Below are 135,669 nucleotides of genomic sequence, written 5' to 3' on the forward strand. Positions count from 1 at the left end.
ATTGTATTTGGTTTTGCAGTGGACCCGAGTGAAAATATGTTAATTGCAGTTGAATTAATACAGAAGCTCAAAGTACAAACTTGATATGGGGGAGTACAGTGGGCCATTGTTGAAGTTTAAATTGAAATTGAAATAAATGTTCCAAAAGCGTTAATTGCTTCATTAACAAGCAAATTAGTTGGCAACTACTAGGAGAGAAACTTAATATTAAAAGTGCTATTCTCACAAAGATAAAAATGCTTCTATAAGAAATTCCCAAAAAAGCACAAAATTGAAATTAATTTTAGGACACAAACATTTGATTGCTTAATTTACATGAAAATTAACTAGATGGGAACATGGAACTTGGATGAGAAGGCGAAATCACAGAGACCTTAGAGCAAGAATGCCAGAAACGCGAAAACCCCGACATGGAATCAAAAGTAATGGTGTCAGCAGGCTGGAAAGCATCGACCCGACAGGACAACACAGTCGCGGAGTTCATAAAGACGCAGACCATTAAGATGTTTTAATTCCTGATTTTGCACCCTCGTCCTGGCTGGATCTACTTTTTTTTTTCTACTGTCGGTTAGGTCCAGTGAGTCGGGGGATTCCCGTCGTCCGTCTTGGCTCATGACCCACGGAGGGCTGTCAATTTTTGGCTGCTGCTTTATGCCCGTCGTCTGTTGTCGTTTTATTTTTAATTTCGTCTGAGCGCGTAGTCGTATTTTTTATGCCGTCGAGGCTCATTAGATTTGCAAAATGTTTTCCCGAGATGGTGGTCGTTAATGTTATTAGGTTCTTGGTCTCTGACCCGCCCCGAAAGTGCCAGAATGCAATTGGATTAATAAATGCCATTAGGCATTGCAAGTGTTTTATTTTTATTCCATTTTTTTGGGATGGATAATTTGTATTTATGCTGTCATTTTATGCCACATTTAAGTCGAGTTATGGTGAGCCAAGAAATAAGTGAATTATTAGGGGCAAAAATAATACCGACAAAGGAAAGAATTCCATTCAAGAGAATATACTTTTTAGAGCAGGAGGATGTTGATAGAAATTTCTGTTTTAATTTATGAAGGCTATGATTTGGCTGCAGGAGACATTAGGCCATCAAAAAAGAGAAATTAATTATTAGTAGAGAAAAATGGAAAAGGGAAATAGAAATAAGACAAATGTCAACATCCGGTGAGGCTATTTCACGGGGTGACTTGGTGGGTGTGACCCCGACACTTGGCAAACACATTTTCCACCAGCAATTAGACCAAAGCGTTTCGGTTTTTTTCTTTGAATATAAATGAAGTGAAATTAAAAGGCAACTGTTGACAAAGGCCAGAGCCACACATGCGGTCAGGGTCAAAAAGCTACAATCGAATCTGGCCGGGCGCCATCAAAGCAATCGCACGTGTCTGGGCGGCCGAATGAGTCCTGCAGCAAATGCGTCTGACACCTTTCACCGGAGATGTGTGAAAAAACGAAAACCGCTTTCGCATAAAAGGTCACAAAGCCAAACACAATTGGAGAGGTCATCGTGGTTGGGGGCCACTGAACTGACCAGGACGCTCACTCATCCCGAAACCAATTTGATGTGACAGCATCAACGCCCTCAGATCTAATAATTATCAAAAATATATTCATATAAGCTTCTCTAAGTTAATGAGAAAATTTCAAAAAGAAGATGGATTCATTGAGCTTGAAATTTGAGAAATATAATCAATTAAGTTAAGGTTAACACCTTTGAAAGGTCTTAGGAGCAGAGGAACTCCTAAATGTCTTATTATTGAAGGTAACCATAATTTTGTCTTACGACACTTGTTTTCTACCAATCACTCGAAATACCTAATTTCAAATATCCATACTAGAAAATGTAATTATTTTTCAATTCCCCAAGTAACCCCACATGTGTATAGTAGAAACACATATCCGAAATCTAGACATTCCCACTGGAATTACGTCTGACGAAAGACCCAACCCAAGCCCGAAGAACTACCATTCACGCCAAAATAAATTGAATTCTTTTTCGGAAAATGAAACTAAATGAATTAAAAATGCTTAGCTGGCAGACTCCCCATGTAGTAGATATATATGTATGGCATACCCCTCCGCCTCACCGCCCACAAGGAGGCGTAAAAAATAATTAAATGATAAACTAATCTACACCCAAGCCTTTAATAAGCAAAAGCGCCAAAGTGCGGGGAAAAAGAGGTCCAAACTGATAGAGTAACAGCTATTGGTATCTGTGAGTTTTGGGGGGAAAACGCAGGAGGGAAAACAGGAGAAAAGTTGCCTGAAAAATGGGAATAGGGGGGAAGAGCGTACCAGGCTAACAGGCTGGGTGTCCTTGCTGGGTTCGCCGCCTGGGCAAATAATTATTATTTTTCGAAACTATAAATCTGCTTACAAAATATTTTCGTGCATTTTTCTCCATGCCACCCACAGCGCAGAGACGGTGTGCCAAAAAGGGGGGAGTTTACTATGGAAGGGGTAAACCAGACTGCGCCAACATCGGCAATGATATACAGTTTTCAATTAAAAATTATAGACTAATGAAATTTTCCAGCAACGCCGGCAGGAGAGTTTTCTGGGCTTTTACAATATTTTTTTTTTGTATTTTTGTATTTTTTTTGGGTGGAAGCTGGGAAGGTAGACCTTCTGGAGGAGAGAAGAGTTAATTGCCAGTCAGGCAATGAATAAGAAAAAGTTACCAGAAAAATCAACTTAACCTTTTAAAGGTTTGTATTAACTATCCTGCCGTTTTCTCCGGTAGCATTTGAAGTTCCCAAGCTCTGGATGAAAAGAGTTTTGTCATCTCATACGTGTTGGCCCTCTCCTGATTTATGCTATTTACTTTTTATCAAGCTGCCGTCTGCACTGGCTCCAAAAATAATTATAAGCCTTGGCCAAAAACTGCTCCGGCCTCGCCCCGACCTTTTTCGATCAAATTTCTTAGTTTACAAAAACTACATAGATGGACCCCCGTACATGGTACGTGTGTGTGCACACACTGCACACCAACCACAAAATATTTTGGTATGAAAAATGTCCAAATTGCAAACCGAAAAATGTCTCCTGTACCTGGAGAGGAACGAGGAACGAGACTAAAATTGGGGTTACTCCGCAGAGTAGTTTGCTTTTTGTTTGCTTTCTAATAGTTGCCAGGAATGAGTAATATGTGGACGATGAGCACCTGTCCCATAACTGGAACCCTGTCCTTTGCAGGATTCATCCACCCCACTCTTAGGACATCCTCTGATCCGAAAACATTGTTGGTTTTTAGTTTTTCTAGGCTTTTGTTTATAGTTGGGTGTAATTTGCTTTTAAGCGGTTTTTAATATCAAAGTATTGCTGAAATATTTCCTACAAAAAAAAAAGGTAAAAACCCTCCCTCATTAGAAGATCAAAACTTTTCATCCTGAAAATGCGTGGAAAATCTGTTTGAAATTGTTATGTCATTTTTATGCAAAATATTTTTCAAATCTGGTGGTTTGCTTTTTGAGACTTTGTCGTAAAAACCAGGGGCACAAAATAATAACATTTAGAAGCTGTTTCCTACAAACCTAATGGCATCAAAGTGGAGAAAAAGTGAAAAAGTCATCAAAATGTAACTGAAGACATTTTCCGCGACTAATTCCTCTGTCCTGTTTGGGTCCTGGAAAACCAGGCCTTACTTTGCCATTCGTTTCACATTTTTTAATGCCTTTGGTTTCTGTTCCACCCCGACAGTTCATTAGCCAGAATTTACAGTTACTTTTTGGGAAGTGCAACCGAAAAAAATGGTACCCAAATGTAGGCCCAAAAAGGACTCTCGATGGCTTTGAGGGATGCTTGTTGTTACCTTGCCCCAAAAGAACATCTGAGACCCTCTCGTCCACAATTACCATGAATATTAAGCCACAATAAGAGCCAGAAAGCTGCAAGCTGAACTCGCAATTGATGGAGCCACAGATGTTTCGGTGTGGTTTGTGGTTTGGTTTCTGGCCCACTCGGCCTCACCTTTGGCCAGGTAACTGAGGGAGGGTTGCTTTCTAAAATCTTCTCCAAGGGTTGGGTAAAAACTTCAAAGTACCAATTGCATTTTAAATTAAATTTATGTGGCCTTGCATTAGTAATTGAAATGGTAATGGATTTTCCTGGTGGTCTATTTGAGTTTTATTTAAATTAAAATATTTTTTAGTTTTATTTAATAAAATTTCTTTTCCTTCAATATCATTTATTTCCAGAGAAGCATACTTATTTTTTGTCCTAATAATTTCGAGTCCCTGGAGAAATGCGCATTCATTCAAAAATTCCCAAAAAAAGAAAAAAAGTTACCCTTACATCACATACAGAACTAACCATTACATACTCAGTTAACTCGATTTTTTTCTTTCATTATTTTTTTGTTCCTTTATTTTTTATCCTTGCTACTCCTGTCCATTTGCAAAACGTTGGCAGCCAAATTGAATTCAAATTCAATTTGAACTTTTCAATTTGGAAGCCGTTGAGAGAAGTTCTCAAGTGGTAGGATGGATAACAACGAGTGAGGCACATTTCAAATGCGTAAAATGTAATGAAAATTATGAGTTTTGAGAGTTTGGAGTTGAACCTGAAAAAGTGAAAGCCAAATGAAATTTCACAAACCAAATTGTTCATGCACTTTTGAGCAACACTTTCAGCGTGAAAACGGCACAGACACAGACCCAGGCTCAGACAGTTGGCCTCAAATGAAATGAAACATAAATTTAAATTGAAATACGGCAAAAGCTACAGAGACGTGAGCTGTTTTTGTTGCCAGTCCTTGGCCGCGGGCTGCGTTTTTGTTGCTGGGTGTGTCGAGGGAAGTTTTCTTCACTTTCCCTTGGATTCTCAGCCACCCAAGGATACCTTTCTCAAGAAATAAATACACGACAGTTATGACAGTTAGAGCTTTAATAAGTCAGAAAGGTAGATTAGCTTAGATTATTTAAACCTATAATACTAAATTAATCGTTAAAACTTTTAGCGATGATCCCTGTTGCATTAGGCTAAGCACGATGACGATAAATGCTTCAAGGCTAGACCTAATCGAGATGTCCCCATCGCCATATATAGGATTGAAGAACAGCGTTGGTTAAATATAAATTTTTAAGCTCCTAGAAAATATGAAAACCAAAACCAACTTTGAATTCCTTAGATTCCTGAATGAACACATGACATTTTGACATATTTTTTAAAAGCCAGAGACAACATGGTGACAAGACAATCAAGGCAAAAATGTATCTGTTTGGTTACCCATTCCAGTTAGATCTCCGACTGCATATTTTGTTTGACATCATTGTTGCACATGCCACGTGCTGGTGTGTGCTGCTGCTGCAGTTACTGTTGCACCTGCAACATATTCGTTTGGGGGGAAAACGCCCCAAAAAGGCGGCAACATGCAACACGCCGGTGAAGCGGCGAAGGCCTTGCAAAAAATGCAGCCAGCTGCATGTGCGTGCATAAATTTCCAGCTGCTGTTGTGTTGTTCCTTTCGGTTGTTTGCCGATTTTGTTTGCCGATCCAGCAATGAAGACATGACATCAAAAGAGCCAACCTGCGCCCTCCATTCTGAAATTTGCAATATTTTCCAAGGCATTTCCTACACTTTTAAAAACACCCAATTTTTCGACAAAGGGCCTTTATGCTCTAGTTAACTGAACTTTGACTCTGAATTGCGGACATAAATAAAACTAAACACTAAGAACAAATGCTGTTATTATAGCTTCTGTCGTTGTTTTTCTCTTTGTTTGTTGCACAAAGCCGCGGCAACACGAGGAGCAACCTGAAAAGGAGCAACTAATGCAAACAATAGTTGAATGTTTGCCAGCCTGTGTGCGAAAGCATTTCATAGTTCACATATGAAGGACAGACAGTCAGACAGAAGGACACGCTGAGGAGAAATCCGAGGGGGTGGACGGTCGGTCTTGGAGGGTAAACACCCAAGGGAAGCAGCAAAAAGGATATCGCGTGCCAACAAAAAATCACCATGTAAACACTTTCCACACACACACACACATATACAAAAAGGCGCGAGACTGGAGAAAGCTTTTTGAAACCAAAACCACCCACCCACCATAATAGACCCCCTTTAGCAGCCCCACCCAAAACCATCACCATTACATGTGTACAATAGTCGCCTAAGGTTCAGGATCCTGCGTTGTTGTTCGTGGATTGTTTTGTTTTATTGTGATTTTTATGCCAGTCGTTTTGTTTTGGCATTTCTGGCAAATATTAGTTCCATATTCCATAAATGGAATGCTATTGTATTTCGTTTGCTTTCCTCCAGGGCTAATAGCTTTAGTTGCAGAGGGGATGTAGTACTAGCTCTGTATAGGTTACAGGTTTGTTATGCATTACCCATACCTCTTGAAAATAATATACAAAATATTCTTTTAAACTAATTTAATTTTCTGTTTATTTTAATCTCATTATTTATGAATACATAAGAATTTCATATGTTGTAGCGATGCGTAAAATTTTCACTTAGAGCTTAGTCCTCCCTCCTTTAATCCGTTTCTGCAAGTAGAAGATTGTTAATTTAGTTAAGATTTTGGCAAGCTTGTTGAGACAATTATGGAGTTAAGCCGCTTTGGGCCGGCACATGCAACCATCTGTAGAGAGGTAGACACAATAATTACTAGACATTTATATTAAGTTTAATTACATATACAGGTAGTCGCAGTCTAAGTCGGTGGTGTATGGGCAGCAGCATAATGCAACCAATATGTATGCAATATGTAAAGCGTTTCATGATTTATGCAACCACCCCGAGCACCTCCTCGAAAAACCGAGAAACAAAATCAACAAATCATTTTTCTGGCCAACGCTGACAGCTGCAATTTTTCACTGCTACTTTCTGGAAGTCATGCAACATTTAGCCAACTAAAGTCGGACTTTAAAGCTGCCCAACCTAACTAGTAACTCCGAGACGAGAGCCACCCCCAGTAGTAGAGTCTGAATACCCCACCGGTTTTGGTACCAAATCAATTAAATTCAATTAAATTCGAATAACCACAAGCCAAGTGCATGATGCCCCCATCGGTTGGCGCTTAACCTTATCGGTCAGTGGAAGTGCAAGTGCAAGTCCAAGTGCCAAGCCAGTGCCCCATTGTTATTTTCCGAAACCGAAGTTCCACTCCCCCAGCTCGGCTGTCAATCTTATTCTAATTGAAATGCATACACAGGCCCGGCACGACTTGGGTTTCGCTTTGCAAATTGCCTTTTACGCATAAACAATTGAAATTCTGGCCAGATTTCCGGTTCGGACTTAAATTCCTCTCCGAGGAATGGTGTAACCCTTACCCCTTTTTTTGGCTCCAAAATCAACAAGTTAACTGCATTCTGCCTGTCATTCAAATTGGATTCCACAAATTGACCCCCCAGGGGGAAATATGCCATTCAGTGTTTGGTTTCTCACTGTCTAATTGACTTCTGAATGGAAAACGGACTTGCATTTTGTCCACGGATGGGGAAGGCTTTAATTTTCCTTTTGGAATCAGTCTATTTAAAAAGGAGTTGACCCTTTTTCACCTGAAAAATATTCTACATTCTTTTTTGAAAAAGCACTTTGGACAATTTTTGCATAATATTTTTGTACGAGTATGCCTGAAGCGTTCTTCCCCACTATCCACCTTTTTATTATACTTTTAATTAATTAAAAAGTGGTTGCACCTTTTTTGGGTTCTCTTACGTAAAAGTGTCCACTTTTTTGTGTTGTTTTGGGGGAAAAATGTGCACAATTTTTATTTCGCACATGCGAAATTAGCGCTGCTGGGGTCGCATACCTTGTTAAAATATTTGCAAATATTTAAATTGACATTTTTCCGTCATGTTATGACTATGAACAATGTCAATTTTTGATGGGTAACTGGCCTCAAGGCTCGAGGTGTTCTCCTTTTTGTTTTTTTTCTCGTTTGTCGTGTTTTGGATGTTTAAAATTCCGAAAGGTAGAACTCTTTAAAGCTGCATATGGAACACAAAAACCGAGAACCGATGAGGAGAAACTAATCAAAACAAATTCAATTAAACGACACACGACAAGCCACGGATCTCGTATAGGGGTCCAGTGTATAAACAGAGTATCCATTGGATACCACCACCTCCTTTGGCTTATCTGGCAGCACAATCCATTAAAATTGCACATCGTTTACACCAAAAATCAATTCGCCAAAGCATTTAGGCATTACAAATGCCAAGCCAGCCACTGGAGCTAGTCCACTTCACTGCAAAGCTTCCAGTCCAGAGTCCGGAGGAGACCAGGTTTTTTGTTTGTTTTTTCATTTTGGGATCTGGGATCCCGCTTCAAATTCAACGTTGATGCCCATAAATTTCGCATACGGCGAAACTCCTCCGACGGCTGGACGTCCGTTTGTCTTTTTGTCTGGGGGGCTACCAAGCGATAAACGCAGTCCAGTTGGCATTGCTTTGAAATGTATCCGCCAGATACGAGTAGTACAAAAGCAGCATTTGTGGAGAGCCAGTCGCCAGCCGGCAGCCTGGTCAGTTGTTTTGTGGCTCCTCTAGAGCGGAGTGGTTAGGGGTTTGGGTTTTTTTTAGAGGAGCATATGTGATGGTGATTTAAGGGAAATAGGGTCTTTTAAAAATTAGGTCTTTCTTAATGATACTTTTAAACTCCTTTATTATTAATTGATATATAAGCTCTAGTATTCAAAATAATTTCTGAATAGACTGTTATAAGCTCTACTTTAAGATCTCCCATCTCTAGAACGTCAATCGCTTCATGTCCTTTGGCTTCATGCCGGTATGTCAGTGTCACCTCACGCCCGACAAATTATGTCTATCGGAAACACAGAAAGCCGCAAAAAAAAAAAGAGAGTAGAAACCCAATTCCCAAATCGTGTATCCGCGGCAGCACAAATGCATGTGTGGATCGCTGATGTCGAGAGTGGTTCAGTGGTTCAGTTCGGGGTACGGTGGTGTCACATTGTCGTGCGTTTTATTAGTGGCAACTCAAACAGCAAATTGAGATTAGAAGGCCGCCGACGAGGCCATGAGTTATGGCCTGCATTAAAGCGCATCAAAGTGGGCAAATGGAAAAATGCGTAAAATACGACCACCTAATGGGTGGTTCAAAATGGATGTTTTAGGCCATAAAAAGTTGTCCTATTTTTAGCCTCCTCTTGGTGTAAGACTTTATTAATTTAAGCGCCCATTTAGATCGCTTAGCAGTACTTAGGGTTCGGGTTGTGGCACCCCTTAAGGACTCTGTTTCCTTTTCGAGCAATTTACATTCGATTACTGTCCTATCTACTTTGATCGCTGACAACCCACAGAGTTCAACATGTGATATCCTTGACAGTTATGAGTTGTCGGCACTGTGGGTCCCCCACTTTCCCATGTCCTTTATGAGGAAGCATGTTATATCAACAATAACAAATGTCAAATATGATTTGCATAACATTGAAACATTCCTTTTGAGTTTTTTTTTTTTCAGTAACTTCCCTGTTGCTTCTGTCAGTAACTTCTCTGTGTTTTTTTTTCACTTTTATCATAAATGATAGCAATCTAAAATGTTATTTCCCCTCGCAACCCGCATAATTCACTTGATTTTCCTCATCTGACTTTCACTTACAATCCGCACAATCCATTTGAGACCCTCGGAGAAATAAAGGAAGACAACATTAGGCCTTATTACATTTGACATGTTGCTCCCTGGCAAAGTTTTCTTTCATTTTGGTAGTCGCGCCCGCCACCCCTGGCTACAAATCAAAAGATAAATTGTTTTCGTTCATGATTTATATATAAAAATGTTTCGTTGACTTCGCACCACCAATCCACCCAGTAGTACCCAGTTTCTACTCCAACTTTTTTCCTTTCTTATCACCGCCGTTGAAAGCGAGCAACAAATATTAATATTGTTTGTATTTCATACGCTTTCGCCTTTTTATTTCGTTTTCAATTTAGTCAGGGAAAGCGTCCGTGTCCGGGTCTGGGTCCTGGCCCTGGTCGCATGTCAAATTTAATATAAATTATTGGCAGAAAATCGCCGGAAAAATACTCACAGTTCTTGCTCCTTTTCCAGACGTGTTCAGACATAACCTTTAACTGATTTTCGTAGGCCTTCCGGGCCAGGACATCCTTGGCCTTCGGTGTTGGCTTATTGCAGTTTTCTGTTTCCGAAAAATGGTCCAAATACTCATCCCGTTTGCAGTACATGCACACTCCGTAGATGAACTCCTCCTCGCAGATGGTGGCATTTGTGGACCTGGCCCAGACCGCACTCGTTTTGGCCAACTTGAACAGCTTGCCCACATAGATGTGGGCCGTGGGTATCGGAACGAAGGCATTCGGGGCGATAGTGGTTATCGGATTGTGCTCCAAATTCAGCACCTGAAGGTTCTTTAGTTTGTCAAAGAGACCGCTGGTGTAAAGAATAAAAAAAAGTAGTTTTATTAAAAACAACTTCTGGTAAAAAACTGAACTTACTTCTGAATACGATCGAGGTTGTTGTAGGCCAAATGTATTTCCAACATCAAAGGCGTATTGTGGAACAACTGATCCGGCAGTCGGGCAATATTATTTCGTTCCAATCTCAAAGTCAACAGATTCTTCTGGGCCTTGAGGAATTCTCTGCTGATGTAGCTTATATTGCTTCTGATGCCCAAGTAGGCCAACTGTTCAGATTTCCAAAACAGCTCCGTGGGCACATTGTCGCCGCAGTTGAAGATTTCAACGGATTGTAGTTCGGCCATGTGCCAGAGTTCCTTGGGCCCGAAGGCAGACATTTCCACACTACTATTTTTGGCATCGCAATCGATCATCAGGTGCCGTAGCTTCGACTGCTTGGCCAAGATCTGGCCAGAGACTTTGCCCAAATTCTTGATGACAATGTTCAGGTGGGTGAGGTTACCCAGGGGATGCAGAATGGTGGGTGGAAGATCGCTACTACCCTTCAGGGAAAGATGTTTCAGAGCCGGCAGTCGCTCCAGGAAGTTGGCTGGCAGTGTGGACTTGAAGCCTATGATGGAAACCTTCTTCAAGTTCTCATGATCACTGTAGTACTGCTGCAGAACCTCTCCCCGATCGGTTTTCTTCGGGTCGAAGTAGTTGAGGATCTCCAGTTCCGTATAGTTGTAAATGCCCAGTTTACTAATCAGATACTTGACACTCTCGGCATTCGGAATGGCACAATTCTGAATGTTCAATGGACCGATATTGCCGGCTTTGAGGGGCGGGATATAGCCATATCCTCGGGCATCGAAGATACTGCAACTGATTCCGTACAACTGTTCGTTGTTGCTGTGAAGCTGCAGGTTGTCGCACTTGATCTCCTGATCCTGGCACTCGCACAGATTCGAATCCTTGATCAAAGCCTCACAACCGGCCTTCGTCACGTAGCTGTTGGTGCTCACTGTTGTAGCATTTTTCTGCCAGGAGGGAGCAATCACGACCAACAAAAGCAGCACTGGCAACATCCTGAGGCTATATCCACCAAAAGACTGATCGCTGGAAGGCACAAGCAGAAGATTTTTAAATTAGTTTTTATGATCCAGCAGCAGCTGCTCTATCTCTTTCTGAATTTCCTTCAGGTAGCTCACGCATTTCCCTGGAAGTGCCAAGTTTTTCCATCTCCTGCTCTTCTTTCCCATTTTTCAAGCTGCAAATACCGCCCCCCATTTTACACCCAAAGGCCGACTGCCATTTTTACACAAATTTGATTACCCGGGGCCGGCCAGGTAAACTAAACGCCCTGCCCCTTGGCCGTCTCTCGATTTTCGCTTTACCTGCTCGTTTAATGGCCCATAATTTACTACGCAACTTGGCCGATTTGTGCATAATATTAAACCATTTTGGATTCGCCTTGCAACAAAAATCGAAAAAAATCATGCGAAATTGAACGCAAAAAGCTGCAAACAAAATGACTTAAATTGCCATTTGTGGGGCCTTCGGTGGGGTTTTTGCTGCAAGATGATCTGTATGTAAGAGCAGCGGCAAGAGTCTGTCCAAGTGGTTCTGATAACAGTTGAAAAATGCTCGATTTTACATACGAATCCCCCCAGACAGAGATGAAGAAGCGAATGGAGGCAATCTTGAATTTAAATGGATGGAGTTACATTGGTTCGAGGTATAGGGATAAAGGTGTTGGTCTTTTTTAATTAAAAATATTACTAAAAGCTTTATCTGTTTCAGGAAAAAATACATACTTCACCTAAGTAATATTTCATGGACCATATAATATACCTTAATATCTAGAATTCTTCATCATTAAAGTAATATTTATTAATGGAATATGTATATAGAAATACAATCACTTTCTTTCCTCCAAGACTTAAGCTAGTTAATTTACTAAAATATTTTAATTTCAAATAAAAATAGTATCCATTCAACCAAAGTTCACTGCTATCGAAGTCTTTCCACCTCATCTGCAACATTGTACCCCCAACTCCACGTCTGAATCTCCTGAATTGCAGTTTTAAGTCTGACTTTGCTGTTGATCTCGTATCTTTTTTTAAAAACATAAAAAAAAAGGAAACTGTAGACCGGCTGACCGAGGAGGCATGGCTTGATTTCGAACAAATTACAATTCATTCTGGTTTTCAGTTTCATTACAAATGCAAAAATGCAAAATGGCAAGACGGCCATTAACTCGAAGTCTCAGGATGGACTGCGATGGGATGGGGATGGGATGTTGTATGTCTGTCTGTCTGTCTGTTGATCGATGATCGCTGTGGCCGCCGATGATCAAGTTTTGTGTATCGTTTGGGGCGTACATGCGTAAGTGCCTTTGATCCCCCTTTGCTCCTGGTGGAGCAGTTGCATTCACAGATCGGGGCCAATGCATTTGAATTTGTCTGGCCGGCAGCCAAATCGATCGACAACCAATCAGCCCCAGTTCAGTTCGGTCAGCCATCATGCCAGTTTACCAGTCCGCTCATATACACTCTAACAAAAATATGTATATAAATAAATAGCAATATTTGAATTACTAATCATATTAGATATTTATACTTTTGAAACATCAGGCATTGATTCAAATACTCCAGAAGTCTCTTAAAAATATAAGAAAAAAAAAATGAAACGTGGATCAGACAATGATGAGGATGTTGATGATTTCGATGAGGACATGGTCGATAGTGATAGAGGAGATATTAAAGTTGTCTTCGGTCCTCATAGTAAGAGATTTCGAACCACACTCGCAGCAATACCAGAAGAAATCGAGGTTGAAGACAGGGAGTTTAAAGACGCTGCCGAAGAATTCTCAGCCAGTTTAACACCCACAATTCCAAATTGGCTAGATTTACTTAAAAACTATCAGAAAAATGATGAATATTATATTGACACTCTGAAGCGGAATCGGGAAAGGATTCAAAAAGGCCCCAAGAGGAGCCATACCTCAAGCCCGCAGTCAGTAGACCATCAAGCGAAAAGGAGAAAACTAGGCTGATATGGATGAAGTTGGATGAGCTTTTATTTTGTTTAATAAGAATTCTAATAATTTCTATATTTTATGTTACATATATATATGTTTATTTTTTATGTTATAAATATTTATAAAATTTATTTTTGTGTAGAGTTTTGAGCTGCTGCTTCTGCTGCTGGCAGTGGCAAACATTTCATTTTTCACGATCCACGAGCAGTCTCTCGTATTCCCAAGAGCTAAATCAATAAATTACGTGACAGGCATGCAGAAAACCTGATGCCTCCAACTTGGCTGTGGCTTTGGCTCCGAGTCCACTTCTTGATCGCCGTTTGCGTTTTGCTTCGTTTTGATTGAATCAATCAAAAGCTTGTGCATTTATATGAAAAGTATAAAGAAGTTGCAAGGTTGATAAAGTTGGATAGCCAATACCCTTTATCTTAAAGAATTTATAGGTTACAAGCAAGTTTTATTGTGTTTTTGGGACTCCAAACATTAAAAATAAACAAAAATATATTTAAGAGACTTTTGTACTTGTACTTGTACTGGTGAGTCTGAAAAATCGTATAAAGGATCTACTGTATTATATTGTTTCAATAAACCACATTAGTCTCTCTATAAGTAAGAGTATAAGAAAAATGTCGGTGAACATGCATTCTACATATATATCGTTTGCAGATCTTCTGGCGCTGCCATAACATAAATTATTATTATGCCTTGCCCAATGGCCGGGGCCACAGATATTTTCTGTACTCCATTTATCCCCCTACCACCGCGCACCCCTCGAGGTAGATTCGCATTAAATTTGATTGGTTTTCATTTGTTGCGAGCAGGAAATGCTCAATAAAGTTCTTAGCTCGCTTTAATTAACTTTGACAAATTGAAAATTGAAATTTGTGGAAAATGCTTACCGAAAAATACAATATAATCGAATTAAAATTTGTATTCAGAATTCTTCGCTGGGACTCTTTCAATTAGTAATAAATAATTTACTTTCAAGTTGGTTGAAAAGTTTTCTCCAGCAAAGAGCTAAGCGGTGCATAATCCATGAAAGGGCACGCCGGTAAAGTTTAAGAAGCCAGAATAACTGCTGGGCCACCAAAATTCAAAAGCCAAAGAGTAGTCGAAGCCCCAAAAAACATTTTCTACTATTGTACCTCGAAATCTTCATTGATTTGGATTTCTTGTACCGAGGAAAATCGCCTTAGGCTGAAACTTTTTCGACCAACTGCCCCGACCTCCACACAGCCCGGCAGGACGGACAAATAAATGGTCATAATCCTGGCCAGACAAAGGCTGGCACTACCGGCTGTTCCTACTGTTCCCGGTCTTTGGCCCACCTTAACCCATAACTCATGTCTGGGCGATTGGGGGGTGCATCTGTGTTTTGCATTTGATTTATTCCACATGCAAATTGTGGTATTCGTATAAAAATGAAGTTGTTGGAAGCGTTTTATTCCCAGAAACGTTTTTTGCCTCTCGCATTGACTAAATAATAATAATTCGCCTTCAATTCAAATGCGCACGTTTCCCAAAGAATACCATACAGCGTACTACCGAAAAAGCTGTAGCATAGCTTAGGGCGCCCCAATTCATAAGCTACTTTATGGGGGTTGGAGAACTCACCCCTTGCCCGGATGCCGGACCCCGGGGCGCAACCCGCTCTCGCAAATAAATGCATGAAATTGAATACCAGACCCATCAGTCCCACAATTTTTTGACATGATTCTTCAGTGGATGGATGGGCAAGTCTAAGCAACCGGGAAACCGAGAAACTGAAAACGTCTCCATCATCTCTATTTGGAATTGTAGTTATTTGATGGGTCGTTCGGTAGGTCGGTGTCTTGTTTATTTATGTGTTTGCGCCTATTTATTTATTTTAATTAAAAGGGGCACGTGTTGCTGTTTTCTTTTCGCCAAGGCAACATTGCGCCCAAAGAAACTGATAATGTTGTTTGTGAAAAATTGTGGGAGGTGGGACGTCGAGGTGTAGTATAAGTTTTATTTAAACAAGGAGTAGGGGTGGGAAATAGATTGCGGCAAGTGTAATGAAAACCCTGGGTACTGTAGACAAAGTAAAAATTAAAAAAAAAAATGTATTTAATTAAAATGTAAAACACATTATGCAAAAACTATAATATTAAAATTAACGATCGAAAAGTAACACCAGATTTCTATTGTGCATTAAATCGAGCTGGTAATTGCCAAATGAAATCAAATGACAGCCAAAGAACATCAAACGAGTGACAAAACAAACAGAATCATTAACCCAGTATATCGTTCCATCGGTGGGGGACAATTTCACTGTGTTAAGTCGAAAAGAAATGGCCAGCTAATAGCAATAAAGTAGACCCATAGAGCAACAATCGGAGCAACTAATTAAATGCCACAACCCCCACAGAAAACAACAACAGACAGACAAAGTCAAAGTCAAAGTTTCTTGACTCGTTTTCATTACGAGTTAATTTGAATGTAAATGAACAGAGCAGTCCTGTAGCAGTGGGGGGAAGGCTAAAATGTTTTGGCTAATGTTTCAATTAAGAAGACAGTGGAGAATTTAATTTTCTTTCATTTGGCGCTGCGTTCCAAATGGGTATTGCCTGCCACCCAGGCTGGTAGTAGTGCCCGAGTGCTTTCCATTTTTTTTTTGCTGTTTGATGGAAAGCCAGTAGACAATTTTGTCTGGTTTGTTGTTGTCCCGGGTGATGTTCACAAGGAATTTCAATGTTCCACTCATAATTTCATATAATTTCCATTAATTGTATGAAATTAATGCCGCTGGCTTTGAGACTGACTCTTCTGCACAGTATAAAAAAAAAAATATAATTATCTTTAAAGACAATTTAAACTTTGAATTACTTGTTAGAACAAGCTAAATAAAGACTTGACCTTTAATATATTAAAAATCAGAAATATATTTAAAGCTCTACAAAATTGTTTTCTGTGTTCATCTTCGACTTCTTCTGCTTGTTGGCCACTCCAGTAGCCATTTTCATGATTTTCTACGCACTTTGGCAATGGCTGTCTTGGAAACTGTCTATGCTAATTTCCCAGTTTTGATGACTAGCCGGCTACCAGGGAGCTACTGGCAACGGCTACCTTTCATTTGGCTGTAACCAACCGCATAACCACGATCAACGATGTGGCTCTGGATCCCCGGCGATCGATCCGCCTTATGTTTTGCATAGATCACTCAAGGGCAATTCGGCCATACAGATTTTGTTCTGGTCGTGTTCATCTCCATCTCCGTCAGCATCATCATCATCCCATTCTTTGTCTGGGCCATGGCAAATTCCCAGTTGTGAGCCATTGGTGCAGCATGCCCGGTTACGCCCCATTTTGGCTGGGCAATTGTCATGGACGTGCCAGGCGAAATCAGACTGATGTGAATATATTTCGAGGTTGTTGGATGTATTTTTTTTTTCAGGTAATAAATGGGTTAGGGGCCACGGTAAAGGAGCAAATTCAGGGATTTTATACTGTGTGTAAGAGACTGTGAAAAGTGGCTAAAGTATATAATTCTTGATTAATTCAAAAAAATGAAAGTATTGTAGTGATAAGGTGTAGTTTTAGGTTCTTTGTCCATTTTTCATGATGGGATCCCTTGTTTTCATGATGGGAAAATGGGGTTTTCCCCTATACGGTCCACAGTGATGGCTATAACTTCCCCAATTCCAATCCGATTCTCAAGCGGAGTACCTTAAATGATTTCTAGATCGATTCTCCACCATTCTGCATCGAAATCCTGAGACAAAATATTTTTTAGATTTTTTGTCCATTTTTCATGAGGATCCCTTGAAAATGGGGTTTTCCCCTATAGGGTCCACAGTGATGGCTATAACTTCCCCAATTTTAATCCGATTCTCAAGCGGAGTACCTTAAACGATTTCTAGATCGATTCTCCACCATTCTGCATCAAAATCCTGAGACAAAATATTTTTTAGATTTTTTGTCCATTTTTCATGAGGATCCCTTGAAAATGGGGTTTTCCCCTATAGGGTCCACAGTGATGGCTATAACTTCCCCAATTCTAATCCGATTCTCAAGCGGAGTACCTTAAACGATTTCCAGATCGATTCTCCACCATTCTGCATCAAAATCCTGAGACACAATATTTTTTAGATTTTTTGTCCATTTTTCATGAGGATCCCTTGAAAATAGGGTTTTTCCCTATAGGGTCCACAGTGATGGCTATAACTTCCCCAATTCTAATCCGATTCTCAAGCGGAGTACCTTAAACGATTTCTAGACCGATTCTCCACCATTCTGCATCAAAATCCTGAGACAAAATATTTTTTAGATTTTTTATCCATTTTTCATGAGGATCCCTTGAAAATGGGGTTTTCCCCTATAGGGTCCACAGTGATGGCTATAACTTCCCCAATTCTAATCCGATTCTCAAGCGGAGTACCTTAAACGATTTCTAGACCGATTCTCCACCATTCTGCATCAAAATCCTGAGACAAAATATTTTTTAGATTTTTTATCCATTTTTCATGAGGATCCCTTGAAAATGGGGTTTTCCCCTATACGGTCCACAGTGATGGCTATAACTTCCCCAATTCCAATCCGATTCTCAAGCGGAGTACCTTAAATGATTTCTAGATCGATTCTCCACCATTCTGCATCGAAATCCTGAGACAAAATATTTTTTAGATTTTTTGTCCATTTTTCATGAGGATCCCTTGAAAATGGGGTTTTCCCCTATAGGGTCCACAGTGATGGCTATAACTTCCCCAATTCTAATCCGATTCTCAAGCGGAGTACCTTAAACGATTTCCAGATCGATTCTCCACCATTCTGCATCAAAATCCTGAGACAAAATATTTTTTAGATTTTTTGTCCATTTTTCATGAGGATCCCTTGAAAATGGGGTTTTCCCCTATAGGGCCCACAGTGATGGCTATAACTTCCCCAATTCTAATCCGATTCTCAAGCGGAGTACCTTAAACGATTTCTAGACCGATTCTCCACCATTCTGCATCAAAATCCTGAGACAAAATATTTTTTAGATTTTTTATCCATTTTTCATGAGGATCCCTTGAAAATGGGGTTTTCCCCTATAGGGCCCACAGTGATGGCTATAACTTCCCCAATTCTAATCCGATTCTCAAGCGGAGTACCTTAAACGATTTCTAGACCGATTCTCCACCATTCTGCATCAAAATCCTGAGACAAAATATTTTTTAGATTTTTTATCCATTTTTCATGAGGATCCCTTGAAAATGGGGTTTTCCCCTATAGGGTCCACAGTGATGGCTATAACTTCCCCAATTATAATCCGATTCTCAAGCGGAGTACCTTAAACGATTTGTGGATCGATTCTCCACCATTCTGCATCAAAATCCTGATACAACATATTTTTTAGATTTTTGTCCATTTTTCGTGATGGGATCCCTTGAAAATAGGGTTTTCCCCTATAGGGTCCACAGGGATGGCTATAACTTCCGTAATTCTCATCCGATTCTCAAGCGGAGTACCTTAAACGATTTGTGGATCGATTCTCCACCATTCTGCATCAAAATCCTGAGACAACATATTTTTTAGATTTTTTGTCCATTTTTCGTGATCTCCCTTAAAAATGGTACTTTCCCCTATAGGGTCCACAGGGATGGCTATAACTTCCCCAATTATAATCCGATTCTCAAGCGGAGTACCTTAAACGATTTGTGGATCGATTCTCCACCATTCTGCATCAGAATCCTGAGACAAAATATTTTTTAGATTTTTTCGTGATAGGATCCCATGAAAATGGGGTTTTCCCCTATACGACCCACAGTGATGGCTATACCTTCCCCAATTCTCACCCGATTCTCAAGCGGAGTACCTTATAAATCCGAATGCCTTTAGTGTCTCAGTGGCAAGTGCAGAAGTGCAACCTCCTTTCAGACATTTCGTTTCCGCACACTCAGCACAAATTGCAATCAAAGTTGCCCCTTTCCCCATTCCCATTTCCCATTTCCAGCCACCGAGTTTTTAGCACTTCAAATTGGCAAACAAACAAACTCACGTTCAAATGAAATGTGAGCATAAACAGAAAATTTTTCACACACACCCCACACACACAGACACACATATGGTGTGTGAGTTCGTCCTTTGGGCGTCTCCTGCAAATGGTAAACAAACTTGAAAAGCAAACCGTAAAGCAAAAGCGGAAATATTGCGCATACGTCGCGTTGTACGTAGCACGTGAATGCTGTAGATGAGAAAGAAGTAGACGACGAAGACAGCAAAGAAGGAGACGACGAATGAGAGCAATGAGCAGAGAAATGGGTATTACTAGGACCAAGAAGTGAGGGGACATCACTTGACACGCAAATATGCATAAACAAGGCATGAATATTCATGCACACAGCAGACACTTCTAACCATCTCTCTGTCTCTGTTCCACTTTAGTCATGATGTCCTGCATTCATCTCTCTTACTCGTTCTAGAGCAGCATCTTGAAAAGGACTCGCGTCCGCATCCGCGTCCTCGTCCTCGTCCTGGTGGCCGTATCTCGTTTAGAGATGAAATGCAATGCGCATTGAAAAATTTTCCCGCAAAAAATGTTTGCACAAGGCGAGGTGGTTGAACCAAAAAGGATATGTGACGCGTAGTACAGTGAAGACTAAGGGAAAAGGTTTAAAGAACTTGAATAGCAAAAGACACAATATAGGTTATCTAAAAAAGAAAGCTACCAGAATAGGTTCTAATGTTTGACTATTAGGATTAGACTATAACGAGTCTTCCCCCATATCGAATCTCCACTGCCTCTCCACATAATATGCAATTTTCACAGCATTCGAGTGAATGAATGAATGACTGAATGAATGTGTAGGCCTTTTGTTTGTTTAGCCATCAACACGTACAGACAGAATGCAAGCAGGTCATTCACTTGGCTTTGCCCCATTCCCTCTCCCATGATATAAATTCCTTTAAGGATATTTTATAAAATTTCAACTGCTTAGGCAACAATCATAAATCCTTGTCAATCACACGCGGTTGTCATCATCATCAGCCAAGGCACAGCCACAGCCAGTAGCATCATCAGTCCTTTAGATAGGCCCACGATGCCCCATAGTTGCGACTTATCCTGCGAATTTTTGTGACTTTTGACTTGGCTAAGCGGAACTGATTACATCGCCGTCTGCTGCGACGTCATCGATTTGGCTGCGTGACAAAAATTCTACTCGACTTTTTTTCTTCCGCTTTCTATTCGACTGTTTTATGTCATTTATATGATGTTTCGACTTTGACAGCTGCGAGGTGGATCGATTTGGCGAAGGAATGGGGGTGACAAGCGAGTTATGCCGCACTTGAACTGTTAATTTCTTTGGAAGCTTTTCAGTGACAACAATCAATCATTTTTGGTTTATTCTCAATCAACATACATTTTAAGGGGGGAAGTGCTGAAATTCCTTGATAGGCCAACAATTGTGTGAGTGTAAATAAAAGTTATGGGATACTGGATCAAGGGGATTTGATGGAATAATGTTAAAGGAAATATATATATCTATATTTTTTTTATTTATAAAATTACTACTTAGTCTTAAAACAACTTTACGAAAAAAAAACCGAAACAAATTGCCAGACAAACCGACTCGAGCTGTCTGGCCAAAAACTCATCATTAAGTGTATAATTTTTTTTCCCCTATAAAGTAAACCAAAACTCTCATCAAAAATTTGCATATTAAACACAAAAAAAAAAAATAAGCCCAAAAAAAGAGAAGAAATCTTTGGCAAATCGCCAAACTAAAACTAATCCCACAAATCTGCGACGATTGCCGAAGCAAATCAAAGTCCTGAAACCATAAAAACAGCAACGAGCAGATTATGGCCCTGGGGCAACAATTTAAGATTTACGCCACTTAGAAGACATTTAAGCGTGCAACAAATACAAAAACAAAATCAACAAAGCCGGCTAAAAACCAAAAACCAAAAAAAAAAAGAAGTGAAGTCTACATGCAAAGGCCAAAGTCAAAGGCCGCCGAGGCGACTTTTGTTGTTGCTGTGCGTGTGCAGCTTCCTTTGGCAGCTTCTTTCCCAGAGACTCTTCTTCGGGCCTCTCTTTCTTCTCGGTTTCAGCTCCGTTCTCGTTCTCCTGCCAAAAATCAAAAAGGGACTCTTCCTCAACGGCCGACAGTTTACAAGCTTTTCTCGTGTTTCGACAACATTAATTTGTTGTTGTCTCCTGGCCAATAGCAACATGTTGGGAATTCGTTTTCGGCCAGCAACATGTTGCTGGTGGGTTAATACGACCAACTTGGCAGGAAAGTGGATACCCAAAACCGCAAACCTCTTGAGGCCGAGAACAGTAGCTGCGGCAGACAATAACTAAAAAATTATTTAATTTGAGTATTTTGTTCTCGACTTGCCACAACTTATTTGTGTTTTTTTATTTTTTGTATCTTTTGGCTGAAAAGAAGAAACCCGAAAACCGCAAAGTTTTACGAGCTCCTTGTCGGCCTTAACAATGTCTCATTGTCAGGTCTAAATCATTTTTAACGATCAATAAATGAGCACAGTAGAAGCGAACTATCGGAAGGTGAGAAAAATAAAGTACTTTGGGCAAAGTCACGAATATTTATTTTCAGAAACTAAAGCTTAAAAATATTAAATCTTGAAAAAAGCCTAAACTTTAATAATTTAATGTATTCACGCTCTCATCCCTGACCATAATTTACAAAAATACTCATAATTCTGTTTCTTTGGAACTCAATCCCAGTGCTGGCTTTGTGTGAGGCCTCTCCTTGACTTAACTTGGAAGTCGGGAAAGGTGTAAAGCTAATTGAAAGCCCCGCTCTGGGCGGGCCACTTCAAAGAGTCACTCAGTTCAGAGGGACTTTGTTGCGGAAGCGAAATCACACCAGACCAAAAACTATTATAGCCTGAAGAGTTGGTATAACAAACCCAGACACATATCTCGCATTATTTTATTGACAGTCGTTATTGAGTGGGCGGGAGTGGGTGGCTAGGTGGCTATATGGCTAGGTGGCAGATTGGGGACAGACGATAAGCTACGGATTGCACACATGTTTCCATATTTAGCCAAAGGCAAACAGCGACGAGTTGACAAATCTAGCTACAACATTGTAAACATTTCTATCAATTTGTCGCCTTTATCAGTCTCGAACTTTTGTCTCTATTTACCAAATGCTTCAAACGGACAGCTGTACAGAAATACGAATTACAAAAAAAAAAGTCGAAAAGTCCTATGATTAAATTGCAATTTGCCTCAAAACAGATGTCCGGGTTTCTTATTGTCGGCGGATATTTATTTCCCATCATTTCCGCTCATTTTAATTTCGACTCGTCCTCCCGGGAAAAGCAAACTTATTTGCTAATCAAAATTCAAAAGATAAACACACAAATCAAAATCATAAGCCCGAAATGAAACTGAAACTTCGACGGAAGGAAAACAAACCGGAAAAAAATTACACAAATGGGAGTAAAAAAAAAGCTGAAAAACCAAAAAAAAATGCGTAGAAAATTCTTGAGATTTTTAGGGTAATTTGTTCGGGTGGTTGAAGCTGATGAATTATTAAAGCAACACGTGCGGGGAAATACCGCGAAATCTTATTAGAAAAAATTAAACGACTTACAGTTGACTTTGAGCCTTCCAGATTCAAAATACCTCCCCATTCCAGAGCAATGGGGGATTTGCATTCGTACAACTGATTGCACTTACAAATCGTAAAAAACAAAAAAAAAAACGAACATCGGGCTGTGACAGAGAACATCCATTAGGCCCACTGTGCACAGTGGGTAGCAGACAGCCAGGGTTTGGGGGTTGTACAAAAGGAAATTATAATAAGCACAGCTTTTCTTCGAACAAATAACAAAAAAAAAACGAGGAAATTCATAAATAAAAGACGCCGCAAAGTAGGCAATGCAAATCGCTGTCCGTTCCGTGTTTGCCTCCTTCTTGCGTTTTCAGAACAGAATTTTTCCATATTTCGCCGGCTTTTATCGCACTAATAAAAAGGATTTTCCATTTTCCCCGAATGCGAACCAAAGTCTCGTCTCGCATTTCTTTGTATCATTTTACTGCCCACGACAGGGGGCCATCCAAGGCGACGGATAGTCTGAGTTCCGAGTTCTGGGGCCTTGGCTTTATTTTATTTACTAGCCTTGTCATATTGCAACTCTCGTCTGGCTTTCTTTCTTTATTTTTTCATTTTTGTTTGTTTTTCCTTTTTTTTTTTTCTTTAGCTTTTCCAACCATTTCCCCGGGGTCTGGGGGGTCGTTGTTGTGCATTGTGCGACTATGTTACCTTATAAATGGATTATGGCAATTAGAGGGCATACGGAGAGGGGTGGCACTGGTGATTGGGTTGACTTAAATAGGCAATCCATGTTCTTGGCGAGGTTTTCAGAATCCATTAGACTGGCTTAGGATATGATTTGCTTAAAGATGAAATGATGATGATATGTTGAAATGGCTTGTGGTGGTGGGGTTTCTAGAAGATAGATTTAGAAGCCAGACGGTTGCAATGTCAATGAAGCAAAACATGTTAGGCCCGGCCCCAACAATTTGTATCCAACATACAATTCCTATCATTATTTACACTCTTTAGAATACACTCTTTATAATGATTTGCTCCGAAAACTTGTACAACTATTTCTTTTGCCAGTCATTCCCCACCAGCCGATCGAAAACCAATTAAATGCGAAACAATCATCATTAGGCAGTGCCACAAAATGATAATTCAAATGTTTTCAGCTGAGTGGCCAAAGCGAATCGAAGAACGAAGAACCTAAAAAAAAATGCTATAACTAAGTATGTTTACCGTGAAATTGAACAAATAATATGGCCAAGAAAGTAGGCGCCTGAAAAAAATCCAAAAGAGATTGGAAAAAGTTGAAGACCATAAAATAATTAATGATCTGATATATCAATCGGTTAGCGGATCAAAGAGGTCGAACGGACCTCTGGTGGAATGAAATATGAAAACACTTTGTGCCATGTACAAATTTATACAAATTACAATTTGAAGAGGGAAAATATTTCGAATACGAACCAAAACCGAACCGTTCAAATTCTTTGGAGCGCACAAAATGCCAAACCGAAAACTAAAATTTGTTGGTATAGAAAATGGTAAGAGGGAATGGGTATGGGTACGGTTGCCATCAAAGACATTTAAGTATTTTGCGGTTTTTTGTGCATGAGATGCCTTTTGTCCTGTGACAGAACATGTGCAGCAAAGTGTCGCATATGTGGCTCGACTTTTTTTTACATGATATCCACCCGGCCGGGATTTATCCAGCAAAGCACAGCACAGCGCACATCCTTCGTGTCGTTTTGGGTCGCTTATTGCCTGGCATTTATGAAATTCTGTACGGAATTTCGGGACGGGCAACTTGAAAAGCCTGAGAAGTCCACCCCCAACCCATATCCAGCATATCCCGAGCAAAAGATGAGCAGACAACTAATACCAAAACGACAAGATGAGGTTAACAAACTTCGTGTGTGGTGCTGTGCACTTACTTTTTTTCTAGTTTTAATTTATATGTAAATTAGCCAACTCTGACTGGGAAAAGGCCCCAAGAAGCACATCTCCATCTGCCGAATGAAACTATTAGCACAAAGCTGTAAATAATGACAGTCTGAGTGCAATTTGATGACAGTTGCAAGACACTGCCACGAAATGAGCTCCTCAAACCTAAGAAAGATCGATTAAAATCACGCCAACAACTTGATGGCGATGATCAGCCCCCCATTTAGATTTCAGGCATAACAAATCAGGCATAAAAATCAGCAATTTATGGACAAGTTCAACTTTGATCAGCCATCATATATTAAACAAATTTTAATCAAACATAAGTAGCACGACCGACATCCAAAAAAAATAATAATACTTCAAGATTGCTCAAATGATCGAATGGTATTTTTCCCAATTTTCTCACAGTTTATTTTTGATCCACAAATCACTCGAGGCAATATTTGAATTGGTAGAGAAGAAGCCATCTCGCTGGGTTTATTTAAACATTAATTATGTGTTCAACATGGGAATGAAGTAGCACAAATATCAGGCGTGAAAGTCTGAACAAAATTTATGAAAGCTGCCACCATCGCTGAACGGCAGGCAGTTGGTAATCATCGATAGCCTCGTCATATAAACGTAATCGGGAACGCAATTGCAATTACAATCATCCAGTGACAATCGTCATAATTTATGGCTCCTTATGGTCTGCTTTTGGTTAACACAAATAGCCAAAGAACATAACAACTAAATTGATAAAAACCACAAAAAAAGCGGCAGACGACAATCAACAGGAAAGGAGCAGATTGTGAAGGGATTGTTGATAAACAGGATTGGGGATACCCTATAAAAAATAGATAAATATATGAATAGAGAATGGCATAAAAAATATCTGTAATCATAAATAAATCAATTGAAGTTATTTTAAATTTTTAATAAATTTAGTTTAGGTTTAGAATAAATTTGTAAAACCCACAATCCTTTACTTTTTAGGGTATTTCCAATCCAATTGAAACAAACCCAGTGGCAATTGGGGAACCAGAAATGATACCTGGGAGCTGACCGACTGACTGACAGCAATCGAAAGCTATGCAATAATAATAACAACCGATCAGAGACAGCAACTGGGGAACCAGCCAACAGCTGCCAACATTCACACGTCATTTAATTTCGATTAGTCGCCACCGTCGAGGAGTTCGGGGACAAACAAACAAAACGACAAATGCATTTTCGAATGTGGTCTGGAAAGGCAAATGTTTCGTGGTCAATACTTTGACATTGGTAATTGTCGCCTTACCAAAAACCAAAAAAAAAGGAAGGAAGCCTCAAAAACCAAGAAAAATGTACAAAATGCCTAATTGGCACTTGGTTGGGATGTGCCGGCAAAAATAATTGAACAGAGTAGATCGAATGCTCCACCTTAATTATTAAATTTATGAGGCTTCCTTTTTTTTCTTAAAAAAAAGTTGCAGCTGAACAAGTTCATTATGAACTTTGCAGTCACCTTTCGATTGATATATATTTTCTTGATTGATGATTCCATTGTCTTCGGTAGGAGTTCAAAAGCTGAAAGGTGCTGGGAAATCTTCTAATGAATTCCGGTTGGTATCCGCTTCTGGTTTAGCTCTTGGGCAGATCACTGATTAACCCATGAGAAATGGCCTCAGGTGTGTCTATTAGTGACAAGCTTGGGTTGGTTTTATTTCAAAAGGTGTGGGAATCTAAAATGTGATTGGAAATACCTCAGAGAATAAATAAACCAAATCAAAAGGTTTTATTTATAATTTTGTATTTCCCATAAAAATTTATTTAATCCACCCCCCTCCAAAAAAGTTTTCCAAAGCCGTCTAAATTAGGCCAATGCCGAAAATTCATTTCTGGCAAGCCCCTGCCACCATACACCTCATACCCACAGCTCAAACAAAGGCTAAAAAAGGAAAATGTTTTCCCAGAGCGCTTAACACCAGTTGGATTTCGAACCTCTGACTCCCGGCTGCCCAGCCACAGAGTGTGAATGAAATAAGTTGGCCCGACCAGGCACGGCAGCAGCAATTTTTCGCTTTGAAAATGATTATTAGGTCAGTTGCTGCTGACAGGCCCGGGCCAGGGGTGTGGGTGATGGGGCTGCTGGTGGAGGCCGGAAAAGTGGGCGGGGCAGAAGGCAGCAGCTGGACAGAAACGGCGCCGAAGGCAACCGGCCAGGACAAGGACCTCTTCTCGCCAGGCGAGGGCGGCAAAGGGTTAAGCCGGGTAGCTCTCGCACCTCATACGAAAATAGCAGAGATTCCTTTTGAAGTTTACGCACAAGTATGCCTTGGAAATAACCCCATGGAACTTCTGAAAACCAGGATGCAGGATAATAATTAAGGCAATAATCATCGATAAATGGGAAAAGGAGAGAAGAGATATTAAGGGAACTTGAAAGGGTTGTCACATAAGCATAACAAAATAATAAAAAATAAATACTAAAAAATTAAACACTAATTTTATATGAAAGATTTTAAATAAAAGCTTGAATATAGATTTTTTGAAGCATATTTCTTAACTTTTAAGAGAGCTGGCAACTCTGTGATGAAGCTGGAGCTGGCCAATACTTAAAATCATTAACGTGCTTAACCCATTGCTGCTCAGGCATGCGCTAGGCACCCCCTCTTTGCCTGCCCCCCTGGGGCTGCGTGTGTTCATTCTGTAATTTGCGTAGGTGATGCCATGGAATTTGATTTTCACACGTGTTGCTTGCTTGCTACTGCTACACCTGCTTACCTCCCAATTGCCGCCCCACTCTCAACCCCATCCCCCTCTGACCACTTGTCCTTGTTGCTCATGTTAATGTTAATATTAATGGAAATGCTGGGTGTGTGCAATTATCTTCCATTTCATTGATTCCACACACGCGCCATATAAAAATAGAAAGCGCCGCAAGAGAAAAACAGAATCATAGGCCTATCTAAGGGCTTTAACCCATTAGGAGAGGCATTAGAATGGGTTGGAAACGGTTAAGCGATTTCACAGATAAAAATTCATATGCAAGTCCAGTTGAATTACCACCAATTTACCTTCGCAGGTTAACCTCCACCTCGAATTCAATAATTTCTTATGGATTTTAGTTGGCTGGCAAGTTCAAAGCTCACCACGAGGAGGCAAGTACAGTACAAGAAGATGAAATAGTAATAACAATAATCATAAACATGGAGAGACGATGACAACCCTAAAACATTCAAGCGAGTAGCTCATGACAGGAAAAATTGCCCAAGCCCAAGATGGAATCACATGGAATCACAGATAAATTGTACAACTTATAGACTCCAAGGGGGAAAAAAACTGGAAAACTACAAAAACAACAACAAAATATCAGGACAAAAAAAAACTAAAGGGGGAACGTGAGCTTGTGGAGGCTGAAATGTTGCGCGTGCGCAGAAATTGAAATGAAAATTGCTAGTCAGAGGAAGCTTGCAAATCGCGCGTCTTGGTGTTTCTCCTTTATTTTTTTCAATTTTTTTTTGTTGGTGGGAAGAAGAATCCCTATTCCAGATAAGTCATGGGAAGATTTGTCCAGAGATTCCCTCCATTTAATTGCTCAATTGTGTTGACAACTGCAGCCTACACAAAAATGTAAAAATATTTTTATAAAAAAATTAAAACAAAGAAAGGCCCACATAAAAGTGTAACAAAATGCAAGGGAACGATTTTTTTTATGCGAAATGCAAAATTCGCATTAAAAGACACGCAATTGTTTTTTCGTTTTTTTCTTGAAGGTAAGTGCAATGTCTTGGCCTTATTTTAATGGCCAGATAAGCATCGACTATTTGAGCTCTCACTCTTTCTGTGGTTCGGTTTTGGCCATTTTGTCCGAACGATATGTTTGCGTGTGGCGGGCAATTTATCAAAACATTTGATTTAGTTGTAAGAAAGCATTTTCAACTCAATTTCGTTTTTGTTTTGGGACCCCACTCGCAAGGAAAAATGGCAGCTAACATGGTTGCTCCTGGAATTGCAAATGGGCTGTGCAGTAGCAGCACCTTGAGGGTCCTTTTCGACCGTCGGCGATTCCAAAGAGTCCTGCGATTCAGGTGTGGTATGGCCAGTCGACTAACGGTAATTGGTTTTAAAATTTATGGACTTTTCGGGTGCAAGTTAATGTGGTTTTTGTACCCCAGCTCTTGATAACAAAAAAATAAAAAAATATGTAAAAACGGAATATAAAATTGCGAAAATAACGTTTATATTGGCAATTTAGTAAGCACACTATTTTGGGCCACAAATTTATGAGTGAGTGGTTTGAAAATACTGATAAAAATCAAATATCTCTAGAATTTTTCAATATAAATATTCAAATAAATCATAGTTTCTATTAAATAGTTCTCATACTATCAAAGACCGGCAATCAAATGTAATTAAACAACTCGACTGAAACATCAAAACGACGAACGAACCTGTTGTTGTATGTAGCATTTTGTAATTAAAACGTCTGATACAAAACCAGATGCAAATTAACCAACAAAAAACTTGTAGCATTTTGCTATAATTTTTGCGGCTGATAATTTTATGCAAGAGGGGCCAACCTCGCCGGAGTTGTACAGGAAAAATAGAGGGGCTAAGGGGTATCGAGGTGGGGTTAATTATCTTTACAGAAACAATGTAAGCCTCAAGAAACTGGTATTATTCTTTATATTACTTAATGGTATAGGTTATTTTAAGTTCTTATTATGGTGGGAAAAAGATTAATAAGGAAGTTGAAATTATTTAAAAAAATATATATCATTTATTGTATATTAACTACTTTATATTCCATTTATAAAGAAATAAATAAAAAGGACCTTAAATGCCGTCGGAGCTTAAAAAGAGGAATACCTTTAAACTCAAGAAGCTTAAAACTTAAAGAATTGCTCACATATGGACTGTTAACTTGCCCTCCAAGAATGTCTCTAATCAAATTTGTAAGAATTTTTGAAATTTTAAAAAAGATTCCTTGTGTTGGTTTTTTTATTTTTTTTTTTTTTGTATTTTTTTTATGCTTGATTATAATTTGTTTTATTTGTTTTGAAGCACGTTTCGAGGATTTCTACTGCACAAATACAAATGCAGGGACACAATAACAATTCCGCAGGAGACGAGAGAGAGCACTGGAGCAGCGCAGCCGACGTCGACGTAGACGCCGACAGAGCAGCGCAGTTGTATTTGTTGCACGTTTCAGACTATTGGTCTGTCCTGCTCTCTCTTTCTCTCTCTCTGTTTCATTTCAATTGTTTCCAATTCAATTCAATTCGAGATGGCTCCGCCCCCAAAAGCGTCTCCTCCGCAGTGTTCCGTTTCCAGTTCGTTCCGCTATATACTTGCTTTTGAATTGTCTTTGTTTTTGGCTTTTTTTTTGCTTTTGCTTTTGATTGCGACTGTGTTTTTGGCTTTATTATTTACTCAAGTGCCTTTGTTGTTGGTGTGCTTGTGCATTTGTTTATGCGTCTCGTTTTGCAATTTAAAGGCATTTCCTTTGTGGAGGTCCTGTCGCCGAACATTTCGGCACTGCGCACTCGCTCCCTATCATCCCTCTAGCCTTTCTTCATCCCTCAATCAGGGAATATTGTTGTATTGAATAAATATTTTACTTACAAGGTAAAAACAATATTTTGGTTTTAGTCTCTGCTTAATTTTTGGACTGCCCCACCGCTGGGGGCTAGGGTGTTGGGGCGTCGTTTGGCGGTGTAGGGTTACGAGTTCGTCGGATCCTTTGGCCTCTACTAATTTAAAATTTATGTTTTTCAAATTTGGTTGGGCAATTTAATTTTGGCGCTTGTAGTTCTCGACGACGACGTTGTGCCAACTTTACGATGATGATGGAACGATGATGGCAATGGTGGGGTTAAGGTTTGTGCCCAGCAGTGACACTTGGGTGGGTAAAGGAGGTCACTCTGGGTTTATTTATAGAGCAGTCTTGAGGAATTTTTGCGAATTCTAAATTTCTTCATAAATAATTTATATCAAAGAAGTTCTAGGGCCTTGAAAGTGGACATCTTTTGTTGTTATTTGTTATATTATACAAAATAATTTATTTTTACATATTTTACTTTTTATATTTAAGTTTACAATCAACTTAAAATCTGCTTCAGTTTTTCCAAAATTAATTTTCCAGTCAAGCAATTTTCCTCCATTATCTTTTGGTGTTTGAAAATTGAAAGATTAATTGCGAATGAAATGCAAAAATAATTTCCCAGCCCCAGCCAAGCCATTTTCATTGTATATTCCACCATTTTCTTGCCTTTCTTCCTTTAAATCTCTTTATTCGAAGAAGAGGACTTTATATATTTCGATTTATGTGTGAGTGTGGGTATGTACTTGGGTAGAAGTCGTGCCTGGCATTCGGCTTCGTCCTGCCGGGCTTCTCTTTTCTTTTTATATCCGCCATTTTATTGCTTTTTCCATCTCCCCCGCCCCATTCTTCCCTTTGGAGCTCCCGGAAAAGCTCGCAAAACTCTCGACATTTCATTTGCAATTTTCTTTTCTTGCTTGCATTTTATGACTTTTTCTTTAGCACTTCTTGGGTGGGGCGGATGGGTTGACTGCCACACCTACACACAGACAAAAGGAAATTCCAGCTCTCCTTCTTCCTGCACTTTTCCCCGACCTTCTTTCCTCCTCTCTCCCTCAAAAAAATTGGCAACATCTGCGTAATGCAATTTTCCCTTTTGGCTGGCAAGCGAAAATTTCCGCCTGCCTTCTTTCGTTTCTTTTGTAGTTTCTTGCTCCTGCTTTATCATTCCTCTCTTTTTCAGCTTGTCGTTTTAATTCCTTGTGCCATGGCATTGCATTTTCCCCAACCCCAGGCACAGCCCAAGATGTCCTGCAGGATTTATGTGGTCGCCAATATCTTTGCGGTGCGGTGCGATATACCGAAGCCACGCCCCTAATTGGGAGTTGAAAAATCCGCAGAGAAATAAGAAAGGACGAGGATGGTGTTCTTCCCCGAAACTCCCGCCCAGTCGACTCCCCAAAGTATGCTACAAAAATTTTACAAAGTTACCATTTTTAATCGCGCCGAAGGATTTTCGAATATTATGGTTTTTTTCGTGCCGGATATGGCTGCGGATGAGCATAATTTAGATATGAACCGAAAGCTCTCTGAATCCTAAACATATTTTCCTATTTTTTATTACCCCACTTCGATAATACTTTGTCCTCGTACTCGTGTGTGTGTGTGTGTGTGCGAAAATGGAGGGGAGGTCCTTGCTAGCCTGGGAAAAGTTCCTTCAGCCTATGGTTTATGGACTTCCTCCGCCTCGTGCGGCTAACTGGCACTGCTCCTGATGCCGCCACATCATTGTTGCCAGTGACAATAATTCAGGCAGGCCAGGACAAAAGCCAGCAGCACCTGCAAATTTATGACCAGACCGTGCTCCTTAACCCAGTCTCCTACCAGGGCCCAGTACTTGACCCTTAACAATAGAAACACTTCTAGAAAGATTTATCTCTGAGGATAAGTGAAATATTAAGCATCTTAATAAAAACAAGCGTTTAGACAATTTTTGTTTTGGACAATCTTTTAAATACAAATTTCTAAAATATATATACTTATAGCATTAGTAATTAAGAATTTCTTTCTGTGCACAACTAGGCCAACTCCTGCATTTTTGAATACTATTTTATATATTCGTCCTTTGGTTGTGACATTTTATCGCATTTGGTTAGATCGTAAATACCTGAGTGGCTGAGCAAATCCTTGGCCGAAAAAGTTATGCAAAGTTTTCAACTTTCTTTTCCCTATCGGGGGTTCCTTGGCTTTTTATAGTTTCCTGCATTTGGCAATGCCCTGCCCACTGGCCTCACCCTCTTTTCACATCCCAACTAACTTTATTATCATATTTGTTTAATATATTATACATTTTTTTCCATCTTTTTCTTTTTCATATATTTTTCTATCGTTTTTTTTTTGTGGTTTATTTTGCAACCCCTGATTTTTCTTCTCTTGTTAAATTTTTTTATGCTCCGACTTGTGGCAACTTTGCTCAGCAGTTTTTGACATTTTCCATGATGGATTGCATTTTATGCTAATTGAGTTTAAACACAGTTACACTTTTTCCCCACACACACATACATATTTTTCTTTGGCTTCATATTTTTTTCCGAACTTTTGTCTTATTTGTATTATGGGCGAGGCTATGCCCGTGAAGGGTAAGTATTTTTGCCTTTATTTTCTATATTCCTGACTGCGATTGACAGACAGCTTGTGGTTTGACTTTGCCCCGGGGAGAGGAGGTTGCTTTACTTCCTTTAAGTTTAAGTGATTAGCTGATGGGACCTGCCAAGTTGCTAACTAAATTGATAGTGACATAATTAAGAGAAACGATTCCTATACGATTAAAATATTATTTCACCTTCGTGTATAACCAACCCCTTTTTTGTAATTTTTTTTAAATCTTCCATCACTCATCACGTGCCAACCGTTTCAAATTTGTTTTTCCATATGCATTCATTAAACAAATTAGCCAAAAAGGACACCAACCGATTTTAGACTAGCGCCGCAGGACAATCGCAATCGGAAAAACCTCAAATGAATTTCGGAGAAATATTCCCTCTGATGATGATGTATGATGATGGATTGTCAACTTAATTACAATGGCAAACAATGGCGAGTTGCATAAAGTACATTTGCCATTGTCCAAATGAGAGGTGGCAGGAGTATGCAAAAAGGACTCGAAACGTGTCACACATGGCCAGGGATATCAGAGAAAAAAATCAGGGAAAATCTGCAAAGAGGGCGTGCATTCAGAGGGCTAAGCTGCCTAATCTTTGGGTGCAATTGTTTATGGAATATGGGGGGGAGAGAAAAAAAAGGGACCAGAAACCGAAACCAAAAACCGCATCATAATTACACTATCACATTCCAAACTCACACATCACAAACACACACATCACACACACATGGAGTATGTAACTTAACAGCTCACATATCCTGCATCCTTTTTCGCGCAGCTTTGTAAATTAGAATGTTTTTGCTTTTTCACACAACTAAAGTCAACACACGATGTGGGAGTGTGTGCAATTAAAATTCTCACTTGCACAGCATAAAAGTTAGCAGCCATTTAGTGTTATCCTGCATGTCCTGTGAGTTCTGTGAGTTTGTATGTGTGGGAATAGAGTTGTTTCATTAATTAACGTCAGAGGGGATAAAATAGAGAAAGGATTTCACTTATCTGTGACTTTCATGAGCCACTTCACCGAAATTCGCCAAATCATTCCACTAATTGAAGAGTGAAACGAACATTTAAATTTTATTTCTCAGTTCTCAGCTTGGCAAAAATGTATTCTCCTGGCGCTTGGCTTTTATTTCTCTTTTCTATAATTTTATATTTTTTTATTGGGCAAAACCTTTTAATGGCATCAATTAAAATTTTGTGTACGTGACAAGAATTTTTTGTGTGGCTAAGCAAAAATACAAGACCAGAGACAAGAGAGGTCGAAAAATAAAACTTTACTTTTGATGTTTGAACCTCAAGACAAGAGGCCAAAAGAACCTACCAGCCAGGCAGATGGAGAGAGAGAGCGGTTGAGCCTGCCACAAAGTGTGGAAATTATAAAATTTCGAAGCGTAAAATTAAAAAAGCCCAAAAAGGCAAAAGACAGCAATCCTAAACGATATTGAAACACAAGTGTGGAGGAAGTAGTATGTAGGCTGCGATGACCCCGAGACCCTTTCTTAGGAGGCGTGGCCCACGCCAAGTTGCACCAACAACAGAAAAGGGTTAAAGGGTCTGTGCCACAAAACACCAGCAACACAAAAATGAAGAACTCTTTCCGATAGAGACGATCTGTGTCCGTCAAAATTAGTTAGAGTCTAGGGTTCCGAAAATGATTCACTGTTCGGCCACTAATTGAAGATGTGATGGATAAATTAATTGATATGAGATACCTAAACGGATGATCGATTAAAAATAAACATGAAATGGGGGAATCGACCAAGAAAAGTTCACTTAAAGTTGAGCTTGTAAGAGTGAGAGAACCCTTTACAAAAAAAATCAAATTAAATATATCAAGTTGCCAAAGTTCATATACTCCAGTACATTACACAAAACCCATTCAAAATGTACCATATATAACCCTAGAGCCCCTCCCCCAATCGAATCGGCAAGCCGCAACGCATTTATTTGTGCAATGGTGCGTGAAATAAATGTCAACCGCAACTTAAACCGCATATGCTGATAGCGCCTAACCACCCATTCCAACCTCCTACCATGCCGCCACCCCAGCCAGCCCCCTCCCCAGGGGCACGAACCACCCGAGACCGAGACACATGGCCGTGGCTATAACCTCCCTTCAGACGATATGCTTTGGTGGCTTTATCTTTTTATTGGCTGCCATTCCCAAAAAAAAAATAATGAAGCCCAGAATCAATGTCGCATTATGATTTTTTTTGCGTATATGCCATTTTTTATGCTCAGCTCGAAAGGTAAATTCTTCGACTGACATTTATAATGTGAGAAAATATGTTGGGGAAAATCAAAGGAAACTTCCATTAGAAGGACTAAACAGAGAGAAAATATGCTTAGAAAGGAGATTATTTAAAGAATTAACTTAGTGAGAAATGGTTTAAATTTTATTAAAGTGTAATAAATAATAATAATAAATAGTTAATAAAGCTCTAATATCTGAAATATCATAACTTCATAAAATGAAAATCTTTCTAGATATGTTCTAGATGTTCAAGCCCATTTTATTAGCATTAGCAGAGTTTCCAACAAACCCATATACATATATAATTTTATATTTACCTACAATTCTTAAAATCTTCATATATATTTTGTATTCCTTTTATTGAACTTCAATAATTGAAGATATTTTTAATTTATCCTTTACAACTGTAATCAAAATATACCAATTGAAAAATGTATTTTTTTCTGTGACCAAAAGGTAGTTGGCTAATAAATTTCAAATGCAACAAAGTGTCGAATCGATAGACAGACATGGACACAGAAAAAAAATGCCAGAAGAGCGGGGCCTTTTCTAACAGAAGTGCAACGAAGATTGATCTAGCGGAATGAATGGGCGTCCAAGTGGGGGTAGAACGGTGGAAAGGGGTGGCTGTTGGCTGGTGGCAAGTGGAAACAAGCGATTGCGCCTGGCTGACTGCGGACATTATTCATTGTTCTCCCTCGGCACAGAGAACTCCCCTTCATTTCGGTCCGAAACAAAAACTTGACCAGACGACCACGAAGCGCAAATAACTTTACCCCCCCCACGGGTCAGGGTAGGGGGGCTGAGGAGGGTGCACCCAGGGCGTGGGGTGGCAGACAGTCGGTTAAACGTTTCTACAAGCCCCCTGAAATGTCCTTGCCCAAAAAGAACAGAAAAATAGGTGGAGGGTTCGGACCGTGGGGAAAAAATCTCTGGACTTTACTCCGATGTGTGGGGGAGTTGGGGGATTTGGCGGAGTTACGGGTGAAAAAGTTGTGGGGGACTGAGAGCCAGGAAAAAGGGTGTGGGGCCATGGGGGGCTTTGCGCATTTAGTCAGTCAATAAAACTTGTTAACGCCGTAATTGCCGGCAATTTATTTATGTGGACTTTGTGTGGTCCGCCACTCGGAAGAGAAAAATCGAATTAGGATTACTTTTGGCAATGTTAATGAAGTGAAATACATATGGGAATGTTTCTAATGGAATTCCCTATATAAAACCTTATAGTAAAACCTACACTATCTTTTCCACCTTTTTCAATTGGCAATGTCTTTTGATGAAATCTTTGCTGTGTTGCTTCCAGAAAACAATTAAAAGTTCATTAGAAACGCACATGAAAATTAGCGAGGAACACGCAACAATAGAGCCCGCGGAGCCACAGAGGTTATCGGCGGGTCAGAAGGAGTGGCTGTGGGCGTAGGAGGCCCTGGAACTTGATTAATTTAAATTGGGTCTCCCAAGAGGAGTATGCTTTTGGTTTAAACTTCTCGCATGTTTGGCGCGAATTAAGTTGTCGCAAGTGTTAAAGCCAGAGTTTTAAGTTGTAGGCTCTGGCCCGAAGACGCATATTTATTGGCCGGTGCCGCCTTACACAACTCGGAAACGCGTTCCACTTGTAATTGCAATTTTTTTTCCAAGCTTAGAAACGAAGAATCTTTCCAGAGAAAACAATGGTGTAATACAACAGGAAGTAATAAGAGCTATTAGAGAAGTACTTAGATATCTAAGAAGTCAGAGAACTATCCAGTTGAAAGCTTGATTCTTTGTTTAATGATTAAAATTACATTTAAAATTTTCACACCAGCCACTCCCTTTTATCCGACAGGGACCAAGCTCGGGACAACTCTTTGTTGCCCCGAAAGTTCAAATGGCTACACAATGTTTTCACAGTCAAACGGCTGACAATTTGCATAAACGTCGCGCACCCTGAAGACCCCCGCCCACGCCCATTTGTACACCCCCAGCTCTTAACCCTTTTCTCCCCTTTTCGAATGAAACCCCCCACGGTAGGAGGGTTTGGGAAAAATCTGAAAAGCTTTTCAAACGTATGTTACCCCTCTGGGTTGGTTGTTTTCACACCCAGCTACATGTGACAGGAACAAACTTCCCCCCTTTACGTATTATATTTTTATTTTTTTCTGTGTAAGAGGGGTTTGGTAAATTTCAACGCATTTTGTTTCATGACAATTTAAAATGACAGCAATTTTAATCGATTTATGCCTTTGTTTTCCTTCATTCACAGATTCTGTTTCGTAGATTTTCTAGAAAAGGGGGAGTTGGGGGCTTCACCCACTGACTCTTTGCTTTTTTTGGTTAATTAATTTATGCGCTATTGGAAAAGTGGAAATCGTTTGCTGAAAAGTGGTTGCCGCTTCTCGGGGAAGGCAAAAGTTTTTCGATAAAAGGCGTAACAAACCTTAATTGAATTGAAATGTCTGCTTGACATGATATTGTTGAAAAACTACAACAATTACCAAGGCTCCCCTTAACTGAAATATTCTGCATTTCGCAATTAAAAATTATGGAAGGAAATTGCACACGAATATAATTCATAAAATGTCGAGAAAAGAAACTATTTTCCTATGTATATTTCAACGGTAGCCGTGGCTTTTTTTATTTTAAATAAAATACAATGTGCTTGTATATATATATATGTAAGCCATTTCTGTATAACAATCAACGGAACGTGTTGAGTTTTCCTTTGGAGCGATTAAAAAATTAAAACTAAATTGCCAATTTGCATGTTGGCGCGTTGTTAGTGAATCGACTGCCTTTGCCATAACTCTGTCCGTAAATATAAGTTTTATACACAACTATATAAAAAAAAATATATACATATAAATATATTATACGAAATTAGGCGCAACAATGTCCGGACTAGCGGGAGAGGGGATGGGAAACACATTTTAATAAACATTTAAATAAGCTGCGTAGTTTGTGCCGCCCTGGCTCTGGATGGGTGAGAAATTAATTAAGGCCAGGTGAGGAGATTATGACGTGGAGGATGAGTCTCTCACAGTTTTCAGTTTGTTCCGTTCAGCCAAGGTGTTGAGAGTCTTCAATTAGTCGTCTTCGTCTTCTGGCTGGCTCGAAGAATGATCCACCACCTCCCGGGGCCATGGTGTTCTACTAAATTGAAGCAGAACATAAAAATAAACTGTGGAAAAAGTTATAGAGATGTTGGCCAACTTTATTTCTGGCCCGGGGGGCATCCTTAAATTTAGGCATGAGAAAATATGAACGCACCGGGAATTGAATTATATTCTTAAAATTATTACTCCGAATAAATAGATTTTGAAGACTTTCCCAGGCACTAAACTTCATTAACTTTAATAACCCCGAATCTGTTTATCCACCTTGTTTTGACCAAGCCCTAAGATGTTATCGAATCCAATCACATTGTCGTGGCAGCCAGAAAGAAAAAAATTGTATTTGATTTATAGGGCTTTTTCCCTGGATAGCTCTATCTATCTATCTAGCTATTCTGAACCATTGCAAATGAAGTTGCAAATCAAGTTGCAAGGGCTTTGGCTTTTTTGGCAAAAGGCAAAGGCAAAGGCCTGTGGCATGCAACCAATTTCTGCCTGTGACAGCCGCACAAAAGTTCAACTGATGATACATTGTGGCAGCAACTGCAGTCTGCCACACAGACACTCACTCAGATTGCAGTTGCAGCAACGTTCGGTCGTTCGGTCTCTTCATTGTTTCAGTTTTGAGTTCGTTTTGTGGTCGAAAAGTGTTGCAAACTGTGACTGCCACAGGGGGCGAGATGCGAACGGGGCAGCTCTAGGAGTTTATGAAATGAAAGCAAAGATAAGACCTCAAAGGGGGAGTGGGTGGTTGGATGGATGGATGGGTGGTGGAATGATTGGGTGGTGTGGTATGGCGGCAAATTGCATTTTGCAATGGGAAACACCAGCCTTCGATGTCACAGATGCACAGCGAAAAAAATAATATTTAAATAACTTGGAAGTATAATTTTTATAAGTAGACGATCATTTAAAGTCTTGTAGAAAATCTAGTTATAATTGTAGGTTCCCTGAACCTAATAATATATTTTTCTTACTGTATTCACACTCTCAGATAGGATTGAAGGGGCACGCTCTAGCCTTTCGGGGGAGTGGCAAGTTGACAATGTGCGAACAAATAATTCCATCAGCAGGGACAAAAGCGTCGAGTGTTTGTTTGGGTGGCGACGATGGCATCGGCATCGCAATCGACCAACGTTGTCCTGCTCGAAAAGGACCAATGCACACATGTGCATACCCAAGTGTTAGTGTGAGTGTGAGTGCTAGAGTGTGCATGTGCAATATGTTACACTTGCTGACTGGATGTTGGATGCTGGTAGATATAACCAATCCCACCACCACCACCCACACCCGGCATGTAATCCTCCCCAGGACTGCAGTCAGCAATCTTGCAACGCCCTCTTCAAACTCAGTTGCTCGATTATCATTGTTGAAATTTATGAATTGCATTGCAGCAGGAACAGTCAGAAGGATGTGGCATGTAGGATGAGGGGCTCTGTTTTTTGGGGTTTGAGGGCCTGTTTGTCCATTGCACACAGACAACTCAATTTGCGTTTTGTAGATTAGGGTTTTGAGGGGATTTAGAAGCCACGATTTTGGTTTTTGATATTTATATAAAAATATATAAAAAAAAAAGTAAAACGAAATTAATATTAATATATTTAACTAATAAGACTCTTTGCTCCATTGCCTTTTTCCAAGAATTTCCTTAACTTCTTTTTTAATATTTTTGCCCCAACTTCCTTTGGCATAATTACTCTCTAGTATTATTGGAACTTCATTATAAACACATTCATTCATATTAATGTTTAGTCTAACACTGTAGCAGACAACGATTCCAGACAATTCTCCCAAAAATATATCACCCTTCCTAAGCACGCTATGTCGACGCCCACGCGGCGTATGTGTAATATCTGTATATGTTTGTATCTGTGGAGGGTAACACCAATTTCTTTTAGAAGGTCTGTGTATCCAGAGCCATTTAATTGTCCACAGTAATTTATACACGCATTAATTGCACATTTTCTAAGCGCCATAAATCTGCAGCTCATTTGAAACATTTTCCTTTTTATTAATTTGCCAAAGGAGGTTGCACCTCGACAAAAGGTTAAATTTAATGTGAGAAAATAATTCCCTTTCATGCTATGATTTTATAAGAAATTCTTGGTAAAAATGTTATATGAAATAAATTATTCATTATTTCAAAGAGCTACAAAAAGAATTATAAGATCTCGTCTGGAGATTGGGCTTAAATGGTGTTTGGTTTATCTAATAGTTTTTTTTTGCAAAGAGATTAAACATGAATTGGGCTTTTGTTTATTCTTTAAAATTATGATGTAGTCTCTCAATTTAATCAATAAATGTATCCTCTATTTTAAAGACTCAATTAATAACAAAAAACCATTTTCACACTAAGTACACACCACAAATTCTCATTTTGTGGGCTAACCCCTTTGGAATATAAAGAACATACATATATCCTGGTTGAATTCCATTCCGAATTTTTGCGCTTGTGCCCATTTGAGTTCATGCTGATGATGATGATGCCGCCCATTGGTCAGTCGATGCAATTTCGCCGACCAATTCCGTAGCCCCTCCGCCACACTCATTCCATCAATATTTTCCCGGACACCAGTCCAAAAACTGGATACAAAAAAAAACCTCCTCTTACCCTCGCACTGCTCACAACGTTCTTCATTCACCGGCCATTTGTCGAAAGCAATATTTTCTGCATGCAAACCAAAAAATTTGCATATAAATGCGAAAACGCATTCAAACTAACAACGACCGAAAGGAGGAGCGAAATGCAGGACGCGGATATGGATGTGGATGTGGAATGGGAACTGCGACTGCAAATGGAGCTGTAGCTTCTGCTTCAGGGATGGTCAGCGGGATTTTAGGGGGTAGCCAGGAAGGTAGGAGGTGGAATTTAGTAGGTTGGAGGCATCCTGCCCAAGCGGAGGCTTCATTTGCAGTGAAATAAATAAAGACGGGAAAAAAAAGACGGAAATTTTCAGTGCGAAGCTCACCATCGAAAATGTACGAAAAAGTAATTAACTGGTGGGGCTGGGCCCAGTGCAGGGCAGGGGCTTCAAAGAGGGGTTTAGAGGGGGTTTGGGGGCTTATGACGGGTGTGATAGTTCCGCCTGCCGGCCAACGAATGCAAATTTTAGTCAAATGCACATTGTACTTTCGGCTAATGGCGGCCATTGTCGACGTCATCATGGCCGGCCAATGGCGGACGGTGGAATAAAATATTGTAATTAATGCATCAAATGGAACTCCATTGTAATTAAATGTAATTATAATCATTAGATGAGGGTTTTTTTTGGTAAAATAAACAAAGAAATAAAGGAATAGAAAGATTAACATGCCCGAGAATCTTATAAAACTAAGGTTCTGTCTTTTTGGCAATGGAGATATACATAAAAAATTCCTCAACAATTCCATATTTAAATATTTTTAACATAAAACCTTTAAATAAAAAATAAGAACCATTTAAACTTCAAATTACATTTTTCTCTCATAAAGTATTCTCTCAAAAACCTTTTTTTTACCATACATATCCACTATTTTTGATTATTTTGTATTTTTTTTATATATATTTTTTTGTTATTAAACCCACTGTTTTGAGTCGGCCATTGCCTAGACCTAACACTCACACACAGGCACATTTATTAGCACAACCAGCTCAATTGCATGCAAACCCAGCCACGCCTTCCTCTCGGCCCACTTGGGCGGCCTTCCCTCCCTCTTTTTTCCTCCCAAAACTAGCCACCGTAGGGTGGCTGCCTACTACGCCGCCCTACCCACACCCCTCCGCCGTCAGCCCCTTTTCTGCACCACAGACACCGCATGGCCGACAAAATAATATCATTTGACGATCAAAGTAATTATTTTGCTTTGGTCTACAGCATAATTGCGGGTTCTACTCGAAACAAGGGGTTGGCCCGGGGTTTGGATGGGGGGGAGGGGAGTGGCGGATTGGGCGGACGCAGGGGGGCAGTGGCGGTGGCAGAAGAGGAGGAGCAGACTTGGTGGCCTGAGCATTGGACATCGCATGGCCGTCGTTTTGGTTGGCTGACTGCCCGCCCAATTCTCACAGTGGTCACAAGATCACGATCTTGGCAAATGGAAATAAATTAATTAAAATGTTTGTTTAAGGTGGTTCTTTAGGAATAAATAAGAAAGAATTAATTAATGAAAAATATTTAAGATGAATTTTAGAACTATTGGGAGTAAGAATAAAGTCCCAAGATCGCTACTCATAGACTTAAATTTAAGACTTCTTTTTCAAATTTCAAAAGGTCCTTTATTAAAAATCATAATATTTAATATTCCTGATTTAAAAAGAAAAAAAAAATTATTCCCTGTTCCAGTGTTTCTTGCAAAATAGTCGTAGTTCAACCGGTTGGTACTTGCTACTGGTGGCGGCCCTCTTCCACTGATGTTTGCCTTTTTGCACATGGTTGACATTTTCCCCAACGCCATTTTGGCCATGTTGGCACACAGGGCTTTCGATGTTTTATGTGGTGGTCTGGTGTGGTGTGGTGTCAAGGGGGCCAAGGGAGGCGGCGGACTGCACTTTTCCGAATAAAATGTCGCGCACTCGCTCTTTTGCGGGCCAAGCCGATGCAGAAAATATGCAAATGCATGCAACAATTTCCACCGACCAGACGCCATTTTGTGGCATCAACTTCTCTGCACTGAACTACCGAACGAACACGAGAAACCCAAATAAATTTATGTCATTGCTCGAAACACCAACGAACCAAAAAAAAAAAATGGCTGAAAATAGCAACAGCGAGAGCAACCAGAAGCCAAATTGCGAAAATTTTCAAATTGCATGCCAAGCGGAACTCACGAAAATTGAGATACATTTTTCCTTATTATTTTTGGTTATTCATAAAAGATACGTACATACCACCTACACAGAGCAAAAATATGAATTCTATTATAAGACAGTTTATGGTTAGGTGTATCCTTTTGAATGGTAATTTTTTTCTGTGTGTTTAGCATCACCCGTTTCCTAATTACAGTTAAAAGCTCTCCCTCTTCGTGGCCATTAAAAAGTTAGTCGAAAAGTTTCCCTTTTTGGCCAATTGTTGGCAAAGTGCTGAATTTTCGGTTCCTTTTGATGGCCCAGGGAAAATGTTTAACTATAGAGAACATATCTACCACATGAATATCTAAATCCTCCTCTCACTCTCTCTCTTCTGTGATATTACCACAAAAAACTAAATCGAAACTTCCAACTGACGGCCGAGAAAAAAGTAATCAAAATGCAGAGTGGCGGATGCAGGAGCCGGAGCAGGAGCAAGAAATATGGCCCCACGGCCATACCGCCAAACTGCATTCCGAATCAACAACAGAAGCTAACACAACATGCATCAAGCCCATCAACATCCCCATCACCACCAAACAGCAGAAGCAGCAGCAGCCACAACTCAAGACCCGGCCAATAGCCAACATCCAACATTCAACATCCAACATCCAACAAAGTAGCAGCCGAAAATGGACGAAGGTGGCAGGCAGCAAACTAACCTGATCTATGCCCATGAGTTGGCCAAGTCTATAACACTGAAGGAAATATTTTTAAGAATGAAGGATACAACTTTCTATATAACTCCCTATTGTGTGGCATTACTTTCAGTGCATTCTTCAGATAGACAGCCTGAACTATTATGAAGACTAGAGCCGACACTTATTACTCACCCAACCACTCCGGCAGTTCGTAATGAACTTGAGGCCTTTGATTGACTCGAAGACTGGCAGACGCGAAAAAGCCGCACCGGCAACTCTCGATTCGCCATTCGAGATTCGCGATTCTGCAACTTCGCCATATTTGCTATAAAAAATCACAGTCTAAGGAACTGAAGCTGGGGTTCGACTCAAGTCGAGGCAATGAATGAATGATGAATGCCAGGTTATAGTCAGTTAGTTCCTCAACCTTCGTTAAAGCCAAGAAAGCCGGCAGTCGCTAGTTTCAGGCTACAGAGCAACATCTAAATGTGAATTTTATGCATTTTATACAAGATGAAAATGGAGACTAGGTACAGTGGTATTAAAGCATAAAGAGCTTATTTTAAAAATTTTATATTAATAATATCTTATATATTATTAAATATATATTTAGGATTAGATACTAAAACTTTTAACTGATATTGAAACTGATATTGAAATATTAAAATTTTTAACTGAATTTAAAGGTTGAATAAGAGAATATTATATTTAAAGATATGTACATTTCTTATAAAATATTGCTTCATATATTAAAAAAAAATATTTAACTATCTAATTTTACTTTTCCTATTAAGAAAAAAACTACACTATTTATCCACTGTACCCTTATAGAGGTGAGGATGTGGGCAAGTTTGCGCAACATGTAATCCTTGATGCGGCATGGCGGCACATATACAAAAATATATACATTCATATATATGTATATATATAGATGGCCACAAATATATATGCGAATATATATAATATAAAAAGTGCTTTAGGCGCGGCACAGCTTTTTCAGCAGCAGAAGCAGCGGCAGATGGCAGCTGAAAGATGCAAAGATACAAAGATACAAAGATACACGAGGGCAGCACCAAAGGAGGCTATACCATCGCAGAGGGAAGCCGAGGGGATTACACTGAAAGGAGGGGGGTTTCTTTTTTTTTGAGGCCATGCGGGGCATGAAACGAAGTGCAGACATTGCGCATAATTTCGCGTACGTTTTGTGAATTTGTAATTTTGAAATTATTATTGCCAAGGCGGCGGAAAAGTTGTTGGGATGAGGAAGGATGAGGTGAGACAAGGAGCTTCATGTGAGCCATGTTCTTTCCCCAGCTTCAAGATCTTCTTCCTCTGTTACTGTTGTTGTTGTTGTTGGAACAAATTGAGTCTGATTGGAAGTTTCTTCAAAGTTTGTGGCATGGCTTTCAGCTCTTTTCGATTTGATTCGCTGCAGAAAAAGACATTAGCCGAAAAAGAGGGAAAACAGGAATGTCGAAGGCGTTGCCCGATTTACAGAGTTCTTTTTTTGGGAGGTGAGAGCATCAACACCCACACACATATGATGAGTTTATTTTTTATAATCTTTCTAGAGCCCTTTCATTGCATTTTCCCGGGGAAAACTCATTCTACGAAGAAAAACACAATGAGCTATCCATTAAGCAAGCTTTTGACCAATTTTTAAACGCCTTGCTTGAGGTTATTTACACATGCCTGCACTGAGCAAAAATATATCATAAATCTATATTAAAAAGCTTCAAAATTTTAGCTTAAGCAGAGATAAAAATATTTTAAAATAAATCTGTGGCAAGATACATCTTTATCCTTAATTTAATCATCTCTCTATATTTTTGTTTAGTGCATTTCTGTGGATATGTTGGCGAAAAAAATTACATCCGCAGCTCATCCTGGCCGCAACTCAACTGAACTGAACTCTCAACTGTTTACTCATGTAAATAATTAAGCAAAATAATGGTGCAACAACGCCAACAACAATAATAAAGGACCTTCGTTATGCGGCAGTGATTTTTCACACACACCATGTCCATGTGTCCAGCTGGGTGTGAATGTGTGTGTGTGTCAACAAAAAAGACAAAGTGACGTTCAGGTTCATTGTTGTGTGTCCTGGTTTTCATATATATTTTTATATATGTATATATATATATTTTTTGGTCCTCAGCACGCGCTGTCCACAACTCTTTTGGGTTCTTTTATCCGCCCCGGAACCCTCTTTTGCGTGTCTGGCGTGTGAAAAAATGGTCAGCTTTATTTTTCATATTGTTGAGCAGACAGCAGCCACACACACAAAAAGGACCCCGCGTAGACCCATACATTTTTTAACAAATTTATTGGGCGTAAAAAATTATATTTAATTGTGTGTTTGGAATTGTTTTCCGGGCTAAAGGTTACCAAAGACCCGAAGCCATATACGTACGTAGTCGGGGTATAGGATTAAAGGACGTTGAGTCCAGATAAAGCTTTCATCAGATCCAGGTGGGAAAATTGTTGAATAATTTATTGAAAGATTATGGCATAATCTATGGTAATTATAAATAATAATCAAGCTGTATACAATTTTTGAGCAGAAGAATATAAAAAAAAGATTTATTTCTTAAATCAAGGAAGAATATTTAAGCTTAGAAGGGAACTTCTACCACCACCTTCCAGAGGAAATATCCGGACCCCACCCTAACCACTTTGAAAGACCGCAGAAAAGTGCGGCGAAGTTGTCTTGGCTGCTATTTACCTTGGCGCAAATAACATTTGCCAGGCTAAAAAGTAAAACTGTAAATGAATTATTGGATCCATTAGCAAAATCCATTTACACAAATTTAATGCAAAAGCAGCTCTGTGCCACTCATCCCCCACCCCACTCGTTGCTAAGAGGCTGTAAGAAAAACTTTACACACTTCGTTGAACTTTTTGGCAGTCGAACTGAGAAGACAGAGAAGAGATTTAGACTTGTGGACCAAATTTGGACCGAAAAAGGGTTGAGATGCAAATAAAAACTTAACAATTAAAAAATAAGCAAAGCTTAAGAAAACATTTTTGGATTTACGCCATAATGCTCAAAGGGTTGTACGATTTCCGGAGTGTCCGGACTCGGGAGAGTTTGTTCTTCAGGTTACACCCTTAGGTTTTCCGTTTCCACTTTTCCAGTTCGATTTGCATAGGAAAATAGTCTGTGAATTTGGCCTGCAGCGGAAAAAGGCCTGAGACTGGGGATTCCTCTCATAATATTATTTTAACTTTGGCCCTAAGTAAAAGTGGCCTGGAAGTTTTCACATTTTATCAGCCGCACAGAGTTCATTGCTTCATCATATTAGCCATTGGGTTTATGATATTAATGTATTGTTTGATGAAAGTTCATTAAACAAAAAAAATGGAGGATACCTCTACGCATTATATGTAACAATAACAATAACCACAAAATTTATTTATCCGATTTTTTTGCTGTTTACCGACTAGGTTTTCAATTTATTTACAAACCACTTAATTTGTTTTTATTTAATCAGATTCTGTTTTAATTACATTCTATATGCGGCATTAAGTCTGAAATTAAAAATGTATGTACTTCGATTTCAGAGTCTTTTTTTTTTCTGGCCAGCTATGGCCCATCAATATTTATTGGAGTTTTCGCAGGGAACTGCGTTTTTAATGCAATTACGGACAATGCAAACAATTGGTTTTTATAGACTTATAAACCATTTTTATGGCCAACTGTCGTCTGTCTCTGCTTTCACTCTTTCCCCAGATTTATGTTCGGTTTTTTTTTTATATTTTATTAATATTATCATTTTTTGCATCTTCTCTTTTTTTTAATAGTCTTTATTAAGTGGCATTAATTATTATTTATGACATTGTTTTTGTCATTCAATTTTTATGATATTTTTCAATGAATTAATGCCGTAACGACTTTTCTTTGTTTTAAACACCATTTCATATATTATAAAAATTAATTAATGAGTGTAGAGAATGACTAAAATATAAAGCTATACTTTTTACAGTTTTTTCATATTTTCGTTGAATTTTTACCTCGTTTCTTGTTTAAAAACATCATTCAAAATCACTAAAATTTTTTGATTGACCACAAAGCTTTGGTATTGATTTACAAGAACAGTTAGTGGCACTAATAATAAGCCAGGGCCAACTGTCGCCAGTCGCCACTAAGGTTTCCCTCTTGGCTGACACTTGAGCAGAACGAACCTCGGTAAATCACATGAGCCAAAAGCCAGCCAGTCCGGACCGGGCCGGGCCAATAAGCACTCAGAGTTAGCTGCAACTGGTAACTTGAACCCTGAAATGGAAAAATACCAGGAACCCGGAGGGGGGAGGAACTTGGCCAAATCGACGCCAGAACAAATTGAGCAGAAAACCAGAAGGCGCCAGCCAAGAGTATTCGGGGAAGCAATCCTTTTGGGCCATGATGGTATTTTGACACTTGCCACTCGAACAACAGTTATTTGGGCTTATAATGAATATGAGCAACACGCCGAAGGTCATCCTGTTGTCCAAAGTGAAGTCCTTCAAGGTTTCCATTGTTTTTTTCTTGTTGGTATTGGTTTTGGTTCTGGTTTTGGTGACATGTGGCGCCAAGTTGTCATCCGCAAAAACCAAAGCAATTTCCGGACCTGGCAACAAGCTCTCGGACCAAATCCTTGTCGCCTGGATGGGATGACTAGAAAAATCCACTTTGATGCCAGAGTCTAATGAAGACAGCAACAGAGTGTCTTTGCCTAATGAATGACAATTCTCTATAATGGCGAGTGAGGGGTATTTCAGGAGTGACTGGCTCTAAGGAATGCACCTTGGGTCCTGGGCACAGGATAGAAGCTCTTTGACTCATTAAAAAATTAGAATTTGAGACGAGTTTTATTTTTCTTGGGGCGATACTCTATAAAAATGATAAAAATGGGGTTAGAAGACTTTAAGGTTGGTTTTAAACATCATTAATATATAGAAAATTTTGAGCAAGAAAGAAATCTAAGAAGCATTTAATTTTTCTTATCTTCTTCGATGATTCTTTTCATAAAGTAGTGTATATTGATATCGTCGTTGGACCTTTTTCTTTGCCTTTTGTAGCTTAATTTTTTCGGTTCTATTCATTTCCTTTCTGAGCCAAAATCAACAACAATTTTTAATTTCATTTTTCAACCGTCGCTTTGATACCTGCACATCGCATTAACACCCCCATAGCCCCACACCTTCAAAAAAAAATACAAAAATTTGGACAAAAAATTTCAAAACTCGACCCCGAGTTTGTAACTGATGGACTGACTGACTGAATGACTGACTACTGCCCGGCCCTTGGCTGATAATTTGATATGGCTGGGCCTGTTTATTTGGTGGGTTCTTCATCAGCATTGGGATAATGATGGTATGGGGGTGCTTTAATTTTATTTGCACAAAAATGCGCGTCAATATAACCGAAAAAATGCGTTCGGACAAGGCGACGTTGCCCTGTAATTTCTGTTTGTTGTCATTCGTTTTTTTTTTGGGCTCTGTGGCCAAAGCAAATAAAATTCATTATGAATTTCTAATTATATTGCTCTTGCCTAAGGCAACCCCTCAAAAATGAGAATGAACCCGGACGTAAAAAAGCCAAAAGTTTCCTCAAAAAAGTTTACATTTTTTCAAAGCCGACATCCCATAGAAAAAAATAATGTCAAGCCGCACATTTGACAATGATGAATTTGCTTTTGGCGAGCCACCCCCGGAAGGCCGGAGAAAGTGCTTTAGATAAACTGATTAGGCACATCAATTCGGTAAGGAGAAACCTTTGTCTAATGGCAATTGTTTTGTGAAAATTGAATTTTCCTTTTCCCGCCCGGTTACAGGAAAGTTTAACCAAAAAAGCGGCAGTGCCAGTGGCAGTGGCAGCAGGAGCGGCGTCTGTCTAATTAGAAATATGAAATAAGGCAAATGTTTTGTGGTTTTGTGCACCTGCTGCCAGAGATAATGAGGCTGAAGGTGAATGAGGCAGGAACCTGTTTCAAATTGGAAAAGGTATTTTGCCTAAATTATTATTGGACTTAATTGTAGCCAAGTTAAGTCGAGTTTTGATGCAAAGAATGCGAAATAATGGAAACCAATTTTAAGTTTTTCCTACAGAATGGGGTTTACAAAAACCATAATTACTGACTTCTCTAATCTCACAATCTTTATTAAAGTTTATTTGACAGCCTAAATAAAAGCCAAACAAGCAAAGCTCATAAATGTAATACAATCCTCCTAAATGGCCCACATTAATTCACACATTAGGCTATTTGGCTTTGATTTCTATTTGCCAACCACCAATGATTGACTGATTGATGGCATCGAATACTAGCCAAATGAACACTGAACACAAAAATCAAACAAAATGACCAAAGCAAATAGTTTTCCCCACACAGAGAGATGGAAATGTAGTTTAGTGGACACTAAACCGGCATGGGTTTTTGGAGTGTTTGAGGTCGTATTATCTGGGGCACATATACCCTAAACGAGGGGAGGGTGTGAGTAAACAATGAGATGATGATGAGCCGGGCAACTGATATAAATCAAACAACAATGAGAGACACAGATACGGATAAAACACACACACTCACACACACGGCCGTGTAAACATAAAGGGAATCCACTCGATATCAGAGGACATTCGAGGATAATACCGCCTCTCAACACGCCTTTCTGTCCCGCCTGCCTCGAGATTTTTCCTTTATTTTCATTGTCAACGGTCTAAGCAGCGTGTGAGGATTATTTCGCATTCATCTGCAAGGACCCGCCATGTCCTTTGTCTAATTGGTTGTGTCACATATATGCCGAGGATGCCATCGTCGTCCTTTGTTGTGACTGTTGCCATTAGCGGTGCTGTTTCGACTTCTTACGATGCTTTGTTTGGGGTATTTAATGCTTCAATTGATTTCTGATTTAAGTACCTCACCGCGGACCCCAAAAACCAAAAAGAGAAAAGAATCCCCTACAGCTGCCTAAGACTTCAGTAGCCCAGCAGGTTGTCCTTCAAGAGGCTTTTTTGAGGTAATTGAAAGTCTTTCTCCTTCCTCTACCAGCTAGATCTTTCATGAAATTGCGCAAATAAATCAAAAATGTCAGGAAAGAAAGGCAAAAGCCCCAGGTACCTCGTAGCTACCTTTTATACGTAATTTTTAGTCAACCAGAGGTAAACTTTTATTGGTTGATAAAATTGTATCACCATAATAATAGTCACATACGCACAACTATGTCGAAAATCTTTCACAAAATTATGTGTTATATTTTTGTTGAATTTTTTTGGCTTTTAATACTAATCGGAATTTGTTATCATGACCTTCTTAAAACCAACTAAAATTAAATTTTTACGAAATCGTCAAAATAGTGAGATAAGCATTCAAATATAAAGCAAAACCCAAAACGAATTTAGCTTGAAACTATCGCTTTGAAATTTTTACAAAACATTTCCTAATGACTAACCATAAAGACCGGGTGTATTCTTAATAAAAATATGAAGTTCCATTTGTTTTCCTTTTTGTGGCTGCTCAGTGTAGTAGGTTACACAAATGCAGCCCAAAATTTAATCTGCTACTACGACTGGCTCTCGTTTTTTCGCCACGGTGTCGCCCAAATGTGGAAATCTGATCTGAGACCGGCCCTAGATGTCTGTACACATTTGTTCTACGGATACGCTGGCATCAGCGGCAGATCCTACGAGTTGTCCCACCTTAATGTGGACTTGAATGTGTTCCATTTTAGGCAATTCCTGTACCAAAAGTTTCCCCACCTCAAGTTCCTGTTGAGTGTTGGAGGGGATCATAATGCCGACGAGGCCCATCCGAATAAGTATATAGAGCTTCTGGAAGCAAGTAAAGCTGTCCAGCAGAATTTCATTGACAGCAGTGTAAGTCAACTAAAACGCAGTGGGTTCGACGGTCTCGATTTGACCTTCCGGTTTCCGAAAAACGATCCAAGAAAAGTTCATGTAGTGGATCCTCTAGCGGAGCAGCACAAGAGACAGTTCACGGCTCTGGTGGAAAATCTTGGGAACGCCTTCCGGTCAGCCAATCTCACGTTGTCTCTGACTGTCTTGCCCAATGTTAACTCCACATGTAAGTATTATAAGGGGACTTTATTCTAATATATTATATACCTATCGCTATTTAGGGTACTTCGATGTCAGCAAACTACATCCGCAAGTCGACTTCATCAATCTAGCTGCCTTTGACTTCCTCACTCCCCTAAGAAATCCCGAGGAAGCCGACTATACAGCTCCGATTTTCTTCCAAGACGAACAGAATCGCTTGCCTTACTTGAATTCCAGGTAAATTACTGGCTCCAGAATGGCTGTCCTCCCAAAAAACTAAATCTGGGAATTGCCACTTATGGCCGGGGATGGAAAATGACTTCAGAGTCGGGAAAAAGTGGTCTGCCAGTGGTTTCAAGAACCAATGGACCTGCTCCGGGAGGACTAAATAATGCCAGTCTGGAGTGGGCCAAATGGCCGGAGTTGCCCGGTTTGTTCACTTGGCCGGATATTTGTAAAGAATTGGCCAAGAATTCATCGGCCCCACTTAGGCAAGTGACGGATCTCACCCAGAAATACGGAAACTATGCCTTTCGTCCACCGAACGAGGAGGGAGAGCCCGGTATGTGGCTGAGCTTCGATGGTCCGGATTTTGCTAGAGTCAAGGCGGCATATGCCAAGGGTATGGGCCTGGGCGGAATGGCGATATTCGATCTGACTTACGATGATTTCCGAGGCCTCTGTACGGGCCAGGAATTTCCAACCCTACAAGCTATTAAAGATGTTATGGGTTAAATGAGTTTTATTTTTATTTCCTCCTAATGGGTATTTCCCCCCACTATTCTAATCTTTATTGTAAAAAAAACTTCCGAATTAAAAATGTATTCATTTTTATCAGCGAGCACATTTTGGTTTTTTTATTCTCGCCCACAAATCTCATTTCAACCTTTTTGTCGTTCGTCTAGTGGACCACTACCACGATCTACTGTTCGGAGGCTTAAATAGGATTAAGAGTAATGATGGCTTGGATCAAAATACTTAGATAGTACATGTCGATTTACGCTCACCGTTTGGCGACTTTGAATGCAGTTCGGTTTTGGAGACTTAGCTCAGATGTACATAATAATACTTACATACAAATGTATATGTCTTGCTTCCCGCGGGCGGTCGTCATGACATCAACAAATAGAGAAATAGACAAAAAATTGAGTTATTCATGTATAAAATAAAAAGAAAACCCCAAAAGAATTAAGTCAAATAAGCTCAAAACTATTTCATTATTCAGATTATATTTCTAGTTACTCATACTAATCGGAACTTGTTATCAGAACCAATATGTTTTTAAACAAGAAAGAAAAGCTAACTTCGGGCGGAGCCGAAGTTGATATACCCTTGCAGCTAAAACCGGATATATATCGCAAACATCGGATATAGTTGGCCGATCCTTATGATTACATCATAGTAAAACCAATTAATTACAATAAAAATCTAAAACAAGAAAGGAAAGCTAACTTCGGGCGGAGCCGAAGTTTATATACCCTTGCAGTTAAAACCGGATATATATCGCAAACATCGGATATAGTTGGCCGATCCTTATGGGAATATGAATATATAATCCAATTTATTACAATACAAAATCTAAAAAAAGTCCCCAACTTCTATCTTCAAAAATACGAAAGTTGATATTTCTACCAAATACCATTTCCGATCGTTCAGTTATATGGCAGCTATGGGATATAGTCGGCCGATCCTAATGAAATTTGATAGGTTGGATCAATTGACCAAAAATAGAATCTGTATTAAATTCCAGCTTTCTATCTTCAAAAACACGAAAGTTGGGTCATTTCCGATCGTTCAGTTATATGGCAGCTACAGGATATAGTCGGCCGATCCTTAGGAAATTTGGCATGACGTAATGTTTTGCCAAAAATAGCTCTCATGTCAAATTTGAACTTTCTAACTCTAAAAACACAAAAGTTATACCATTTCCGATCAATCAGTTATATGGCAGCTATAGGATATAGTCGGCCGATCCGGGCCGTTCCGACTTATATACTGCGTGCAAAGGAAAGAAGGGTGTGTGCAAAGTTTCAAGACGATAGCTTTAAAACTGAGAGACTAGTTCGCGTAGAAACAGACAGACGGACAGACAGACGGACAGACGGACAGACGGACAGACGGACATGCTTATATCAACTCAGGAGGTGATCCTGATCAAGAATATATATACTTTATAGGGTCGGAGATGTCTCCTTCACTGCGTTGCACACTTTTGGACAAAATTATAATACCCTCTGCAAGGGTATAAAAACGCGTTCAACCTAAATAAAATAGTACATATTTAAGCAATCGTCAGAATAGTGAGATAAGCAATAAAATTCAAACCAAAACTCAAAAAGAATTTAGCTTGAAAATATCGCTGTGATATTTTAATAAAACAGTTGCTAATAGCCAACCATAAAGACCGGACGTGGTCTCGCCGAGAATATGAAGTTCCTTCTGTTTCCCTTCCTGGGTCTGCTCAGTGTAGTAGGCTGCACTGGTGTAGCAGCCCAAAATTATATCTGTTACTACGACTCGGGGTCGTATTATCGCAGCGGTTTGACCCAAATGTGGAAAGATCATCTGGAACCGGCCCTAAATGTCTGTACACATTTGGTCTACGGATACGCTGGCATCCAAAAAGGATCTTTCGAATTGTTACGCCTGAGGGGACGCTTTGATAAGTTTCGTTACTCAGAAATCACAGGCATAAGCAAAAAGTTTTCCCATCTCAAGGTCCTTCTGAGTGTTGGAGGAGGTCGAGATGTCGACGAGGCCCATCCGAATAAGTATCTTGAGTTTCTGGAAGCTAATACTACTGCCCAGAAAAATTTCATAGACAGCAGTATAAATGAACTGAAACGCAAAAGGTTCGATGGTCTCGATTTGGCCTTCCAGTTTCCGAAAAATGAGCCAAAAAAAGTAAATGGACCCACTGGCGACTTTGTTGTGGATCCTCTTGCGGAGCAGCACAAGAGACAGTTCACGGCTCTGGTGGAAAATCTTGGGAACGCCTTACGATCAGCCAATCTGACGTTGTCTCTGACTGTTTTGCCCAATGTTAACTCCACATGTAAGTATGATTACGGGTCTAAAGATGCATATGTTTAAATATTTTATTACCTAACCCCTGTTTAGGGTACTACGATGTCAGCAAACTTCATCCCCAAGTCGACTTCATCAATCTGGCAGCCTTTGACTTCATTACTCCTCTAAGAAATCCCGAGGAAGCCGACTATACAGCTCCGATTTTCTTTAAAGACGAACATAATCGCTTGCCCTATTTGAATGTAGATTTCCAGGTAAATTACTGGCTTCAAAATGGCTGTCCTCCCAACAAACTAAATCTGGGAATGGCCACTTATGGGCAAGGATGGAAAATGACCTCAGATTCGGGGCAAACTAGCATACCAGTGGTTTCTAGAACGAATGGACCTGCTCCTGGAGGTCTTCTGGAAGACAGTCTGGAGTGGGCCAGATGGCCGGAGTTGCCCGGTTTGTTTACTTGGCCGGATATTTGTGAAAAATTGGCCAAGAATTCATCGGCCCCACTTAGGCAAGTGACGGATCTCACCAAGAAATACGGAAACTATGCCATCCGGCCCGCTAATGAGGGAGGCGAGAACGGCATGTGGCTGAGCTTCGATGGTCCGGATTTTGCTGGAGTTAAGGCGACATATGCCAAGGGTAGAAACCTTGGCGGGATGGCGATTTTCGATCTGTCGTACGATGATTATCGGGGCCTCTGTACGGGCCAGAAATTTCCAACCCTACAAGCTATTAAAGATGTTATGGGTTAAATGAAGACAATCATATTTTGAAAAGGAAATATTCTTTTTTACTACATAGTATAGTGTCCGCTTAAGAATACTATCTAAGTTTTATTTTTTATTTCCTCCTTATGGGTACTTCCACTCACTATTCTACTCTTCATTGCAAAATAAATTCTCAAAAAAAAAACCTTTGTTCATTCTAGGATGGGCGGAGAACAAGCATTTCGCTCATCGGCTAGAGTACTCCTCTGTCTTCTCTTAGGTAGCTTAAATAGGATTAAGAGTTATGATGGTTTGGATAAAAATTCTCAAATGGTAGATGGTGATATACGATGGCGACCGTTTCACATTCGAATGCACTTCGGGTTTGGAGACTCAGTTCAGAAGTACCTAATAATACCTACATATACATAATTCTTTTAATAGACAAATAAGCACCTATTTACACCTATAAGCACCAAGAAACCCCTGAAAAGTTGAGTCATCAGTCAGACCAACACGCAATTAAATAGGAAAACATTGACAGGAACCTCCGACGTAATGCCTGAAAACCTGATAATGGCATCATCGTCAAAACAATGAGATAAGCATTAAAATAAAAAACAAAAACCGAGGAGATTGAAGCTTAAAAGCTTCCCAATGAGATTTTGACAAAACAGTTGCTAATTATCAACCATCGAGACAGGACGTATTCTAGACGGAAAGATGAAGTTCCATCTGTTCGCCCTTCTGGGTCTTCTCAGTGCTCTAAGTTACACCAATGCAGCCCAAAATTTAATCTGCTACTATGACTCGGCCGCGTATGTGCGCCATGGTCTGGCCAGAATGTTCAAGAGTGATATGGAACTGGCCCTAGAGTTCTGCACACATCTGGTATACGGATACGCTGGCATGAAAGCCGAAACCTACGAGATGTTCAGCCTGAATGTGGACTTGGATATGTTCCACTACAAGGAAATCACTTCCCTGCGCCAAAAGTTTCCCCATCTCAAGATACTGTTGAGTGTTGGAGGGGATCACGATGTCGACGAGGCCCATCCTAATAAGTATATTGAGTTTCTGGAAGCAAATCGCACTGTCCAGCAGAATTTCATAGACAGCAGCATGATTCTACTGAAGCGTAATGGGTTCGACGGTCTCGACCTGGCCTTCCAGTTTCCGAAAAATAAGCCACGTAAGGTTCATGGCTCCTTTGGCAGTTTTTGGAAAAAGTTCAAGAAGCTGTTCACTGGCGACTTTGTTGTGGATCCCCAAGCGGAGCAGCACAAGTCTCAGTTCACGGATCTGGTGGGAAATCTGAAGAACGCCTTCCGGACAGCCAATCTCATGTTGTCCCTGACTGTGCTGCCCAATGTTAACTCCACATGTAAGTATAATAAGGGGACTTTATTCTAATATATTATATACCTATCGCTATTTAGGGTACTTCGATGTCAGCAAACTGCATCCCCAAGTCGACTTCATCAATCTGGCTGCCTTTGACTTCCTCACTCCTCTTAGAAATCCCGAGGAAGCCGACTATACAGCTCCGATTTTCTTCCAAGACGAACAGAATCGCTTGCCTTACTTGAATGTAGAATTCCAGATCAATTACTGGCTGCAGAATCACTGCCCTTCCAACAAACTAAACCTGGGAATTGCCAGCTATGGTCGGGGATGGAAAATGACCTCAGATTCGGGACTAAGTGGCCTGCCAGTGGTTCCTGGAACCGATGGCCCTGCTCCGGGAGGACTTCAGATCGCCAGTACAGAGGGCTTGTTCAGTTGGCCGGAGATTTGTGCCAAACTAGCCAAGAATTCATCGGCTGTGTATCGAGGGGAAAATGCCCCTCTTAGAAAAGTCACAGACCTCACCCAGAAGTACGGAAACTATGCCCTCCGACCAGCTAATGAGGAGGGCGAGCACGGCATGTGGCTGAGCTTCGATGATCCGGATTTTGCTGGAATCAAGGCGGCTTATGCCAAGGGTAGGGGCCTGGGCGGCATGGCGATATTCGATCTGACTTACGATGACTTCCGAGGCCTCTGCACGGGCCAGAAGTTCCCGACTGTACGATCTATTAAATATTTTATGGGTTAAATAAATCTTTACATAAAAGCCTTAAAATAAATATTTAAGTACGACATTTTAATTTTTTCAATATAGTCTTCTTTTGAAAATACTAATTAAAATATGGTTTTATTTTGTAGTTCCTTCTTCATGGGTATTTCCCGCCACTATTCCACGTTTCATTGCAAAATAAGTTCTGAATTAAAAAATTGTTCTTTCTAATCAGCGAGCGCGTTTCAATGTTATGCGATTATTTTTATTTTTACTTTTTTTTATATATTTGGCGACCTCTCAAACTTGACCCTGGGTCTTTCGTCCCGTCGTCATTAACATTAGCTTGTGTATACACAATTAAGTCATTGCGGGAATAAGTAAAGCCGAGACTTGGTTTCAGTCCGACTCTGGTCTGGTTTCATTATTCTCCCCCCACAAAGCTCTGGTCAAGCTTTTTGTCGTCGACTTCGGTTTTCATTTCATATACAGACTCAGGCTTCAGTTCGATTTCATTTGATCTGAGCTGCGGTTGTGTTTATTTCAGAGAAAATCAGTGACAATATGAACCAGTGGCTTTGGCTTGGATTCGTCGCGTGCCTTTACGCGGCTGGCACAGAAGCCGCTTCGAATTTGGTGTGTTATTATGATTCTTCAAGTTATACCAGAGAGGGTAAGTAAATAAATCGGGAAATTTCTTTAAAAAAAAAAGGGGAAACATTCAGGTGTAAAGATCTTAGGCTTGAAGACAAGAGGTTTCATATGGAATTATTAAAATTATTGGAACATTAAAGGTCTTAAATTGGCCTAGATTTCGAGTAACTTAGAAGTGTCTTGAAGTTCTTTTCATAAAAAATGCTTTACCAGCCAAAGTTTTAATGATTCATTCATATGTTCTAAATTCTCTATCTTACTAGAAACCTGTCTAAGTTTTCTAGATTTACAATTGCCCTCATTTGAAGCCCCAAATCCTTGAGACTAACAATTAATTTTATTAAAATGACTCTATTTAGTAATCTGTAAAGCTCCAAAAACTAGCACAGGCCTTGATTAGCTTGTGCCAAATTTACAAATCAAAACCGAGACAAACAAATAAAATAAAATAACAAAACGCAAAAAAAAAATGCTAATCGAGTTACATAATCATTTGTGTATTCAAAACAAAACTCGGATTTAATTCAAGTCACTTATCGCTTCGAGAGAGTGCGAGAGAGAGGGCCGCAGTCAGTGTGATAAAGAGAGAACTACAGCTAGTTCTAAGCCTCGGAAATCGAGGCAGGGAGGTCAGTGGCTTATCGGACAAGTTTCCACAAAACAGAGGCACTGAGACAAAGAGCAGATACCAGCACTCCAGCTGAGATTTTTCTGGGGGTTTCGATGACCGAATTAAGTAGCTAATTAGAGAAAAGTGAACTTACCTAGATTAAGGCTATGGAGGTGTTTAATTAGAGACTAGGACAGACGTTTAGGTTGATCCACGCATTAAAAAAACGAAAACCAGAGCGTTCAACACAGAGTGAGTCCAGCGCGACAACTGCCCGCCAGCAGACTCCACACCAAAAGCGATCGAAACAAGTGGCAGGCAGAGCCCATCAAGTGACTCAGCAGAGGGGCACAGTGTCCTCTTCACGAGCTACTAATAATTTGAAAAAACCAAAGGAGAATAGGCAAATTAATAAGCTTCAAGTCTCTTCGAGATAGGTCTTAAAAATAAAGTCTTAAATTTAGAAAAATTTAATGGCATTTCAAACGACCTCCACCCACTGTGCTCCCCACCCAGGCCGGGTAACAATAAACCGCTCGCTGGGCTCACACTGTTGGCGTTCAATTAAGCCACTGACGGCAGCGAGACAATGGATCACTTGTTGAGGGAGGTGGTGAGGGGGTGGATCACAATCGTCTCTTCGGTGGCTTAACTGAGAGTGAGAGTAATGCTTGTTTGGATCAAAATTCTCAGATAGTATCTGGCGACTTGCTCTCCCCACTGACCGATTATTTGTCATTCGAATGCAGTTCTGGTTTGGGGTCTCAGCTCTGACGTACATAATTCTATATAATACTATATATCTTTATTCCCGAATATTCCAGGCTTGGGCAAGCTTCTCAATCCCGATCTGGAAATAGGTGTGCAATTCTGCACCCACTTGGTCTACGGTTATGCTGGAATTCGTGGCGATAATTACCAGGCCCACAGTCTCAACGAGAACTTGGACATCTACAAGCACCAGTTCTCCGAGGTGACCGCTTTGAAGCGCAAATACCCCCACCTCAAGGTACTGCTCAGTGTGGGCGGTGATCATGACATCGATGTGGAGCATCCCAACAAGTATATCGAGCTCCTGGAGGGCGAAAAGGTGCGTCAAGCTGGATTCATTCAGTCGGCGTATGCCTTGGTGAAGAACTACGGTTTCGATGGCCTGGATCTGGCCTATCAGTTCCCCCGGAACAAGCCCAGGAAGGTGCACGGCGAAATTGCCTCGGCATGGAAGAGCATTAAGAAACTATTCACCGGAGACTTTATTGTGGATCCCCAGTCGGCGCTCCACAAAGAGCAGTTCACAGCCTTTGTCCGGGATGTCAAGGACTCGCTGAGAAACGATGGCTTCTTGCTTAGCTTGACAGTGCTGCCCAATGTGAACTCAACTTGTAAGTTAAAGGCTTTACTCCTAAGCTTCAATATTTGAAAACCTGAATTCCTGCAGGGTACTTCGATATCCCATCCCTGAATGGCCTGGTGGACTTTGTCAACTTGGCTGCCTTTGACTTTGTCACTCCAGCCCGGAATCCGGAGGAGGCTGATTACACCGCTCCCATTTACCACCCAGATGGCTCCAAGGATCGTCTGCTTCACTTTAATGCCGATTTCCAAGTGGACTACTGGCTTCGACAGGGCTTCCCATCGTCTAAGCTGAACCTTGGTGTTGCCACCTATGGAAATGCCTGGAAGCTGACTTCGGATTCGGGACTCGAGGGTGTCCCAGTTATTCCGCGTACTGAAGGTCCTGCCCCCGAGGGCGTACAATCCCAGAAGCCCGGACTTTTAAGTTATGCTGAGATCTGTGGCAAACTAAGCAATCCCCAGAACCAGTATCTCAAGGGAAACGACTCTCCTCTAAGGAGGATTTCCGATCCGACCAAGAGATTCGGCACCATTGCCTACCGGCCAGTGGATGGAGCCATCACCGAGGGCATTTGGGTGAGCTACGATGATCCCGACTCTGCGTCCAACAAGGCAGCCTACGCCCGCGCTAAGAACCTTGGAGGCGTGGCACTCTTCGATTTGGCCTACGATGATTTCCGCGGCCAATGCACCAACGATAGGTATCCCATTCTGAGGGCCGTAAAATATCGTCTATAAATAAAATAACAATTTTAATAAATTATAAATGATTTTGAGTATACAATTTTGTTTACTTTCATATCTTTGTTTCTTAAAAAAAAGCTGCAAGAAAGGGGATTTCAAAATGTTCTGGATAACAATTTAGGGTCTGGCTTATCAGGAATAAATATATATGTTTTGAGATTTTTTAACGCCAAATAAAAAATCTACCATAAGATAACCATAGCTAAGCTTTTTCTACGTTTCTTATCAGAAATTTTGATTCAAATATTTTGTGTGGAATTATTTAATCTTAATGAATAACTTAAAAAGCTTTTTAGCTTAACATTACTCACTTACTAGGTTTTGTTTATTTTACACTTATTCGCTAAGTAATTCAAGTAAGCCTTGAAACGACATTAAATATAATCTGCCCATAAATATGGCAAGCTCCCCCGTAAAACTTTACGATTTCTGCCAAAATATTTACATAATATTTTTGGGTATGACTCGTCAAGTAGCGGCCTTGTTGTTAATTCCCCAACGCCCCAGTAGAGTCTTACAAACTGCAGACTTATCACTAGATTTTAAGATTTGCCTATTTAAACTATGAGTCTGTGAAGAATCTGGTCTCGTATCTCCTATTTGGTCTAGGGGAGAGTGATCTCATTGAACTCGGATGTCGGCTGTCACTTGAGACAAACAATTTTGTTGATAATAAGCCCAGAGCCCCACGTATTGTTCGTTTCGGGGAATCCAAAGCCGGGGACGTTTCCTACAATACAAATAATAAAGCTCGACATTTCCATTGCCCAGAGTATCATTTCGAATTCAGTTTCAGTTTAGTTTCGCTGCTCGCCGGCGTCGGTCCACTTGTAAATACTACCTGTGAAGGTTGCTATTGTTTTTGATTATTTCTCAGAGTATCTGGCGGAGCTCTCTGAATACAGCTCTCCACACAAAATATATAAAAAATGACAAGCTCTCTGTGGCTCAGCTTGGGCCTGAGCTTGGTGCTCTTAAATCAATTCCCAGTGAACGCGGCTCCCAATCTCGTTTGTTTCTATGACTCTCAGGGCTTCCAGCGTCAGGGTGAGTGTTGACCCCCTAATCACTATCTGTGTTATCTATTTTTAACTAATTAATTGAATATTAAGGCCTGGCCCAATTCTCAATGACGGATATGCAGTTGGCCCTGCAGTTCTGCACTCATTTGATCTACGGATATGCCGGCGTTAATGCTGATAACTTTGAATTGCAGAGCATTAACAAGCGCCTTGACTTCGAGCAACGTCACCTGGCTCAGGTGGCCCAATTGAAGGAGTCCTACCCACACATCAAGTTCCTGTTAAGTGTGGGTGGCGATGCCGATACCAACGAGGGAAATCAATACATTCATCTCCTCGAATCGGGCCAACAAGGTCACAAGCGGTTCATTGAATCGGCCCGGGACATTGTCAGACGTTTCAACTTCGATGGCTTGGATTTGGCCTTCCAGCTTCCCCGGAATAAGCCACGTAAGGTTCACGGCGACATTGGATCGGCCTGGAAGAGCTTCAAGAAGTTCTTTACTGGTGACTATATTGTGGATCAGGATTCGGAAACCCACAAGGCCCAAATGACGGGCCTGATCAAGGACTTGAGTGCTGCCTTCCAGCAGAACAACTTGCTCGTCAGTCTCACGGTTCTTCCCAATGTGAACTCAAGCTGTAAGTACCCCCCCATACTTGGAAAGTAAGATAATTATTTGCACTAATTCGTTTTGCTTTTTGTGAGTCATAAAGTCAATGATTTTGCGAAAAACAACAGCTGATGTAATAAAACAAACTCGGTTACTTAATACACTTGATACGCAGGTGTATTTCAAGCTATAGAACTTAGTGTTAATTCCAGTATTACTTATTAACCTTCTGTTCATTTTAGGGTACTACGATGCCCCTTCGATCGCTCCCAGCTTGGACTTTATTAACCTGGGAACTTTCGATTTTGTGACTCCGCAACGCAACCCCGAGGAAGCTGACTTCTCAGCCCCACTGTACGAGGCTTTTGGCCAGAACCGTTTGGGCCACTACAACGTCAACTTCCAGATGGAACACTGGCTGCTCCAACGCGTCCCGGCCAACAAGCTAAACATTGGTATTGCCACCTATGGCAGGGCCTGGAAAATGACCAAGGATTCTGGGGACTCGGGTGAGCCGGTGGTCCACGCCACCGAAGGACCTGCCCCCGCCGGACCCCAGAGCAAGAAGGAGGGTCTGCTCAACTGGGCTGAGATTTGCCAGCTGATGCCGAACCCCAGCAACAGGAATGTCCAAGGACCGAATGCTCCTGTCAAGAGGGTGCTAGATCCCACCAAGCGCTATGGAAGCTACGCCTTCCGTCCGGCCGACGAAAATGGCTACAACGGGCTGTGGATAAGCTACGATGATCCCGACTCGGCTTCCAGCAAGGCTCAGTACGCCAGGGTCAAGAATCTGGGTGGAGTGGCCCTGTTCGATATAACCCAAGACGATTTCCGTGGCCAGTGCACCAACGATCGCTTCCCCATGCTGCGTGCCATCAAATACCGACTCCTCTAAGGACTTATAAAGATATACACTACTACCGACTAAATGTCACAAGCAAGCAAGGAAATGTTGCAAAAAAAAGTATAGTTATAAGGATCAGTGGAGGGGGACAAATGTCACCCAATCGGCGGCTTAAGGTCTCCTTCTGTGTCTGTCCCTTTTTGCAAATTAATTACAAAGTTGTAAACTAAAATGCACCGCAAATTAATTCGATGGGTTGGGTCACTGAGATGGGGGAATGGGCCGAGTGGAAAGGACAAGTACACTGAAAGGATGAAAGTTTCTATAAAAATAATATATATATAGGGTGTATCTTTATGATTGGGATGGCTCTTAAAGCTACTAAATAATATACCCTATTTGTGTATTTAGTTATTTGTTAATCTTGGGCATTATATTTCTCAGTGCCTTTGGTTTCCATCTCTCTGGTTTAATTGCCTCTTTAGCATTGAATTGTTTGGCGCCCACGTCTGGGCCAACTCTGCTGGCTTTATCATTCTTGGCCCATCTCTTGGTCAAATGGCATTTTGTTGGCTTTTTTTGTATTTTGTGGGTTTTACCGATTTTCCACTCTTTTTGTACGGTTTAGATTTACAGATTTCGCCACAGAGCGCCTGGAGAAGTCGACTTGTGTAATTGGCGCTACATACGCGACATCCAAAAAGCTCGATCCGCGATCCATATGCGTACCCCGTAATGGCCGGGTCGTCGTTTACAGAATTGTTGACATACCACCAGGCAAAAGGTTGCCACTCGAACAACCACAGTGAACACTGTGGCCACAGGGACCCGGGGGTGTCTGGACGGACAGGACGGACAGCATCGACTGCCTCCACTGGCGACGACAACGACACGATGTAAGACAACTAAATTAAGTTATTGTTCCCGGGCTTAACTATTTTGATTAAAGTCGATTTTTGGGTACTCTATCAAGCAGATGATTTAGAATACTTATTGAAAATTAAGTTTTTTATTTAGAATTATTATTTTTATTATTTTTTAATATTTATAACCCAGTTATAGCTATTTTTGGATAAACTTACTTTGCCTATTTTGATAATGTTGGTATTAATATCGAAGAATTCTAAAGAAGTCTGAGCCTCTAACAACATAATCCTTAAATGAACATTTTTATAGTTTTATATTTCCAAAATTTTAATATAACTACCATACTCTTTGATATTTTAATCTATTAATCGTGAACCTGACTGAGAATGTCCTCAGATATGAAAATGTTTCGTGTGTTTATGTTTAAATCTCCCACACTTACTCTATCCAAAAAATTCAAAAGCCCTTGGAGGAGCCATAGCTAAAGTTCTAGTTGCTATCTAGGCGGCTTATCTGGGGAATCGTGATCTTATTAAGCCAGGGCCTATACACTCGGAAATTATTTGCAATTGGCGCAATGCCTTATTGGAATGCAAAATATGCCATTAGTGGCAGAAGTCGAGACTTGGCCAACTGAACAGCTTCCCAGACTTTGAGACTTAAGGGCCCTAAGGGCATGGTTTAGGTCTTTAGTTAGTGGATGTGGGTCTGAAGGAGGAAGGAGGTGCTTGGCAATGGCAATGGGTATGAGCATGCCACTTGCATAGCTTACAAGTTGTAAACACGGCATTGTTTTGGCCACTGTTCCCTAATATATATACCAAAACAGAAACTAAACTAAATGCACTTGGGAAAATGTTATTCTCTAAAAAGGTATTAACTTTTTAGTGACTGAGAATCAAAGTCTTCCAATCTTTATACTTTTTGGAGTGTAAGTTGCCTTTAAAAAAAATATCGTTGTTCGTGTTCGGAGTGCTCCTAGGACGAGGCTCCTCGAGCTCCTGAATTTGGCTTGTCGCCTCATCTAATTAAGGAGCATTTGGTCCACGGCGGCGTCTGCAAGATCTGTTCATGATTATTGCCCCGTGGTTATATCGCTGCCAGTAGCCTGCCGGCGAATGACAAATATGCTGGCGGGACTGGAACTCCCCAAGCCCCCAGACCTCAGGTCCTCAGACCCCCAAATCCCCAAGCCCCAGACTGCTGTGGTCTTCCAAGGAAGGCAAGTCTGTGGCCTGTGACTCTTTAAATAAAGATATTTTCGCCCTCATTACGCGCCGAGTCCTTTTGTTTATTTGCTGACTTTTTTGGCTTATTTTTTCGGTGGCCGATGAAGTGTCGCTGATTGCGCGTTGCATTGTTTTGGCCAGGTCGGCGAAAAACGTCGATGATGCCGATAAGAAAATGCATGTGGACTGGTCAGGGATTTGGGTATGTTGGCTGCCGATTTGATAAGCTGTCCCACCGATAAAGATTTCCATGGAAAGTTGCTATAGTTTATTTAATTTCTTTTCCTTGTTTTCGGTTCGGGGGATTAGAAGAAGGGCTTGGCCCTGGATGACTCTTAGCTCTCTCATTTCGTTTTAAATTCCCACACAATGAACTTGTTTTACTTGGGGCCATCCCAGCCTCGGTTCTGCCATCTTTTCTCCCACATTGTTATCGCTCTGCTTGCCTTGAGTTTGCATTTTTATTGCTTTGTTAATTTTAAATAAGCCACGCGACTTTACGTTCGCACAAGTCTGCTGTCCTCGTTAAAGGAACTTCGTTAGAGAACTGAGCTTCAAGCATCTGAGCAATCCGAATTGAGCTGTCTACTTCTTTTCAGATGAAGAAGGATCAGTCTCGTTCAATTGTCAGCGGGTTGTCACACAAAATGATTTACAGATGACGATCACTGGGACGGACCTTGGCCAAGTGGCGCCACAACAACAGAGAGTTGGCCAAGAGTGATTCTTTAGAGAGAAGTTGGTCATCAAGTTAATACGAAGACTTTTCAATGCTCTGAAAAATTAAGGCAAAACAATATACATTTGGGGATAGATTTTTAAGTCGGCTTACTTTACATATTAGATCTTACCTAAATAGAAACCTGTATCCTTAAAGCTATGTTACTTTTCTTCAAAGATATTAAATGTTTATTAAATATTTTTAATATTCTTTAAAACCTTTCCTAAACATACCCATCCTCTCCAAAAGAGTATCTCAAAATTCTGAGGCTGCATCATGCAGTTTTTATAGATTTTTAACGCCCCAATCGTGAATTCTTCTGACCACAATTGTTTTAAATACCAGAAAGAAAACAAGAGTTTAGCTTTTGAGCTCTTTTGCCCTTTCAGGTCAGTCCAAATCTTTTCGGTCCAAATTTTATTCATAAACAAGCGACAATAAAAATGTGCCATAACAAGTTAAGGTTATTCTTGTTTTTAACGAAATAAACAACTCATAAAATTATGCTACACCAAAAAAAAAAAAAAATATATAGCAACAACAAGGCGAACAAGAAAGTTTTGTTTATATTTTCTGTAAATTTTTGTTCGCACCAATTAAATTCAATTAGCTGTCAGCAGCAGTCGCCTCTATGGCTCTATATATGTATATATCTGATAGATAACCCAGAACGCCATGGATGTATTGTAGTATCTGTGTGTGTCTGCGGCTAACTGTAGCGCCACTGCCTCATAAAAGGTTAGTTTAAACAAATAAACACGTGGAATTTAATGAAGAAACGTGTGTGGCTCTATGAATTATATGAGGGCAGCACTGTTTTGTGAGTTTGATATTTTAATGGTATAAGTGGGAAATATGCACAAAATTGTAGAAGCAAATATCTATGATATTCAGAGAGTTCTTTGTCTTTATTAAATGATTTATTTTTATGCGAATGAAAATCCCTTAGTCTAAATCGGGCTTTACCTTCCATATCCCATAAATCCCCATGTAGAATGGCAAAAGGAAAAACAAACAAAATTGCCAAAGACTTGTGGTCACCAAAGAATGTGCATAAACATTTGCAAAACTTTTGATTGCGGCACTAAAAATAAAACGCAACGACCGACGCCCTGCATCAGCCAGCAGGGGGAAACGTGTGAAATCGCATTAAAAGTGAAACTAAAACTTGGAATGGGAATGGGAATGGAATTAAGAGATGGTCCATTGTGGAGGTGAATCAAGAATGGGGGGCTGAGATGACGACGCGCCTAAAACAAACAAATAAAAGTTGCAACTAAATGGCCAACTAACAGCATCAGCATCAGCATCAACATCAACTGGCGGCGGCACGCTTTAGAAATTTAATTAAATCGCCAGAGAAACAATAAAAACTACACCAGAACCAACACATATGAACAGATAGGAGAAGACTTTTATTACGCACTGTGTGCGCTATGTAGTTTCTGTGCAATAACTCAAAAAATACTTGCCCCGTGTATCATTAAAATCAAAAATCACCCACGCTGGGTGGGATTTGGATTTGGAGGCGAGAGAATCGTATTGGATAGGATGGATCTCGGGATTTGCCATTAAAATTGTTTAGATGCACAAATAAACACTAGGCGGGGGCCAATCGTTAAAAACGTTAAGACTAGGTACTAGGCGTCCCAGCCTCCCCAAAAGGCACACTGCCTCATTTCTTTTGTAAACAATATTTCAGAATTAAGAGATTTTTAGCTTGGGGGGTACTATACTACATGTGTACTTTGATTCGATTGATGGCCTTACAAATAGAATTGTTTTCCAAGAGAGCTCTTAGATAAACGATTTAATTAGAGTTTGTTGTGAATAATATTAAATTCCTTAAGCTTATCAGGAGATAATATTGGAAATAATTTTTCAAGCTTCCCATTCCCCAGACCAAAAAATGAAATTCATTTCCCATCAAATTCTTGCGTCAATCAGTGCAAACGCATCTTTATCTTTCTGCTCACATGGCGGCTAACCCTTACCATATTTTTTTACATCCTTGGGGTAAGGAAATTAGTATGCAACCCTTTTGGCTTTGATAACAAAAAACTGTAATGTCAAGCGTGGTTTAGCGATACGTCATCGTGATTTGGCAAATTTGACAGCCGCAGAAGGATTGGGATATGGGTGCTAAGATCCTTGGAAGGGGGCTTGTTTTTTTTTTTTTTTGTGCATAAATTGCCCAACAATTGGGCAATGTGTGTGCTTATCCCGAACTGGGCTCATTCATTCATTGAATACGTTTGGCAGCTGAAAGATTACAGCCATGATTTGCCAGAATATCAAATGGCAACAACAACGGCAACACGTTGACATTGCCAGAATACTCCCATGTATGTACAATACTCCCCATTTCCCATCTGGGGTTGCGTGTCCTGTAAAGATTTCTCATTTCTGGTCGCAAATCGAACTGCCAACTTGCCAAATTGTTCTCCATCTCACTGGGAAGGTGCGTGTATGTTTGTTGATATGTTTTCGATTTTTTTACGTATTTGCGGGGGAAAACAGTTCGACAAATTGAATCTACAGATACTCAGATATTAACCCTCAGCAGTGGCGGTAAAAAAAAAATTGAATTATCATTTGCTGGTGCATCAGACTTAATTCGTTTTGGCGCTGTACGCGTGCGCACGCAAATTTCAGGTCCTCCAGGTGGGGGCTTTTTGGTCCGTTCCCCCGTCCTGGACCAGCCCCTTCCGTGAGCCAGGGCTTTGGCTAAAGTGTCCCCCCTGCTGGGTAACAAACACAAGCGACTGACATAATCGTGATATATTGGCACGCAGACCAGTTGCAAGTTCATCTTGTCTCAGTCACCTCAGACTCTCAAAAGAAATCGAAATCGAAAAGGTCAATGAAATAAGGAAATATTTGTTTATCTCATTGTATTTATAGATATACCTTTAGTGCCTCTAAAGCCCAAGCTTTCAATTTAAATTAAATTTCCGAGGCGCTACCCCTGCTCTACACATATCCTTTTCCCCATTCTCTTTGAAATCCATCCATCACAAACACACTTCCACTAGTAATTCTGCAAATAAAAACGTCATCGATCAGAGAGCTTGGCAGGACACCAAATACTATGCAATATATGAAGCTGTAGAATACATCTATAGGAAAAAAAATAAAATTGAAAAGAAAATCGCTGACAAATTAAAATGCAGAGCCCTGAATCCTTGAATCCCGAAAGCCAAGTCTCACTTGGCTCAATAGATTTTCCGAATACCCGATGACGAATGCCGAAAGAATTAAGATGGATCACGTGACTGAATGACGCCAGTAAAAAAGTAAAGTATAAAAAAAGGACTAACCGTAGAATCGAAGAGTTGAACTGGCCATACAATGGATAAAAAGGAAAAACCAGAAAACCGAAAAACAGAAAAACATCTTCGAGATACGATTTGCCATTTGGCGGTTGCCCTTCCGAAGATGATTCAGCACTTTGGCTACCTACTACCATATCGACTGCGTATATTCGAATATATCGTCATGGTCGTGTCACTCACTCATTCACTCACTCAGTCAGTCACTTTTTGTGTAAATCCCAAGTCAGAAACATCAACAGCAGAAGCAGCGGCAGCCGCCAAAAAGAGTTTGAATTTCAAATTGAATTGAAACGAAGTAAATGACGTTGAAAACTTAAATGGGAAGAGGGGAAAGAGGTTGTGTTTTTGGATTTTAAATGCCTTAATGGTTAATATACCAATGGATATGGAATCTTGCCAAGTCATGGCGCCACTTTTCCCCCCATCACGGACTTCTGTTGGAAAACTAAAACAGGATATGAGCGTGGCAATGAGTAGCATACGGCAAATCATTTATAATGTTTAAATTTTTAATAAATATTCTCACAACGCACACACACACATCATTGCTGGGATAGTATTTCCTTAACATCTCCTTTCCCCCATCCCATTATCCTTTTCCAGATCCTTTGTTGGGTGCTTCTTTAATCAGCGCAGGAATCTGATACTTGTACAAAAGGCTTTTCTTTGTAAACACACTTCCTGAACTTTACTTAGTAACAAAAGGGAGGGGGCCTTGGCTGGCTGAGATGGGCGGTATGACGGTATATTGTATGAATTGTGCGCATATTTACACATATGAAAAACATGTTAACCAGAAAATTAATTATAAAATTTTCAAAAACCTTAACAATGTCTACAATATGGCGTTGATTTTACTCAAACAAAAACTAACTAACTGTTACTCTACAATGTTCTATGGTGTATGTGTGTTGTTCTCCAGCCAACTTTTATACAGGACCTCCAATGCTTTTGTTATTAATCAAGTGTTATAAGTTTTTCTCAAAACAGGATATATACATTTTTTTTGAGGATGGGTTGTCTTGCGGGCTTTTTTGGTTTAAAAAATAAATTGAATTTAAGGAGACTTTCCTTTGCTTTAAAACTATGCCTCAAAATAAAACATAGTAATGGAGCTTAAAGTAAACTAAAGTAAAGCTTAAAGTAAAATAAACTTAAACAATTTCACAACTTCAAAATCCAAAAAAAAGGGATTTTTTCTTGGTCAATTATTATTTTATTTTCTTTATATTCTTTATAATCCTGCTACCAATATCTCTATCAAGTTCATACCAACACCCTGTATTTCCGGCAAACATCGACTTTATTTCCACCTATAAGAAGAGTTCAGCAAGTGAAAACCATATAAATTACACACACTTACCCATGAAACAACACGCATCTAGTTGTAGACATTGTTTGATGGAGCAGGACACTGTTTGGGGGGCGGTTAGACGGGAGTATGGAGGTCCTTCTTCTACTGCTGCCAACAACAACAAGGAAAGCAAGAAGAAAAAAAAGTGCCCGTAATTCATACTTCCTATATATAAGAAAATTTACAATTTCTTTTCTTTGGCAAGAAATCCTTACCATCCTTGCCCCACCCTCTACGCCAGCCAGGGGCTAAGCAGAAAGGATATGGATATTGTGCTGCTGCGAAATTAAACAAGGATAAGGCCAGATTGGGTGGGGAATACAAAATGCGATGGAAACGTGCACAAGTTGCGGTTTGTTTTCTCAAACCAGGAGCCGGAAGAGGCATTCTTTAGTCTTCCGAATGAGAATCAAAGGTCTGAGCTTGGCGGATGCAAATCTTGGTATTTTTTTGAGGATGCGGGTCTGAAATAAATATATCCTTTAATGAGTCCTGCCACCCCCCACCCTTTGGAGTATCCCCCATTTTCCACCAACTGTTGCCCACTGACAGCTGTTGTCACCTGTCTGCGACCTCAAAAAACTGTAAATCACAAAAGGCCACCAGCAAAAAAAAAAAAGAAACCAATAAAAGGTAAAAGATGATGAAGAAAAAAAATTGCTGTGAAATTATGATTAACATAATGTGTGGTCTGCGCCCACATAACGGTTTTTGTTCAGGACCCGCAGACCCTACTACACTTTATACCTCTCGTAAATAACGGATCAGATTGCATTCACATAAAAATTATATTATGTATATGTACACATTATTTATGTATTATTTTTTTTTTTGCCAGCAAAATTATCATTATAAGAAAAATTATGAAAAATTATGCAGGGTAAGTAGGGATACCCGTTTGCTTGAAATAAAAGTATCGAATTAGCGAAATAATATCGGATAACCTCAGGCCCAGCCACTACTACTGAACAAAAATGAAAAGAAATATGGATGGAAAAAAAAAGAATTCCACTTGAATTGTCAGCCGGCATGCTGGCGCTCCTTCAACCAAAATTCAAAAGAAAGAAGCTTCAGAATCTCAAACATTATTGTAATTATTTGTATGTGTATCTTTGTCAGCTGCCAAGAAGAAAAAATCAAACCGCAGTTGTGTAAGCCTTTCGATAATCTCCCCGCACTCTCCGCTCAAATAGATAGTTGCATGTTGTTGCCATATTTATAGGTAGTTATCCTTTCCCTTCCAACGACCACAACCAACACAAAGCCATGGAACTCCCCTCGTTCCTTAATTCTTATTTTTTGTTTGTCTAAGTGCATTAGAATGGCCTCAGAGCCACTCAAGGATTTATGAAATAATTTTTTTTGCTCCTTCCTTGCCATTCTTCGGCGATTTTCAACAACAATAAGGACGGAAAGGCCTTCTTTTTTATTGCTTTTTTTTGGCTCAGCGGGTTTTGGTTGCGGCTTCTGCGGGTTTCCTCTGTTCTCTGCTGTTAAAATTGCATTCGAATTGACAAAGAATTGGCAAGACACTGGTATGGAGGTGAACCAAACAGCAACAGACGCACCTGTCCACGTTTTTTGAAACCTTTTTAAGATGATATTACATGGATAGAGGGCTTTAATCCTGGAAATCCCAGGAATATTGAGAATCTTGGGACCCAAATCTGAGAGAGCAACCCAAATGAGCGATAGCAATATCCATATCATGGCCAATTCTCAACCGATTCTATCGATTCTCAATAAATCTGCATTAAAATCTAGAAACGAAATATTTTTTAGATTTTTTGTCAAATTTTCTGGGGAGACCCCTTCAAAATGTGGAAAAATGCATGGGGAGGGCAATAGGGGCCACAGCGATGGCCATATCTTTGTCGATTTTGATCCGATCCTTAAGCGGAATACGTTAATCGATTTGTAGATCGATTCTCAATAAATCTGCATTAAAACCTGGAAACAAAATATTTTTTAGATTTTTTGTCAAATTTTCTAGGGAGACCCTTTCAAAATGTGGAAAAATGCATGGGGAGGTCAATAGGGGCCACAGCGATGGCCATATCTTTGTCGATTTTGATCCGATCCTTAAGCGGAATACCTTAATCGATTTGTAGATCGATTCTCAATAAATCTGCATTAAAACCTGGAAACAAAATATTTTTTAGATTTTTTGTCAAATTTTCTGGGGAGACCCCTTCAAAATGTGGAAAAATGCATGGGAGGGCTATAGGGGCCACAGCGATGGCCATATCTTTGTCGATTTTGATCCGATCCTTAAGCGGAATACGTTAATCGATTTGTAGATCGATTCTCAATAAATCTGCATTAAAACCTGGCAAAAAAATATTTTTTATATTTTTTGTCAAATTTTCTAGGGAGACCCTTTCAAAATGTGGAAAAATCCATGGGGAGGTCAATAGGGGCCACAGCGATGGCCATATCTTTGTCGATTTTGATCCGATCCTTAAGCGGAATACCTTAATCGATTTGTAGATCGATTCTCAATAAATCTGCATTAAAACCTGGAAACAAAATATTTTTTAGATTTTTTGTCAAATTTTCTGAGGAGACCCTTTCAAAATGTGGAAAAATGCATGGGGAGGTCAATAGGGGCCACAGCGATGGCCATATCTTTGTCGATTTTGATCCGATCCTTAAGCGAAATACCTTAATCGATTTGTAGATCGATTCTCAATAAATCTGCATTAAAACCTGGAAACAAAATATGTTTTAGATTTTTTGTCAAATTTTCTGGAGAGACCCCTTCAAAATGTGGAAAAATGCATGGGGAGGGCAATAGGGGCCACAGCGATGGCCATATCTTTGTCGATTTTGATCCGATCCTTAAGCGGAATACGTTAATCGATTTGTAGATCGATTCTCAATAAATCTGCATTAAAACCTGGAAACAAAATATTTTTTAGATTTTTTGTCAAATTTTCTGGGGAGACCCCTTCAAAATGTGGAAAAATGCATGGGGAGGGCAATAGGGGCCACAGCGATGGCCATATCTTTGTCGATTTTGATCCGATCCTTAAGCGGAATACGTTAATCGATTTGTAGATCGATTCTCAATAAATCTGCATTAAAACCTGGAAACAAAATATTTTTTAGATTTTTTGTCAAATTTTCTAGGGAGACCCTTTCAAAATGTGGAAAAATGCATGGGGAGGTCAATAGGGGCCACAGCGATTGCCATATCTTTGCCTTTTTTGATCCGATCCTTAAGCGGAATACGTTAATCGATTTGTAGATCGATTCTCAATAAATCTGCATTAAAACCTGGAAACAAAATATTTTTTAGATTTTTTGTCAAATTTTCTGGGCTGTCCCCTTCAAATGCATGGGGAGCCCCATATGACCAACTGCGAAGGCCATATCTTAGGAAATATTCATCCGATTCTTAATCGGAATACTTTAAACAATTTGTTGATCGATTCTTCATAAATCTGCATCAAAATCTGGGAACAAAATATTTTTAAGATTTTTTGTCAAATTTTCTGGGCTGTCCCCTTCAAAATGTGCAAAATGCATGGGGAGCCCCATATGACCCACTGCGAAGGCCATATCTTAGGAAATATTCATCCGATTCTTAAAAGGAATACCTTAAACGATTTGTGGATCGATTCTCCATAAATCTGCATCAAAATCTGGGAACAAAATATTTTTAAGATTTTTTGTCAAATTTTCTGGGCTGTCCCCTTCAAAATGTGCAAAATGCATGGGGAGCCCCATATGACCCACTGCGAAGGCCATATCTTAAGAAATATTCATCCGATTTTTGAGCGGAATACCTTAAACGATTTGTGGATCGATTCTCCATAAATCTGCATCAAAATCTGGGAACAAAATATTTTTAAGATTTTTTGTCAAATTTTCTGGGGAGACCCTTTCAAAATGTGGAAAAATGCATGGGGAGGTCAATAGGGGCCACAGCGATTGCCATATCTTTGCCTTTTTTGATCCGATCCTTAAGCGGAATACGTTAATCGATTTGTAGATCGATTCTCAATAAATCTGCATTAAAACCTGGAAACAAAATATTTTTTAGATTTTTTGTCAAATTTTCTGGGGAGACCCCTTCAAAATGTGGAAAAATGCATGGGGAGGGCAATAGGGGCCACAGCGATGGCCATATCTTTGTCGATTTTGATCCGATCCTTAAGCGGAATACGTTAATCCATTTGTAGATCGATTCTCAATAAATCTGCATTAAAACCTGGAAACAAAATATTTTTTAGATTTTTTGTCAAATTTTCTAGGGAGACCCCTTCAAAATTTGGAAAAATGCATGGGGAGGGTAATAGGGGCCACAGCGATGGCCATATCTTTGTCGATTTTGATTCGATCCTAAAGAGGAATACCTTAATCGATTTGTAGATCAATTCTCCACAAACCTTCCAAATTTATCTAATCTTTGCCATTTCTACTTGATATCCAAGCTATCAAATCCTGGAAATTAAACTATCCTGGCACAAAACACATCATTACTGCTATGGACCAAACACACTGACCCATAGCCCAACTCATTTCACCTGCTCACCTGCAATTCCGATTCCCCGCCCGCCCACGCACACCCACCATCAAAAGAAATACAAAAATTAAAGGCAGAAAAATGATAAGCCATAAATTGCCCGCCCAAAAGTCTTAAAAACAAATACAAGTTCTCCTCAGCTTGGAAGTAATTAAAGAAGCGATCAGGACTGAGGTGCTGGGGACCCTGGACCTGGTCTTGTAGATACAAGAGTTGCGGTTGTAGATACAATTAAAACTACACTTTTTCATATGCAATGGCAATCGGTGTGATTGCAGCTGCGTATCTGTTGGGTTAATTCGTATCTTGGCAATCGATCGAATTGCGAATAAAAAAAAAGCTTTCAATTAGAAAAAGTCTAGTTTCAAGTATTAGAGGAAGGCCTGGAAGATATCGAAGATGAAAAGGGTTGTGGATTGTTTGGATTTGTGGGCGTATTAGGTAATCATTGTTATGAAATTAGTTTTAGATACTCTTACAAAGAAGAGGAGTTTTCAAAAAATGTGATTTGAAATGAAAGAAGTTATTAAGATTTTGAAAAAAGATTACCCTTATAATTACCCATAAATACTTCATAAAACAGAATATACATTAAGTCCCAAAATTCGTATTTAATTATACAGAGTATTAAACGTATCTTTAGTCTAGGCCAAGTTCTATTTGGCTAGTTCCGTTTGCGTGTTGCCAACTCTGAACGTTGCCAACTAATTCGATTTGTTTGGCTGGCCATTAAATGCATAAAGGATCATCGTGCTGCAGATCTCGCTTTGCGGTTCTCTGCTGCCCGCTAACATATGTTGCATTAATTGTTCATGTTGCCTCAAAAAGCAACTCATGTTCAATGAGTTTTATTGCTGCTCGACACACACTGAAACACCGAAACAAAACAATCTTTACGTTTTTCTCCTTTTCAGTAAAGTTTTTTTTTTTTGCTGTTGCTGTTTGTATTTCTTTTCGAGTTTTTTTAAGCTGGAGTGCTGGCACGAAACAAATGAAAAGAAAAATTGCGCACAAAACATTTTTCATTACGTGATTTTCGAGCATGCCACAAAGGGCAGGAACGGCGTGGCAGCAACGTAGGGATGGAGGCAGGGGCTCTGAACAACCGAAGTGGCGACAGCCGGCAAAGTGCCATGTATACAACATGCTGAGGGGTTAACAGCAGCAACAGCAGCAGCATCCATAAGGATCCCATCCCGTCCCAACCCAACCTATCCGATCGGATCGGATCGTCTCCTTAGTCTCTCGGCCTTTTTGCATTCCCACACGCGATCCCAATCGTCGCGGCCAAAGCTGAGCTAAACAGCAGATACAAATGTATCTATGAGCTGCAGTCGCGACTCGCGACTCAATTACAATTTATTAAAAGCCGCGCAAACTGATTTATAACCGGGCAACTCACTAGAGTTCAGGCCAGGAGGATGACTAGGTTTCTACAACCTTGGACCGTGGGATATAGGTAGATAAGTCTAAAATAGATTTAATTTTAATAGTCAAAGCTTTATAATTATTCTAAAAATATTCCCTTTTTTTAAGAACAAATATAGTACTTAATGGTATCCTTAGATATATTAAAATATATATTTTTTTATTTAATCCTCTAGATAGGCCCAAGGTATACGATTCACGTGTCTGGACTTAGTGTCTGGAGGGGACTTGGCCGTCTTGTTTTGGCCTTTTTGGTCTATGGGCCTTGTGGGGGCAAATTGGCGGCTTATTTGTGTGTGGAAATTGCCTGCCAGGCTGTAGCCTTTGCCGTTGCTTCTGCAAAGGTGGAAGGAAGGCTTCAGGAAGGCTGAACCTGGGATCTCATCTGTGAAGTTCAAGGGGGGAACGACTAAATGGGGGAAATGGAGCTTTAACAATACGGCGCCTTGGGTTGCTGGTGGTGACAGTTGCTTGTCAACAGCATACACGATCCCCCAGAGGAGGAGGGCCGAGGGGATCATGATCTATGAAGCCTGACAACAACTACAATAAAAAAAGCTGTTAGATGTTGCACAAGATGATCTATGGCTTGGATATAGGAGATGGGTAAGGGCAGCTACATGTTTTATTTTATTGATACAATTTCTTCTTAAACCTAAAGTTACAACTTCAAAACTTTCCCATGATTAAAACCAGTTTTAAGGGCCTGATTTATTGTCAACCAGTTCGCAGGGAGAATGACCAGTCAAAATAACAGTTATATGAACAAGGACCCTTCAATAAAATTTAAAATTAATGCATTTAACACAAAATATGATTGCCACAATTTAAGTTCCGAATGGAGGAAACCCACAATCAGCTAAACGTTGCACGTTGCCTGTGAGAAATTAACGAGAATTAAGCGACCTGCCCACCTAATGCTCCAGATACAGCGACACATATCTTCCGTACCTTGCTTTTTATTATAAATTTGGTGTTTTGTTTTTTTGTCTTTTTTGGGAAACGAAACTAGCAATCAACAGCATTCCTTTTAATTTCAACTTTTTGCATTGGTCCTCGTCGTCGTCGTCCCAATGGTCCGAAAAATCAAAAAGTCCAAATCAAAACCAATAATAAAGTTAAATCGATAATTGAGGTCAGGTCGGGAGAAGAGGTATTTTTCGGGGCGATCTGGGCGAAAACATTTTCGGGGCCTTTGGCGGACATACGTGATCGTTTAACTGTAAATTAAATATAATTTACCAATAATCATAATCACAATATGCAGTTTCTGTATCTGTTTTGCTGTTTCTCCTCTCCCAGTCCCAGTCTTAGTTCGCAAATCTCAACGCCGTCAGATTTGAGCGCTGATCTTGAAGGTGATTTGATCCCCTTAAGCCAGACGCATAAATCATCATCTGGCGGATACATTTTCTGGATCGATAACTGTCCAAACGCGCGCCTCGCAGCTGATGGCCAAAAAATAAAACTCGGCCCAAAAAAAACCGTAAAAAAAAAGAATTTGCCGAGTTCGCTGATCGATTGGATATTTTGTTTCATTTTTCATATATAGCTGGGGTTTTGGCTGGGGTCTCACGCTCCTCTGATGAACGTCTGACCGGGTGCTATAATTAAATGCTAAATTCAAAATCGCATAGACAGGCATATGTTAGGCAAAATTGACGCTGAACGCTCAACAAATTAATCTGTGAAGCATAAAGGTCTTTCTATAGACAGCCATTAACAAATAAATTGGTGTATGAATTTGAACTCATACAGTACATAATACCACTTCCGGTTAATTGATTGTTTCCGATACAATTATGAATTTTGAACAAAAAAAAATTGGCCTAATAGCTATTTAGCTACAATTACACAAAATTGTATAATGTATTTTTAAAAATTCTACCAAATTTTTAAAAGATGTTGTATTTGTGAAAAAAGTAAGGATTCTTTGAGAAACTGGCTTGGCATTTGAAAAATTAAACAGAATTATAATACAAATGACATCCTAAAATGCTCTAAAAAGGCTTTATACCCTTTGAGAAGAATTCTCTGAGAAACTTAATAGATTTTCCCAAAGCTTAAATTTTAAAGCAAAAATAGCCTAAATAAAATCGAAACTAAAACCCTATCTCCATCTAAGCCAAAATTTCTACCTTCAACCGAAAATTTTAATAAAAAAATAACCAATTTAAATTTATTTAATTGCTTTTATGCAATCTCTTTAATCAATTTCAGAAACCCCAGACACCTGGAACAAAAATAATTAAGTAAAACAACCATTTTGTTATTTTTGCAATAATAATTTATTATTATATATTATTTTTAAACTTTTTGCTTTTTGTTACGATTGTTGTTGTTGTTGGTTTTTTGTTGTGTTTGTTTGTGTTTTGTTTATTGGTGTTATTTTAGTTTTAGGTTTTTGTTTTGCTCTTCTGTCAGTTGCTGTATTAATTTAATCATATTTATTTTAATAATTTTGTGTATTTTTGCCTGCCAGTGGCGAATTGTTGCACAATGTCCCTCTGAACCATTATTGCTGATGCTGATCCACGGAACTATGTATGTAGTTGTTCTTTGACTATTGTTATGACTAAAGTTAATGTGTTTTGTGTATATATATGTATAGGGTGTATATATAATAGCGTATGAAGCGTTTAAATAGGTTTAATGTCAATTTTTTAATCATTCTTGCTTCCTTCGATTTGTATTTGCTTTGTAACATACTTTTTGAATGACGGGCATACAAGTTGGGTTTTTTGTTTAGCATTTATTATTATTATTATTAATATTCAGTATTAGATATATATAATATGAATTATTGTTTACTGCCTAGGCAAGTGAAATACTTGAAGTTAATTATTTCTTTTTATTAGAGCTATTTTTAGTATTATGAGCTTAATGCCATCCTCTTCTAAGCTAGTGAATAAATTAAAATCTTAACATTAAAAAATTACCTCGTAAAATAAATCAAGGATTCATTCATTAATATTAAAACACTAAAAAGCGGCTCATAAAATGTATCATTTTATTTCCTAGATATCTACGATTTTCTTTCATATATCATATACGCGTTTTTAATATATATTTTTAAGTATATTTTTTGTTACATTTATATACTCGAATTGAAGCTATATCGTAGTGTTTATAAGCAATGCTAAAAATGGTTTTTTTTCCTTCACTTTTAGGTTTTTATTTTATTTTTTTTTTTGGGACGTTAAATGCTAGGTGTGTCAACTAAGATTTTTTGTTTCAGCTTTTCGTTTTCCAATTTTCCACACTCTATATAATTCATTAAAAAGTCTTTCGTATCGTCTGCTATTTACAAAGTATCCTTAAGCTTACTTCGGCAAGTTATTTTATCTAAGCACTCTAAATGGGGATATCGGAAGTTCTTTGCGTTTTTCTCTATATATTTGTTCTTTTATTCTTTCTATATACAAAATGGCCGTTTCAACGTTTTTTAAAAACTCATAACTCTCACTTTCTACTTTTAAGTTTTATCTTTTATATACACACTTTTTATTTTTAAATTAAACTCGCACTCAAGAGCAGCCGCGCCAGATTGGATTGCACTCTGAGATCAAAATAATTCTCGCCACCTCACCTTACACCTTGTACCTGTCGAGGTGTCTTTAATTGGCGCTTCCGAAGAGCACAGAGTTCTTGTAGTAAGCCGTCGGCCTCTCCGAAAGAGGACTCTTCACGTCCCGCTCGGCATTGGCGGCCCGGGTCTTGCGCTCCATTTCCAGCTCCTGGGCCAGGGACTCTGCAAAGATTCGGGGAGAAAAGAATAGGGAAATATTTTTATTTAAGAAATAATTTAATATATTTAATATTTAAAATTTATATTACTAAATATATACATCTATGAAAAATTAAGAAAACTAATTTTTGTTTTCAAACTTTACTCACCGGAATAGTTTTGCCAGAAGGCTCCAGTGGCCATCAGATCGATGCCAGGATAGCTCCAGGGTCCTTTTCCATTACTGGCAGCCGCTGCTGCTGCCGCCGCTGCTGCCGCGGCCAGACTGCCCTCTGCAGCTGCGGCGGCGGCGGCCACTGCAGCCGCAGATGCTGTGGCCGATCCACTTGGAGGCCGCTCGTCCCGCTCGCGACTGCCGCACCGCTCCTCGTCCTGCTGGGCCGCCAGGGAAGCAGCGGTTACAGACCGGGTCTGTCGCTCCACCGAGCCTTCGTGGTCGGAGTGCGGCTCCCGCTTGAAGTGGGTGGGGGAATCGGCGCAGTTGAGGCCGCCAGAACCAGTGCCAGAGCCGGCGGTCACATCACAGGAGGAATTGGAGCCCAAGGATTTGTCTGATTTTTCACTGCAACCTCGACTACCGCCATCGTTTTCTAAAGAGAATAATTAAAAAAAATATAAGGGCACTGTGTTACTTAAGAATTTTCTATTATTTTTTTTTTCTAGTTTTCCAAATAAATCTTTAAACTAAGTTCGTGTCCTTGACCCCTTTTGACCTACCTTTCATGGCCTCCACATCGCCGCCATGGCTGCTGCTGTTGCTGTTGTTGTTATTATTATTGTTATTGTTGTTGTTGCTGCACTTGGAGTCGCCACCATTGCCGCCGCAGGCTTCAGACTCACTGCAAGCGGAACCGGAACCGCCGCCCCCACTGCCATTGGCATTGGGACTGCCCTTGGCCGCCCCACTGCCGCCTCCCAACTGCTGTTGGTAGCGAATGCGAATTTTTCGTTCGCGTCGGAAACGTTTTTGGTAGAGTACTGGAAAGAAGAAATTAAATTCAAAATTAATATTATCTCATTATAAATCTAGAGATTAAATTTCAATTCTTATTCCTGAAGAAAAAGGGAATTCTTTCAAAGAAACGTCAGAAGATACGAGTATTTATCAAAATTCTGACCAAAAGGGAAAAGTACAAAAGCAAATACTGAAAACCCACTGGGCTATAGATCGTGAGCCGATCTTGAACTGGTAACTGGTAATTTGATCGATTGAAACGTTTCTGTTCTGGAACTCGAGTCTCCAGATCTGGATCTCTCGGTTTGGGCCTTGTTGTGCCAATTCAAGTGCGCATCCGGCCGTGTGTGTGGGCGCAATTATGTTTATTGATCCTGACTTGCAATCATTCCAGATCGCGAGTCATAGAATCTTGCACTTGAAGAAAATGTTTTAGAAATAAATAAACTATAGAAATACTAATCCAAAAAATATATTCTGAACTTGGGCCACATTTTAAATGTTAAAATAAAAAGCAAACCTATAGCTTTAATGATATATATAGTATCCTCTATAATTTCTAAACCTTATAATTATTATTTTTAGTGTGTTTCTCATTGGCAAAGTCAATGTGCCTGAATGCAATGAAGCGTGGTGACAGCCGTTTTGAGGGTGGAGCCACAAAATCAACCTCAAATCAAATCCAAAAGATACAAAACAAAACTGTGTTGCTGCAGCAAAGAGATTGAATTTCAGCAGAGGATCGGTATACCCAGCTCCTACCCATCCATTCCGATATTCATTCACCCACGCGCGCTCCCATTGCAAATGGCCAATTGTGTTGGCCATGTTCTGGGGAACTCGAACTCGAACTCGAAAACTCGAAACCCGCTTACATGACTGCGATTTTTATCGCCGGCGTTATTATTAGTTGCAATTAGATGTCTATGTGCCTGTGTGGCATTTTGCATAGTTGCATGCAATTTTTTCTTTTGCTGATTTATGTTCTGCTTTATTTTTCCACCATAATTTCCTCAAAAAGGCGAGTGCCAGGGGAGTTATGGCCGGGTCGGTTGGTCAGTCAGTTGGTGGGCAATTATAGTCCGCCCTGGTTCCCTTTGTTTTCGCATTGTAATTCCGCTGATTTTCTTGTTTTTTTTTTGTCCCCCCCCTTTTCTTTTTTTTGTATTTTTTGGGTGGAGCTCAGGTTTCAGTTTTTGGGCCTTAATTTTTCGGCTTGATTCGATGGCGGCATGGAAATTTGAGGGTCTGGCGAGTAGTGGTACCCAGTAGTTGTAAACCTAATGTAGTCTGATTAAATGGCGAGTAGGGTTAACTATAGATACATTTTTAGACAAAATGATCATGCAAGCTCTAGTAATTGGTTTATTACCAAAATTATAACAGATAGCTGTCCTAATTTCTTCTAAATGATTTATGATTGCCTTTAACTCTGGAGTTTTATTAACGCTCCTATTATAGGTTTTATTTTTTTGCTAATTAACTCTTGTATTTCCAAGCTACCTTTTTGGAGATCTTTCAACCCTTAACCCCTGAGGCAACCCCTTCAAGAAGTCATTGGCAAAACAACAACCAATTATAAGATTTCTGTCTTATGAACTCAAATTCCAGATTCCAGACTCCCGACTCCCCCCCTTCCTGCTACTTTCTGCCCAATCATTCGAGTGTAACTAAATAATGAAATGATATTAAATTCATTTGAATTGTGATTTCTGTTGAAAAAGGCCCGTCCAACGGCAGCAGCAGCCGGAGCTGCTCAAAAACCCTTTTTTTTTTGTTTGTTGGTCTTGTCTTCTGGTTCATCCTGAGGAACCTGGCGACGACCACCAAAGCGCCAGAGGAAGTGACGGGCCAGAGGTCTGCTCGGGGGGACATTCGCAGACAGTCGGCATATCAGGTGTCATTGTCATTTGAGTCAGATTGCATTAAGTGCGCCCGATTGGAATCGGAATCGGCATAGTCAGACCTATACAGGCCATTCCAGCGGGGATTTGAATCTGAAGCTGGAGCTGGAACTGAAGTTTTTAACTAAATTGAGGACCTCAATGTGGATCTGGCGCACTGTCAAGGCTGATTTGCTGCGAATGGATCACAGTGAAACAGAGCTACAGTGAACCAGTTGGGGGTTTAACAAAGGTGATTTGGGAAGGAAAGATCGTCTTTTTGTTACTCTTACTTCAAATATTATTGGATAATTTTAGAATACGAATCCTATGACTAGAATATATGATTTCTATATAATTTAATTAGCTTACCTCTCAGTTTTCTTTCATCTACAAGTTGACGCTCTAAAGAGTCCTTGACTTCACGTTCCCGCAGGACATCCATTTTGAGCTCAGCTGGAAAAGAATAAAAGACAAAAAATAAACATTAAATATTTTTGTAAAAATATATTAATAAAAATCATTTAAGATAAAGAAATATAAACAAAAAATATTTAATTTCTTTAAGTTTTATAAATTTAGTAATCATATAGTTACCTTTCTCATAACTAATTTGCCGCTCCTGCTGCCTGGCATTGTCTGCTGCCACCTTGAGCAGGCTCTGGATATTCCGGAGCAGTGTTTCCGTGGAGCTGGCCGGCACAGCGGCATGGGCATCGATACCCAGCGGACCCAAGGCCAGACCGCCGGCCAAGGCTGCTGCCGCTGTGGCATCGTTGGCCGCCATTAGAGCCTCGTTGGGAGTAAGAGCGCCACCGCCACCGGCGCCTGGTGGTCCATTGGCTACCGCCCCGCCACCCACCGCCGCTCCATTGGCCACCGCAGCGGCGGCCGCCAGCTGGGAGTAGTTGAGGGCTCTTTGGTGCTGGAGGGCGGCGGCTGCTGCTGCCGCCTCGGCCGATGAGGCGGGGGAGCCGCGCTGTGGCACGCCCACCCCCAAGTGGGAGAGACCCACGGCGGGGTGGTGGTGATGGGAGGCGGCGGCCGCATGCTGGTGCAGTTGGTGGGCCGCTGCCGCCGCCGCTGCTGCTGCAGCAGCCGCCGAGCCCGTGGACAGATTATCACGTTCCGTGTCACTCAAGTCTGTCAGAGAAGGGAAGAGATACAAAATGCCAAGTGCAGGAGGCAGGAGGCATAATGCAAATGCAAGTGCAGTCAGTAAAGTGTCAAAAATGCGGTTATCGGCTGTGGCTTATCGCTTATCGCCCATCTATGCAAAGTCCACTCACCTTCGTCATCTTTGGCCAGGCAGCGTTCATCGACTTCGGATTGGTTCTCATCGCTCAGGTTCTCCTCCTCCTCCTCGTCGTCCTCGACTCCGATTATGCCGCCACCCACGTGCGCGGACACGCCCCCACCGACACCGCCCCGGCTGCCTTCGTCGAGGCTGCGGGAGCCGCCACGTCCGGGGGATCCTGCCACCGAGTGGCAATCGCTGCGCTCGCTTCCCGCATCGCAGTTGCTGCCACCGTGATCTGTGTTTCCGCCGGACTTGCTCAGGTTCAGCACCGGACTCTGGCGCGTGGGAGAGCCTTTAAGGACACAGAGGAAAAAAGGTAACAGGATATAGTCAGAGTTAGAAGTCAGGATATAGATTTTATCTTTAAAAAATGAAAGTATTAATAAAAAATACTTACAATTTCTGGAGCTGAGATCGCGTGGCTTCTGGTCGCCAACCACCACATTTCCAACCCGATCCACACCCGCTCCGCCCACTCCCATCGCCTGCTGGCGCTCGTCGGTCCGCTCCTCCCTCAAACGCTCCAAGTGCTTCACAATATCCTCGTAGGCTGCCCGGCAGTTCTCCCAGATTCCGGACCTGGCCAAGGCGTCCATATTGGCCGCCGACATGCCGGCATTCTGGGCAGCCGCCTTCAGCATTTGGCTCTCGGGGCGAGCGTGGAGGCCGTGGGGTGGCATGCCAGGAGACATCAGGGCCGCAGCGCCCGGGTGGTGGGCATTCATCTGCATGAAGGCCATGTGGTTAATGGGCGGCGGATTGTAGCCGTTGGCCAGAAGAGGCGACTTTTCCAAGCGGTTCATATCTGCAAGATTTTCAGATTTCAAGGATTAATATTTTCTGAAACTTAAAGCAAACTCCCCCCCACAAAGTGTGTATCTCTGGCAATGAATCATAAACTTTAATGTTTTCTTTAAAACAACATGTGAGCGCCAATCAATAATTACTGGAGTATCCACCATTCCCTCCAATGGGTGGCTATGTCGCCTGGGTAAATATTTAAATTTTCAAATGCATTCACTAGATGGGTTGGCCCATCCTCGACAATATTTGCCTTTCATTTTGATGGCTCGCTCGACTGACACCTGTTCCTGTGTCTGCTACGAAATATATATATAGATACATACATGCATTTATTTTATACAACATACTATATAGTATGTGTATATAATATGTCGTGTCTATTGTCTGAGCGCCCAGACTAAACACAACACACAACTAAAAGCACCCACGCACATGGTGGCGTATAGATACTTTTGTATCTGACCTGTGTATCTGCGGCTGTCATTTGTTTGCCTTTCGATAGATAGATATATATATATACGAGTGTACAGCTATAGTACATGAATACTATAGCCAGTGAAGCAGTTAGTTGCACATTTTAGTGGCCCATTAAATGCTTTGGCATTCACTAAATTGCATAAATTGTGGAAAAAAAAAATGCAAAATGCAATTAAAACTTGGTGAAAATTCGTTCGCTACGGAATTCAATTTAAACGGTTTACGGTGTTAACAATTTTTAAATATTCCATCAGTCTGTGAGCCTGTGTATTATGTGTATTAATAATGCAATATCACTCAAGAATCAACGCCCCACAATTCACTCAAGGAACCTTTTCTTCACAGCCGCGAATGACTTGGCAAAAGCCATGGCGAGTTTAGTTCTGAAGGCGCCGGCGGCGGCACTCTGGTTCTGAAGAAAAAGAATCTTAGAGATTTCTTTCGATTTGGGCTTTTGTTGTTGGTCGAGAGTATCTTTCAATATTGTACGTTTCCCCGGACACATTAATAGAAAGAGGCGTTGACCAACTTGTCAGCTTGGCTCTCTCTCTATCACTATTTCTAGCCATATACCCATTGGAATATGTAAAATGGAAAAAAAAAAAAATCAATTAAATACAAGTCCGCTTGTACTTATCATAATTACAGATACGGATACAACACGGCACAGATACAATTCGAAATTTTGTTAGCTGAATGCGATTTCCTGTACAAATCACATGGCCTGGCCTGATCGGCCCAGTCGGCAATGGAATTCGGAGTTGATTGCGGCTTTGGCTTTGACTGCCATTTATCTGTTGGCTTGGGAACGTAGCCAAAGTACAATGTATCTGTATCTGTATCTGCAGCTGTAGCTGTATCTTTGACTGTGTTTGGCAGCTGTAAGCTGTAATCAGCCAACAAGCAGCGACCACAAATCACAAATGGCGGTAACAGACGATCATCGATCGATTTGGGGATCCGACACACAAAAACCGCTTCTCAAAAATGAAAAAATCCCCGAAAGCAATCGAAGGCAAGTTTTGTGGCCAATCTTTCAATGATTTCATTACAATTCGAATGCGAATTCGTGGCCCCTCCAGTCATGGCACTCAATTGTGTGAGAATTGCAACTTGCAACAGCAAGTGAGGAGTTTAAATACACCGAAAAAAAACTCTTACTATTAAAAAAAATATATATTTTTGTACTTACCACTTATATGCCCATTTTCGTAGGCGTAATCCCCATTGTCCAGGCGGTGTTTCTTCAGCTGGGGATGCTGCGAAAGGTGGGTGGGCGGCAGGGATAGCCCCACGGGTCCCCTTTTGGGCGGTCTACCCGGTCTGGAACTGCGGAATTGCAGAGAGTTACTGTTGGGTTGAGAGCAATGGATAGCATCCATGGTATCAGTACAAAAAAAAGATCAATGCCTCAGTAGACTAGATGATCTAGACTACTGGAACATTTTTTTTGCAATATATTTTTCGCTTTGGTTATGAAAGGGGTTTTGTCAATGATTTCTTGAGGGGCTTGAGAGTTTTTAGATTGGAGTTTTTTGGAGTGGTTATAGAACTGAAGAATATGTTTTACACCCTTGGCTTATCTTTCCTTTCAATTTATTAGCTTTTCAAGTGATTTACACAAGCCAGTCGTTGCAGAATAATAATAAAAAAAGTAAAATTCCATGTAAATTCAAAAGTTTTATTTTCTTCCGCAAAATAAAAGCCCCTTATTGCCTTAAAATGTCTATTATTTTTTGATGGCCTGTCTCTCGTCATAAAGTTATCCATCATGGCTTAACTATTCCGGAGAATCTTGCTGTTTAATAATTTCCTCGCACCGAAAATTCCTTATTTTTAAAGCCGGTCCTGCCTCTCCCCCACAAGTTGCATTCCCCCTAATTAAGCTCCAGCCAGCTTTAGTGAGCACCCCCCGTTGGGTCGAGACAAATAAAATAAAAAAAAACGGCCAAAACCAAGAATAACGCAAACGTGCTACCATTTTAATTATGAGCCATAAAAAAAAATAAAAGAAGTTAGCGAGAAAGAAAAGAGTTCAACTATTTTGAGTAGTAACTTATGCCCGCAATTGCTGCTATTTGTATATAAAATATTTAAACAAGTCTTGAGCAAATACTTGACGCAGGCGCAGGTTTAAGCTAAATAGTTGACGCAGCGGGTGGAAATTATGACAAACAAGCCCCCAGAGATAAAGCCCCCATAGAGAACACCATAGAGATCCGAAACTGCAGCACAAATACTACAACTTGAGGGGGAAACTGTAAAAATAATAAAAAAAAATAAAAACCTGATCAAATAGAGCGACTTGGGCCCAGCTGTCTGGACCCCCATTCCAGATGGCTTTGCGGGCAATTAAATTATGGCATCTTCATTCCATGTTTGTCGATGGCAAACAGGTGTGGGCCTCTTAGAAGACAAAAGACAAATAAACACAGGTAGCAATGATCGTATGCCCCATGGGGATGGTAGTACGCGATTACCAGAGTATATACATGGCGAAACATTGAACAATTTGTAATTGTGCGTACTTTGGATAACAAAGATCCAGAAAGTCAAATATTAGCAGTTACATATTGCCCCAGTAAATATTTGTGACTGGATTTTAATTGTGGCTCTTGTGGGGCTCCAACAAACAAGTCAGGGAGTTGTTTTCTTGGCCCCTTTGGGTCACATAAAGAGATTCTTCAACATGATTCATTCCGAGAATGGAAAGTGTTTGGCTTTTTCGGATCTAATCGGGAAGGCCATTCGCCTGCTTATGACGTGCAAAAAAAAAAATACTTTAAAAATATTTAAAAAAAAAATTGGAACCCGTGCGTCTGTCAGTCAAGTTGAATGAATTTATGGGAAGTGGGTTGTGGAGGTTGGGCGGGCAACACTTTCATTGGAAAGTTTTCGTCGCTGCTGCTACTCTGACATGTTTGTCTTGGCCAGAAAAACTTTGTTTCCCTGGAATATATTTTTTCGCATAGGTTCCGGATAAGATTGAACAATTAAGCTGAAACCTGACGTAAAAGTCACCATGATGATGCAATGCAAGAGTGACCCCATTTCAAGGGAAACTGGAGAGGTTCTATCTTTTGTGGTAGATATGAACCTCTAAAAATATCTCCCTAAAACTAGACTGTCTATAATAAACCATAAACTAAAACAATTAAAATCTTTCAAGCCTGTCCACTGCCTTTTTGGTTAATTTATGCACCGCTGTCATTCGCCGCAAATGTCATTTTGCATTTTTGCGAGCAGCGGACAAACGTTTAGTCAGGAATAAACAACAATTTGTCAAAATAGTCGCTTTGTCCAAATGCCTGACAAAACAACCAGCAACAACAACAATAACAACAAAACATTAAAACCACCAATTCGCGAGGAGAGGAACCGGTTGCACCACACCACTGGCCTGAACCTGTTTGCAGCTGTCTCGTTCGTATATTTTTCAATAATCAAGGGATAGCTGAGTTGTTAATTATTGAGTTTGGTGTTTGCCGCGTTCGGGACTCTTGAGAAACAGCCGCCAAAATATGCGCCAAACTGTGCTAAATGTGCCACACAGTTATCCCCCTCCACACTCCCGTTCTTGTGGATAGTTTCAATTGCAATTGCACATCGTCGATGGGAGGCGTTACTGACATTTGTCAGCGAAATCGGCAAAAACTCCCTATAACCCACTGCCGCCGGGTTTGGACTGTAAATTGGCAAATCAATTATGTTTATGGCCAAGTTGCCACCTTGCCACAGAGCGTGTTTGCTGGCCACTAAATCAATGCAATCCCAGCAACCGACAATTAAATGTTGGCACCCAACAGCACCCAGTACGATTTCCATATTTGCAATCAGAGTCAGAGTGAGAATTTTAATTGAATTCATAGCCTCAAATGGATACGCGCCCCACTGCCATTTGTCTCAAAGGTATCGGGCCAACATATCGGGCCAAGTTTCCCAGAAAGAAGCCGCTGAATAAGGCTCTTTTCTTGACTGTTGGCGCTTGAAGTTGTCTCGAATTTCTTTCGTTTTAACAATAAATGTTATTGGAATTTGCATTAAGCCAAACGAGACAACATAGCCATTCGACCACTGCCTTGGTAAGAACTTTCGTATTCATTGTTAAATGACATGCAAATGTACGAATGACATGGCAGTCGAAGGGGACTCTTAAAGGTCTCATCCGAGGGGCATACCTTCATGCTAATTGGGGGCTTTGAGTTCCATGAATTGTCGGGACTGAGCTTCTAACTTGTAAGTCTCCCTACTACACTTTTAATTCGCACATCATTTGAATATATTCTCACCCAAAATATTGGTAAGCAAAGCCTAAACCTAACCAAGTCAAATATTCAAATTAAAATCACATGCTAATTTTGAATTTTGGGTGGCCTTCTTTGTTAGCCTTATAATTTCCTAGAGCAAGTTCCCCCCGACCACTACTTGCATTTAATATACAATGCATATTTCTTGGCAATTGTTTTGCATACTTTGTTTTTTCCACTACTCACTTCAATTTCAATTGGCGTGCTAATAACTCATTTAGTTCGCAACAAAAACTGGGCAAAAACCAGCGGTGAAACACACAGAAAATAAAGTAACAAAAAAATAGTTACAAACATGCCACACCAACAATGGCTCTACCGACTTTGACTATCCAAGATATTCCCCTTCGCCTGGATGGAATATACATAAAGGTATATCTCATGATGCTGAGAGAATATAAACATATGTATATGAATGCTGGGTGCAGTTTTGTTTTAGGCTCTATAATTATTATAAAAAAAAAAAAAAATTAAATTGAACTATTGTTGCTTCATTTAGATTGAACAGAAAACAGTAGCAATGGAGACTGCCTGCCACAATGTTGCTTTTGTTATTCGGTTACACTCAATTAAGCTGAATTTGCAAAATGCAAATGCCCCAAATGAGACTCACACCTCGAATATCATACTCGAATTATTTTTAGAAATTTTAATATAATTATATTTGAGTTGTTTTTTTTTTGTGCAACACTTTTTCCGCCTCTCGTTTTAACAGCCCGAGGAGGTTCGAACCTGAGTTGATCTCTTGATTGTCAGTCAGTCATTCGTGATTAGACATTCGACAGTTGTTGCCATTGTTGTTGTCATAAATAATAACCAGTCTCTATATAACAAAGCTTGCATATAAAATTCGTATAATAAATCAATGTGCTGTCGTAATTTGTGTTAAGTTATTTGTAATCAATTTCAATTCCCTGCATAGCTATTCGAGAGAGATTTATGGGAAACTTTTAATTTTTCTATCATTTTGTTTAATTCAAAAGCTGGGCTTACCTAAAATATTTTATAAAAAAAACTAACCTAATTGCGATGTTTTGGCACTATTTTAAATTCCCTGGAAACATGACTATTCCTCACTAATAACTTCCCTTTAAAAAATAAAAGAAATCTTTTCCTTTTAAGCAAAAAAAATCCCCAAATCTACACCACTTTCCCACAAACCCTCCCACTCGTTGAACTCTCTTCCGGACCGCATTCTCCACTTGAACAAATTTAACAACAAATTAAACTCAAATGAAGTCAAATCAATCGATGGCCTTTTTTTCGAACATTTTCCACTTGGCCCGAGTAATTTGCATAGTTGTGGTCCGTTCGAATTGGTTAGACGTCGGAGTATGGCTTTAGTCCAATTTAGTGGAAAGGTGTGCCCACCAGCTCAGTCACAACACACGTTGTGGTGGCTCCATGGAGTTGCTTTTTTGCCTTTCTGGCTTTCTGATCGATGCCGCAGCTTGCACGGCTTAAACGCCGTTTTAGCCAAGTTTAGCCAAGAAAAAAAAAATAAATAAAAAAAGCCAAGATGGAGGGCGAAGAGGTGCAGTTCGAACTGTCAACTACGATCAAAATCAATTGTTTGCCATTTGCCGAACCACTGCAACTCACACAAATGCTGACAAAATTATTTTTATGGCCGCCACACATATACAACATCCATGGAAATGTCAGTGTCAATAATTTTTGTGAATATGAGCACATAGAAGAAAAAAAATAATAACAATATATATCTAAAAATGATCATTGGGTTGGCTGCCATATGAGAAGCCCCCAATAAAGGCAAACAAATATAATAAAAAATTATTGCAACGTAAGTTTTGAATACAATTGGAAGGGCTCAAGAGTGTTTAGAGTGAAAAAACTATAAATTGGTGTGAATTTTTGTTCAGAAATCCGACTTAATACCTGTTCCCAACTAATCGAACCCTCACTTTTTCATGCTCTATTTATCCTTCCGGGCTTATCCTTTTCACTTCCGGCACCCTGGAGACTCGCCCAATTTCCGTTTCGAGTTTAATTAATTTAATAAACAAATTCTTTTCGCTCTAAAAACTCTCAAGTGTACAAAAAATACTGATGTCGATCGATTTGAAAAGTTATTTTGTTACCTTTTTAAAAAAAAAACAACGATAACCAAAAAATTTATAAACAAAAAATTTATGGGGGGGATTGGAGCGAAATTATTGCCATAGTTTTTTTATTATACTTGTGTGTTTACCTCTCTGGTGGCTTGATCGATAGGCATCTGCAATTAAAAAGAGAAAAGAAGAGACAAGTGAGGCAAATTGTTAAACTTTGTGTGTAAGCTTTTTAATACAGTGAGAGAAAAAAAAATGAAAGACAGGAAACCAAAAATTCAGGGGCATTTCGATGGGTGCAAGCGGGTGTGAAAATGCACACGCCCCCCCCAGCCATCGACCGACCCCCACCGAAAAATGTTTGCAATTATTCAAAAAAGACAGAGCCTTTAGCGGTTTTACATTTTCCCTTTTTTTTTTTTATTCAGAGCGGTCTTCCTTAGCAAAAGTTTTTCAACCTAATAATAGGTTTAACCGCATGAGTCCGGTTGGGTTCCTTTTTTTTGCCAGGAATGAGAATGATAGTGGTTTTGGGTCTGTTACTGTTTCTGGTTCTGGTTCTCCACCAAAAAAAATATTTAATTCCCCGGCCAAAGCGCATGTGCACTTTATGGAGCACACTCCGTACATGTGCTGGGCCCGTTTTCATAATTAACTAGATGGTTTTCCATCGAGTGCATTGTGGCCAGTGGCCAGTGCCCAGTGGCTGGTGGTCTGCTCAACCCGTTTCTGCCGTTCGACAACTGTAAACAAAAGGCCAGGACTCTCCAAAAAAATAAGGGATATTGGAATACAAGGTTATAATCTTTATTTGGGCGATGATGTCTCAATGTCGGGCCTAGCACTTTATATAGCTTTTAGTCAGGACATGTTTAAATATCCATAAAATATTAAATTTCAGAGAGACAACTTTAGATTGGTTATAATTCCTATCTTTAATACTAGTTTAATAGTATATTTCTTTCAGCTTTTGAACTTTAAAGCTTTTTAGCCAGGAGGGCAATTATAAAAAAAAAAGAACTAAACTAAACCTATTTCTAGGCAATTTTTTGCTTGTCGTTTTTTCCACTCGAGCGGAAATGCGCTGACAGGGCACCGCACACGTCGATTGCGAAAAATACAACCCGTACTACCAACAGAAACATAAACTACAGGATACAGGAACTGGAGGAAAAGTTCTACAAGGTGGAAAACTGTTTCACCAACTATTGTTAGAGGCCCTCAAAAGAATTACGCAGCTTTTGGATAGTTAGCATGGGGGCCAGAAACACTTCGGCCCCCTTTTTTTTTGTATTGAAAGGGTGGTGGAGTTACGTTACGTTACGTTTGCATTGCGTATTTCCGCCAAATGTCATCGGAAAAATAGGGAAAAAGGTGAAATGCGAGACGAAAGTTTTTTGATTGCTCGTTTTAATCGATATCGATGCACAAACTATTTGCATTGGGCTTTGGCAATCAAAAAATGGCAATGGTGGGAGGTGTGGATAGTAGTGGGACCTGGGTTGAGTGCGTAAGTTGGTTAAAGCGGAAACAGGAAATGAGAAAATTTTTCAGAGCAAACCCCTAGCTGAAAATGTAACTAACTGGGCAAATGCACTCAACGAAATCGAGAGCGAGGAGAACTTTAAAAGGGGGTGGTGCTTTGGACAGGGACAAGAAATATCCTTTCTAAATAGAATTATTTTGGTTATACGGAGTTACTAGTATAATGGGACTATTATTCTGAAGATAGGGTTCAAAAGCTTTAAAGAATTATTTTTTTCAAGGTTTTAAATTTTGTTCGTAGACGGCTTGAAACCCCTACTTCTGATCCTAGAGATTCTGGAGATTCATCTACAAAACATTCTCTACCAATTATTATTCATACCCTTTTCTTTAAATTTCTAAATTTCCAAACAAAACTAAAATAAAACATTTTTTAAATGTCCAAATATTAAAAAAAAAACAAATTGTATTTTCCTAGTCCCCCTTTTTAAAAAACAAAGATTTTAAAATAAAATAAATTCCCTGCATTTATTTCTAAGATGCGTACCTGGCTGTGGTGCAGTCCCTGTAAAGGACATCAAAGTCCTTGCAGCTCAGCAGCTTACAGCGATTCACGCCCGGCTGTATGGCGCCCAGACCTCGCAGGATCCGCACCTGCTCCACATTGCAGACCAGCGGCACAATGTCCAGTCGCTTCAGCTTGGTATAGACGGTGTGGAGACCACCGACCAGATGCTTCAGGAAGAGCTCGAAGGCCTGTGGCAGGCAGAGCATTGTCTCGTTGCTGATTATGAAGGCGGCGACCTTCTGACCCCGGTACTCCACCAGTTTGCACTCGTTGGCACTGGGATCGGAGGTGGAGATCGGTGGCGGTGAGTTGTACGACCTTGGCGGGACATGGTGATGGGCGGCGGCCATCAGTTCCAGCGGGGAGGCGTGGTGCATCATCTGCAGCGAGTTAAGCAGTCCCAGCGAGTGGGGCGGCAGGCCGTGTGGCATCCGTGGCGGCAGACCGGCGGGCAGTCCATTCCCAGAGGTCAGGCCGTGCGGGGGCGGACTCAGTTGGTGGTGCTGCTGCTGAGCCTGCTGCTGGGCCTGTTGCTGTTGTTGCTGCATCTGCTGCATCATGGAGTGGTTCAGGGAGCTGACAGGACTGACGGCGCTCGGATGGCGGCTGGGTGAGCTGGCCGGCGAGCAGCTGGACCGCCGGCCGTTGGGGCGATCGTCGTTGGCCCCCCGCGAACTGTTGCTGCCGTCCCGGCCGTTCTGCTGCTGTTGTGCGGCTGCGGCGGCTGCTGCTGCGGCGGCGGCCTGCTGCTGCTGCTGTTGGTGGTGCATCAACATGGCGGTGGTGTTCATGTTCCTAACTCGAAGTCACTATCTCTGATATTGCCGATATTGTTATTAATTTCCCGACTTCTACTGTTGTTGTTTTTGTTGGTTTTTTTCACTCGTCACACAATAGTCCATACTTCATCATGGCTGACACTTTTGTTTATTTATTCTTGTTGTTGTTGTTGTTTCACCGATTTGTTAATTGCTCATTAATTTGTATATATTTATTGATTCTTTTTTTAAATTTAGTTTTCTGTGTAAATAATAAACGCACACAAGTTAGAGAGAGCGAGAAAAAATATAAAGGAGGCGGAGGCACCGATAAATAATTAATGAACTTTTAATTCATTTTTAATTATTTATTAGTATGGTTTCTATGCAAATTCTAATTTAGCTCCGAGTTCGTCCATTCACATCCGTGATTGGATGTTGGATGTAAAATGAAGCCATATTGGTTTTAAAAAAAGTTACTATTTTTTCATTTGTTTTATTCTTAAAAAAAAGGCTTAAAAAAGTGCTGACAATAGTTTAATATATTTTAAATGATTCAGTTTCAACATTTTTAAACTGTTCTTTGAAAATTAGGTTAGTTTTCTGAGCCGAAAATACTTCAAAAATGAATATTTTTCAAATTCCAAACTCTAATATTTACATTTTATTTTAAATCAAGATCCTATCACTTCTAGATCCCTAGTACTAGCATTTTTTAATAAAAAAAACCATAAATTTACCTTTTTTTTTTTAAATAGGATTAAATAATTTTGGAAAATTAAAAAATCACAGACACCAACACTCGCGCACTTTGTTTATGTAAGATTTTGGATAACAATTTCAACTTTGGCCATGGCGTTTATAAAATAATTAATAAATTATTTTCAAAGATTATACGCGAATTGTAACCGAAACGAATAATTGGTTGTATTTGTTTGTTTTTTTTTGGATTTCAGATTCGAATCCGTTGGATTCCGAGATACGAGCTGCGAGTTGCGAGTTCGAGTACCGTTCCGACGGATTGTCACTGAGAGATTGCGATTCTGGTGGCGAGACGAGCTACCAGCGGATTCTCGGCCAACTGCGGATGCCGGCGTCGCTGCGTCGGCTTTGCTTCTCTTCTCCCTCTCCTTATACGGCCGCTGCTGCTGCTGTTGCTGCTGGTGGTGCTGGTGGTGCTGCTGCTGCCCCTTCTTTGCCCCCGCGAATCCGAGAAATCAACGAAACGAATTGCATTCGAAAATGGGAATCGACTGAGAGCGGGACGGAGCGAACGAGTGGGCGTGAGCGTGAGCCAGGGCCCGATGTTCAAGTGTTATTTTTTTAACCCACCCACACATACATACATACATACATATGTAGATGTTTCGGGGGAGCCGTTTACCGTTATGTACTGAAAACGAAGCGAAATGCGCGCGCAAAAGTTTTATTGCATTACCTTCTACCTTCGCTTACAAATGACAAATTCGTAATGAAAGGCGAGCCAAATGTGTTTCGTTTCGTGTGGCGCTGACGCCGGCAACGGCACCGGCGCCAGCAGCGACGCCAGCAGAGCCAAAAGAGTATCTGTGTGTGTGTATATGTGTATCTGTATCTGCGATTGTGCAAAACCAGAAAACGAATACGAATACGAGATACGAATGTTTGGTTGCACGTCTCGAATTACGACTACACACACACACACACATACCAATACCAACAGCAAAAAAGGGGAGTGGTATACAATTGATCTGAGTGTGTGTTTGTGTGCAACCCCGAAAAATACAATGACAAATGTAATAAAAAGACAAACACACAAATGAAACACACAAATGTCCACACAAACACACACACACACTCATACACATACAAACGAAACAAATGAAATGAAACATGCGCTCCCATACAGCCAATACAGACCAAGCACCAAGGACCCTTCTCGCTCGTCCTTCAGCTCCACCTCGCTCACACACTTAATTCAACATTTTCATTTTATTTTATTTATTTTTTTAATTCGTTTGTGCGAGTTCTCCAAATCCAGCAGCTATCCCCCACCAGGCTATCCCCCTTCCATATTCTCGCTTCCATTTCATTTCGTTTGCGTTTCAATTCCCATTTCGTTTCAACTGCTGCCAAAACATTGTGCCTCTCGCTCTGGCAGCCACTTCTTAGCCCAGGTGAGCTGCAACCAATAAACATGAGCAGCATATTTGCATAGTGTTTGTGAGACTGGTGAGAGTATATTGCATATGTGTGTGTGTGTGGTGAGAGGCTCCCTCCGTGTGAGACGGTGGGCTCTCCAATGGCCGTCGCCTTATATAAACAAATGACAATTGTTTTGGCATTTTCTGTTGGGGTTTCCAACCCAAAGTAAATTAAAATAAATGCATTGCATTTGCTTGAAAGTAAAAAAAACAAAAACAAAGAAAACAGGATGCTTCGAGTTTGCGCAGCTGCTTTTGAATTTCTTTTCTTTTTCTTTTGTTTTTACTTTTTCTTTTTATTTGTGTTTGTTTTTTTTTTTTGGGAGGGGAGTCTTGCTTTTGGGGACAATTTCTTATTGGAAAAGCATTTTAATTTCAATTAAAAAAGTATATGACAAACTTTGTCTGACAGCACCACCCCCTCCCTCCCTTCCAGGATTATTCCGCAACAGGATGCTTGGAGTTTGCGCAAGATTTTTTATGCCATTTGTGGGTTTGTCAACTGCTTTCCGTTTCTCATTCGTTTCATCGTTTATTTGTATTTCTTTGCAGGATATTTCTGCTTCTTTTTTTTTCGCTTTTCTCCTGCCGATTCAGAGGAGAGCAGACATACTCATAGTATGCTTTGCTACTTGCACTGCCATGATTTCGGTTGGCGTGCTTTTTTTTTCTACCCGGGGGGCGTTCGTTTTCGCTTTTTCGGATCGGATCCGGATGCTTATAAATAGCACTGCTTATAAATGCTCGTCTCGCACCTTTGCCACCTTGGTCCTTTCTCTCCCATGTGTGTGTGTGTGTGTGTGTGTGATTTCCGCTAATGCAATGATGGGTGGGTGTGTTCGGTTCGTTTCGTTCTGTCGTTCATTTCTCATTTTTCTATTATTTGTCTTCGTTTTTCCTTCTGCGTTTCTTTTGACGATTCCGAACCAATCGCATTTCGTTCTGTTCTCTCCAATTGTTTCGAGAGAGTGTTTCTATATATATTATATATACGGATATCTGTCTATATAGAATTCATTCTTATGTATTGTCTTTGCACATGACGTATGGATTTTTTTTTGTCTTCGTTTCGTTTCAGTTTTGGGGTTTTTCTTATTGTCGATTTCCCTGCTGCCATATCTTGGGGCTTGGGGTCGTTGAGTAATATTGATGACAGCTAGAATTTGATAATAAATTGAATCGAAATACAAAGTTCCATTGAGAAGTTCTCTTGGAAAATCAGCTCGATATATGTATGTAGTTGAAAAATAGTACAATTTTAATTTGGCAATCAAAATTTATTTTTCACTAAATATTTAATTTTGAAAACAATTAATAAAAATATAGTTTCAAGCTCCCTTTACTTTCAGCAAAGGCTATAAAGTGATTTTATTTTAATATTTTTATCCTAATTCATTTTTTAATTAGGATTTGTTTAAAGATATTTAAAAATAAAATTGATGTTATTGACAAGCAAAACATTAAATTACCCGCCAAAATAAGTCTCCTGCTGCAATATCAAGCAGAGCTTGTCAGTGAACGCCAGTTTCGTGCTGCCAACTCTACTAACCTTTTTCTTACGTTTTACAGTACTAGTCGTTCCTAAGCCCAAAGTTTTTAATTTTTAAAATTTAATATTTTAATTATTTTACTCTTTGTTTTATATGTATTTTGTATAAATTTGTATATATGTAACCGTAATTTAATGTTTAGAGTATAGAGTAGTAGCCTTATTTAATATTATTTTTGTATGTTTCAGATTGAAATATATTAAATTAAACGATATGTGAGCGAACGACCTTGAAAGAATGAGTACTTAAACAAAATCGGAAACCAAACAGTAATATAAATAGTTTATGATAAAAAAAAGACCAATGGACTATACTAAACAAAAGAGTATGTAAATAGTGAACTTTTAGGTGAGCTCTGAATGTAAATTACAATTCAATCGAACTATTTATTAGCGACACCTTTTGGTTGGCCGTGCGTTAGTCTGTCTCCGAAAAGACCCGCGAAATGATCACCCCGATTGATCCACACACCCATCCACTTTGGGCCACTCCATGGCCCTCTTTGATTATAATGGTCGCCTATTTGGCAATCGTTCTGAAATTGGGCCCCAGTTTTATGAAAAATCGAAGGCCCTACGATCTGCGCGGCATTATCAAGGTTTACAACATTATTCAAATTATCTACAATTTCGCGATCCTATATTTTGTGAGTACCAAGGACTAATTGTGTAAAAACCATCCTGTATAAAAAAAACCGAGTCGTTTCCTGATTTCATTTATTTATTTGTAGGCCATGTACTTCCTTTTCTTCTTGGATACCTATGATATGAGTTGCGTGACAGCCCTACCCATGGATCATCCGCACAAGGACTACGAACGTTTTGTATGCAATATTTATGGATTCAACAAAATTATGGATCTAACTGAAACCATATTCTTCGTTTTGCGAAAGAAGGATAAGCAGATAACCTTCCTGCACCTGTTCCACCATATTTATATGGCCAGTATTGGCTACTTTTTGCTTACATATCACGGATACGGTGGACTTGTGTTCCCTGCCTGCACTTTAAACACCTTTGTCCACGCTATGATGTACATCTACTACTACCTGTCGTCGGTGAATCCGTCAGTCCAAAAAAGCATCTGGTGGAAGAAATATATAACTCTTATCCAACTGGTCCAGTTCATTACGGTGGAGGTTCTCATTATCAAAACCTTGCTCCATCCGAACTGCAATTACTCAAAATTTATGATGTGGTTATGCTTGATCGTAAATCCCATTTTCATTGGATTGTTTAGCCACTTTTACATAAAGAACTACATCCTTTCGCCCAAGAAGAGTTCAAAGCCACCTCAGGATTCTTCGGACTCAAAAGCTCAAGAAAAAGTCAATTAAACGAATTTATAGAAACAATTTGGAAAGAAACAATATTCAAAATAAAATTATGATCGCTTTTTTGTTTTAAAAACATTTACATTTTTGTTTTAAAAACAGAAGATGCCAGATAATGTTGGCGAAAACCAGTGCTGTGGGGAGAAGTTTGGGACTCTTTACAATTTTCCAATCCGTCCGAAGTTAGCTTTCTTTTTTTGTTATTTAAAATATTAACTAGTTGATTATCACTATCATCTGTATTCCATACTGATACGGATGCTCTTTCTTTCACTATTTCTCTCTATTCAAAATACAATTCAAATACAAATAAAATTTCCATTGGAAAGTTCTCTTGGAAAATCAGCTCAATTTGGTTGAAAAATAGTGAAATTTTTATGAAAAGAAATAATTTTAAATGAATAATTTAATCCTAATTCATTTTTTAATTAGGATATGTTTGAAGATATTTAAAAATAAAATCTTTTATTGACAAACAAACAAAACATTAAATTACCCGCCAAAATTAGTCTCCTGCTGCGATATCAAGCAGAGCTTTTCAGTCAACGCCAGTTTCGTGTTTGCCAACCCTACTAATCTTTTTCTTACGTTTTACAGTACTAGTCTTTACTAAGCCGAAAATTTTTAATATTTAACAACATTTTATATTTTAATTATTTTAGTCTTTGTTTTATATTTATTTTATATAAATTAGTATATATGTAACCGTAATGTAATGTTTAGAGTATAGAGTAGTAACCTTATCTAATATTATTTTGGTATGTTTCAGATTGAAATATATTAAATTAAACGATATGTGCGCGAACGACCATGAAAGAATGAGTATTTAAACAAAATCGGAAACCAAACAGGAATATTAATAGTTTATGATAAAAAAAAGACCAATGGACTATACTAAACAAAAGAGTATGTAAATAAATAAAATATACTATACTAAACAAAAGAGTATGTAAATAATGAACTTTTAGGTGAGCTATTTAAATTATAATTCAATCGAATCATTTATTAGCGACACCTTTTTGTTGGCCGTGCGTTAGTCTGTCTCCGAAAATACCCCCGAAATGATCGGCCTGGTTGATCCACACATCCATCCAATTTGGGCCACTCCATGGCCCACTGCGACAATACTAGTGGCATATTTTGCATTCGTTCTAAAATTGGGTCCCGATTTTATGAAGAATCGAAAGCCCTACGATCTGCGCGGCATTATCAAGGCTTACAACATCATTCAGATTATTTACAATGCCGTGAGCCTTTATCTTGTGAGTAGCAAGGACAACTATCCTGTATGAAATCGGAATGAAGTCCTTACGCCAATCATTTATTTGTAGGCAACGCGGTTCCTTTTCTTTTGGGATACCTACGATTTGAGTTGCGTGACAACCTTGCCCATGGATCATCCGCACAAGGACTACGAACGCTTTATATGCAATATTTATGGATTCAACAAATTCATGGACCTAACTGAAACCATATTCTTTGTTTTGCGAAAGAAGGATAAACAGATAACTTTCCTGCATCTGTTCCACCACAGTTTTATGGCCAGTATTGGCTATTTTTTGCTTACATATCACGGATACGGTGGACTTCTGTTTCCCGCCTGCACTTTAAACGCATTTGTCCACGTCATGATGTACATCTACTATTACTTATCGTCGGTGAACCCATCGGTCCAAAGAAGCATCTGGTGGAAGAAATATATAACTCTCAGCCAACTGGTCCAGTTCGTTACGGTGGAGGTTCTCGTTATCAAAACCTTGCTCCATCCGAACTGCAATTACTCCAAACTAATGATGTGGGTATGCTTGATCGTAAATCCCATTTTCATTGGATTGTTTAGCCACTTTTACATAAAGAACTATGTCCTTTCGCCCAAGAAGAGTTCTAAGCCACCTCAGGATTCGTCGGATTCAAAAGCTCAAGAGAAAGTCAATTAAACGAATTCATAGAACAATTTGGAAAAAAGAAAATTCAAAATAAAACATAACATTCGTAACAGAATATTTTTTTTTTGGAACGAAGTTTCTTATGGCGCGGTATAAGTTTGGCGGAGGGGCTAGCCGAGAAAAACCGTAACGTAACGTTAAACGGCTATCTGTCTGCTTCTTCTTCGTAGAGTGAGAGAATATAACCATTTTTCCACTCTCTCGCTCTCCACAGGCGAGCGCTTCTCCACTGCTCACGCTTATGAAAAGAAGGTTCTCGACTTCTTCGGAGATATAGTACTACAAATTTGTATGAAATTCCCCTAATTTTGGCCGGTGACTTTAACATCAACTTTTCTGATAAAAAATCAGAGCCACTGACACAATTTCTCCTTGAAGAATTTGATTTAAAAATTGATAACGACCCAACAATGTCTACAACAATATTCAATACGACTATTGATGCAGTTTTTTTCGAGATACTGGAATCTCAAATTTTTGTATCTTACTTTAGTTATCATAAGCCAATTATCACTATATTTAAATCCACAGATTAGATTTATATACCTAGAATAAATAAGTAATAAATAAAAATCATTTTTGTATAAAGTTGTAAATTGTTGTTGTAATACATTTTTCGCCTTCATTCACTCCTGTCTGTCCTTCATTGCCAAACATGCCAAAGAAACTTCGTTCCTCACGCGTGTCCTTAGACACACACTGATTTTTATTTAAAAGGAAGGCAAATTATTTAGCATCGTTTTTTTTAAAGACATTTCCGTATTATATTTTTAAAAAAGATTTGGCGGGAACCAGTGCTGCACATTTACGATATTGTACTTTTTCCGCCTTTTAGTGTGGCCAGACCTTTTATTATTTTTCTTAAGTTTTACAGTACTAGGCGTTACCAAACGTTAATATTTTTTAAATATAATTTACATATTATATTCTATATACCAATGTAATTTGTATTAAGTTTCTGTTACATTGGCATATACTATATAGTTAAGTAGAATAATTATAGATTCTAATTCTATATATCTTTTTAATATGTATTGGAGTAAAATATAATGGAATATACATATATTTACACTGACCATTCATAGAATTTTGTCATGTAGAATGACGTAGGGTTTTATGGGAATATGAGAAATCGAAGGTTTCGTTGTCGCAGACAAGCTAATTATTCGCATATTACATTGTCGCGAACGTCCTTCAAAGAAATATTAAATTTGCAAAAGCGGAAAGAAAACAGTAATTTTAATACTACACTAGTATGTAAATAGTGAACTTTTAGGTCACCTGTTTTATTTATGATTCATTCGAAGCATTTATTAGCCACACCTTTTGGCTGGTTGTGCTTTAGTTTGTCTCCGAAAAGACCCGCGAAATGATCACCCCCATCGATCCACACACCCATCCACTTTGGGCCACTCCATGGCCCACTATGATCATAGTGGTCGCCTATTTTGCATTTGTTCTGAAATTGGGTCCCGATTTTATGAAGAATCGAAAGCCCTACGATCTACGCGGCATTATTAAAGCTTACAACATAATTCAGATTATTTACAATGCCTTGAGCCTTTTTTGTGTGAGTAGCAAGGACTAATTGTGAACCAACCATCCTTTATAAAAAAAGACCGAGTCGTTTCCTGATGCCATTTATTTATTTGTAGGCCATGCACTTCCTTTTCTTCTTGGATACCTATGATATGAGTTGCGTGACAGCCTTGCCCATGGATCATCCGCACAAAGACTACGAACGCTTACTATGCAATATTTATGGATTTAACAAGTTCATGGACCTAACTGAAACAATATTCTTCGTTTTGCGAAAGAAGGATAAACAGATAACCTTCCTGCATCTATTCCACCACAGTATAATGGCCAGTATGGGCTACTTCTTGGCTGCATATCATGGATATGGTGGACTTCTTTTTCCCGCCTGCACTTTAAACGCCATTGTCCACGTCATGATGTACTTCTACTACTACCTGTCGTCGGTGAATCCATCGGTGCAAAAAAGTATCTGGTGGAAGAAATACATAACTCTTATCCAACTGGTCCAGTTCGTTACGGTGGAGGTTCTTGTTATCAAAACCTTGCTCCATCCGAACTGCAATTACTCAAAATTTATGATGTGGTTATGCTTTATTGTTAATCCGATATTCATTGGATTGTTTAGTAACTTTTACATAAAGAACTATATCCTTTCGCCCAAGAAGAGTTCTAAGCTAACTCAGGATTCGTCGGATTCAAAATCCCAAGAGAAAGTCAATTAAACGATTTTATAGAACCATTTTAAAAAAGAATGAAAAGTCAAAATAAAACATAACATACCGAAACATTTTGTTTCTTTTAAAGGAAAGCGTTTCATTGTATTCACAAATGATTCTTTTAGACATTTCCGTTCTATATTTTTAAAAGAGTACTGTTGGCGGGAAACAATGTTTGCAATACTGGAATTGAGGGACCAGCTTTTCTTGTCCGTCACAGTGTTGTAAAAAGACAGTCAAGACATAAACCACATGGGTCGATATTTTGTCAACATCGATAGCACAGTGTTTATAATATCGATATATTGATAAAACATACGTTCATCAACACGTTTGGCTATCAACAACACTACAAATCTTTTCCTCGCTTTTTCTCGTCTGTCGGCTGTTCGGCTGCAAAATCAAAATTATTTATTAAATTATCGCAAGCACTGGGGCGCTTGCCGTTTTAACAAACACACTAACCCAAACACCAAGAGGAGCCACAACAGCTAGGTGGACCAACAGCCGCGACGAACCGAGAAGCGAGGGAAATAAAGAAAATAACCCCCTTGAATCGTGAATTCTAACGCGGCGCGTGTGCGGCACATACATACGTAACAAAGTCTATTGACGCAAAGCTAAAATATACAAAAAGAAAAAAAAGAAACGAAAAGCAAAGTAAAGGTGAAAAAACAGTGAAGAGTATAAAACCGCGTGCATCGAATGCCTTCGACGCTACCCGACACCCGCATGGACGAGGATATCATTGAAATTAGCGACAGCGAACGAGAGGATAACTCATCAAACTCCGACATGGATGTGGAGATCACCGGAGTGGATGTGGGCACTGGGGTACAGGTGGTGCCGCCGTCGCAGCAGTCCCCCCAACCTGCTGATATTGACGTCAAGCTGACGGCCGAGGAAATCGTACCCAAGGACGCGGCAACGTAAGTAGACCAGGTTTTATTAAAAAACTGAATATTACACGAACTTGGTACTTAGTACTTGGTGGTCTGGTGATTTTAGCCAAATTTAGTACTCCTACAACTGGGAGATAAGGTTTTTTGCCCAAAAGTGGGCGATAAGGGCAACACAAACACGCTGTTTACAAGTGAGGTCATGAAAATAGTAACAAAATATAAATAATTAAAAATAATAAAACAATCTTGTGGCATCTTATTGAATAATTTTAATAAAATTTAATATCAGTCAGTTATCTCTATTATTTTGCCCTCATCTGTAATTGCTGCACTGCTATTTTATGTAATCTATTACCGTCTGTCCTCCCTTTCCCACCCATTTGACATGGTCATGGGCAGCAGCAGCAGCCGAACGAAAAAAGAAAACGCTGGCAGAGACGCAACTGAGGCGCCAACACCAACGCAGCAGCGCACACACCCAGCTGCAGTTGTTGCCTACATATATCTCTATTATTGTTGTTTTTGTTGTTGCTAGGTGGGCTATGTTGGTGGGTTCTTATTGGAAACTGGTTTTACTTTCAAAGTGTGTGTGCGCGTGTGTGTGGGTCTTTAAACGTTAAATTTTGAAATTCAAGCGTCTTTTATTTCACAAGTATTTTTGCAGATTTGGCCTAAAATTTAGAAAGAATTGAAGAACATTTAAAGAAAAATTAATGAATTATATTTGCAAGCCATATAATGAGTAATTTTTAAGAGAAAATACCTAGTATAGTAATAGTCTGTATATATAATCACAAAAATACTATAATATCTTATATATTATATAGAAAGTGCTATCTTTCACACTTAGAGGCACTTGTTTATTTATATGTACTTATATTCTTTCTCGAAATTTCTCAAATATAATACTCAAAGATACTAGATATATACTAACAATAGTATCTATTAGCTACAGTATACTAATAGTATCTACTAGATAGATACCAACTATACTATCTTTTGAAGGTTACATTCCATTTAAAAAACATCGATTTCTGCCATGTTGCCAACATAAGTCAGTCACCGCCACGCTTCATTAAAGCTTCCCGGTGTTTTCTAAAGAAAATGTGTATTTATTAGAAGGTTATTCCATTGATTTCCTTAACTTTTAAGATAAAATGCATTTTTGGAAATTCCAGTTCATTGTTTTTGTTTTTAATGCAAATGATTCGTTTTCCCCCCCACAGGCTTGATTTTATTTTTGTTTATTACGTTGTTTCCGCTAGAATTTGCGTCACTTTGGTTGGCCTCCATGAGTAATGGAAAAATAATAATAATACTGAAATACAACTCAAATAGATAAGAGTTTATTGATTGAAAAAATATGTATTAAATGGCATTGAGTTTCACAGAACTGACCTGATCACCTCTTTTAAGATACAAGTACAGTCATCGCTGAAAAGTATCTGAAAAGACAAAGCCCAATGCAGCCCACACACCATAACACCAAAAGTTGGCCAAAATTAAAACTTAAAGTTAATGAACTCAGAAGCCATACAAAGTGGTCGGCTTTGGACTTGAAGTGAAGCCTTCAGCAATTATATAATATTATATTAGTGACTTTGTTTTGTTCGAATTCCAAGTTGAAAGGTTCAAGGACTTGAGGTCTAGCAATGGAAAAATTTCTCTTGTCTGGCCAACTGACTCATCCTCTTTTTTCAAAAAAAAATATACATATTTTGTTGTTTGTACTTACTTGGAAACTTGATGATGACGCTGGGAAGAGATGAGGGAACCCGTTTTGTTTAAAAATCTCTAGTATGATGAGTCAACCTGGAGCGGGGGAATTAGAAATGTTGACCCTGATAAATGGGGAAGTTTACGAAATTTTAATATAGGGCTTAAAAGCTTCAATATAGGATAATATATTAAATATATCATAGGATAATAAATGCTATATAATACCAAAAAATAGCTTAAAATATAGTTGTTATAATAATTGTTGAACAATACCTCTTTTGACTTATTATTGACCAACTTTATTGGCCTTGGCAAGAGCAATCAACTATTATTGAAGCCATGAGTCAATCAATCAATCAGTTCAATTATTGTTTCTTAGAAACTTTAGAAAAAAAAGAGTTGCTTAAAGCCAGTCTTGCAATTCTTCAGAAATATAACCTCGACTTGGTTTGGCGAATAAAAGATTTTTTAAAGCAGAAAATCTAGAAGCTTTGTTTTAATTTTTTTGTTAAATAATCTTGAGATTCACAATCTTATTTTGGTATCTTTCATTTTCTTATCACTGTGACTAGTACAACTCTTAAAGTAAAATGATTAACAAAGTAAATATTTATTTAATGATATATATATTTAATTTTTAAATAATTTTTGTATTACATATTTTATTTAATTTAAGAAACTCTTCTAAAAACTTGCTCTTGAAATTTTTAAACTTCCACAGTTTGAGTAGCACTGTGTTCTATTTACTGGCCATCAACAAAGTGGCTCTTCAACTTCGTTTCGACCCAAATTCGCTTGCTTGCTTTTTTTTCTAGTTTGGCTTTAGTTTTTGGCTAAACTTTTGGCCCAATCGACACGAAACTCTCGACCAACTTCAGGCAATTAGCCCCAAACCATATAACTCTCAGGAAGTGGGTCAATTAAATTATTGATTCGAAAGGGTACCCACTAAGCTAAACAATATAGGAATTAAAGCTATAGTTTCTATAGAATATACAGAGTGGCTTAAGCGGATGTTGTGGGTTTTGTGTGGAAGTGGCAGTGCCACTCGTTAGAAGACAATAGGAATAGCTTCCAATTACGTAATTCCAGGTCTTGTGGGGGCTGGCGAACTATATTTCAGGTAATTTTTCAATTAACTTGGAAGACGATATAATGGCTATGAGAATGCCGAAAATAATAAAATGAAATTAGCTTTGAATGGTCAAAAGAGGTTATAAAATAAAACATTTAATTAAATAATATTTTTATATTTTTTTAAAAATATTTTCTATCTATTTTACTGCCAAAATATGAGTAATTTTCGCACACCTCGTAAACTAGCCTCTTTCTTATCTTTCTCAAGCCGGAAATGGCATTTAATGTCACTCGAGCCTCTTCAGTGAAGTCTCTTATCGTAAACACTTCGTTAAATTCACTGGAAAATTGTTCAATTTCCCCCGAGAAAAACCAGATCTTTCATAGATCAAGTTAAAAAGCTTAGCCAGCTGTCATCTGCTAGCCATGAGTGGCTTCTGTCTTGTCTCGGGCCGTCTTCCCTTATCGGTCTGGATCGAATTGTGGAGCCGGAGCCAGTTTAGCCAGTCTGCCGCCTCATGCTGCTACAAAGCTAGTTTTTACACTTTAGTACAGAGAGAGAAATAAGGGAGGTTATAAAAATAAATAAAAAAAAAATAATAAAAAAAAAAAAAAATAAAAAAAAAAATGAAAAAAATGAATTAAAAAAAAAAATTACAAACAAATTAAACCACAAAAGCATAAAAAACGTGACTATTACAACAACAAAACCAAAAAAGACAACAAAAACAAAAATATTGACAAAAAAAAAATAATTATTTTTGTGATTTTTCTGGCCTGCTTAAGTGCAACCTATGAGAATCGAGGAGGAGGGCGCTGTTTTTTTAATAATTATTTTTAAAATATTTTATTAAATAAATACCAAACTAAAGCATCTTCTAGTATGTTTTTATACCCAAAAAAACGGTAAAATTTTCCTCTTCATTACTGTTTGACTTCCAGATGCCCTTGAAGTAGGCAATAGAAATATGAGTGATTTAAATTTTAAGATTTTCAGTTTTTTCTTTAGAAACTACATATATAAATATTAATTTAATTTAATCCAACATATATACATAGTTTAAACTCTATAGATCGTTAGAAAAATCGTGATAACCTCTGCAAGATTATACAAATTATTTATAATAAATATATTTTTAATATTTCCCCAGTGTATCTATAAGAGAACTTTTTTTGCGGAAAAATGAGAGTGGGAATCGTGCTCCTTTCTCTCTTCGATGGCCCCCGGGCGCTTTTCAAACTGTAGGTGTTGGCAGCTCGTAAATTAGCACTCATTATAGTTTGACATTTATTGGCACTATCTTCCCATGCAATTATGCACTGGTAGCTAGCTACCTGGTTTTACAATCACTGAATTACTCAAGTATCTTCTCTGAAAGTCTTTTTTATTTTGGCCAACTTTGGGAATTTTGTAGCCAATTTCTCTTCAAAATTTGCAAGCTTTTGTTTTATGAGTTTGTTGATTAATTTTCTTTTGTTGTTGGCACTTGTTGCTGTTTGTTGTTGGTGGTTTTAATTGCTTTGTTTGTCTTGTAACTGGGCACTTTCACTTGGGTTTCGTTTCTGTTTTCGTTTTGGTTTTTTTTTTATTGTCTTTTTTTCTGGTTTTCAATTGCAACGGTTTGGAATGGAATGCACTTGTTGCAAATGCACTCGTTGTGGTTGACCCATTTTGGCTTAGAAATTGGATCAATTTTTGTGATAATTTACTGGAGGAGGCTTGTGGTTTTTTGTAAACCATTTCCTTGTTTCTAGAAGCCTTGACTTTTGTGGGGATCTCAACTTTCTTTCAATTTGTTGTCTCTCCATGTTTGGTTTTATTAAAGAAATTAAAAAAAAAAAACGTTAATTAAAATCTGACAGCCAGCAGACGCGGACCATGTCGCAATCGAAACACGCCTTCATATTGTGAGGTTTTTTTTGTGTTTTTTTTAAAGATATGTACATATATACAATCTATAGATTTATTAATGTTTGTATATTTTTTTTTGTGAACAACGGGAAGTAAAATTAAACAGACAAGGAAAAAAAGAAAGACAAGTTCATCAACTTTTCAATGATTTTGAGGAAGAAATTGTATTTTTTCCTTGAAGAAAACTTCCCTTTTAATCAATTTATTTTAACATTTTTATTTTTACATTTTCCTACATTTTTGGGTCAATGTGGCTTCAATTTCCATTTGAATTTTTGTATCTTTTTAACGATCATGTGGCATTAATTAAGCTCAATTCTGCTCAGACAAGCATAATTCCCCATAATTATCATTTGCGAAAATCTCTTTGATGACAATGCTCGCTCGCTCACTCTCTTGACGATCAAAAGGAGAAGATGTGCATTCCAAGCTCCCACGTTCTCTCTTTGCTCTCTCGAAACAGCTGATCGGTGCGTTGCAGTCGCAAGCCCACTCGTGGGCCAGCCCACTCAGTCGAAAACTGCAGCGGTGCGTCGATCGACGTCGTTTTTCCGCGCTGGTCCGGCCATTGTGGAAAATCTTTAAAAAAAGAAAACAGTATAATTTTTAAAGAAATTACTTCCTTTGAGTTGTTTGTCTTTATGCCAATGCCAGAAAACGACAAAATTTCGGTTGTCAACAAATCGATAAAATTCACCGGTAGTCTTACTTTGTGATGAAAAGTAAAAGTTTGTCGAATCGGCTACACAACGTCATCCTAACAAGCTAACCGTATAAAGGTGATCGGATAAAGAAGTAACCAGTTTTAAGGATTCCATCGGAAGATTCGAAAGAATTACTCTTTCTTCATGGACAATAAAAAACTAATCGCCACAAACCAGACACAGAACTTTTTTTATAAGCCCGAGCACCATACCACCGATATCGAGCTGAACAGAATGTTGTAGTAAGTTTTTTAAGCTTTTTTTTTTTATCGCACTCGTTAGCAATTAAATGCTAACTAAAACGGAACCCAAAATACAGATACAAAGTGCAAAAAAAAAAAATAAAAAAAAAACCACAACCGAAAAAAAAATGTGTAGAAACTGAAAATAAAACCATTTCGTTGACGCTAGCCATTCTAAAGATATGCACATCGGTGCACAGAAAGTATATATATAGATATTGTAATTGTGTGGATGTTTTGGGTACGTTTTTTTTTTTTTTTGCATATTCATTTATCTCTGTCTGTTGCCACGTGCAGAGGCGTTGAAATTGAAAATCAATTGATAGAATCAAACTTGTTGAATAATACGTTGGTTTTTGCAAGCTAAAGTATAGGAACCCATTTTGTAGGGGTGGCAGGCGATAAAAAAAATGTCTGAAAAATGATTAATGAGAGAGTTTTAATGGTTTACTCTCTATGATAAGACTTCTGGGAATGTATGCGAGTGATAAGGCTTAAGAAATAGATAATAGATATAAATATTCAAAGAAACCAAGGCTGGAAAATATCAAGCAGTTCAAGAACATGTCAAGACATGTATTGTTTGCTATAAGAACCTGTTGTAACATGTATTAGATTTTCTAGGTAGTTGTTAGAACATTAATAATGAGTTATATCTTATAATCTCCATAAATATATGTATAGATTTAGTCATAAAGCTCATAAAAACGTTTTTTTTTGTGTTATAAAATGTATATTTTATAGAAAAATTTATTAGATTTTATAGGAACTTGTTAAAACATAATTATTTATAACATAATTATAAAAGATATATAGCTTTAGTCATCAAGTTCTTACAAAAGTAAGAAAGTTCCTTTTGTATTATAACATGGATCATATTTTTTATAGGAACATGCTTTAACATGTATTCGATTTTTATAGGAACTTTTTAAATCACGAATTATGTGTTATATTAATTTCTATAAAATATCTAGCTTTACTTATCAAGTTTTTACAAACGTCAGTTTTTGTGTTAAAATATGTCATTATTAACCATAAAAACATGTTTTGACATGCATTAGATTTTACAGGAACATGTTAGAACATTAACTAGGTGATATATATTATTATCCTATAAAAGCTTTATAGAAACGTTGGTTTTTATGTAATAACATGCACAATATTCTCTAAAAACATTTTATCACATATTATATTTTATAGTAACATGTTAGAACATGAATTACATATTATAGGAAGCAATAAACTCTCTAAAAGTCACTTAGCTTTAGTCACCAAACATTTACTTAGTTTCTATGGCTACCATGATTCACCCAAGCACTTTGTCTCTTCAGCCCAGCCTTTGCCCTTCACACACTTTATTTTTTTGTCATTTCGCCTTCAACCTATGAGAGAGCATTGACCAATTCGATCAAGACAGCCCCACAAGAAAAAGGGAGAAATTTCGAGAAAAAAAATACCAACAACAAACACAAAGAGCCACCAGCCAATTCTCAATCTCTTTCAAAATGTCAGAGCCCCAAATGCAATTCTTCTCGACCGCTTAGCCCCTCCGGGGGCACTGTCCTTTCTCCTAGGAGGCCATTTAGTGGGCCTCTTCTGGGCCTCTTGGCTGGCGCACATGTGTGGCCCGAACTTTTTGGGCAGCAAAGCTTTGGCATATGGCACATTGAGGTCGTCGTCGCAAATTCCTAAAAAAAAAAATATATATATATATATCGTATGTAGAGAGTCAAGACACAGCAGGAGGTACAAAATAATGTACAATGCATAGCTACCGCACTATAATTTTTGGTTTCTGTTGTCTTTTAGCTTTCTGGTATTTTTTTTTTTGGTTTTTTTCGAGCTGGGTGTGTCGTTTATTGCCCCGACATAAATGTTTTTATGCCCTCTTATGTAGCTGTAGCCTGTGGGTGTTCAGATTGCGTTTTAAATTGCAGTGGCATTACAATTTTTTGCATGCATTTTATAGCCGTAGCAGTTGCAGTTGCAGTTGCAAGCAAATGAGTCACATGGGTTACTCCTCCTTGAAGCTGAAAATTTATTTTCCGGTCAAGAATTATAGGCCACTGTGGTGTGGTGTCTCTTGGGATTATTAAAATTATATGTTTGGACTATGGTTGGTGTTTTCAAGGAATAATCATTTGACTCTAGTCTTTAATATAATATTATTTAATACTATACCTTGTGCCATTAATCACTCTTATCTATTTGGCACACTTTTTATCTGCAAATATATCCAATTTGATCGCACTTTAAGCACGTGTCCACTAGATATGTGTTTGTTGGTAAAAGCAAACATTTAGCACCGCCATAAATCCCCATACAACAACATACATACGTATATGTATTTGTATTTTTTTTGTTTAATATTACGAGTGCCATAAATAGCAAACAACTGGCAACTGGCAGAACCTAACCATTCCCCCATAACGCAGTGGAGAAATAATAGGTCGGACAACGACCCAAAACTGGGGGCCATAAATTCAATTGAAGCAAGTGTCAATAGAACACGAACTCTCATCTATATGCAAGGGTTCTATAACCAAGAGTGATGATGATGTTTCTATGAGGGTGTCTGAGATGATGATGATGGTCATGATTGGGTGGCATTGTCGTCAGAAAACAATCAATTATGTATTTTATATTGTTTGGATTAGTTCTCAACTAGCTTACACTTGTGCAGACAATGGTTGGTTCTGAAGTTCTGGGATCTGGCACTGAGAGAAAGCAAAGGATTTACTTTCTTTCTTGATTTTTACACGAAGCAGTGTGGCCAGTTTTTTAAGGAAGACACAGTGTGCCCTTGAGAGCAATTAAGTAAGTAATTTATATTGTTTGGATTAATGATATGTATGTAGTTCCCTGTGGTATAGTTAATGTTCTTTCTACGCGCAGTGTGTCTTATTTTCTTAAGAAAAAATAGTGTGCCCTTTCTTACTTGTTTTTAACTAGTGCAGTGTGGCCATTTCTCTAAAGAATACATAGTGTACCCTTGCTAGCCATCAACTAAGTGGTTTCCATTGTTTGGGTTAAGGATAAGAGTTCCTAAGGTGTAAATACCACAATTACTGTTGTTTTTACTGACGCTCAGTGTGACCTATTCTCTTATTAAAACACAGTGTGCCCTTGCCTAATAAATCTATAATCTCTATCTAATTACTATCATTTCTCTCTGTGATTTTACTGCCCGTTTCTTTTACTTATTCCCCCCTTGAAACCCAAAACACACTTTTCAACTCCGGCAATTTGGCTTAAACTTTTGGCACCCCGACACTTGGCCAGGTTCATTAACTTTGTTATACATCCTCGTATAGTTTTCCCTCTTAGGGCGGTAGGTTTTCCCTTTCTTCTTAAGCTGGCTTTTCTTTTATTTATTGAAAACTTCTCCTTATTCACTTAAGCCTTGACGGCTCTTGGCTCTGCGCCCATCTGGGTTCTGGGTTTGTCGTTCTTTTGGTCGCCATTATGTCTGCACAGCATTTCCGGTTCACGCAGTTGGGGGCACAAAAGCACAAAAACGGCAACAAAAATAAAAATAAAAGCAAAAGCAAAAACAAACATACAACCCCCCCAAACATACATGAGACCCGCATTGACCTACTGTGCGTGGTTGTCCACGTGAATCGTGGATACTAGATGATGATGATGATGATAGGGCTGTGTTGGTGAGTTCGGGTCTTGTGGCAAGCAATTTCAACTTGTGGCAGGTCATGTCCGTTGCTGCGCCACCAGCTGCTACGCCCTAAGCTTGTCTTCCTGGTTGAAAGAGCCTTTTGGTTTTTAGGGAATATATGTATATTTCTCTTATAATTAAGAGGTTATATACAAAAATTTATTAATTTTATAAACTTGTTTTTTTTTAAGATAATATTTTTTAAGCCAAATCATAAATAACTTTTAATTTAATATAACTTTTAGAAGAGTATTTGTTTTGAGACTTGATAGCGCCACCTATTGTAGCCATTCTTATTGACCAATAAATGGCTATGAGTAGTGTCTGGTGTATCGTTAAAGCCGCCTGCAGAGAGTCTTCGCCCAGCCACCCACTCTCACTCTCTCACATGCGCGTTGCACAATGCACCGCTACTCTCCGAGACTCAGAGAGAGTGCATCTCTCTCTCTCGCTGGCAGAAACAGTGTCTCTCAAAAGTCAACTGCCAGAAAATTTCAAAGCCGGCAGCAAGCTCGTGCATGCATTGGCATTCGTGAGTTGCTTTTGCTTCTCCCGAAGAGCCGGGACATGTCGTTGCATGTCGTACCAGTAGCAACATCAACACGAGACACTCGGCAGTGGCAGTTGCAGCATCAACATCAGTCGCTTCCGTTGGCTGCCAGAGAGACCACCACCAGCATAAACGTGTTCGCTAAAACAGTCTTTTGATAGCCACTTTTGACAATATTTTTGTAGTCAGCGGCCATAAAACAATAATTGGCCCTTATGGGGAATCCTTCGGTCGCTTAATCGCTCCTTCCAAACGTGATGGAATAATGGCATTAATATGAGACTCTTCTGTCTCTCGGATTAACGTAGTTTTTTTTATAAAAATAAAAAAAATAACATATATACGTATGTCGCAAAGTAATAACATTAAAAGTCTGACTCCTCCAATGCTCAATAAATTGTATATGAGTTCGGAGGAATTTACATTTCTGCCGCGGTAAGTAGACTTCAATTTTTTTTTTTCTGCCATTTTCCGCAGGATACTTGGTACTTGTTGTTGTTGTTTGTGTTGTAATGTCGGGGAAAATTTGATATGACAGGATGCTAATGGAATGCAAATGGCAGTACACGGGGTTATTTGATATATAGAGGTGAAGTTTTACCGGAAATTACGTGGAACGGAAAGAAAGAGGTGGAAATATAGGGGGAAGTTTAAGGGGATTATTGAAAGAGAGGTTATAGATGTAGATGATTTTAGTTTAAAGAGGGTTTGGATGTAAAAGATAGATAATCTTAATATAAATGAGGTTAAGATAATAAGTTTTATCTATAAAAAGGCAAAAAAAAGGATAAGAGGTCCTTGAAATAGAAATAAATAAAAAAAATCATTTAATAAGCGACGCTGACTCATATTGTACGGCTCAAATCATAGGGAATGGTCGATAGGAGTATAGAATAAATTCTTACGAAGTCTAAGATTACGAGGAAGAAGGGTTAGAGAGAGTTACTCAGATAAGACTTTAAGTATAGTTTCTGAAGTATAGAAGTATATAAAATCAATAGATACCAATAGAAAGTACGGATAGTAGAACCTAAGAGGATATCTTTAGAATCTCATTAAGATAAAGATAAAAAAACCTGTTAATTAATAAATAAAACTAACTATAAAAGATTAAAAGCTTAAAAGATTAAAAAACCGGAAGCTTAAATAATCCCTAACCCTCCACACACACACTCTTCCTCCACCCATTCTCACCTTGTTACCTGTTAAGTTTAACCCTTAGTCTAACCCCACTGTAGCAATTGTGCGTATTATCCCCACCCACCCCACTATCTTCCGCCAACCATCAAGTTGCAGTTAACTGATGGATTCGACACTCTGGCAATCTACTTTGCATGATTCTTCCAGCACATGTCCAAGTTGTCTTCGTTGTGTCTCTCTTGGAAAAAGTTTTGTCATCACAGCTAGGGCCCCCCCTCCTTTCTACACACACACACCACCCAGCCCCCCTCCAAACTATGCATATTCATGAGAGTATGATTATTCCAGGCAGCACTCACTCTGTCACACCATGTAGAGTCTATAAGCCATCGGCATTCCACTCATTCTTCTACCATTGACTTTGCTTATCGCGCATTGAACTCTGCTGTGACCTGAAGGCTCACACATACGGGGATACTAATGGAAGAGAACAAAGGAGGTCATAATAGTAGGATTAATTAAGGAGTTCAAATAATTAAACATTAATAAAAAATTTTATTTTTTTTATGGTTTGATATCTTATTTATTTTATTTTATTTATTTTTTTTTAATTATGTTTTGAAAAGCCCTATTATTTTAACCGCAATTGTAATCTATACCTGCTTAACTTTGCATTGCATGCTTTGCATTCATTCTTTGACTGCCAGTTTGTTTGTTCTTTTTTTTTCTGCGCTATCCGTTTACCCCTTATTTTTTTTTACCTGCCATTCAGGTGGTTTCCCTTTTGCGCTTTATTTATCTAGCCAGAGCTTTCATGTTTTTTTCGGCTCCTCCACTCTCCAACTCTTCTACAAGCCCCCCTCTTCTGCCTCCTCTCTTAATCAGCTCTTTAGTGGGCCGTTATATGTTAGTAATGTGTAGGGGTGTGTGTGTGTGTATTCTCTTCTTCTTCTTTTTATTGGAGTTGAATTGCAAATGCAAGCGGCGTTGCCTACTTTTTTGAGCAAACCAGAGAGGATCCTAACAAATGGCTTTCTAAAATGTTGCCCAATCAAGCGCGAACGAATTTTTGACTTTTATGGGTTTCCTCTAATTGTTATGCAAACGGCTGTTGGCTTTCCTCCCCCTCCCCCTCCCAACCCCCAAGATATGAGATCTCCGCCAACCTTATCCCTTTGCACTATGGGGTTTTTGACCTGTTTTTGTGGCATTAATTAATAACTCGGTCAGTTTTGGAGATATCGACATGAAACTTTACCAATCGTTGTTATTTGATCCTAGGCACATATAGTATGAAAATCGTTCGGATCAGGAAACTATATCCTATAGCTCCCATAGGAACGATTTGGTAAAAGTAAAGATAAATTAATGAAATTTAAGGAGCTGATATTTGTTGCTATTTTAATACGATATAGCAATTTTGAACCAAATCGGACAACGCTTTCCTTGGGAACTGTCAGTTTAAAATACCGGATTTCAGTGTTCTTCCATACAAATGCATATAAAAGTTTAAAAAGAAAAATTCCTTCATACAGTAGTATTAATCTTATTATTCTTTTTTTTTTTCATTTTCTATAATATATCAATATTATCTAAAAAAAAAAGCTGGAATCGTTAAATTCGTCATCTTCGAGACAAACATTATTTTCGTATTCGTACGAAAGCATCTCAATTACCTCAATTGGAAGTAAAAGACTCTTTAGTTTTTTATGCATCTCGAAAAATTAAGGACGAAATAATTTGATCTAATGTATCCATAGCTCTGTTGAACACATCAGCGATGGAATGTAATCGGTAGTGTTTTCTTAAATGGTGACGCCTGTCTGATTTATACAGCTTGTTTCAGGACTCAGACGCTTCTTCTCCAAAATAGCCGACTGAAAGCACCGTATTTACCATTACTTCCATTAAAAACTGGTGGCTTTTTTTCAAAACGGCATTATCCACATTGTTATTTGCATGGCGTTACAAAAAAAACATTGTACAGCCATTTGATGCTCAGCCCGGCCCCTTTCGCTGTTCCAAGCAGCGACCAAGTCGGCTTTTGGAGAAAGTGAGGTTATCTAAGAAAAATTCAAATTGCACCAATAGTGGAGAAAAGTGCACAATAAGACTAACAGCCTTTGCTCAGTATTGACAACGCTACAACATACACTTGGACGCATTGAAAACTTTTTATTCCTTCTATTTCAAAACTCTTCCCAAAGTTGAAATTTGTTTCCCAAAATTCAGCTTAAGGTGCATCTATAAAATGACAAAATTTTAGTATAGACACGCACAATTTAAACAGATAATACATTTAACATGTAGTACAAACCTGTGAAATCAGTGTCCATTACTATTTTTCTTTTTAAATGGAGTTTTAAACAAATAATCTAATTTGACAAATCACTATGTGAAAATTGCAAACTTAGCGCACGTGCTTTCGGATGCAACAGCTGACTTTGCAGCTGTTATGCTAGCATATGGTGCTAATAATTAATATTTTGAGTATGAGGCATAATAGTTTGATGTTTTCTTAATACATTCCCATTAATTGTTTTTAAATCAGAGAACTTTCAAAAAATGATTAAATGCCACATAAAGTGGTCAAAAACCCCATAGTGCTTTGGTTGTGGTGCCCCCATTTCGTGGTTCAGGCCGCGACCGCATCGGCAAGTTATGGCAGCAATTAAAAGTTTTGTGCTGAGCACTTGAAAAAATGCCAAACCCACCAGATACCCACCAACCCAGTAGTTTCCCTGCCATTCTAGTTCTCCTTTTAGAAAACGCAAATTATTTCTCTCTTGAAGTTGCAATTAACATCTTTTGTTTGTCAGCCACGCAAATGTTGCAAAAAAAAGCTATACCTCTTTCTAATAAATAATCAATGTACATATTTTTAATGGGGCACCCAGACTCAAGTGGTAACTGAGACCCAAAGCAAATAAATACCAACAAACGAACAAAAAAAAATATAAAAAAAAATCGAGAATAAGAAGTCGTGGCATAAAGCCCTCTATGCCCCCCATAATACCGCCGACAATGCTGTGGCAAAGTACAGTGAAAACCTGGCACAACTCCAAATGTATTTCGGCTGTAGTGGGTGGCTGGGTGGTGGTTGGGTGGAAAAATTTCTTTGGCTTTTCCGGGATACTTTGGCGCCCGCATTAGTGTCGCCCTATTGACGGCCATTGTGATGCCATAATTTCTTGCCCCATTTGAGTGGGTTGCAGGTTGTTGCACTTCCACATAATAGAATAGAATAGAATAGAAAAGGGAGAATAGAGGACAGTGTGCTCTAAAAATGGAGATGGTAGGTAGTGAGTGAATGAAAGTGGAAATTGATCAGAGAGGCGGAAGTTACTTTCGAGGTGACTTATTAATTTCAGAGAAAGGGTTTTCAATAAAGATACATAATAAAATCCACTTTAAAGGATTTTTGTACCACTGTACTCTTTCTAAAGACGTCTGGGCGGATTACTTCCTGTTGCTTTAGTTTGTGCCATTTCTGAAGAGAAAGAAAGAAAGACTTTCTTCTTAGCCCTCGGCTGTTGTTTCGGTTGACGATGACGACATTAAAAATTCATATTATAAAGTCTGAATGATTCTTTTGTGGATTTTTGTGCCTCCAGCACTGACCAAGTAATTTGTTTTTTCTTACAGCATTGCTGAAGAGAAAAAGAAGCTGGGCAACGACCAATACAAGGCACAAAACTACCAGAATGCACTCAAGCTCTACACCGACGCCATATCCTTGTGCCCGGACTCGGCCGCCTACTATGGCAATCGTGCCGCCTGCTACATGATGCTGCTCAACTACAACAGTGCCCTGACCGATGCCCGGCATGCCATCCGGATCGATCCTGGTTTCGAGAAGGCCTACGTCCGCGTGGCCAAGTGCTGTCTGGCATTGGGCGACATCATCGGCACCGAGCAGGCCATCAAGATGGTCACGGAGCTCAACTCGCAGAGCACAGCCGTCAGTGGGGAGCAGTCGGCGGTGCAGAAGCTCCGCCAGCTGGAGACCACCATTCAGAGCAACTACGACACAAAGGCCTACCGCAATATGGTCTTCTATCTGGACAGTGCCCTAAAGCTGGCACCCGCCTGTTTGAAGTGAGTCCTAATCCTAGAGTCCTGGAATCCATAACTAATCTCTAATCCATTACAGGTACCGCCTTTTGAAAGCCGAGTGCCTGGCCTTTTTGGGTCGCTGCGATGAAGCCCTGGACATTGCCGTGGGTGTTATGAAGTTGGACACCACCTCGGCGGATGCCATTTATGTGAGGGGCTTGTGCCTGTACTACACTGACAACCTGGAGAAGGGCATCCTGCACTTCGAGCGCGCCCTGACCCTCGATCCCGATCACTACAAATCGAAGCAGATGCGCAGCAAGTGCAAACAGCTCAAGGAGATGAAGGAGAACGGCAACATGCTCTTCAAATCGGGTCGGTATCGCGAGGCACATGTCATCTACTCCGATGCCCTGAAGATCGACGAGAACAACAAGGACATCAACTCCAAGCTGTTCTACAACCGAGCTCTGGTCAACACACGGATGGGCAACTTGCGGGATGCGGTGACCGACTGCAGTCGGGTGCTGGAGCTGAACAGTCAGTATCTGAAGGCGTTGCTGCTGCGGGCCCGTTGCTACAATGATCTGGAGAAGTTCGAGGAGTCGGTGGCCGACTATGAGACGGCACTGCAGCAGGAGAAGTCGTCGGATATCAAGCGACTGCTGCGCGAAGCCAAGTTTGCGTTGAAGAAGTCGAAGCGAAAGGACTACTACAAGATCCTTGGCATCGGCCGCAATGCATCCGATGATGAGATTAAGAAGGCCTACCGCAAGAAGGCCCTGGTGCACCATCCCGATCGGCATGCCAACAGCAGTGCCGAGGAGCGCAAAGAGGAGGAGCTGAAGTTCAAGGAGGTGGGCGAGGCGTATGCCATCCTGTCAGATGCCCGCAAAAAGCAGCGTTACGACAGCGGCCAGGACATTGAAGAGCAAGAGCAAGGTAAAGGTTCTTAAATTACGATTATACATATTTAAATAATAATATTATATTTTTGTATTTTTTTTACAGCCGACTTTGACCCGAACCAAATGTTCCGTTCATTCTTCCAATTTAATGGCGGCGGCGGCCGGAATTCGTCCTTCAACTTTGAGTTCTAAGACCTTGCTCCTCCATAGAGAACATAGCACCTCGACTCCCATTTCTGCCTCATCGGAAGCCAAACACAGCAGCGCACACATTTCAAGACCTTTGTTTTGCATACTTTCCTATCCAACCACACCATGTTTTTGTTTTTCTTTTTTTTTTTTAGAAAAAAAAAACGTCAATTTATATTGAACTTCGGATTTAAAACCAGCAAATTTAAAGTGTATATTTAAATGTTTTTTTTCTTTTTGAAATTATTGGCGGCATAATAAAATCAAACAAAAATAAATTTTTAAGAAAAAAAGAAAAGTTTAAAGTTGTTGAGTCGCCTGCTCGTGTGTGTTCGGATTTAAAAGAGGAGTAGCTGATTAATTAATGACTAAAAAAAAAAACAAGCGTAGCCTTATTGTCTAACCATTTTAATTTTTACTCATTAAGCCAGGCACTTAAGTTATCATTCTAAGTTTAAAACAAAAAAAAAACAAAATTGAAGAAATGATGTTAAACAGAAATCCAAAAATCAATCAAAACTAATAACGATGATTTGGGTATTTCGTTATTATATAATGGAGATAATAATATATAATACGAGAAAGCATCAAGTATATAATGTAAACAAGTGAAATAGTTTGTTTTACGGGTGTTTGGGGTTCTGCGATAGACTTACTTAGTTTTTAAATAAAAAATAGTGGTTTTGAATTTATTTTACGTTAAAAATAACCGCCATAAAACTGTCACAAGCGGCTGTTGCTAAGTCGACTTAAATAAATTTATGGAAAAATATTTTATTTTTAAAAATTAAATTTTTGTTTGTAGAGTTTTTTGCTTTTATGTTTTATAAAGATTGGATTTTCTTAGGTTACTTTTAAGGTGGTATTTAATTACTGCTTTGAAGAACTGCTTGGTCTGCTTTCAACGCAAAGCTCAATCCAGAAAGCAGTTTAACCAAGCAGTTTTCTAGGGGCATCCAACAAGTATGCTGTATTTTTTAAATATATCGAGGCATGAGGAAATGAATGCAAAATAGCAATTTTTAAATGAAAAAATTAAATATTTAAAATTGTTTGTTAATAGAGAAAATCCCAATATTTTAGGTTTAAAAATACTTCAGCATTTGTATCAAATACTAAATCTTTTTCCGATTGTTTTTGTTATGGTTCGTTCCAGGCTGATGGCTATATCTTCCCCAATTCTCATCCGTTTCTTAAGCGGAGTACCTTAAACGATTTGTAGGTCGATTCTCCACCATTCTGCATCAAAATCCTGAGACAAAATATTTTTGATATTTTTTGTCCATTTTTCGTGAAGGGATCCCTTGAAAATGGGATTTTCCCCTATAGGGCCCACTGTGATGGCTATATCTTCCCCAATTCTCATCCGATCCTCAAGCGGATCGATTTGTGGATCGATTCTCCACCATTCTGCATCAAAATCCTGAGACAAAATATTTTTTAGATTTTTTGTCCATTTTTCGTGAGGGGATCCCTTGAAAATGGGATTTTCCCCTATAGGGCCCACTGTGATAGCTATATCTTCCTCAATTCTCATCCGATTCTCAAGCGGAATACCTTAAACGATTTGTAGGTCGATTCTCCACCATTCTGCATTAAAATCCTAAGAAATCCAAAAATCATATCCTCCATAAAAAATAAAAATAAACTCTACCTTACCTCCTCGAAGATAGTTGAGCTTCCAAAGGTATCCGGTAGATGGCTTTTTCGCATCGTTGCTTCATTTTGAATAAAAAACGGTTGTTACAATGCTTGTCAGACAAATAGGTACACACATTTATTTACGTTTTTAGCAGCTGTTTACACATTCACGAAAAACCAATTTTTTAACCTTCCACACGCAGTCACACACACGTTTGCACATCGATGCCAAACAAATTCTCGCTAATTTTACAGACAATTAATTTATACACATACAATTTAAAAATTTTTACACTTGACTTTTATGGTTTTTTTTAGGTTTGGACTTTATTTTCCTTTTCTAGACTAAGGTAAAAACTAGAGCTAAAAAAAACAGGCATCAGCAAAAGCCGAGCTGCATTTCATTATCATCAAGTAACCATCTATCTCTTTCTCTCGTTTATGTGACTAACTAATTTGCCCATATTTTTTTTTAAATTTAATATATACATATACATTTATATATATATATATATTGTATATTCATATAAATTAATTCAATGTTTCTGTGTTTTTTTTTGCTCTGCTTTGCTTTGCATATAAAAATAAAAACTACTTAAATATTATGCAAAAATCATTAGGACCTAAAAAAAAATAAACACGAAAATGTACAATGTTTTGCTTTGCTTTTTAGTTTTTTGTTGTTTGTTGCTTGTTGTTTCTTTAACGAACTAGTGACGACAGTATTTTTTGTATAATATAGGTATAAAGTTTTGCGGTTTTGCTTTTTTGTTGGTTTTTGGGTTTTGGGATTGGATTGGTGACTTTTCGACGACCAGACTTATGTGACTAAGAAAACATCTTTGTTTCAAAATAAGGTACAATGATATATATATATATATTATTTTTATCCATTTACATACACACACATATATCCATATACATAGATATATACATATATAGAAAAACATACATAGGTATTTGCAAGCTCTTTGTTGGGAGCTTGACTTTTTATTTTTTAGCAGCCGCTTTTCCTTGTCTTTACAATAATTTTGCTTACTTTTTTTTTTTAATGATTTAGAGCGAGGTCTATTTGTATATCGAGCCGGAACAAATCAGCAATCAGATAACACCTAGAAGTGGACGATCCATCATGCCTCATCAAAGAAACAAAATATTAAAAAAAAATAAAAAATAAAACAATCGACTAATATAATGTAGCTATAAAACATGGCAAATGCTTAGTTTTCTCCTCTCCCCCTTGTTTTCTATTTAGCGGTTATCTATGGTCTATGTAAAGTGTATTTTATTAGGTAATACTGAGATTCTGTTAGATGTCTCAGGTATGTCGCGACCCCATTTGCCCAGACCCACTCTAACCCTATCTAGTATCTATGTATTTTATTTAATCTTTAATATTGAAGTTGTGGACAACAAGCAGCCCTTCGAACAGAATAGAAAGTAACTTTGGTTTATGTTAAATGTTGTATTTTTAAATCCGCAGGCGAGATGGATGATAAAATATATTAAAAACCATTAAAAACAGATTAAAAATAATAAATAGAATTTATTTTAGTTAAAAAAACATCCATCTCTGCCCTCTCTGGTCTATAAGTACCTTTATGAAACTCCTTCTAAGTAACGCCGCCCCTGGTTTGCAAAGCTTTGTACAAGTTGGTGACCCCGAGTTGGTGACCCCGACTTCCTGTGGCCAGAACTAAAAATAAGTTGTACTGTTTCTGTATAATTGGTTTTAGTTGATTCTCTCGCTTGACTATTTTTTTTTCTTTCTACAAATGGAATTGTGTGTGTCTTCCAAGTTCTTCATTTGCCATGTTGCACGGCGAGTCTGGGTGGTGCCCCTAGCCGGATCTTGTTCAAGCCCATCCCGACACCCAGTCCAATACCGATACCCAGTCCCGCCGTTCCATTAACCCCACCTGGACCCGCACCCGCACCCGCTCCCGCTGCCGTCCACTTCTTGAGGCGCCACTGTCACTTGGGCTGAATCCGGGCGGAGCGTTCCAGCTCATTGAACTGTCCGTAGTACAGGACCTCGCTTATCAGCTTCTCCGCTATGATCCTCTGGGTGCGATCCATCGTCCGCAGCTTGAGCGCCACATTCGAACCAATGAAGTCGCAGTCGTCGCGATTCAAGGACTCGGCATAGTAGGCCGATGTTACCGCCGCCTGGGCCGACACGCTGCTCTTGATGTGGCCCGGACTGGCGGCCGATTCGGTGGCTTCGTCATTATCCGGATCGGGGTCCTCGCCATCCGACATGCTCTCCCTGGAGCCCAACAGCGAATTCATCAGCATGTGTCCCGCACTAGAGGCTTCGGTTAGCTTTCGCATATTTAAAGGCATTGTGGGCATTGTGGACGAGGTTAGGTCGCTGTTGCGCGGCGGCAAGACAAAGGCCCCAAAATTGGCCTTGGCCTGGGCCACCCGCAGATCCTGGGCCATGTCCACCAGCGGCAGTCGGCTCTCCTCGCCGGCGGAGCTGTAGGAACGATGCGATTCGGGTGGTGGGGGTGGTGCGCCGCCTCCTCCCACCACACCACCGGCTTGGCCATGAAAATAGTCCACCAACTCTTGCTTGATGTCCAAATCCTCGTGGCCATGTTGATGTTGTTGTTGTTGCTGCTGCTGCTGTTGTTGTTGCTGGTGGGGATGGGAATGCGGGTGGGATGTGTGGTGGTGGAGCTGCTCGTGTGCCTGCCGCGGGGTGACAGCTCTGGCCGAGACTGGACTATTCAGCAGGTGATTCTTGTGCGCCTCGTGCATGTTTGTATTTGGTATGGGACTGGAGCCCGTTTCACTCAACGCTCGCTCGGATCTCATGGAATCGCTGGCTGGATCGTTGGCCTCCCGACTACTGGAACCGCCGCCTCCGCCCACACTGCCACCTCCAGGACCTGCCCCTCCCGCCGGCGATCTCCTTTCCACTTTTGCTGCCAGTTGGCCCAAAGCTGCCGCCGCCGCCACATCCTCCTTGCTGTTGTTGTTGTCCTCGTTATCCGACGTGTCCATGGTTTTCAAAGGACTCTGCTGGAAATCGCTGCTACTGCTTCCGCCTCCACCGCCTCCTCCTCCTCCTCCACTGTGATAGCTCATGGGCAGGGGCACTCTTAGCTGCTGGGGGGGCGGTGCTACGCCGCCACCGCCGCCACTGCTTCCTCCGCGATCCGATCCACCGCCACCCGAGCCGGATATCGGGGGAGAGTACTGACCCGCCGTGTTCCAGCTGTCCAGTGTCTGGCTTTGGCTCGCTATCAGCATGGGTATATTGAGGCCCATCTGGAAGAATCGGAAGAAAGAGAACGACTCGTTATAGATAAGTGGTACTGAGGGCTGGGTCCAAAGGTCCCTAGGAACACGTCCGACTCTTCGTCATCGTGACGCAGTCGAAAAAGATTGGCCCACAGAGATAAGTGAGCGAGACGGCCGACTAACTACTTAGGGGCTAATCGGACCTCATAAAGTTATGAAGAAATTTAATTAGGAAGAACCTCTTGAAATTTTACGGGTTTTCCATAAAATATTTTTTAAGAAAATGGTAAAATTCTTAATATATTTCTAAAATTTTTCAAAAATTTGTTGTTTTCTTAAGAAACAACAAGGGTACCTACATACATTTCCTCATAACTTCATAAGAAGTACTTGAAATATCTTAGTACTTTACTTGAAATATTAGATATTTATTTTATTAATAATAGGAAGTGTGGGCACAAAGGGTGTGCCCACACCCTATGGTTCAAAAGGGGGTTTCTTTAAAAAAAAAAAACAGCTTATTATTTCCCCCATTAATTCAAAGGAACTACTTGATATATATAATTTTTCCATTGAAATACCATTTTTTAAAGAATTCTTAAGAATAGGATGGCTGGAAATAAAGAAATATGTGTTGAAAATGTTTGTTTTTTTTTAGAAACAACTGTGACCCAGAAACAAAAAACCCCATTACCTCTCTGAATAATAAAAACCACAGATTTTTATATATTTTAGTAGCCCTATTTTAGTAGTAGCCTTATCTCCCGATCTGCTAATATGTTGATAATAATTCCCGAAAAGTGTGCCATAAGCGTGAGTTTAATAAATTCTTCAGATATCAATGAAAGTGGACTCAATAACTTAATAGTAATGATGACAGTTTCAAAATTCTAACAAATCATGGTTAGTCAGCTAGATTTCAAATCTAATAGAGTTCGAAACTCCAAAGGTTTGTGAACTAAATAATTTATGAAAAATAATTTTAAAAAATTCTATAGCTTGTAAACAACCCAAAAGTTATAAGAGTATCAAAATTCCTGCATAAATATGTTAATTTTTAACAAATTGTTTATTTCCGATTCAAGTAAAATTATTTAGAAATTTAAGCTTTTGTTGTTGTTTTTTTTTGCGCCACATTCCCATTCCGGTCAAACCCCTTGAAAAAAAATGTTGTTTTTGTCAAAGTTCTCGGTAAATGCAAAACATAAATTAAAGCCCGAAAGAGACAAAAGTCTAACCAAATTATGATAATAATGTTAAATAAATAATAATTTGGAATGGTCGAGCAGTCAGACGGTTTTTTTTTGTGTTGCTTGTTTACGATTCTTTGTTTTTTTTCTTTCTGGATTTATATGGCAAACACACGAAGCGATCTGAGCCATTTAGCAGACACACACACACAGACAGGCTAAAAAACACACACACACACAGACACGTCTAAAAAACACCGTAAACCCAGACATACAGGTGCCAAAGTGCGCGAACTTTCAACCCAGACACCCCCTTTCGCCAAACTTACGTTTCCTGAATTATTTGCGATTCTATGATGGATTCCTGGTGATCGCAGATTATTATTAGTATTGTTGGTATTGTGATAATGCATCTTTAACTGGGATTTTTGGTTATCTGAGGTTCTTTTTATTCCAAAAGTTGTGAATTAATGTTTACACTTGTTGTTGCTGTCAGGTTTTTTTTCGTGTGTGCGCGAAAGCGACGGCAACGCGACTCGAACTCGTAATATTTTTGTCCGAAATTATTCTAGCGGCGTAGTAAAAATTTTCGAACACCCGCAAACAACGTGTGAGAGTGGAGCGAGAGAGAGAGCGAGAGCAAAAAAGCTAAGAATCTAAGAGAGTTTGGGGGCCAAGTGGGGAGGGAGGGAGAACTTTTAAGAGAGATCAAGGCTTGATTCACTTGTCTTCTGATAATGTATGGGTGACTCATTAAGAGTATCATCATCATCATCGGCTAAAACTGTAAATTGTCTATATAAAATCGAAATAAAATCTAAATCAAAACTCATCATGATAGTATTTCTAAAATTAAGTAAAAATTACATCACCTCTAATCTAACACTCGATAACAACAAACTAAAAAAAGTAGTCATAAATTAAATCGAATGGAATATCAACTCTAGCAACAATGTTTGTTGTCTTTTTATTAACAACTTTTTCATATGTCACCATTATTTGCAAGAGAAAAGTCTCGAAACTATTTTAAAGAGAGCTCTTTTGTTTTTTGCAAAGAGAGAGGGCGCTTTTAATGGTCATTAGCATTAACCTACCCCACGTTTCGGGCCGCACAACCACAACTACAATAAAAAGTTTAATGTGGCGATCACAACAAGTGTATTGTTTCCCGCTCGCACAGCTCGAACTTGGGCTCTGCCCATCTCTGTCTCTGTGGTGATCTCTTTGATTTTGTCATATCGTCTTTTTCGTTGTCGCCTAGAACTTTCCATAAACCAAAAAATACTTTGAAAAAATACCGAAAGTTTAAAAGTTCAATGATCTTGTCTAAAATAATTGTGTTACTATTTTTTTTTGATTTATTATTCATTTTATTCACTTTTCTTTTCTATTTTTAAATCTAATTTTTGTTTATTGGGGCATTCCGAGAATAAGAGTTCAACCTGGGTTGTTTATTTTGTTGTTGCCTTTGCTGCCACCACTCTCCCCCCCACCCAATTGCTATCTCCCTTTCTCCTCTGCATGTTGTTATTATTGTTGCAGCTGCTTTTGTTGTTTACGCATTCAGAGCACCGTGTGTACTTGTGTGCGTGTTTGTGCATGTCTGTATTATTATTTTGTTAAGGCAAATAAAATAAAACAGACAAGAGAATGAACTCGCGCTCTCACTCGCACTTTCTCTCTCTCCTTCACCCGCCCACTCTTTCTCCATCCGCATACATGTGTGTGTATGCAACTGAAAAATGTAAACAAACTGATTATCATCCAATCCAATGAATAAATAACACACTACACAAACTACGCGTCGTCGTCGTCGTCGTCGTCGCCGCTGTTTCTACTCCTTTTGGCACGAAATGCGCCTCCCCCTGGCGGTCTGTCTCTTCCGCCTGCCGCCCTGCTCTCTTTCTCCTTGTCACCTCTATTCACAATTGTCGCAAAACTGCATACCTATCCCACTCTCCCACAGTACTTTTTCCATAATTTTAACTGTTAATTGTACTTTTAAGAGAACTATTGTTTTTAGAGAGTTAGGGGTGGCTCTAAGGGAGAGTTAAAATATTACTTATTACTAAATATTAATAATTTAACTAATCCTGATACCCCCTCGAAAAAACTATCCACCCCACTGAATTACAACTGTATCTGGTACTGTATTTTCGTGCTCACGCAATTGTTTTTGAAGTACAACGTTGGTGATATTTTCACAAAAGCGCATACAACAACAGCAAATGCGGTGCACCTAACAAAAACAATAACAACAGTTACTGCTACACTAACATTAATGAAACTGCCATGAAAACCGCAAGCGCAAGCGCCGCACTCAAAACCCCCAGTTATCCCGCCTGTACCCCCCACCCCCCCATTCGTCACTGGTGAAAAAAGAGGATTTACCCGGAGAGTCGAGGGGAGTCGTAAAAATTAACAGTGGAACAAATTGCAATTGAAAATGCATTGCGGTGTGTGACGCGACTGTCACCTGGCAGGTGCCAAAGCCAGAGTTGCCAAGTGTCAGAAAATAAAAACTCTAATCTCCTAAAAGCTTCACATGAAGAAAGAATATAAAAAACATTTTATTTAGTAATATTACTATTTTTATAAATTTTATTTCTAAAACCCATTTCTTAAGTGTGTATTTAACTCCAATAATATGTTTCATTATCCTTAACCTTTTCAAATCTATTTAATTATCCCCCCTCCCCCTATCCACCCACTTTAACTATGTTTTGAAACCGGAATTCAAAAAATTCTTACGCAACTTCCAGCAAACTTCCACTCTTCAAACTCCAGCAAACCCCTTAACCCCACCCTAATTCGCCACCCACTGCCTTAAACTTCATTATGGCCACCTCTCAACATTACCATCATCATTATCATCATAGAAAAAAAAAAACAAAAAAAAAAAACAACCATACGCGCTGGCTCTAAACAACTTTGCAATGAATGAGTAAACAAAAACAAACGCTGACTTCGCTGCCGGCGGCAACCAACGCCATGCTGCTGCTCTGCTGACTGCAGTTTTGTTGTTGCAGTTGCTGCTTATTTGCCTTGCACTTTTCATTCCACCACCGCAGGGGGTGTGGATCGAAAAAAGAGATGGAGTCACAGTGGGGATAACTCTGCATGAGTGTAAGAGTGTATGTGAGTATGGGTTATAGGCAATGCAAGAGAAAACAAAACAACGCGAATTACACCCGTGATACTTTGCAACTACTGCTCCAGCTACAACAACAAATAAACAAGCAAACAAGAGAAAAGTGCACCAAGAAAAATCTCTTAGATACTCTTACTCTTACAAAGGATATTCTGTATAAAGAAATAAAATATTTTTTTAATATTGGCCTACATGTGGTATACGTAATTTTTAATGGAAATATTTTTTTTTCAAACAATTTTCTTTGAATTTTTTTTATTATATTTTTTATTTTATGAACTAGAATTTTCCAATATTTCTTTAAATATTCAACATTCGACTTGGCCTACATGTGGTATGAGTAATTTTTGTTCCCAAAAATCTCTGACCCCCTAGGCGTATGAGTAATTTTTTTCTATTTTCAAAAATTATAAATCTTATGATTAACAAATAATTCTTAATTTAGAACCAATTATTTATCTAAGTGTTAAAGGGTATTTGGGTTTAGGTGGGTGGGTGTTGTAAGGTGGGGGTGTTCATCGTTGGGTGGCTAATGGGAGGCAGTGCGTGCGTTGCTTCCTAGCCACAACATTGCGGGACAACAAACCGAAACAACAACAAAAATATTAGCTTCGTGTCTTCTTCCTACTCTCGTGTTGGTTATTGTTTTTGTTGTTCTTGTTGTTCAACTTGTCTTGAGGAAAACACCGCAGAGCAAAACAATTGCAAAATATGAACAAAAATACATAACAATGAGAGGGGTGGGGGGGAGTTGGGTGGTGGTTGGACCGTTAGTGGGTGGGCGTGGGCGGTGCTTGCACACGCAAATAATAATGACGCAGAGCCAGAAAAAACAACACGAGACCAAAGCCAAACCAACAAAAAAAAAAGAAACAACGGTAGCTAGAAAGCTAAAATTAAAAACAAAAAACATTTCTAAAGGTGGTATAAGAGGGTGGTTCGTTTTTTAAAAGAGGAGTTGGGTGGGATTTCTTCAAGAGGACTCTAAAGAAACAATAATAATAATTATAAGGATATGCGTTTAATTGAAATATTAAAATTAAATAATATTTTTAAGAAAAATCAGGCCTTACTTATGCTTTCCACAAAAAAACCTAAAAAAAAACCAAAAGGTGACACGAGTTGGACAAACAAGTTGCATGCATTTGGCCCAACCAAACCCCAAAAAGCACCCACCCACAGCCAGGCTAGCAAGCCACATATTCACAAAAAAAAAGGCCAGGCGCCAAGTTTTATATTCTTTTTTCTTGACAAAAAAAAAATTTCATTTCTGAAAACAACAGCAAAAAAACGAACTCAGAAAACAGAAAATAACTCCCGCCACCCACCTCCCACAATTCCTTGGCATTTTGTTTTGATAAGTCTGACAAACAACAGAGCCAAGTAAAAACAAAAGCTTCCAACGAATCTCAACGGACAAGGACGGCATGAATCGGGGCGAGAGAGCGAGGAATAGAGGCGTCCACTGGGTAACCACAAAACAAAACGTCACTACAGGCAACAAAAACAAGTGGCACGAAGGGGAGTTTTAAGACCTAAAAGTTGCTAGAGAGATGGGATTTTTTAATTGCTTTATTTGAATTCTATTAGTAATCTACTAGTAGATAATACTAGTAACTACAAATATTTGGTCTTTTTATACATACTCTTGTATAAGGTTTTAATTAAATAATATTATTATTATTTTTTATACAAACATTCCTATTCCTATTTTAGTGATAAGATAACACCGAAGACACCCTTTTAGGTCTAAAACTTATATCGATAATAAACGATAGCGCTTCTCTAATACAAGCTTAAGGACGATATATCGATTAAAGCTTTAAGAGAGTGGTATCGAATTTGGTCCATCGCCAAGAAAAAGAATAAACGGTAATCCGGCAAGATCCTGCCACAGAGAAGAAGAAAAAGTTCATGCTCTTTGTGTCTAAACTTTCTCCTAAAACCATAATTACCCCTTAAGAAAGGGTATCCAATAATAACTACTGAACCGAACGGAACCAAACGTAACCCGAAAACAAAAATCGCCTCAATCGTGGCAAGTGCTGCGTCTCCGTCGCAGTCTCTGTCTCAGTCGACGTCTCTCAGCCGGCGTCGCATTCGCGAACACATTTCGCCGTGCAAAACAAACATTTCATCATGCAGAGCAACAATAATAACAATAACAACAAAAACAACAACAGCTACAAACGAAAAGCACATACGACCGTATGGGGGGAGGAGGGGTGGGCGCTGAGAGAAAGAAGAAGAGCGGCGACGAAATGTCAGGGCCCCCAATCTTTCCCTCTCCCTTCCACTCATATAATACACTTTGTGCCTGCCTGCTTGCCTGGCGCGACAACGCAAATAAAAACAACAAAAGCAACAACAAACGCAGACAGACGCTGTAAGAGCTAGCGAGCGGGAGCATTCGAGAGCGGGAGGGGGCAGCTGGGGCCAATGCCTCACACACACACTACTGCGCATTTCTAAGAAAAATTTATGCGTATAATTTTAATACTGTTTTGATCGTCAACAACAAAAAAAAAGCACACACACACACACATACACTTTTGTACATACAGGGGGTGGTGGGGCAAATGAGAGAATGAGAGCTTTACTCTCCGTAACACAAAACAGCAAGTCACTTGCGCACATGTTTGCATCAGCTCTCCTGATGAGTGCTCTCTTTTGGCGCACTCTCTTCGGCGGGGGCTAAATTGGTCTTCTCTTTTTGGCAACGCTTTCGCTTGTTTTGATTGAAATTAACACTAACCGTTTGGTTTTCCATGTTTTGGACACTGATAAGCTCTTAAAAAAGTGTGTGAAATGAAAATAAACACGTAACGCCGCAACTCATGCCGAAAATTCGTTGCTAAGCAAAATCGAAGAAACACGTTTTAGTTCAGTAAACTTTAAAAATAGAAACCCCTTAAAAAATTCAAAAGAATTGGACTTCCAATCAAAATGATAAGAGAATAGTTTTTAGTAAAAAATTATTGTATATTTTTTCCCCATAATCAATGGCTTTTATTCCCTTTAATTTTTCATCATTTTTTTGAAGTGGACTTTGTCAACAAACCGTTTATTTGATAAGAGTCGTATATAGTCGTCGTATTCAATGAAATACAAATAATTGTGAATGATTGCTTACACACGAACTCACACACACAAATACATACATACATACACATTAAATATCTATAGAATTTCCTGAGCATGATTCAAGGTAATTTTATAAAAAAAAATGCTACATATTCTATTATTCTTTAGAAAACTTAAAAAAAAAAAATACTCACCGCTCCAAAATATTTCAGTTCCTTGCCCTTGATGCGTCGATGCTGCATCTGGGATCCGGGTGCTCCGCCACCCACTCCAGTGGGGGCGCCACCATTGCCCGCCGCCGCTATCGTACCGCTTTCATAGGCCGCCGCCGCCACAGCTGCTGCTGCCAAGCCATTCAGCCCATTGTGGGCAGCAGCGGCAGCTGATGATGATACGGGATTTGGCACAAGATTACCGCTAGATGGGTTGACCCCTGACCCGGGACCACCGCCACCGCCGGCACTCATACTGCCGCCGCCCGCCTCCATGAAGTCGAACCGCTTGAAGGCATACCACTTGGACGGATTGGGCTGGATGCCCTGGTAGATTTTCAGAAACATTTTGTGCTTCTCCCGCCGGTACTGGGTCAGCAGGACGTTCATCTTCCGCTCCACCTCCGCCTTGCTGCAGCCGAAGCGTTCGGCGATCTCCGACCAGGCCCGGAACCGGCACAGTTTATCCTTGTATTTCGGGTCGGCCCGATTCCAGAGCTCCGTATGGCAGCGATATTGCTCGATCAGCTCGAGGGCATCGTCGTTGGTCCACTCCATGATTTTGGGCGAGGTATCGCCGCCACCCACTTGGTTGCTGCTGCCTCCGCCCCCAACGCTGGGCAGTGGTATCAGCTGTTGAGTGGGCGGGACCGGAATTGGCACGGTGGGGTGGTGATGCAACTGATGCTGATGATGGCTCAGATACTGATGGTGCGGATGTTGATGGGCGGCTGCTTCTGCGGCGGCTACAACACTGGCCGGATTGAAGTTCATTTAGCCACAATCGCAATCGGTGGGTGGTGCTGCTGCTACTTGGCTTCTAGGCTACTTAGTGGCAAGCCGAGCTATCCTCCAAGACTGGAGACTATATCTTCTGGTTGACTATATCTTTGAGACTGACTGAAGAAACTCTCAGGGAATGTCACGCGAAATGCACTCAATCAACATGGTCTTCTTGGGAAATGTCGACTGGGTCTCATTCTCTTTCATTTAGCGATTTTATAACTACTTTTCATCAACTGTAATGAGAAAATGATAAAAAAAATAATTAATTTTAAATTAAAAAATATTTTAAAATTATAAAAAAATCTATAAGAATATTAGGTATTTTTTAAAAATAATTTTGTATATAAAAGACCGTAAAAGTTCGATACTTTAGCCAATAAGCACTGGATTCTTAAAAGGATTCTTGTAAAAATCTTGATATTTTATTAATTTGTGTAAAAGTGTGTAATATATAGATTATACAAATCTATCACCTCATAAAATGTGTATCCTAACCAAGGCAGATCCTATTTTAAAGCGAAATTTTTAAAAATCAATACATTTATCGATTCTAAATCGATTTTATTTTAAACCTTGATATTTATATATTTTTTCCTTTTACGAAAAGGCCATTATATGGATTATACAAATATATGAGCTCTTTAAAGCTATATCTTGGCCTTGGCCTATTTTTATAGTTCATCCTATTTTTAAGAGGAAT

The 135,669-nt window shown here is 39.4% G+C and overlaps 11 protein-coding genes and 1 pseudogene across 18 annotated transcripts; 9 read left to right on the plus strand and 3 right to left on the minus strand.

Moving 5' to 3' along the window:
- Nucleotides 1–6,363: 6,363 nt before the first annotated feature.
- Nucleotides 6,364–59,258, minus strand: LOC108130910 (carboxypeptidase N subunit 2). Its single transcript, XM_017249586.3, has 4 exons — nucleotides 59,064–59,258; nucleotides 10,423–11,442; nucleotides 9,999–10,357; nucleotides 6,364–6,492 (listed from the first exon to the last, which is right to left on the minus strand). Coding segments are annotated over exons 2-4 (1,350 nt in total). The 5' UTR covers nucleotides 11,412–11,442; nucleotides 59,064–59,258; the 3' UTR covers nucleotides 6,364–6,490.
- Nucleotides 51,002–52,683, plus strand: LOC108130914 (chitinase-like protein Idgf1; annotated as a pseudogene).
- Nucleotides 54,148–55,763, plus strand: LOC108130913 (chitinase-like protein Idgf1). Its single transcript, XM_017249589.3, has 2 exons — nucleotides 54,148–54,904; nucleotides 54,970–55,763. The coding sequence occupies exons 1-2, from the start codon at nucleotides 54,277–54,279 to the stop codon at nucleotides 55,629–55,631; spliced, it is 1,290 nt and encodes a 429-aa protein (XP_017105078.2). The 5' UTR covers nucleotides 54,148–54,276; the 3' UTR covers nucleotides 55,632–55,763.
- Nucleotides 56,067–57,736, plus strand: LOC108130912 (chitinase-like protein Idgf1). Its single transcript, XM_017249588.3, has 2 exons — nucleotides 56,067–56,970; nucleotides 57,026–57,736. Exons 1-2 carry the CDS (start codon nucleotides 56,310–56,312, stop codon nucleotides 57,682–57,684), a joined length of 1,320 nt encoding a protein of 439 aa, XP_017105077.2. The 5' UTR covers nucleotides 56,067–56,309; the 3' UTR covers nucleotides 57,685–57,736.
- Nucleotides 58,135–61,049, plus strand: Idgf2 (Imaginal disc growth factor 2). The gene is made up of 3 exons (XM_043211497.2): nucleotides 58,135–58,318; nucleotides 59,734–60,291; nucleotides 60,348–61,049. Exons 1-3 carry the CDS (start codon nucleotides 58,210–58,212, stop codon nucleotides 61,001–61,003), a joined length of 1,323 nt encoding a protein of 440 aa, XP_043067432.1. The 5' UTR covers nucleotides 58,135–58,209; the 3' UTR covers nucleotides 61,004–61,049.
- Nucleotides 61,050–61,800: 751 nt separating this feature from the next.
- On the plus strand, nucleotides 61,801–63,724 carry Idgf3 (Imaginal disc growth factor 3). The gene is made up of 3 exons (XM_043211496.2): nucleotides 61,801–62,056; nucleotides 62,122–62,673; nucleotides 62,888–63,724. Exons 1-3 carry the CDS (start codon nucleotides 61,939–61,941, stop codon nucleotides 63,541–63,543), a joined length of 1,326 nt encoding a protein of 441 aa, XP_043067431.1. The 5' UTR covers nucleotides 61,801–61,938; the 3' UTR covers nucleotides 63,544–63,724.
- A 15,549-nt stretch (nucleotides 63,725–79,273) lies between these two features.
- dac (dachshund family transcription factor) lies at nucleotides 79,274–95,623 on the minus strand. 5 transcript variants are annotated; one of them, XM_043211425.2, is made up of 10 exons: nucleotides 94,536–95,623; nucleotides 92,644–92,670; nucleotides 87,317–87,447; nucleotides 85,241–85,648; nucleotides 84,833–85,135; nucleotides 84,141–84,686; nucleotides 83,916–83,999; nucleotides 81,423–81,683; nucleotides 80,855–81,295; nucleotides 79,274–80,708 (listed from the first exon to the last, which is right to left on the minus strand). In XM_043211425.2, the coding sequence occupies exons 1-10, from the start codon at nucleotides 95,345–95,347 to the stop codon at nucleotides 80,575–80,577; spliced, it is 3,147 nt and encodes a 1,048-aa protein (XP_043067360.1). In that variant the 5' UTR covers nucleotides 95,348–95,623; the 3' UTR covers nucleotides 79,274–80,574. The 5 variants fall into 5 exon arrangements, with proteins under 5 accessions (XP_043067360.1, XP_043067361.1, XP_043067362.1 ...); XM_043211424.2 differs by having other exon boundaries at nucleotides 79,275–80,708; nucleotides 87,317–87,453; nucleotides 94,536–95,622; XM_043211423.2 differs by having other exon boundaries at nucleotides 79,275–80,708; nucleotides 87,317–87,474; nucleotides 94,536–95,622.
- A 3,681-nt stretch (nucleotides 95,624–99,304) lies between these two features.
- On the plus strand, nucleotides 99,305–100,458 carry LOC108130892 (very long chain fatty acid elongase F-like). Of its 2 annotated transcripts, XM_070277294.1 has the most exons (3): nucleotides 99,305–99,395; nucleotides 99,469–99,693; nucleotides 99,778–100,458. In XM_070277294.1, the coding sequence occupies exons 2-3, from the start codon at nucleotides 99,493–99,495 to the stop codon at nucleotides 100,381–100,383; spliced, it is 807 nt and encodes a 268-aa protein (XP_070133395.1). In that variant the 5' UTR covers nucleotides 99,305–99,395; nucleotides 99,469–99,492; the 3' UTR covers nucleotides 100,384–100,458. The 2 variants fall into 2 exon arrangements, with proteins under 2 accessions (XP_070133395.1, XP_017105053.2); XM_017249564.3 differs by lacking the exon at nucleotides 99,305–99,395 and having other exon boundaries at nucleotides 99,451–99,693.
- Nucleotides 100,459–101,428: 970 nt separating this feature from the next.
- On the plus strand, nucleotides 101,429–102,317 carry LOC108130902 (very long chain fatty acid elongase F-like). The gene is made up of 2 exons (XM_017249574.2): nucleotides 101,429–101,642; nucleotides 101,712–102,317. The coding sequence occupies exons 1-2, from the start codon at nucleotides 101,442–101,444 to the stop codon at nucleotides 102,315–102,317; spliced, it is 807 nt and encodes a 268-aa protein (XP_017105063.2). The 5' UTR covers nucleotides 101,429–101,441.
- A 1,209-nt stretch (nucleotides 102,318–103,526) lies between these two features.
- Nucleotides 103,527–104,745, plus strand: LOC108130891 (very long chain fatty acid elongase F-like). The gene is made up of 3 exons (XM_017249563.3): nucleotides 103,527–103,579; nucleotides 103,634–103,896; nucleotides 103,982–104,745. Exons 2-3 carry the CDS (start codon nucleotides 103,696–103,698, stop codon nucleotides 104,585–104,587), a joined length of 807 nt encoding a protein of 268 aa, XP_017105052.2. The 5' UTR covers nucleotides 103,527–103,579; nucleotides 103,634–103,695; the 3' UTR covers nucleotides 104,588–104,745.
- Nucleotides 104,746–104,909: 164 nt separating this feature from the next.
- Nucleotides 104,910–122,267, plus strand: Tpr2 (Tetratricopeptide repeat protein 2). 2 transcript variants are annotated; one of them, XM_017249595.3, is made up of 4 exons: nucleotides 104,910–105,510; nucleotides 120,146–120,598; nucleotides 120,654–121,498; nucleotides 121,568–122,267. In XM_017249595.3, exons 1-4 carry the CDS (start codon nucleotides 105,287–105,289, stop codon nucleotides 121,654–121,656), a joined length of 1,611 nt encoding a protein of 536 aa, XP_017105084.2. In that variant the 5' UTR covers nucleotides 104,910–105,286; the 3' UTR covers nucleotides 121,657–122,267. The 2 variants fall into 2 exon arrangements, with proteins under 2 accessions (XP_017105084.2, XP_017105085.2); XM_017249596.3 differs by lacking the exon at nucleotides 104,910–105,510 and adding an exon at nucleotides 110,827–111,137.
- A 1,126-nt stretch (nucleotides 122,268–123,393) lies between these two features.
- On the minus strand, nucleotides 123,394–134,957 carry LOC108130915 (uncharacterized protein DDB_G0283357). Of its 2 annotated transcripts, none has more exons than XM_017249592.3 (2): nucleotides 134,166–134,957; nucleotides 123,394–126,573 (listed from the first exon to the last, which is right to left on the minus strand). In XM_017249592.3, exons 1-2 carry the CDS (start codon nucleotides 134,955–134,957, stop codon nucleotides 125,269–125,271), a joined length of 2,097 nt encoding a protein of 698 aa, XP_017105081.2. In that variant the 3' UTR covers nucleotides 123,394–125,268. The 2 variants fall into 2 exon arrangements, with proteins under 2 accessions (XP_017105081.2, XP_017105083.2); XM_017249594.3 differs by lacking the exon at nucleotides 134,166–134,957 and adding an exon at nucleotides 128,066–128,291.
- Between the last annotated feature and the right edge of the window lie 712 nt (nucleotides 134,958–135,669).

Source organism: Drosophila bipectinata, chromosome 2L, assembly GCF_030179905.1.
Source record: "Drosophila bipectinata strain 14024-0381.07 chromosome 2L, DbipHiC1v2, whole genome shotgun sequence".
Classification (NCBI taxonomy): domain Eukaryota; kingdom Metazoa; phylum Arthropoda; class Insecta; order Diptera; family Drosophilidae; genus Drosophila; species Drosophila bipectinata.

Coding starts and splice junctions, on each gene's coding strand:
- LOC108130910 (XM_017249586.3), bottom strand. CDS start 11,411: ATGTTGCCAGTGCTGCTTTTGTTGGTCGTGATTGCTCCCTCCTGGCAG. Junction 10,358..10,422: donor AACCTCGATCGTATTCAGAA/GTAAGTTCAGTT, acceptor TCTTTACACCAG/CGGTCTCTTTGACAAACTAA.
- LOC108130913 (XM_017249589.3), top strand. CDS start 54,277: ATGAAGTTCCTTCTGTTTCCCTTCCTGGGTCTGCTCAGTGTAGTAGGC. Junction 54,905..54,969: donor GCCCAATGTTAACTCCACAT/GTAAGTATGATT, acceptor ACCCCTGTTTAG/GGTACTACGATGTCAGCAAA.
- LOC108130912 (XM_017249588.3), top strand. CDS start 56,310: ATGAAGTTCCATCTGTTCGCCCTTCTGGGTCTTCTCAGTGCTCTAAGT. Junction 56,971..57,025: donor GCCCAATGTTAACTCCACAT/GTAAGTATAATA, acceptor ATCGCTATTTAG/GGTACTTCGATGTCAGCAAA.
- Idgf2 (XM_043211497.2), top strand. CDS start 58,210: ATGAACCAGTGGCTTTGGCTTGGATTCGTCGCGTGCCTTTACGCGGCT. Junction 58,319..59,733: donor TTCAAGTTATACCAGAGAGG/GTAAGTAAATAA, acceptor CGAATATTCCAG/GCTTGGGCAAGCTTCTCAAT. Junction 60,292..60,347: donor GCCCAATGTGAACTCAACTT/GTAAGTTAAAGG, acceptor GAATTCCTGCAG/GGTACTTCGATATCCCATCC.
- Idgf3 (XM_043211496.2), top strand. CDS start 61,939: ATGACAAGCTCTCTGTGGCTCAGCTTGGGCCTGAGCTTGGTGCTCTTA. Junction 62,057..62,121: donor TCAGGGCTTCCAGCGTCAGG/GTGAGTGTTGAC, acceptor TTGAATATTAAG/GCCTGGCCCAATTCTCAATG. Junction 62,674..62,887: donor TCCCAATGTGAACTCAAGCT/GTAAGTACCCCC, acceptor TGTTCATTTTAG/GGTACTACGATGCCCCTTCG.
- dac (XM_043211423.2), bottom strand. CDS start 95,347: ATGAACACCACCGCCATGTTGATGCACCACCAACAGCAGCAGCAGCAG. Junction 92,671..94,535: donor AGGGACTGCACCACAGCCAG/GTACGCATCTTA, acceptor TTTTAATTGCAG/ATGCCTATCGATCAAGCCAC. Junction 81,684..83,915: donor AGATGAAAGAAAACTGAGAG/GTAAGCTAATTA, acceptor TCTTCTTTCCAG/TACTCTACCAAAAACGTTTC.
- LOC108130892 (XM_070277294.1), top strand. CDS start 99,493: ATGATCACCCCGATTGATCCACACACCCATCCACTTTGGGCCACTCCA. Junction 99,694..99,777: donor ATTTCGCGATCCTATATTTT/GTGAGTACCAAG, acceptor ATTTATTTGTAG/GCCATGTACTTCCTTTTCTT.
- LOC108130902 (XM_017249574.2), top strand. CDS start 101,442: ATGATCGGCCTGGTTGATCCACACATCCATCCAATTTGGGCCACTCCA. Junction 101,643..101,711: donor ATGCCGTGAGCCTTTATCTT/GTGAGTAGCAAG, acceptor ATTTATTTGTAG/GCAACGCGGTTCCTTTTCTT.
- LOC108130891 (XM_017249563.3), top strand. CDS start 103,696: ATGATCACCCCCATCGATCCACACACCCATCCACTTTGGGCCACTCCA. Junction 103,897..103,981: donor ATGCCTTGAGCCTTTTTTGT/GTGAGTAGCAAG, acceptor ATTTATTTGTAG/GCCATGCACTTCCTTTTCTT.
- Tpr2 (XM_017249595.3), top strand. CDS start 105,287: ATGCCTTCGACGCTACCCGACACCCGCATGGACGAGGATATCATTGAA. Junction 105,511..120,145: donor GTACCCAAGGACGCGGCAAC/GTAAGTAGACCA, acceptor TTTTTCTTACAG/CATTGCTGAAGAGAAAAAGA. Junction 121,499..121,567: donor CATTGAAGAGCAAGAGCAAG/GTAAAGGTTCTT, acceptor TTTTTTTTACAG/CCGACTTTGACCCGAACCAA.
- LOC108130915 (XM_017249592.3), bottom strand. CDS start 134,957: ATGAACTTCAATCCGGCCAGTGTTGTAGCCGCCGCAGAAGCAGCCGCC. Junction 126,574..134,165: donor AACTGAAATATTTTGGAGCG/GTGAGTATTTTT, acceptor CGATTCTTCCAG/ATGGGCCTCAATATACCCAT.